At 27.9% G+C, this 144,179-nt stretch overlaps 8 protein-coding genes and 1 long non-coding RNA gene across 19 annotated transcripts in view; 4 read left to right on the plus strand and 5 right to left on the minus strand.

Annotated features, from left to right (window-relative positions):
* Positions 1 to 39,467: 39,467 nt before the first annotated feature.
* Positions 39,468 to 55,007, minus strand: LOC132943439 (uncharacterized). The gene is given in 6 exon segments (XM_061012439.1): positions 39,468 to 41,359; positions 43,366 to 43,476; positions 49,562 to 49,655; positions 53,395 to 54,361; positions 54,363 to 54,572; positions 54,574 to 55,007. Coding segments are annotated over 6 exon segments (1,656 nt in total). The 5' UTR covers positions 54,658 to 55,007; the 3' UTR covers positions 39,468 to 41,169.
* An 8,830-nt stretch (positions 55,008 to 63,837) lies between these two features.
* On the minus strand, positions 63,838 to 68,958 carry LOC132942608 (uncharacterized). 2 transcript variants are annotated; one of them, XM_061011164.1, is made up of 12 exons: positions 68,833 to 68,958; positions 68,563 to 68,720; positions 68,216 to 68,453; positions 68,034 to 68,120; positions 67,829 to 67,962; positions 67,556 to 67,652; positions 67,253 to 67,354; positions 66,588 to 66,768; positions 66,359 to 66,494; positions 65,219 to 65,442; positions 64,383 to 65,143; positions 63,838 to 64,317 (listed from the first exon to the last, which is right to left on the minus strand). In XM_061011164.1, exons 3-12 carry the CDS (start codon positions 68,430 to 68,432, stop codon positions 64,283 to 64,285), a joined length of 1,974 nt encoding a protein of 657 aa, XP_060867147.1. In that variant the 5' UTR covers positions 68,433 to 68,453; positions 68,563 to 68,720; positions 68,833 to 68,958; the 3' UTR covers positions 63,838 to 64,282. The 2 variants fall into 2 exon arrangements, with proteins under 2 accessions (XP_060867147.1, XP_060867146.1); XM_061011163.1 differs by having other exon boundaries at positions 68,563 to 68,913.
* A 143-nt stretch (positions 68,959 to 69,101) lies between these two features.
* Positions 69,102 to 84,610, plus strand: LOC132942607 (uncharacterized). 2 transcript variants are annotated; one of them, XM_061011162.1, is made up of 32 exons: positions 69,102 to 69,232; positions 69,386 to 69,530; positions 69,601 to 70,006; positions 70,829 to 70,951; positions 71,050 to 71,158; positions 71,221 to 71,366; positions 71,645 to 71,829; positions 75,916 to 76,265; positions 76,334 to 76,615; positions 76,912 to 77,132; positions 77,213 to 77,591; positions 77,676 to 77,756; positions 77,812 to 78,015; positions 78,080 to 78,219; positions 79,322 to 79,562; positions 79,630 to 79,714; positions 79,797 to 80,120; positions 80,188 to 80,373; positions 80,430 to 80,500; positions 80,568 to 80,693; positions 80,785 to 80,951; positions 81,031 to 81,194; positions 81,263 to 81,463; positions 81,545 to 81,666; positions 81,753 to 82,142; positions 82,203 to 82,359; positions 82,439 to 82,536; positions 82,603 to 82,771; positions 82,836 to 83,031; positions 83,115 to 83,306; positions 83,380 to 83,720; positions 84,324 to 84,610. In XM_061011162.1, the coding sequence occupies exons 3-32, from the start codon at positions 69,627 to 69,629 to the stop codon at positions 84,467 to 84,469; spliced, it is 5,976 nt and encodes a 1,991-aa protein (XP_060867145.1). In that variant the 5' UTR covers positions 69,102 to 69,232; positions 69,386 to 69,530; positions 69,601 to 69,626; the 3' UTR covers positions 84,470 to 84,610. The 2 variants fall into 2 exon arrangements, with proteins under 2 accessions (XP_060867145.1, XP_060867144.1); XM_061011161.1 differs by having other exon boundaries at positions 69,107 to 69,236.
* On the minus strand, positions 71,360 to 73,474 carry LOC132942609 (dynein light chain Tctex-type protein 2B-like). The gene is made up of 2 exons (XM_061011165.1): positions 73,202 to 73,474; positions 71,360 to 72,107 (listed from the first exon to the last, which is right to left on the minus strand). Exons 1-2 carry the CDS (start codon positions 73,471 to 73,473, stop codon positions 71,942 to 71,944), a joined length of 438 nt encoding a protein of 145 aa, XP_060867148.1. The 5' UTR covers position 73,474; the 3' UTR covers positions 71,360 to 71,941.
* Positions 84,611 to 86,104: 1,494 nt separating the features above from the next.
* Positions 86,105 to 92,288, minus strand: LOC132943706 (uncharacterized). 6 transcript variants are annotated; one of them, XR_009664363.1, is made up of 8 exons: positions 92,264 to 92,288; positions 90,659 to 90,842; positions 90,435 to 90,583; positions 89,264 to 89,419; positions 88,634 to 88,905; positions 87,751 to 88,044; positions 87,504 to 87,677; positions 86,105 to 87,415 (listed from the first exon to the last, which is right to left on the minus strand). It is a non-coding gene; the product is annotated as an uncharacterized LOC132943706 (long non-coding RNA). The 6 variants fall into 6 exon arrangements; XR_009664358.1 differs by lacking the exon at positions 92,264 to 92,288 and adding an exon at positions 91,362 to 91,507; XR_009664359.1 differs by lacking the exon at positions 92,264 to 92,288 and adding an exon at positions 91,362 to 91,507 and having other exon boundaries at positions 90,655 to 90,842.
* On the plus strand, positions 86,445 to 90,776 carry LOC132943705 (uncharacterized). Of its 3 annotated transcripts, XR_009664357.1 has the most exons (11): positions 87,324 to 87,445; positions 87,511 to 87,738; positions 87,881 to 88,051; positions 88,127 to 88,223; positions 88,296 to 88,397; positions 88,684 to 88,884; positions 88,959 to 89,045; positions 89,242 to 89,324; positions 89,654 to 89,765; positions 89,972 to 90,514; positions 90,639 to 90,776. XR_009664357.1 is itself a non-coding variant. In XM_061012757.1 (9 exons), exons 2-9 carry the CDS (start codon positions 87,411 to 87,413, stop codon positions 89,536 to 89,538), a joined length of 1,218 nt encoding a protein of 405 aa, XP_060868740.1. In that variant the 5' UTR covers positions 86,445 to 86,501; positions 87,313 to 87,410; the 3' UTR covers positions 89,539 to 89,647. The 3 variants fall into 3 exon arrangements, 1 of the variants encoding a protein (XP_060868740.1); XR_009664356.1 differs by having other exon boundaries at positions 89,654 to 90,514; XM_061012757.1 differs by lacking the exons at positions 89,654 to 89,765; positions 89,972 to 90,514; positions 90,639 to 90,776 and adding an exon at positions 86,445 to 86,501 and having other exon boundaries at positions 87,313 to 87,445; positions 89,242 to 89,647.
* A 3,738-nt stretch (positions 92,289 to 96,026) lies between the features above and the next one.
* On the plus strand, positions 96,027 to 99,332 carry LOC132943745 (small ribosomal subunit protein uS11A). The gene is made up of 4 exons (XM_061012829.1): positions 96,027 to 96,185; positions 96,375 to 96,529; positions 96,704 to 96,791; positions 99,043 to 99,332. The coding sequence occupies exons 2-4, from the start codon at positions 96,381 to 96,383 to the stop codon at positions 99,259 to 99,261; spliced, it is 456 nt and encodes a 151-aa protein (XP_060868812.1). The 5' UTR covers positions 96,027 to 96,185; positions 96,375 to 96,380; the 3' UTR covers positions 99,262 to 99,332.
* Positions 99,333 to 103,642: 4,310 nt separating this feature from the next.
* Positions 103,643 to 122,846, plus strand: LOC132942754 (CLIP-associating protein 1-like). Its single transcript, XM_061011394.1, has 14 exons — positions 103,643 to 103,937; positions 108,657 to 112,804; positions 118,167 to 118,285; positions 119,430 to 119,546; positions 119,791 to 119,994; positions 120,083 to 120,172; positions 120,269 to 120,620; positions 120,690 to 120,909; positions 120,968 to 121,181; positions 121,295 to 121,531; positions 121,607 to 121,790; positions 121,854 to 122,018; positions 122,129 to 122,287; positions 122,670 to 122,846. Exons 2-14 carry the CDS (start codon positions 108,752 to 108,754, stop codon positions 122,826 to 122,828), a joined length of 6,273 nt encoding a protein of 2,090 aa, XP_060867377.1. The 5' UTR covers positions 103,643 to 103,937; positions 108,657 to 108,751; the 3' UTR covers positions 122,829 to 122,846.
* Positions 122,847 to 125,401: 2,555 nt separating this feature from the next.
* The window catches only part of LOC132943380 (ankyrin repeat and SAM domain-containing protein 3-like), a 19,147-nt gene continuing 369 nt past the window's right edge, over positions 125,402 to 144,179 (minus strand). The window contains exons 2-6 of one of the 2 annotated variants that reach the window (XM_061012354.1): positions 135,701 to 135,896; positions 130,571 to 130,689; positions 129,142 to 129,311; positions 128,910 to 129,032; positions 125,402 to 125,718 (exon numbers count right to left, since the gene is read on the minus strand). In XM_061012354.1, the coding sequence (XP_060868337.1) occupies positions 125,693 to 125,718; positions 128,910 to 129,032; positions 129,142 to 129,311; positions 130,571 to 130,689; positions 135,701 to 135,896 (634 nt within the window). In that variant the 3' untranslated portion in view covers positions 125,402 to 125,692. Of the gene's footprint in view, positions 125,719 to 128,902; positions 129,033 to 129,141; positions 129,312 to 130,570; positions 130,690 to 135,700; positions 135,897 to 144,179 lie in introns of both variants that reach the window. The other variant, XM_061012353.1, reaches the window with a different exon arrangement.

Below are 144,179 nucleotides of genomic sequence, written 5' to 3' on the forward strand. Positions count from 1 at the left end.
TTACGCGTTTTAGGATACTGGCTGCTATATTGTCTTTATTATTTGGGTGCGATTCGTTTGGTCGAATTCAGACCTTTTTGACCCGAAAATGAATAGATCGATAGAGCAAGTCTGGTAAACTATAGCCATTATTACCAGGTGGTCGCAGGAGATGATCTTCCACAAAAACCCATGTTGTAGCTTAATATATTATATACATACTGCGGTATTTATACTCATTATGGCATTATCGAATGTGCGTTTAGCGTGTCGTCGTCGCTATCGACGCATTTGTTGTTACCGATTGAAACTATATTTTGGTTTTGTGTTAATATTCTCTGTATTTTGTCTCCTTGCTCTCAAAAAAAAATGTTTTTATAAAAATTTGTATCGTTTTTATGAAATATTATTTTCTGGTACCTACCTATTCTATAATACATAAAGCATATTTGATCAATATAATAATACATTATGGATTTAGTTTAACGAATGTACAATTTATAATAATATTGTCACTTACTTGGCATATCGGCAGTCGTTGAAGTTACTTCATTATTGTCATCTGTCCGCTTTATCTTCGCAAAGTTTTTATTGATTATCATAATCTTAATTGGTGGAACAATCTGATCGTTCATGATTTGTCTATAATAATCGAACTAGATTAAAATATTAAAATAAATTTTAAATTATAGTTGAAAAATTAATATGAAATAAAAGTTTTTAAAAGAAATCAAATATAACAAAAAAATCATTGATTTGTTTAAGGGACTTCGACAGCGTAGTACCAGTCGCTCTAACAGCAGACAGTCGACTAACGGAATACTCTTGAATATAACTCCTTATAGTTATATCAGGTTAGCCAACCTTTTCTATATTGTATGGAACTAATTTAATTCTATTGATTACTTGATCAGATATTGTAGTAATTTTACAATATAATATATAATCCTTAGTATAAAATATAAATAATTAATAAATTGACAAAATATTATAATTAATAAATTATTATTTCGTAATTTGTCGAAATTTTTTTGATTATTTTTTGATTTAAATACACATGAATACACACGAATATAGTTGATTACAGTAGACAAAGACTTATTTTAGTAAAACCTTAGGTTTGTATCTTTCCAGTTGATACATCCCTATTCATGTTATATGTCATCCAAAATATCTTCAAGGATTGGCCATTTTAAGAGTATTGTGGGGTTTCATAGTTTCATCATGTTGCTGACTACTATTTTACTAGTGGTTATAGTTTTTAGGTGATTATTATATTCACTATCCACGCTGTCTGGGACTTCCAGACGTTTGAATTTCCTCCCCTGTACGTCTGTTGTAAAGTTGGCAAAATTCGTGGTTAATCATACTGGAGCTAAAATTATCAAAGTTTAATGTCAGAAAACAAACTATGAACTAGAAGACTATAAGATAAATTAGATAAAGAAAGATATAATCAATGCGCATAATGTGAAACGGATCTTGTATTTTAAGACATGGGACAAAAATCAATTTTTATGTTTAGTATAAATGTATGATATGCATATTACCTGTCAATAAATGTTCCGAAAACAATGTTTATCCCGATCCTCGGATAATGAACATAGACTTCGAACAAACCGTTATTCAAGCAGCAAAAACCGTTATTAGTGAACATTTAGTCAAATATAATAATCATGATAACGTCTTTAGCCATAATTTTATTGTATATAGTAGGGTCGATGGCTTAGCTTTTTTTCGGTGCTAAAAGTGCAAAGTACTTGAAAACAATTTGTGCACCCGATAATACAAATATAACTGTTACTGGAACATACAGAAAAGTCAGGGTTTCAAAATTCAGACGGAATAAGCCATTATATCCACCATTTTTTTCCATGATGAATCAGTACATGGGAACTGTATTGTTTTCACATTCTTTGGCCTCCATGCAGCATCGTTTATTTATTAATAGAATTTATATGAATTTGTTTGGGCTCACATCTGGTATAATCTCACATCTCATTCATCTGATATAATTAAAGGAATGTCTCTTTACATCAAATCATGCCTAAAGAAAAGTACTATCTATTTTTTCACCTGAAATTTGGAGTGTGTATAAAAGTAGTAAACTATACCTAATATAGAGTGTACGATTAATCAAACTGAGGATAAGTTACACCATAACCAATAAAATTATTTTCTTTTTTAAATTAAATTAATGTTTTATACTGACATATTGTACCTATTTAATTGTAGGTAAATCCTGAACTATTATAAATGGTTTACAAATTTTAACACCAATAAACGTGACTTATATATTTTTTATTGTTGTATTCCTTTTTTCCATACCTATGCTTTTTTTCCGTTGTTTTTTTCAATTGCCTTTTTACCTAGATTCACATTTCATTATATTGATCTACGTAAACTAAAACTTAGTACCTACTTATACAATTATACCTACTTATATAATTATACTACTACCTATTACAGTATAACAATACAACTAGAAGTTTTTATGGCTGTCCTTGGCTGAACAAGTTTCTAATGGTGGGTTGCCATATCAAAAAGATTGGGAAATACTGCGGTAGAAACACTAAAAACTCAGCCTTGAGGTCCCCACACACTGCAGCGGTGGCGGTGAATGCTGCAGGACACATTTCACCGCTCACCACGGCGGTAAAGCCAAGACAATAGAATTTAACGCCACTGCTGCAGTGTGTGGGGATTTTAAGGGAATCGCAACGCAAAAGGTTATTCGGAACGCTTTACAACGTTGCCGTTGTTACTTGTTACGCAGTTTGGGTTGCCACGACGTCAATACGCGATGCGGGAGTTGCCGTGTTTGGCATGACTACGATGACGCATCAGCTATACAAACGGTTGTGGTCGAGTTTCGACCAAAGGGCAAAAAATTTAAATCATACAAAATTGTTGTGTTGTGTAACACGTTTTATTCAAACAACTAAATTATATTCGTTCAAATCGATATTTTTTATTAATACGTAATCGTCCGATGAAAATAGTAAATACAAAGTATTATTTGAATGAAAATTTAAATTCTGATATAAAATAGATTAGTGTACCGATAACGACGTGCATTTAACAATAATTAATAAAAATTAATAATAATAGTAATCGGAATAAAAATCCTCAGCCTACAATTATACTCACAACCACATGCAAATGGTTGAACAAGTATTTTTTAAACGTCAATTAGTATCTATAATTACCACATTATTAATATTTAATTACAAATACATATATTATACTATATTATATCATTCGAAAAAATTATATTTTGTTTTAAATTACGATGTTGATTTTTCGAAAATTATTCATAGTATTATATGTACATATTAATTTTTTGAATGATATAATAATATAATATAGTATAATATACGTATTTGTAATTAAATATTAATAATTTAATAATTATAGATACTAATTAACGTTTAAAATATATATTTGTTCAACCATTTGCATGTGGTTGTGACTTGTGAGTAATATTGTAGTCTGGGGATTTTTTTCCCGGAGATTTTTATTCCACAATTCAATAATAATACCTACTTATAATTATTCTAGGGCGTTCCCCCCCGAACGGGACAATTACCCCTCCCCCCAGACAAAAAATTTAAAGTTTAATTATTAAATAATTAAATAACTATTGTTGTTTATTAAACAATAATATACTTATTATACAATGCAAATCAATGTTTACGAGATTTTTATTAAATAATAGTTAAATTAATATATAAATATAATATTTCAATAATACTTCCACATAACTTTGGTTTATTAATCATTACCAATTTAATAAAACTAATAAATCCATAACGTGAATGATGATAGTCGATAGATGCCGATGTGGTGATCGTATATTTCGGGTAAAACAAAAGAACCTATATATTTTACAACCTATTATTATGTGGAAAAAATATAATATATATTGATTCAGGGGGAAACGTCCAGTGGATATTACTGGGGGGAAACGTCCAAAAACCACTTATAATACACTACACATACACCTATATTATAAAACGCTATATTTATGTACAGGAAAAAAAAAATTATATTTTTATACTTTCTATAACTAAATCCTATATCGATCTACTTCTCAAGAATTCTTTATAGATACCACTGAATCATTACATAAAAAGTTGTTACAGTATTTTTTTTTTAAATTTAAACTATTAGATTCTGAGCGGAACGATAAAATTATGTATGATTTTACAATGATGTGTTTTTTTTTAATTTTAATTTTTTTGTCTGTGTACACGATAATTAGTCTAAATAATGCTTCAATTTTCAACTTCAGTATCTTTTCCGCTGGGAAAGAGAATCTAGTTAGTGCATTCGGGAGGTTAAAATTTAAAATTCCCAGTAATTTTTAAAAGTTCCGGGAAAAACAAAAATAAAAATAAGGAAAAACTGGAATTTTTACGTAAAATTAGTTTCAACAAAATCGATTTTGTTTTTGATATAACTCTTTTATTTTTAAATCTAAGATTTGAAAATTTAATACAAGATTCCACATATTAAGTTTGTCTACCTATAAAACTTTTAAATTTTAAACAATTTTATGAGCGTTTGAAGTTAAAGTTTATACAACATTATTGGATATACACTCGATTTCTCATGGAGTGATTATTATATTTCAATTCAAAAAACGAATAACCGTAGAAACTTGAAATTTACACCATATTATGCACCACTTTATAATTTTCTATACTTGATAACATTATTCAATTATAACAATATTCATATTCAAAATATTTCAAATTTGAGTTGTTTACGAACATTTTAGATTCAGAGCGGAGCGATGATCAATAAAATCTACAAACTATTTTGCAGTTTAAACTTAATAAAATATTAAATTTTTATAGCTAAGGATTGACAATTTAAATCAATAGGTTCGACGTAAGTAGCCCATATTGCATCCAATAAATTTGAAAAATACATAAACACAGCTATTTTGTTATAACATTACATATTAAACCGGCGAGAATAACAATTTTAGTTATTTTGTTATATTGTTATATTTTATAATATACAAATTGACATTATCAAATGTATTTTTTTTTTTGGAAAAAATAAATTTAACTAACTGTTATACTAATGCCTATAATAGTGAAATTAATTACTTTAATCACGCAATAATATCATAAAATATACCTATCTACACTAATATTATAGGCTGACAGACCGTCTTCATTCAGAATCGTTTTTCGTGTACCTATATGGCTATATCAGGCGGTAAAGCACGATTGAGCATATAAAGAATTCCATAATTCGCAAAAGTCGTACCCCCGCCATTTATTACAATGCTGTTACAACTATTGAACTATTCTTAAAATTATTTCATCGGATAAACGATGATTTCTAACTATTAATTTCATGGTGGATAAAATTATACAATTTCAGTTACGACTTAATCATCCAAGGCGATTTTTTTTCTTAATTTAAATCACCAATAATCCCGAAATACAAAAAAATGGAGTTACGCCCTTTGTGACTTAGGCCGACGATATACCGACGATATGTAAGATGTAACCTTTTTAGCAACACGATTGAGCATAACATATTTTATGCGACGTTGGCACGTTTGCCACATCATGCTATTTAATTTCATTCGTACCATATTTTTGTTTTATTATTTTCATAACTATTATTATTATTATCAAACAGATACCTATATGAAATGTGACTATTATTGACTATGAAAACATGCTATTTTTTTCATTCCTACCATATTTTAATTGTATTATTTTCATTACTATAATTCTTATTTTACTTATTGTTATTATCAAACAGATCTATGAAATGTGGCTATTATTGACTATGAAATCATGTTATTTTTTCAATTCGTACCATATGATAAATATTTTTTATATAATATACTATTAGTTCAAAATTGAAAATGGCAACGTTGCAGAGTATTTTATGCTCAATCGTGGTGTAGATTTCTTTTGTATTTCTATATTCTTTGATACGCCGACAAATTTGCTCAATCGTGTCGCAAAAAAGGTGTTTTATACTTTTATGCTAAATCGTGCATTGCTATATCAGGTCCGAGGTCGGTCCAACCCGTAGCCATCAAAGCCTTTATTTTGGTCCCCTCTCCAAGAAAACTTATATTAAAAAATTACTTTTTTCAGTAAAAACTAAAAATTTCTATATAACGTAGGTATACGTGCAATGAGTAACGTACAAAACCATGATTAAATTCAGCTCGCTGCGTACGTATGAAGGTATCGTGTTTGTACTTAGCAGCCACAGCGAATCCGAATTCTCGTGGTGGGAGATTTTTTTTCTTTTGGACTATTCTATACGTAGGTATATTATTATTTATCATACACAATTCAATTTTCAAAATATTTAGATTAATTTTAAGTTATTTACTATTTAGACAACGAACTCATTCATATTGTTATATGAATACGATACATTTTGTTTGTCTTACATGTTAATAACAGCCAGGTATTATATCTAGTTATAACTATAATATACCTAATGTTGTGATGTTTTGTTGTTGGCTAAATTAGGTCATCCTACCAGCTACCGTAGTACCGTGTTAGTCGTGTTAATGAAAGAAAAAGAAAACAATAGTAGCAATAGTATGCGTATGCATATAATTAAATATCCTAAGAAATATAGGCTGTGAGGCTGACTTCAGAATCGTTTATTATCGTACAGTGAAACCTCTAAATACCGGACATTCGATCGCTGAAATATTTCCGTTATTCGGAGATGTCCGCTATTCAAAGTGTTCAGATTGTGGAAAGTTTGTAATTATAGTTCCCAAGAAAACGTCCGATATTGGGAGGTATCCGCTATTTTGAGGTGTCCATTAGTTTCACTGTATCACATCAGTTACTCATCTATTTCGACCAAGTACCAATACACTGGTCATCTTCTATACAGCGGAGGGACTTTTTTAAACTTCTTTTTAAATGTTTAATTCGTTTTTTTGTTCATTTATCTTTATATATTATGAGCAGGGCTGTACATTTCATGCACTAAAAAAGTCTTAAATATGCATGCATTTATGCACTAAAAACCAGTGAAATATGCTTTAAAATATGCACTATAAAATTTAAAAATATGCAATTTGAAAAAAAAAATTATACCCACGCATATGCTGGATGAAAAAATGTTTTATTTAAATAAATATTGTAATTATAAAATGACTTTGAAAAAATGGACTTAAATAACAAAATTAACGTTCTACATCAGCTGACGTGGTAGGGGCATACTTGAAATATGCCATATGACTACTTGTTAAGTCTTCAAGTATATCTAAACTATACCAACGTTTTCTTCTTCTCCGTTTAATATTTTATTAAGATTAAAGATGTTTCAAGTTTGACTTTTGACCACAGATATAGACAGATATAGACACACGATAACGTGGTTTCGTTAACGTCGCAATAATTTTCGTGGTTTGATAAATGTTGTACAAATCGGAAATTAAAATACTTTTAAAAAAAATTGTAATTATGTTAGATGTATATTTTAATTGAAGTATAAATAATTTAAGAGGAATTTTGTATTACATTTTCAAGAATGTTTTTATTAAAACAAAAATTTTATAATATAGGTATTTATATAGCTACAATAATAGGTTTCCTGTGGGAAGTAACTGCAGGCCGGCGTCATATGATAGTATATTAGTATACCTACTTAAATGTATGAAAACAATACCCCTTTGAAGCAGGTCTAACTCTTTTATTTTTTAGGAAAATTTAGCTTATTTTTAAATCAATACTGAACCTACCGGCACACATTTGCTGATGTATATTCAAAACTTTTATCATAATTTTGTTAACACAATTAAACCAGAAATGTACAAATTATATTGATTAAATTATTAAAAGTAAAAATAAATTGTTAAAAAGTCAATTAAAAATAAATAAAAACAGCAGTATATGTACCTAATAATGAATAATAATAATAAAATAAATAGTCAATACATAACACAATTTAGATGAAATGTGAAAAAGATGGGCAAGTGGGTATCGCTCTGCTGTACAGTAGGTTATAAGTGGGTCAATGTAATGGATGGTGTTAAATTTGAATTCAATAATATAATATCATTGCATAAGAAAACGATTCTGAGGGAAGACGGTCAGTTACTAGTTAGCCTATGATATTATTAAGTACCTATATTTGATGATATTATTGTTTAGAAAGTAATTTATATATTATATATAAATTACTTATATTATATTACTCATGTATTTTATGTTATATATAAATTACTTTAATGAACGGATTTATATGCAAATGCATATACGTATTGGAAAAAGCTTTTTGAAATCTGATGAGAATTGTCTCTGATTTAGATAATTCTTATTAAATTAATACGAATTGTATTTTGCATATTATTATTTATATCACATATATTTGTTTTTCATCGTATTTTCACTTTCATAGTCACATAATATCAATAATATTACGAACAGTCTTTATTGCCAAAAATAAGATGACATACTCATATGCGACATTTAATATATATATTATTAATTATTATATTAATATAGATAAATTAGTTGTTCATATAATAGAGTTCAAGTGTTCGACGGTAGCTGATCAGTGCTAATATTTTATAGATCAAACTGATCGAAGATAAAGAATGTTAAATGGCAAAGAACTTAGTGAAGATGACGAAAAACTTTTTTATTACTTTATTAAGTTTGAAAACTGCTGGGAAATTTTTACTTTTGACCCACCAAAGTACCAACTAGTTCTCTTTCCTAACAGAAAATATATTGTTGAAGAAAATCTAAGCACTTTTACTGTCCTACAAGATGATGACAGACACAAAAAAAAATTTTAAAAAAAACACACATCATTGTAAAATCAATACCTTCATCGCTCCGCTCAGAACAGAGCCATATTAACTATAAGGCAGGATAGGCAACTGCCTATAGCCTCCGTTATTAGAGGGCCTCAGATTGTTATGAAAATTTTTTTTTTTTTTAGAGTACTACTTTCATCGTATAAAATAAATAATTAATCCTTATCAGTGTAAAATGTAAATGGAAATAAATATAAGTCTATTTTTCATAAGAAAGAATTGATAACTTAGGTTTACTATCAATAGAAAGCGATCTTACATCTTCTTTAAACTTCGATGACATAATAAATGAATTTGCTTTAAAAAAAGCAAGAAAAGTAATATTATAAAATAGCTTATTAATTATTTCTATTATAAATATAAAAATGTATTGTTTATTACAGTTAATAAATAATATAAAAAAAAGAAATGTTAAATTTTGTTTTCAATAGGTATCAATAATAAATATATACATACAGTAGAATCCGCTTATTCGGGACACCACTTAACACCTGCTTAATGGGGATATTAATGATAGTCCCGAATGAATGTATTGTATGTAAAATTCTTCGGTTAATCGGGACAGTCTGGATAATGGGGACAAATAGGTCACCGCCCGATGTGTCCTAATTAAGCGAATTTGACCGTATTAATTAATAAATAATAGGTACAAAAAATCTATAGCCTGTAGAGATAAAAATGAATAGCATTATAATTATGTTTGGGAAAATGTATAAGTTAATACTAAATTGATATAAATTATTATTTTGTTTTATACAACTCGTTTGAGGAGGGGGGCTATAAACGCTACTGTTGCCAAGGGGCCACGTTTTTTATTTTGCCTAAGGCCACAAAATGCCTAAATTAGGCCCTGGCTCAGAATCTAAAATGTCAGGATAAAAATGTAAGTTTGTTATGTTGTATCTTAGGTTAATTTTCGAGGTTTAAATTTATTTGACAATACTTTTAAATAAGTAGTGCAATTTTTAAACTTAATGTGTTTAATTTATCAATTCTGGCATTAATAAAATGTATTATATTATTATTGGTTGGCCAAATGATTTCAGTTTCTATTTTTAAAGATCTAATTAATATTACCGCATCTGGTATCCAACTGCATTGATTTTAATACTTTCTAAACATACATATTGTGAGGGTGAGTTGATGAACAATTTAACGCTATAAAATCTAAACTTAAATCCATCGCAAATTAAAATTGTCTTGCCTTTTTCACTAATAACGTTGATTTTTATAAAACGATGTATGTAGGTATATTATAAACGCATTATTACTGTTATTTATGATAACGGTTGCGCAAACAAAACTGACTATGTATTCTGTATTCTGAACTGGCGATGATGGACTAATCTTTAACTGATAATCGGCGACCGACAAGATTATTGCATTCAATAAGTGAATCTATCTGGGAAATATTGTATGCCTGTATGTCTTAAAAAAATAATAATTTTGAACATTACGGAAATCGATGTAATAATGGATACGTGTACTATACAACTTTCGATATACTAATATTATTAATCTAGGTATGCTATGAGAAGCAGTTTGAGTGAAAAAAGGTGACCTACCTAAATTTGGGAGGCAATTTGAGTGTTACCAAAATTATATTATGTTTAGTAAATGTGAATATGGATATTTGGTAAAAATTGCAAATGACGACAGTTATTGAATTTTGAAATAATGGTGAAATACAAAAAAAAATCTGACTATGTAAAAATGACCGTTTTCAATTGCCTTTTATAAAAATATGATTATATGAAAAGGCAAATTAACATGCCTATTTATAAGATTATGTTGGGCGTTGGCTTGATAATGTGTTTATAATAAGGCTATTAAGGCTATATTTTGTAAAATTGTTTAGTGACTCATAAACATAATTAATGATAAAACTTACGAACTCGTTCTGCTGTTACTTGGTACTCGGTAGTACCTAACTTAAAACCATAACTATAAAACGCTTTCTATCTCTGGTACGGTGTTCCAGTGACGGATTAATACCATACTTATAATAATAACACTAATAAGTAATAACAGACAAGTTATGCCGAGTACAATTTAACATATATTATATTGAAATAAAATATTAATTCAATTTATTTTATTTTACTTTACCAATGGTAGCAATTCACAGAGAAAGCGATGAAATAATACTACTTCAGTACAATTTTATTATGTAGCAGCAAATAGGCTAAAGGACTATTATTATACATTTTGTAAAGTAATCATAAATAGTTATGCATATATGGTGGGAATCTTTATAATACTGAACGAATGTAAGACGACACACGCTTCTGGGATTTATAAAACACACCACGATGTACCTACATAATAATAGTAAATTATAAACACTGTAATGAGTGACGAGTGTAATGGTGTGTTTTATCATTATAGTAATTAGTAGGTGTCAAGTGTACCGCGTCATTGAGTAGGTCACTGTGATATATGTGTTAAATTTGAATTCAATGATAAATCATTGTATCTAGTACCTACCTATAGTACCTATATCTACACGATGAAAATCGATCTTGAGCGGTGATGGTCTGTCAGTGTATTTTTAATGATTTTTTCTCATAATATATTTATATTTAACTATAGTGATATACGTTCTTATTTCTATACGTTATGGCGAAGTTTCAATGTCCCTATACGACAGATATTTTAGATTCTGAGCGAAGCGGTGAATGTATTGATTTTACAATGATGTGTGTTTTTTTTTTTTTATTTTTTTTTATTTTTGTGTCTGTCATCACCTTTTAGGACAGTAAAAGTACTTGGATTTTCTTCAACAGTAACTTTTCTGATAGGAAAGTGAATCTAGTTGGTACTTTGGGGAGTCAAAAGTAAAAATTTCCCAGTAGTTATCAAAAGCGACGTGAAAAACAAAAGAAAAATTAAGGAAAAACGGTAATTTTTACGCAAAATCTGTTTTCGAGAAAATTGGTTTTTGGTGTAACTCTAAAACAAATGTTTATATTAGCATTTTCTATACACCATAAAATTTTGAAAATATTTTGACTCTTTTTGAGCTGTTTACGGCCATTGTCAGTTTTCAATTTTTTTAGTTTTTTTTTCTATAAATATCAATAAAATTTTATCTGTTGAGTAAAAAAGCTTGAAAATTTAATAGAAGGCTCCCAGGTTATTGTTTCAAAGGCAGATGAAAAAAATTAAAAATCCTTAGTCACAGTTTTTAATTATAAGCATTTAAAGTTCAAATTTTGACAAAATACGGAAAAATCACGAAAAATAGCAAATTATTTTGATGAGAATTCATAAAAATTTTTCTTTTTAAATCTAAGATTTGAAAATGTAATATAAGATTACTCATAAGTTTGTCTACCTTTATCAAAAAAAAATGTCTAGAAGAAACTTAAATTAAATTTTTATGAGCGTCTGAAATTTATATTTTTACAACATTTGATATTTACTCGATTTCTCATGTAACAATTTTCTTATTTTATTGTAATTAAAAAACGAATGACTGTAGATACTTGAAAATTTCACTGAATGTTTATATTAGCATTTTCTATACACCATAAAATGTTGAAAATATTTTGACTCTTTTTGAGCCCGTTTTCTTCCTTTCTGTTGATTTAAAACTTTTGAGATTTATTTTATAATAAAATCGTTTTATTTTTGATATTTTGATTTGACATTATTAAAATCGATAGGTACTTGATACTCAGTGGTATTATTGGATTCCTGTTTTGACCATATTTTTAGCAGGTATAAAAATAATTATATGACATTCAAGGTTGGGCATTAACGTGTTTATAAGTAAAAATTTAAATTAAATGTTAAGTTATTTTTAACTAATCAACTTAACTTTAACTAAATTCATCTGTATCTACGTTAACTTCAACATTAAAATCAACTTATAGGTATTATTTTTAATAGTCCCAATTAAGTTAATTTGGAATTTTCATATTAACCAGAAAAGTATTATTTATATAAGTTATAAGTTCGTAGAATATAGAAAATATCACTAAAAAAAAAGATATACTTACAAAAAATTTAGTACATATTTTATAGATAAAAACTAATATGTCGTATTAATTAGGTTAGGTTATTAATAAATAAATTAATAATAAAATAGGGGTAACAATATAACATTATTTAAGCACCCGTATAAGACAACAATAGATACGAGCCCATGGCCATGAATTAAGATATACAGGATACGAAACGGAAAGGTCTTAAATATGCAGGCATGTTTTGCAGAATTCTAGAATCACTGCGCATTGCCCAAGCAAGTTATTACTTATTATTACTTCTTCCGCCCTGATATTTCATAGTCTACTCCATATTATTTTTGTGATATTGCCCAAGATACGTAATCATTATATGCGCACTGTTATCTAGAGAACAGTGATGTCGAAGTCCATACTAACGTCGAGCCATATTTCGACCTTTTTTTTGAAAAATGTGGCCGGTCGGCTACATTTTATTTACATCATAACTCTATTATGAGCATGAGTATATTTAAGTCATGTTTATAAACAAATGTATATTAGGCTACCTCTATATTAAATAATTAAGATATTGAGGCCGCAAAGTTTTGAAATTACCTGCCCACATTTTAAAAACTTCGGCGCCACTGCTAGAGAACATGCCTGTATATTTAGATATGTACGAGCCCACGAAGCCACAATTCATAATACCAATTTATTAATTACTCACATTAGATTTTTGATGTTTTAATTTAAACTACCTACTGTAATTATACTAATGCCTAATAGTAAAATAAATTACTTTGATCATAATATCATAAAATATAGCCATATAGGTACTTAGCAATATTATAGGCTGACAGACCGTTTTTTCTCAGAATTATTTTTCGCATACAATGATTTTATATCATTGACTTAAAATGTAACACATCTATTAGAATGACTTCTCTAGGCACTCAATGTACAACAGAGAGTTATCCACTTGCCCGCTTTTTATTGTTAATAATATTTTGTTTTAAGCTAAACATATTTTGTCCTATTGTGAATAATTGTGATTTACTAAAAATTAAAAAGTAAATATAAAGTTATGGTACTGTTGCATTGAACTATTAAAAATGTAACAAATTGAACGTGTTTTTTCTTTGCTGTTACCAATAAGAAATTTAAAATATGTGGTACTATACCATATAGTACTATACTATGTATTTTTGATTTTTTAACCTAAGTACTTCTTTAATATATTATTTTGATTTTTTCATGTTTTATCCTCATAATACACAAAACAGTAATACCTTTAAATTATAATAGATAAAATTTTTTTATTTTTGTACCTAAAAGTACTTTTTTAATTAAAAAAATTCGGTTCAGTTCCCGATACTTTATTTATTAAAATAAAGGTTTCGGTTTTGGTTTTAGTTCTTAATATTTTAAAGGTTTCGGTTCCAGAACCGGTATTTTGAGATTCGGTTCCAGTCCCTGGTTATATGTATGACATTGATGTGATTCGAACATCAATTACACGAATTTGGTATCTATGATTTGCAAGGCTGGGCATTACGAGTTAATAAGTTAGAAGTTAAGTTGATTTTAACTTACTAACTTAATTTACTAGTTTGGTGTTTTAATTAACTTAACTTTAACTTAACTCATTTGCCTCTACATTAACTTAAAATCAACTCATATTTTATTTTTTTCCCAATCAAGTTAATTTTGAATTTTCGTATTATCCAGAAAAATATTTTGTTTATTAAGGGTTTTCGATTTATAATAATTATTAAAAGTTCGCAGAATATAGAAAATATTATCAGAAAAAAATCAGATATATTTACAAAGAACTTCGTATTTATATTTAAAGATAAAACTAATAGGTACTTATAAAATATTAAAGGTAACATTACTACATTAGTCGCCCGTATGAAGAATATAACGATGCCATGAATTATATTCATTACTTATTAGTTATTAATTATTTTTTATTAGTATAATAATGATTATCATTGATTGCTTGAATAGTAATAAACCTATGAATGATGATTACTATTCAAGTGATTATCACTTATTTTATTAAAAAATACCTCTTAAATACAATTTTTTTTTATTATTATTAACTCAACGATCATTAATTGAAGTTAAGTTAAGTTGATGGTATTTGTCAACTTAATTTCAAACTTAATTGATGTATTAAAAATAATAATTAACTTAATTTAACTGAGTTAAAAAATATCATTATAACTTGCCCAGCCTTGATGATTTGGGGCGTGACTATTATTGTATGAGAACTTGATACTTATTATTATTGTACTTATATTCTAAATAGACAACTATGATTATTATCTAATGAAAATAATATAAATGTATCATAATACTATAACTATTCTATAATACAATGATAGTCATAGTTCATAGAACTTTATATTGTAAAAGCCAAAAGGTGAATAGATATAATGTGAATGAATAATTAACAAAGCGAGTTTTGTTCAGTAATACGAGATAATTAATTAGATAGTCATACCGAATGTTGGAATAACTCAATATGCATACATACGACCCTAGGTTATAATGACTTATAAGTTAATAACAGGTAGCTAGTAATATTATGATAATTACCATAAAATATATGCGATTTGTCATTGACAAAGTTCAACCTATTATAGGTACATATACTGTATTAAATAAACAATAAAATTATAATATATTAATATACATATCACATATAGGTACATAAACAAATAATAATAATAGTATTTTTATTATGTACATAATTTAAGAGAATATTTGTATAAATGGAAATTATTTTGTAAATTGTATACGTAAACAGGATAATACTTCATTACGTTACGTATTAGAAAAATAAATATAAATAACGTTTTACTTAAACACTAAGCTATGTTTTTGATTATTTACTTTTTCTTTATTCATTTTCTGTAGAAAGAATCATTCGATTTTGTAAATGACTTCAGTATAAAAATCCATCAATCATAATATCGACTGCAATACATCATTATATTTTATAAATATTATAAATTATCAAATATCAATTAATGTGAACACAGTTACAGTATAAATGTATTATGTATAATACCTTTATGGCTTTATTCGCAATAATACCTATATGTTTGATATATAGGTACGCACAAAATATATTATACTCGAAGAAAATCAACAGTAGTTATTATAAATAAAGTTTTTAACCTAATAATGTTCTTAAAGGCCGGTTTAATTCTATTAAAATAATGAAAAATAAATAAAAACTATTTATTCTTACCGTATAATTTAGGTATTTATATATAAGCCTATATATTATATAGCAGAATATAGGTGGGAGATGATACGAATATATCCCGCCACGGGATCAGCCGGCACCCTCTATAGTTTATAATATGTTATGCTACTAGTAGCACCTTACAGCAACATTTTTATTGATTACATTTATCCCCCTCCTCATATTTACAATTTCTAAGCACGTTACTGGGTACCGTATAGTAAGTACAGCCGTTAAGTGAACATAAAATGATATTATATTAGATATTTATAAGTTCGATATATACATTCGATGGTAATAATTTATAACTTATGAATTCTCCCGCTCTCACCGACTGTGTCTGCATCTATTTATACTGAGTGTGGTGGAAATGGCTAACCCTAACATAGGTAATATGTAAATACTAAATAACTAAACAAATTGCGCTCAGCAAGATGCTAGGTAGATAAATATTCTCAAGTAGGTTATCGCCACTTATGTCCTAGAATACATACGCTTATGTCTTAGCACACGTAAGCTCATCACTTGTGTATTGAGATATGAATAAAATAGGTACACAATACGCACGCTATTACATTTACAAATATTGAAATATCTAATCATTCTAATTAATATACATTATACATTGATAATATTGATGACGGAGAATTTGTTGTTAAAAATGAAGATACATAATATGTATATTATATTATAATAATATACATACACCTACATTTGAAAGTTTTAGCGGGTTATTCTGAATATGATTCATCATCGTGTTCAATGGAATAATACGAATTTGTATCACCATCATCTTCTGACGTTAAATCGATTACATCCAAATTATTGCTATCGAGCAATGTGGACAGTGCCGCAACTATGCCAATTTGGGCCCGCGTGTAAATAAAATGAATGGGCCCCCTCCCTTACTCTTGAAAATGGAAAAATTAATCTATCAACCATTGAAAAAATATTTTGGAATTTTAAGTTTTTACTTATACAAAATAAGGTTAACATAATTACAACGCGTAGGTACCTATGTATTTACAAATAAATAAATGTAATAATTTGTAGCCTTTTTTATTCATTTTAAATATAGATAATTATCAAATAACAAAAAGGTGGGTAAGTGGATGTCCTTCTGCTGTACAGTAGGTTACAAGTGGGTCACTGTAATGGATGGTGTTAAATTTGAATTCAATGATATAATATCATTGTATAAGGAAAACGGTCAGTCAGCCTATGATATTACCAAGCATATTTGATGATATTATTGTGAATAAAGTAATTTAATTATAACCTATTTACGTGAATCATTGTTTTAAATTTTCAATCCTTAGCCATAAAAGTTAAACATTTTATACATTTTTAACTACAAAATAATTAATAAATTATAAATTTGATAAATGTTGTCAAAATTTGAACTTTAATGCTTATAAAAAAAAATTGTGCCTATGTATTTTTAATATTTTTCAAGTTCTATTAGAACGATATATCAGGAGCCTTATATTAAATTTACACGCTTTTTTACCAAACAAATAAAATTTTATTAATATTTATAGAAAAAAAAAACCAAAAAAATTGAAAACTGACAATGTCCGTAAACAGCTCAAAAAGAGTCAAATTTTTTTCAAAATGTTATCTTGTTTAGAAAATGCTAATACAAACATTCAGTTAAATTTTCAAGTATCTACAGTCTTACGTTTTTTAATTACAACAAAATAAGAAAATCATTACATGAGATATCGAGTGAATATCAAATGTTGTAAAAATAAGAATTTCAACGCTCATAAAAATTTATTTGACATTCTTGTAAACATTTCTTTTTTGATAAAGGTAGATAAACTTATGGATAATCTTGTATTACATTTTCAAATCTTAGATTGAAAAAGAAAAATTTTTATGAATTCTCAACTCAAAATAATTTTTTTCATCTACCTTTGAAACAATCACCTAGGTATTAAATTTTCAACCTTTTTTACCCAACAAATAAAATTTTATTGATGTTTGTAGAAAAAAAAACTAAAAAAAATGGAAACTGAATATGTTCGTAAACAGCTCAAAATAAGTCAAAATGTTATGGTGTATATAAAATGCTAGTATAAACATTCAGTCAAAATTTCATGTACCTACGGTCATTTGTTTTAGAGTTACACCGAAAACCAAAATCGATTTTCTCAAAAACAGATTTTGCGTAAAAATCTTTGTTTTTTCTTAATTTTTCTTTATTTTTTATGTCGCTTTTGAAAACTACTGGGAAATGTTTACTTTTTACCCCCCAAAGTACCAACTAGATTCACTTTCCTATCAGAAACGTTACTGTTGAAGAAAATCCAAGCACTTTTACTGTCCTAAAAGGTGATGATAGACACAAAAAAAAATTTAAAAAAAACACTCATCATTGTAAAATCAATACATTATACATTCATCGCTTCGCTCAGAATCTAATAAATTGAACATACCATACATTAACAGTCAATTAGAAACTCAAAAATAAATACTGTACTCACTTCAAAAAATTATGGCAATCATTTATTTATTATTTTAAATTTAATTATTCATATAAATATCGCAACTAAGTTTTCACATACGTTATCAAAATGGATAGCTTATTATTGACCGACTACAAAATACCGACCGTAGAAGACTCGCCTTTTGAACTTGTATTATAAAAGCGAGCCCGGTCTCGTTTTTCTCGCACAACAAAAATAGGCACCAATAATTGAAACGCGTAGACACGCTCACACTAAACCGGTCAAAATGCGCGTTCCTTCGCATGACGCATTTGAATCAATTCCAACCAAACTATTTTTAATTTCGGTTATACAGGCCGTAAAGAAACGTTGATGTATGATAATGTTGTGAACAAAACGAAACCGATCTATTGTTCAATCTTTATTTATAATTATTATTATAACAAAAAGGTTTTATTTTTTTCTTTCTATATATTTTTAAATTTTTATCATTGGGCCCCCCTTATGGGTTGGGGCCCTGGGCCCGTGTGTTCAACACACGCAACACACCCGGTTATTGCGGCACTGAATGTGGACAATCGCTGCTGCTGTCCATCAATCGAAATCCTAACTGGTATCGAGTTAATTGATTCTTCAGAGATCGTCTAAAGGAATATAAAATGTCATAAAAAAAATAACATAATATAATATAGTAAAATATATATATATACTGGCTTGCTGCAGGTAATGTTTAATTCGTAGTTATGCAATACATACGTACCTCTAAATGGATTTCATCAATTATCAATATCTTCGTAATTTTCAATTGAATAATGCGAATTTATAACATCATCTTCTAATGTTAAATCTATTACAACCAAATTATGGTTATCGAGCAATGTGAACAATCGCTGCTGTTGTCCATCAATCGAAATCCTAACAGGTATCGAGTTAATTGATTCTTCAGAGATCGTCTAAAGGAATATAAAATGTCATAAAAAAAATAACATAATATAATATAGTAAAATATATATATATACTGGCTTGCTGCAGGTAATGTTTAATTCGTAGTTATGCAATACATACGTACCTCTAAACGGATTTCATCAATTATCAATATCTTCGTAATTTTCAATTGAATAATGCGAATTTATAACATCATCTTCTAATGTTAAATCTATTACAACCAAATTATGGTTATCGAGCAATGTGAACAATCGCTGCTGTTGTCCATCAATCGAAATCCTAACAGGTATCGAGTTAATTGATTCTTCAGAGATCGTCTAAAGGAATATAAAATGTCATAAAAAAATAGCATAATATAATATAGTAAAATATATATATATACTGGCTTGCTGCAGGTAATGTTTAATTCGTAGTTATGCAATACATACGTACCTCTAAACCGATTTCATCAATATCTTCGTAATTTTCAATTGAATAATGCGAATTTATAACATCATCATCTAATGTTAAATCTATTACATCCAAATTATGGTTATCGAGCAATGTGAACAATCGCTGCTGCTGTCCATCAATCGAAATCCTAACAGGTATCGAGTTAATTGATTCTTCAGAGATCGTCTAAAGGAATATAAAATGTCATCAAAAAAATAACATAATATAATATAGTAATATATATATATATATATATATATACTGGCTTGCTGCAGGTAATGTTTAATTCGTAGTTATGCAATACATACGTACCTCTAAACGGATTTCGTCTATATCTTCGTAATTTTCAATCGAATAATGTGAATTTATAACAATATCAATATAATTCATCGTCTGATGATAATTCTATTACATCCAAGTTATGGTTATCGAGCACGGGATGTGCGAAAATTTGCTGCTGCTGTTGCTGCTGCTGGCTAATCGAAGTACTTGCTATTAAGCCCATTGGATTTTCGAAGCATGTCTACTCGAATTTAAAAAACGAATATTTTTTTATTGTGTATATGGTTGCCATTGCAGGTGACATAAAATAAAAAAAATGTTATTATGATTATTATTGTATATAATTATTTCAGACCTGTACCTTCATATTTTTTTAAAACCACCCAAATAAGACATAGTGTTAAAATAAATACGCGTATTGTACATTTAACGAAGTTTAAGAATGCAGAGTAAATCCACTGGCGTTATTTAATTTGTCACGTACAACGCCAGGGTCAGCTAGTATATTATTAAAATACAAAATATGTAGCTTAGTTTGTAGCTATAATATCGTATTGATTGTAAATACTAGCTGCTTGTATCTATATAATTAATGGCTAATGCTAATGTGTAATAGCAATTTATTATTGCATTAACCCCTTCTGAACAGCCTGTATCTCCCCGTCAACACCAATCAAGTTGTACGCGAAACTGTCTTCAACTAATGTTAAATCTATTGTATCGCCGTGCACGATGTAGGGTGTGGAAGATTGATGTTCGAATTTAAAATGTCAATAAAAAATAACGTATTTTTGTAAGATGTTCCGAAAAAAAGTGATCGAACAAATGTTCTAAATATACATGGATAAACTATTATAAATATTGTTAATTTTTATATTAAATAAGTTATAATATTTGAATTATATACACGCACTTTGTCTCCGTCGTTTATTTCATCATCGGACGAAATAATGTTGACAGTTGTTGTTGGTGCCGCCTCATTGCCCGACCGATGTACAATGGCAGGATCATTACTATCCCACACTATGATTTCGGTTCGATTACCGCTGAACTGTAAATCACGTTGAAAACATTTTTTTTTTAACCAGTTTAAAATGTCTATAAATCCATATTATATTATGTATGGAACGTCTTTTCATTTTCATGTTTGCGATTAAACTAATGAAATACCTATATTAATGGATCGACCGAATACGTTATTTAATCGCATCACTTTACAGATTACCTGTCACTGTCGTTCGTTAGCACTGTCTAGTTTTGCTAATATATTTATAATACATATATAGATAACGCGAAATTACTGATGTTCTACTTTTCTGAGAAAGCAAATAAAGTATAAAATAAAAACGCGATTCGAAACGTGTCATATGCATACTTCGCCTTGCAAGGATTGACCGGTGCGTGTACGATGAACCCTCGGGTTTCGTTCCGGATTTTTCGTACAATTCGCGGGCAAACCATTCGGCATCATCAACGATATTATTTCACAATCAGTCATCTCAGACGATGACGTACTATTTGCATCTTCTGCAGAATAACATTGATATAATATTGTTATCTATATAAACGTGAACTATTTACTTATATAGGTAAACTTATTACTTATATAGTTATATAGTTACATAAATTGAAACGGCTAATCTCAAAAATTATGCGAACGATTTCATTCATATTTGTTTAAAAATTTTTCTCTGAAATTAATGCTTGCCTTAAAAAATCATATCTATGGTTTATTATGTTCAAATTTTAAGACTCACAACGAATATGCGAGTAGTTCTAGAAACTGCGGCAACGAAGCCACATTTTCAGAGACTGTTGAATATTGGAAACGGGACACAACAGAAGAATAGTTCTACATAATAGCAATCCATGCTTCTTTCAACACTTCCGTTTCAGGAGTAGAAAGTCTACCCAGGAATATCGGAAATTTCAAAGAAAACTAGGCAATGGCTGAAAGAGCAATATGTGATTCTAGCTCCCAAAATTGACGTGGTTTGTAAAATCAACAAACAAATTCTCGACATGTTAACACACTATATATTATAATTGCAGAGACTTTTGGATCCTCGAGGTATGAGCTGTAACTGAGAATACCTACCTGTAACGATAGGTTGTTTAAACTTCTTTTCGACGTGGTCCCCGTCGTCGGCCGAAGTTCTTTTGCGTTTGTTGTCCATGTCACTGGAAACTTGAAACTTGAACTGAGAAGCAAAACTTAAATTATTAAGTTAATAGTATTATAGTAAATACACGTGGTTCCCATATAGATTATAGATAGAGAATATTGTTATAAACTACTGTTAGCCGTATCGTCAACCAGTATCCTTGGTAACATGACTAGCACAATTGAGTATTTTTTTTAATTTTTCGCCATGTTATATGCCCACCACTATATATCATGTAGACTATAGTGACGCTTGTTTATCAGAGTATAATAACGCCTGTATGTAGGCGTTTTATCTGAGATATTTTGCTTTTGCACGACAAGACTATTGTATCGGTCCTGTCGGCAATTCAGTCTAGAACCCGACTCATTCGAGTTAAGTAGTGTGCTTCTAATATATATAAATTACATGGTTAAAATTAATAAAGTAAAGTATTCTTATTTAAATCAAATCGTGTATTCTTTTTAATAATAAACTATCAACATTTGATCATCACCCGCTACACAGAGAACGGTTTCAACAAATTATACGTATCATTATAAACAATAATGTTACTGAAACAGCGGGTAATTTATTCGATGCTGCAGACGAATATGCATTAGGACATTGTGTTTCTCAAGATTTTTGTATGAAAAAAGGGATAGGTCTCGAATTCAGAAGAAAATATGGTCAAATTAAACAGCTAAAAAATCAAAATAAACAGGTAACAGAAATAGCTTCTTTACAAGTAAATGGGAGAACTATTATTTACCTAATTACAAAAGAAAAACATTGGCAGAAGCCTTCTAATAAAACAATGTTTTTAACTTTAAAAAATTTGCGAACTTTCTGCGATACAAATAAAATAAAAAAACTTGCATTACCAAAAATAGCTTGTGGAATAGATCAATTAGATTGGTCTGAAATACGCACAATGATTCGATTCCATTTTAAAGGCTCTGAAACCAAAGTACTAGTGTTCATTGATAACACATATACAGAAGAAGATAAATATAAGATTATCGAAGAATTTCACAATTCACCACTAGGAGGCCATCAAGGAATTTCCAGAACAATCAAAAGAATAAAACAACAACATACATGGAAAGGATTGAAAAAAGATGTACAAAATTTTATATCGTCATGTCAATCATGCCAGCGAAATAAAACTCTTAATAAAACCGTCAAACAACCTATGGTTATAACAACTACATCTTCCAAACCCTTTGAACGTATTTTCCTAGATATTGTTGGACCAATTACCATGTCTAAAAAAAGAAATAATTATATATTGACACTACAAGACGATTTGACGAAGTTTTCGGCTGCATATCCGTTAGTATCTCACGATGCAAATTCGGTATCGAAGGCGTTCGTTGAAGGTTTTGTATGCCAACATGGAATACCGGAGTCAATCTTAACAGATTGTGGTACAGAATTTATGGGTAAAATATTTGCTGCCTGTTGTAAGCTATTGCAAATAGATAAACTACACACGACATCATATCATCCTCAATCTAATGGTGGACTTGAAAGGTCACATCAGACGTTAGCTGCTTATCTTCGACATTATGTCGATAAACATCTTGATGACTGGGATGACTATGTTCCGTATGCAATGTTTGTGTACAACACCACAGTACATACAACAACCAAACACCAACCATACGAACTAATATATGGATTCCCTTGTTCAATACCACATACATTAAGTAGAACTCCTCAACCTAGATACAACTACGAAGATTATGTCTTCGAGTTGAAACAAAAACTTCAAGAGTCACACAAACAAGCGCGAGAAAACATATTATTAAGTAAGGAAAAATCCAAAGAAACATATGATCAAAATCGACATGAAATTAACTTCAATGTAGGAGATCGAGTTTGGATAAAAAATCACCAACCGAAAGGCAAATTAAGTCCTAAATGGCTTGGACCGTATTCGGTTACTCAATTAGAAGACAATGAAAATGTCATAATACAAAAAGAACGAAAAGAAGTGAAAATACACATAAACGAACTTAAGCCGTGTTTTCCGTAAAAAAAAAAGATAATATATTTATATATAAATGATTATTATAATAGTGGTAATGATACATAGATAACATAAAATAAAAAAAAAATAAAAATAAAAATAATAATAATATAATGTATTTCACATATGAACTTGTAGTCAAATAATACACAATGGTGTTTCAGAATAATATGTATGATGGAATCACTTATTAAAACAGAACCCTTGTACAACATCTCGTATGCAAAAGAATCACCAGGAATCTACTTCGACTACATCTCCGACATGCATACAACAGCTGCAAATTGGGAGATAGCAGTATATTTAAATGTGTCCATTTATCAGGCACATTATTTGGAAATCAAAAATTTTCAGAAAGAAACTCTAGCACTTTGCAATGAAGCGACCGAAAGTTTTTCAGATGAATGCAGTTTCTTATGCTTAAAAAAGAAATTTTATACATCTGAAATTTGTTCATTGTTTAAGACTACATCAGAAAAAGTTTTGAACGAATTTGAATTTGAGACTAACAAACTAGTCCAAATAATTGAAGAACAGGATCATTCAAAACATAAACGCAATGTAGCAAACGGTATAAAAGAAATTATATATACTCTGTTCGGGTCTATAAAAATAGAAGATGTTTACAAATTATATTCAAATATCAGAACAATGGTAAAAAATGGACAGAAATCTCAAAATTTGGCAGAAAGTAAATTAATAATTACTCCTGCGAATACTAATAATGCAATAATGATCAATAAACCAACTATAGACGCAACGACGGAAATACAAAATAACATAAGACAAATTCGCCGTTTTATTTTATCAGAACGAGAAGAGTTTAGTGATGAAAATATCAAAATTATATTGGAAAATCAAATTATAAATTTAAATTTAATATATAACCAATATGCTTTAGAAGTAGGAAAAATTATTCAAATCTTACATTCGGCTATGTATGGGAAATTACACCCTTTAGTAATATCATCAAATCAATTATTAGATGAAATGAAATTAATTAAATTAAATCTTCCACCTGACTTAAACATTCCTGTAAAATTAGATGTATCTGGTATGTCTGAACTGTATAGAATAATACAAACTACAATCGTTAAAAGTAATGATTTAATTATATTCATCAATACGATTCCTTTAGTATTAAGTAACATGTATAAACTATATAATGTTCTACCAAACCCAGTATATTATATAGAAGATAAGAGATTTATGTTTATACAACCTAGGTTTAAGTTTATAGCCATAACTATTGATCAGGAATATTTTATTAACTTAAGCGAAAACGATGTTAGTTTGTGTACTGATACAAACCGTTTTAAAATTTGTAAAAACCTTTTAGCCAAAAGGGTAGTGACATCAAACGAATGTGAAATAAATTTAATTTCTTATTCAGATATAACAGAATTAGCAGATTTTTGTAAAATAAAATACACTTCATTTAAACATGGGATTTTTCATAAGCTTATGTCATCAAATTCGTGGATTTTCACGGTAACAAAGCAAAATTTAGTTGTAACGTGTTCCAATAAAGATTCAATTACAGAAGTATTAACTGGATCAGGAATATTATCACTGAGCGAACAATGTTCCGCAATTTCAGGAGGTTATCGCATGATTCCGTTTAGAACAATTTATTCAGAATTAAAATCAGACTTCATACCAACTATAAATTTAACTAAATATATACACGATGCTAACACAATAAAAGAATTTGTATCACCTGAAATGGTATTTTCAAAGTATAAAGATGATAATGAAGTCACTATCCCAAAAGATAATTTAGATTATAAGCAATCTTCAATTTATATAAATTATTATGTAATTGGTTTAATAACACTATGTTGCTTACTAATAATTATACTGTCAATTATCATAATAAGAAAAATATTTAATTTTAAGAAAATTAAAAATATCAATGTAAATCAACCGAGTTCGACGGAAAAAAATGAACAAAATCAAGTAGAACTTAAAATAAGAAAAGGAAAATCATTACCCAAAATAATTGTTTAGAAGTAGGATAATGATCTTCCGTCTAACCCGGGGGGTGTTATATGCCCACCACTATATATCATGTAGACTATAGTGACGCTTGTTTATCAGAGTATAATAACGCCTGTATGTAGGCGTTTTATCTGAGATATTTTGCTTTTGCACGACAAGACTATTGTATCGGTCCTGTCGGCAATTCAGTCTAGAACCCGACTCATTCGAGTTAAGTAGTGTGCTTCTAATATATATAAATTACATGGTTAAAATTAATAAAGTAAAGTATTCTTATTTAAATCAAATCGTGTATTCTTTTTAATAATAAACTATCAACATTTGATCATCACCCGCTACACAGAGAACGGTTTCAACAAATTGTCGTCTTTGGATACAACCAAGGACACAATATAAAATATAACAGAACATCACGGGCATATACGGTGGCGTTCATAACAGCCACGAAATAACCAACTAGCGGTATGATTGTATTAATATTATTATATTATTTTTACACGGATTTTTCCTTAGGAAAACCGGAAGACGAATATATTGTTACCAATTTTAACTATATATATACGAAAATCTTATAAGAATTTGATGGATACATAGCAATATCGCATTACCTATATTCTAAGCATAATATAACGCGTAGTTGTTATGAATAAATAATGGAACTTTTTAATAGATATTACGGAATAATAATTTTGACATTTTACTTGGTGCATATTTTTCCGTCTTATTACATCTTAAAATTGTTCAATAGATTTCAATAGAAAACAAAATTAGTCTACGATTTTAAATTTGAATTATAATATGCGTGAAGCTACATAGTAGGTATAGCCGTGTAGGTAATTATTATAATTACGATAAAAATATATAGTAGACAATAGACATTATAACAATATTAATAAAATTATTATCGTGATGTTGATAGTTGATTATCAACTATATAATTTATCATTATATAATCTCTATAGAAACTTTTTTAAAATCACATTAGTTGTGAAGGTAAACTTACTTACTTATTACTTACACCGTAGGTAGGTATGTGTAGCATTTACCATGCACTTCCACACATATCTTTTTGACCTCTCCTGTACGGATCTATCATATACGCGTCCACCAGACCGAGGTTTTGGGAATGCATGCAGCAGCCGACACCGGCAATCTTTACTACATCGTAGTATCGTACACAGGTGAGTGAGTGCTCAGCTTTGGCGTCGACCGAGAACTCACTGCAAGTTCACGCCATAAAGTTTTCCCCTCCAAAAAAAAACAAAATGCTAAATACGCCACTGATTGGGACTTAAAATTTACTTTTGACTTGAAATAAATATTCAATGCCATGGACATTTATGACTGGTGTAAATTTTTTTCTCCAAATATCCAACGTTATAACGATTAATTTAGGCGTAAGTACCGTGTACGCCACTTAAAATATCTACGCAAATTTTTTTTTAGTACGTATAATGTTGTACAGTAGTGAACCACAAAATGCATGATCAGGCCGCCTCTGTACAGTGTACATACATATATGAACGTATAAGCTGTGAATGGCATACATATTGTTGAAGTACGTACTGGCATGGACGTTGTGCATCGGTTCCTCTTGTGAAAAAGAGAGCCCAAAAGTCAATTCTCTATGATCCTTATATAGAACGATTTTTGTGTAATCCTTTCTTTTGATATGCATCGAGTTAAAGTGTTGATGTATTTATGATTTTATTTTGTGCAGTGTGACAAAAGTACCACTTGAATGGTTTTTACCGAATTTCTTGGTCGTAGGATTATTGAAGGGGTATAATATTATATTATAACATATTAATAACTTCGCAAAATGCTTTGTAATTGTCACAGTAATATATCGCAGCTTCTAGCCATGTACCCCATCTGATAATTATAGGTTGAGGAGGTAATGGTATTCCAGGAGCATTATTTTAAACATTAATACCCTTGAAAGTGCTTTTAAAAATATTTTTTTCCGTTTGCAATCAGTGAATCAATTTTTGGAAAATTTTTCGAATTTCTTCTTAAACTCTATGCATTGCATGAGCGAATCATGTGAAATGAATCATTTTTGTGTATAAAGTTGACAAAGCTTTTCCTGCTTTTACCATATACGGCGCTGCATCAGAAACAAATAGCAATACATTATCTCGTTTTATTCCTTCTGGCCATAATAAAAAAGCGTTTCATCAAATAATTTACAGATTGTTTTATGGTAAGTTTGATCAAGATCTTCTGAATTAAAAAGAAAAGTTTTGCCTGGTTAACATCAATTTCTAATGTTCCGATAATAACGTTTGCCACATAATGGCCTTCTACATCAGAAGATTCATCAATGCAAATCCAGATATTTTTAGATTCTGAGTGGAACGATGAATGTATTAATTTTACAATGATGTCTGTTTTTTTTTTTTTTATTTATTTTTTTTTTTTGTGTCTGTCATCACCTTTTAGGACAGTAAAAGTTCTTGGATTTTCTTCAACAGTAACTTTTCTGATAGGAAAATCTAAGATTTGAAAATGTAATATAAGATTCCTCATAAGCTTGTCTACCTTTATCAAAAAAAAAATGTCTACAAGAAAGTCAAATTAAATTTTTATGAGCGTTTGAAATTCATATTTCTACAATATTTGATATTCACTCGATTTCTCGTGTAACGATTTTCGATTGTTGTAATTAAAAAACGCATGACTGTAGATACTTGAAATTTTCATTGAATGTTTATATTAGCATTTTCTATACACAATAAAATTTAGAAAATAATTTGACACTTTTTAAGTTGTTTACGGACATTGTCTGTTTTCAATTTTTTTAGTTTTTTATATCATTAAAATTTTATTTGTTGGGTAGAAAAGCGTGAAAATTTAATGCAAGGCTCCTGATATATTGTTACAATAGCAGTTGAAAAATATTGAAAATATATAGCCACAATTTTTTTTTATAAGCATTTAAAGTTCAAATTTTGACAAAATTTATCAAATTTAAAATGTAATAATTATTTTGTAGTTAAAAATTTATAAAATGTTCAACTTTTGTAGCTAAGGATTAAAAATTTAAAACAAGGTTCCACGTAAATAGGTTATATTTAAATTACTTTATTCACAATAATATCATCAAATATACTTGGTAATATCATATGCTGACGGGCCGTTTTCGCTCAGAATCGTTTTTCTTATACAATGATATTATATCATTGAATTCAAACTTAACACCATCCATTACAGTGACCCACTTGTAACATACTGTACAGCAGAGCGACATCTACTTACCCACCTTTTTATTATTTACGTACCTCTTAATACTTTCAATTTTTTTTTTATAAATATCCGTGACGTAATTTTTTCTTAATGCTGATTCATTTGGGATATCTTTGTTAGTATATTTCATTAAAAATTCACATAATATTTAATTTAATGGAATATTTGCAGATAACATCGCTCTACTTAATAGATCTTCGTTAAAAACTGAATGTTTTTCACAAATTGCATTTGACACCAAATTTTGAGTATTTTTAATCGCATTTGTTTTTAAACGATTTACTGCGCGTAAATGTTTGGCGGTTTTTAAATGTTTATTTACCGTCAATCTTTTTTCCTAGTTTACTCGTACGTCATATAATTTACAAAAAAAATCTGGTTATCGGTAGAAAAAACACACTCGTTTTCGGAAACTAATATTTTTAAACGTGCAGAATTAGATGCTGGAACTTTAGGCATATTGATAAAATTTATAAAATTAATAGAAGACTTTAACACGCGTTGGTCGACAAACTCGTTGTACACGGATCGCTGTACTAATATGACAATAACATTTTAAACTTTTAGCTCAATAAAATACGATTTATCTAATCGCATAATCGTGTTACCTAACGATGAGCGATAGATTATTTAGACATAAGGACAAATTACGATAAACACGATGTGTATAGTTTGTGAGTGGACGCAGGTTCTTAATCGCCGCGAATAATTAAGCAGCCATATATATAGCAATGCATATCGTGAAAACAGATAAGATAAACATTTTTCTCGTCAGCTATATCACGCGTGCTTAATTTACGGTGATTGAAAACCGCATCCATGCGCAAACTATCCTACAAATGTGAAATACTAAATATATTATTTTTGTTTGAAAAAAATAAAAACAAAAACTTTACAAATAAACTCAAAAATATGCACTAAAAATCCAAAATGCTTAAATAATCATTACTATAAAAAAAATCTTTAAAATCTTTAAGATATGCAAAATAAAACTAGCATATTTTTAATCCCCAGTATGTGAAACAGATTTTTATCTTACTAAGCTATCTTTTAGGACTTACCAAAAAAATATGCAAAATGCTACAACATCCTATCATCCCTAATAATATAATATGAGTGACAACGGTGCGTTTTTGAAATGATTGTGTTGTTTTTACTAAACATCTGATCGCAGAGGTGTTGAATTTTATTTTTTTATGTGTTGCATGTGTGACATGTGTATATAAATTATAAGGATGCGTGTACATAATATATGCCTAATATGTATGTATATATATTATATATAATGAGTGATTCCACATCCAGATGGCTCGTTGTTATTAGTTATTACACGTTTTTATTTAAGTCTAAATATTATATATTCACATTGCACACAGATTCGATTTTGCACTGTGTCTTATAAGTGCGTATTATAAGTTAGATATAAATGTTATTGACAATTTATTGTTGTATGAAGTTAATAAACGTTATACAAATATATACAATATGAAATGTGTTAAGTTTTACATGATTGAGTATTGTTATATATTATATTATATATATAAGGATGGGTATAATTTAATTAATTTTACAATACTAGAGAGTTTTGGTTTTAATATTTTGTTTGATTAAAATAGTTGTATCATATACGATACACCTCTTGGCTTTTGGAGATAATTATATAATGTTGAAAATCTATTTTTGTTAAAGTGTTATAACTTTTTTTTAAATGTACACGAGAGGAGATAAAGAGAGAAAAAACATTAATTAATTCTAAGAATTTATATAAATTTGCTATGCAATGTATTTTTTACATAATAAGGGTTGAATTGTAGTTTTAATCTGTTTTGATAAGGTAAAATTACGTGTACATAATAAGACATGGGAAATTTAATTAGATTAAATAATGAATTCAGTCGGAGGTTAGTTGGTGTGTGTTAGTTTCTTATTTTAATTGATATTTAATTGTACGATGTAATTAAAAGGGTAGATATAATTAATAATTCGGTTAGTATTAATGACAATATTGAATATATTCTTATTGTTTTAAGTAAATATGAAATTGATCACTTTAAATGTGAATCATTATATATATATAAACTATAAAGTATTGGAGATGACAGTGAAATCGAGAAAGTGTTTATTTTTGTGATAAAAGAAATTTATTCGTTTTTTTTTTCATTATTGTATTATCCTTGTTGTAATGTTTTTGCTTAAATAATTTTTTTTGTAAGCGTCTACGCTTTGTTTTGCGTATATTATTTTGAAAAGTGGAGTTGTTGAGGTTGGTGATGTTGTACAGTCTTGTACTGAGTGTTGTTGAGGTTGAAGCAGTTTGTGCCACTGTTGTTGTTGTAGTTATGGTTACATTTTTGTTTGAGTTGATAATTGCAGTGTTAGTGCTGTCATGTACTATGTTGAATTTAAAAGTTATTTAAAAGTTTTTAATTATAAGCATTTAAAGTTCAAATTTTGACAAAATACGGAAAAATCACGAAAATTAGCAAATTATTTTGAGTTGAGAATTCATAAAAATTTTTCTTTTTAAATCTAAGATTTGAAAATGTAGCATAAGATTACTCATAAGTTTGTCTACCTTTATCAAAAAAAAAAATGTCTACAAGAAACATAAATTAAATTTTTATGAGCGTCTGAAATTTATATTTTTACAACATTTGATATTCACTCGATTTCTCAAGTAGCAATTTTCTTATTTTATTATAATTCAAAATCAAATAACCGTAGACATACGACGACAATGTTATAATATATTAATATGTATTATAGGTATGCCTTATCTGTGCCCGATAAAATTTTATTGGTTTACCCAATTAGTACCACCATTAGTTTAGCGATCATCTTATCATTACTTGCCGATAAAGATAAGTTATAATCGATAATTGCACTGAATGTAGGGATACAATATTCCAAATAAAATCACATACCGCAGTATAGTATGTTTTACACTAATCTATATCTGCCATAACTTCGACGAATAATTAGATTTTTATTATTATACTATTTTTTTTTTTAAATGTCTTACACTTTTATATATCATTTAAAATCTTTAAAATTTTATTTTTATTATTATGCTATTTTTTTAAGATGTTTTACACCTATAAACTTATGTTTATTAAATATTATGTAGGTATACGTAGTCATTTAGACACATTTTCAATAAAAAAAAAAAATACAGTGGTAACCAAAATGTTTTTTCGTTTACTATAAATAATATTTCTTTGGGCGAAAACCAAATCACTCTTTTTTGTGTTTAGGTAAAAAAGGTCATTTGGGCAAAAACTAAAAGGTCGATTTTGGGCGAAAACATGTACGGCCAGAGAGATAGCATGAGTTTTATCATAATAGTGAAAGAATTGGCACTGTTCCGAGAACAACCAAATGAAAATACATAGCTTTAACTGCGCCAGATCCTCGTAACACGTTCGACCAACTTCTACGTGTTATCATACTTAATGTTCCGTCTATTTCTATATGTCTATGTATATCGGATATAATATTATCAATTATCATATTTAAGGGTGTTCCAAACTGACAGTTTTTAAGGAGTTCAGTATAGGCAATAATAAAAGATTTTGCCTGCGAGTCGTACAAGTGTGTGCGTAGTAAATTATCATTAATGTTCTATAAGAAATGGCAAACGAAATTTGGAAAAGTGGCCCGATCGTTCTCAAGTAAACATATTAACGAATTCAAATCAGTTTTCAAAAGTATAATCGCATTACTAGGTCCATTGGTATGATTGCCAAAACATGGGTTGAAATAACGAACGTTTGCATCCCCAATCCCCTACTAATAGTTAATATAATACAATGTATAACACATTATTATTTATCGTGGGGACATCTCTAGTCTTCGTGTTATTTGTTATATGAATTTGTGTTATTAACATAGATTTATTGTCTAAAAAAAGTATTACAAAATGTATTTTAAAAGCAATATTGAAGCATTTGTTGTTTTTAAGGAGTTTTGTATAGGCAATAACCAAAGTGATTGCGTAGGTACGTTTTATAAATCTCTGCGTGTATACGTGTATTGAAATATTGAATAATCTTTAATGTGTAAATGTGACTTTCTCGAATACTGCTTCCTGTAATATTGACGGATAACAAAGAACTGAAAACTAACTAAAAATTGAATAAAAATCACTTTTAAAAAAAATAAAGAAACTTAATTATACCAAAATAAACATAATAATATGTAGTTACTGGATTACTGTGTATTATTTATTGATACTTTTAATTAGATTAGATTTAATTATTTAAGTCTATTGCAAAATATAAATGTTTATATGTATAATAAGTACTAAGTTGTACCTATATCTCATTTAGATGATTTCCAGGTTTTAATATTTTAAAATTCCATGTTTATAATTTTCCTGTAATTTGAAAAGTATTATTTATTTTGTTTTCATTAAACTACTTAAAACTTCAAAATTATACTAACTGAATTGTATGGGTGGATACTCGAGTGTAGAATAGAAATTATTCAGTACCTACATTATCCACATTATCTAATCAATAAATCTTACGAATTTCAACAAAACTATTTATGATTAAAAATAACTTTGTAAAGTTAATCTAAGTATTGTTACATATGTTTTCATGTATCTTTGTAATTATTGTCAATGTCTTTAATATTTGAATCACATTTTCAAAGGGGTTCCACCTTCCACTCCACCCGTTAAATTATTTTAATGAATTAATAAAAAATAAATAATAAAGTGTACAAATAGAAGAATGTTTAAGCAGTGATGTTAAATACAAAAAACTACCTACATATTACCCAGCAACGTATTTAGGTATGTTTTTTTTTGGGTGGGGGATGACTTTATCCAGTGGTCACCACCTTATCAAATGTATACTATTATATATAAGTATATAACATACCTACATGATAGTATGTTACCTACTCAGTGTTATACCTCCAGTAATCATTATCTAGATAAACAATTTTATCTTTTTAATATTTTTATCTTTTCTAGATAAAATAAACACATGAAACCAGGGGCGTATACAAGGGGGGGATGTGGGGGTCAGATCCCCCCCCAATAGGCCTTTTTTTAAATCTTATAAAATAGTGTTCTTAATGACTTAATGTAAGGAAATTACAAGGAAAAAAAAAATGGCAAGGATTTTTTGTAAATTTTTATTTTAACACATTCAACAATTAATTAAAAATAATTTACTTAATATTAATCAGTAATCATATATTTATTTCATATTCATATAATCGTATTATGTGATATTTGATAATATGTATATTATATATACAAGTATAATAAATTATTATAAGATAATAATATGTGGCAGACCAGCCACGGCCCACGGGCCGTCGCCAGTCGCCACCGTCACCGATATCAACGCGGCGGAGACGACGCCCGCATGTCCGTGCGTATAATAATAGGTACATTTTCCTATACATTAGAAAAAGAAATATAAAAATAGCTAAAAATAGCTTAAATAATAAATATTATTATCTAAAAACAAAAAACAACCACAAATATTATGTCAGTTGTACGAACAAGTCATAACTACATATAACTACTTGTAGAATTTAAAATAAAATGTATTGAATATATATGTTTTATCATTTATTAGGTATTTAAATGTGCACATACCTAGGTTTAGGTATTTTTGTTCCATAATAATTTGTTTGCAACTGATCCCCCCCCATACAAAAGTTATGTATACGCCACTGCATGAAACAGTACTCGTGCTGGACCGTTGCGTAATAATGAAGAACTCTTTAGATTTTTCAGTATAAAATGCACGTGTTTATTTCTATTATCAAATAATATTTACATAAACGGGGAAGGAGGGTAACGAGTCCTTCAATCTCAGGTCCATGTCCCCGGCACCGCCCATTTAATATTTTCAATTTAAACCCAGGGCTTTTGTTTGTGCTGGTTTGTGCTGCAATTTTTTTCGTTTGTGCTCGATTCATTCCTAAGTTATTAGCGATTTATCTTGGGCGGTGCCAAGGACGTGCTAAATAAAAACATTGAATATTCGATCCAGACAAAAACGTTACGTTTGTGCTGGTTTGTGTTGCAATTATTTTTGTTTGTGCTCCATTCATTCCTAAGTGATAAGCGATTTACCTTGGGTGGTGCTGGGGACATGTTCAAAAAAAACATTAAATATCCGATCTAGACAAACACCTTTCGTTTGTGCTGCAAATCCTTTCGTTGTGCTCGATTCTTTTTAAAGTTATAAGCAATTTATTTAGTTAAAGATTTAATACCTTAAAAACCTAATTAGCTTTAATATCTTATTTATGGTGTATTAACTATAAACAGTGTTTTACACTTGCTATTGGTCTTAACTTTTATTATGAATCAGCTTATTTTTATTTTTTTGATTACCTTCTAGGTTTTGTAAAGTTGCACTTCTTTCCGGAAACTGATCTATTATTTAGTTCTCCCTAATTGAAAATGTTCAACATTATATCAAAAACTAGTTTGGCCCGGTGACTTCTGATTTACCAATATACATTTTGTATCCACTACTAGGCCATATCATAATAAATCCACTAATTTTTGAAAATTCTACAATTTATAGAAGAATTTAAATTAATTATTTTTATTAATACCAATTTTATAAAATATACAAAAAATCATTTGGCATTAGTGTACTGACAGAATTTTTACTAATATGATTAAATTGTATAGCAGTAATTTTTTTTAGCTGGTCACCGTCCTTACACCAAGTATCAGATTCTTGCTTAGTCTAAAAGCTAAAATTCGGTAGTTGGTAGAAACCTACCAGGTAGGTACTGAGAATGTATTAGGTATTATATAAGTAAGTACCAATAAATATAGTTTAGTATTGTTGATTTTGAAAATGAATAGATTTTAAATGGTTAAATAGGAAAATATACCGAACTGCAGTTACCTAACCTAACTTTAATATGTCAAGTTGTGCGTTAAATCTATTTCACATGATAAACGTGATCTAATTTGCCATAATATTTGATTTTTGTAAATAATATTTTAGGTATTTAAAACGAAAATATAATAAAAGGCTCATAATGCAGAATTTAAAATACACTCTGTATGCGCGTGGCGCTGTGGTATATTTATTAATTATTATTTTATATGCATTAACTACAAACTAGTGCGAGGGAAATTTCGGTTCATTTTAAGGTGTCTGCACAATTTGTTATTCCCATCATTTAATAATTGATGAATCATCATCATCATTCATCTTTGAGTATTGGTAATCAAACAAACGAGACTAGTGCATCAATGCAACCGTCATAGTGCTGATTATAGTGCAACTACCAGCCAGTGAAGGTTTGGTTAACCATTAATACACAAAACTTTTTTTTGTTTTTCTTATAAATATATTTACAATCTGTTATTTAAACCAAAAGGTAGATTTGGCACATGGTAATAACTTATGGAGGAAGCTGTTCACCGACAGGTGGGAACCTCAGCAATACGAACACTTAAAAGCATTTAATTATATTTGAAATGACCAAAACATCATGGGTTAAAAGAAAATACAATTAGATAGTGTTAAAAGACGTATAGTAAAAACAAAAACGATACAATTCAGCATATATTAAGGAGGATAACGAAATTAATAGGACACTTGTTCAAAATGAACACCTTCATAAGGAACATCTTCGAAGGGAAGATCTTAGGGAAAAGAACTAAAGGACACCCAAGAGCTTCAAACTGCCAAGATCTCAAACAATTTATGGATGTGACTATTTATGTGCAAATTCCCGGGAAAGTAGTTACGGGAATTTCCCCAGAAAATATTCCCAACACCAGGAATTTCCTGGTAATATATTAAGCTTTTAAATATTGATCATATGTTTCAGTATTAAATTAAACTTATGGTTATAAATGATTCAAATGACAAATATTTTATATCCAAAAATATTACAGCCTACAGGAAAATAAACTTAACTTAACGAAGTTATGCACTTAAATTTCGGTAGTCAGTGTAAAGATTAGATTTTAAATAATTTCTTTATTATACCTATAATTATTTATACTACCTATATGTTTAAATTAAATTAATTTTTAATAAATAAAATAGAATACAAATTATATATTGAATGTTTTTTTTTAAAGAAACTTCCCAAGAAGTTATTATAATATTCCCTAGCTGTTCCCGGGAACGTTCCTTGGGGAATATTTCTAGTGGCAAATCACTAGATGTGACATTCTATCCACAACTGAGGAATGTGGCAAATAATATAGGTATTATAGCTATCATGACAGGGCGTAGGCTTAAGATAAAAATAATACCATCCATTTGAATTTAATGAAAGTTATTAAATTATGAAAAACTAAAACCATTATTGACACAGTATTAACAGGGGCTCCACGTGAAGGTTTTTTCTTAGCTCAAGGTTCCTGCCTAGCAACTTTTTATAATGTAGAAAATAAACTAACGAATGTCCTAAAAGTCATGACCACCTATTACGATAGTAATCAATTTAAACCTAACCCAAACAAAACACAGGTATGCTGCTTCCACCTATGAAACCGAGACGCTAAGAAACGCCTTAATATAGAATGTTTAGGAAAAACACTGCAGAGTACTGATTATCCCGTTTACCTAGGCGTCCCCCCAGACAAGACGTTGACATTTAAAGAGTATTGTTTCAAAACTAAAATGAAAGTACAAGCAAGAAACAACCTACTTAAGAAACTCCAAGAAGAAATCCAATAGGGAGTGGCCACACACCTTGCGAAAAACTGGACTGACTCTATGTTTCTGAGCTGGAGAATATGCGCATATCCAGTGTAGAGCCAATTGGAACACGCCAAACATTTATCCACTGAACTATACCGGCAGAATCATAACGGAGTGTCTCAGACCAACATACAAGTTATATACCTTCTGAATTCTAGCAGGCATCGCTACACCCTAAATTAGAAGGCGTGTTAACCACCGACATTGAAAAAACCAAACAAGCAAATTACGAAAGACACCGTAATATGTCCAGACATGAAATCACGGGGGTGTGACTTAAACTCCGAAGCAGTTTGATGCAAAAGAATTGCATGAATCCTGACAAAAAGCTAGACTACAACGGTGGAAAGATGAACTACAACCAGAAGAACCGATCTAACCTACTCAACAACGGGTTTTTTTCAATTGGGTGGAGACTTACCATCCTGGCCGCTGCGGAAACCCCTAAGGCCTAAATAGATTAAGAGGTGGAGTGGCAAGGACTTAATCTGACATGGTCAAATGAGCCTTTAGTAATGAAGACGAAGCTTGTGAATGTGGAGAACGAGTAACGATAGACCGATGCATACCTTTTAATTTTTATCATGCACGATGAGTCCAGTACAAAATACCAAAGAAGATCTGACAGTGACAAATACAAATGCTCTAGAGGTGGCTCTATTACTGGTTGCAGTACAACATTTAGGACGTTAGCACATATATGTGACTTTTATTTATTGAATTTACCGAATTCGTTATATAATTTTTAAATTTTTTTTTACATTATGATGTTGTGTTTATTATGTACTAGATTCCCGAGCACTTTTAAAAATCGGTACGTAATAAGTAATAACCAATATATAATTTAATATTATGGTACACAATAATTGATAAAATTAAAGTTTTATCTGGATCATGGATACAGCACGGATCGACTTCCCTTTCAATTTAATTATAATAGTTTAAAGTAATACTATCTATAAATATCAACAAGATTTTACGATCGAGTTACAGATCTCAATGTTTCATGATTATTATGTATTATATTGTTTCGTGTTAGAAGGTTAGCAGCAATGAGAAAGCATTATTATGGAAAGGATTCAACAAACAATAATAAAAATAATAGATTAGAATAAAAAAGTTCTAATTAAATACTTTTATTTTATTTTAGGATGAAAAGGTTCTAATTCTAGAACTTTTTCATACTTGACAATTTATAATTTGTATTTTATTAATTTTTTTATCAACTATTATAGCAAATTATTATTATAGTTTTGTGAACTAAACTATGCAAGTTGCTATATGCTTGAGAACCCCAAGAATAAAAAAAAATTTTGTACAAGGAAAAAAAATATTTGAACTCAAACCTTAAAATTACTCTCCTGAACAATTTCATGAAAACTATTTAGAAACTTTTCATTCTAGATTCACGAATTACTAATTTCTTCGTCATAATATAATTGAAATCAAATTAAAAAAATTTTAAATGATATATTCAACAACAAAATTATTACTAATATAATAATATATATACACAACTATAGTAATTACGAATGTTTTATTAACAAGTTGAGTACCACAGTGTTTAAGAAGTACATATGCATTGGTTCCAGGACAACAGTAGAAAAAAAACGTAAGGAATACCGTTTTTGTAAAGTTATAATAATATGATTTTGACCAAATATAAAATACAGGTCTAAAATTATATTTAATTATAATAGGTAACTATTTTATTTTTTGTAACCAATGGCAACCTTATAATAAACAAAAATATATTATTATTTCTATTATTTCTATAAAAAATCTCAAATTCACAATAAAAAAAATAAGGTTCACTTATCGAGATATAATACAGCATATAGATCCTTGGGATAGTGTACCTTTATGATGGTAAAATTTGTTAAAATAGGTTAAGTATTTCCAGAGATTACCCTGAACAAACGGACAAACAATTTTTCTTCTTTATATATTACATTATTACCTATAAGTATATTACAGATAATGCATTTTTTCCCCCTTTTTTTTATTATTATGTTTGTATCTAAATCATTATTAGTACTATTAATATTGGCATTTTAAAACCAGGCTCGACAAGAAGAAGATCTCATTACTGTGTTTTTTTAACACCAGCTATATCATTTGTTCCTACTCACTATGATTCAATATCTACGAAGAATGGAGCTTATCGAACAATGCATTACAATATTGTAATGTATGCATTATTTAATGTCTAATTATCTAAATATTTAAATATTTAACGATCCACTATTTGGATTGTTATTTTAAATGTTGTTCTTACAAATATTTCTGAAATCTTTAACACATTTTTTCTTCATTTTTACATTTAATGAAACATTAATTTTCATTTTAAAAAGCTAAGTTGTTTTAACGTTTTTTTTTCTAATTGACAATAGAATCGCATAAAAATGGAATGTTGAAAAATATTTCTTGAAGAATAAAACTGGTTAGGTACCTACCTACATTTGTATATCGAAAACAAAGTTATAAAACGTATAGTTCTAATTTAAAAGAAACCAATAATGTTTGTATGTTTTTCAAAAATATATTTCTATATACTACATCAATGTAAAATGTTCTAATTATAATTTGGACTAAGTATATTAATATTATAGGTATACAAAATTAAATTACATCCAAGTACTTATTTTACATTTCAATTGCATAAAATTACTTTGTTTTATTATAATACGAACACAAATACTTATAAAGGTAATAATACATAACTAAACTCTATATTGCACTTAATTTCGATATGGTATTATTTCAAAACATAAACAATAATAGTTATAATAATAATAATGGCGTATAATATGTTATTATTTTCTATCACAGTTTTAATTTATACTTTAAAATGGAAGGAAAATAACATTTTTAATTAAATGGTCAGAGATTACAACATTTGGATTTGGTGGGCTAAAGGTCTAATGAGACCTACATGCTCGGCTCCTTTGGCTGGAAGCTTGTTCAGTGTATAATGCTTAATGAGATCAGGTATAGTTTCAAAGGGTCTATCCGATTGGCCCAAATAATTTCTTTCTCCAGATTGTGTTATTCTCATGTGAATAAAACCTTTAGCACTCCTGAAAAAAAAAAACAAATAACTATTATTAAACATTGCATATTTCGGTAAGTTAATACAAACTTTTCAAACTTTTTAAAGTAGTATACCTTGGTTTTAAAACCAAAACAAATGCATTTTTAAAAAGCATAATAAAAATTATATATAACATAAACATGAGAACAGTTGGCATTTTTTATGATTTTTATTAAGTTCTTATTAATATTTTGTTTATGATATGCTTTGTTTGGTATTATTTATTATTTAAATTCCGGGTTGCATAAACAATTTCTAAACATTTAACGAACCAATAGAGAGCCCTTAAACATGATTTAGTGACCTATAGTTTTTCATTAAATTATAGTGAACCATTAAATTAATCAATTTTTTATGCATTCTGGTACTATTGTAATTAGTATTGTAAATTATTATGGTTATATAACAAGGGTCAAGGATTCTTATTTATTACAACTCAAGGTTTTAAATATTATATTATGAAATATGTACTAACAAGTAAGTAGTAACTTGGGTTATTGAGGATAACCTATATTGTTAGAAGTGCGAGTTAGAATCACAATTACAGCCAACAATGCTAACACATCCTCAAACTTGTTATAGGCATATATAATGTAGGTAGTAAAAAATGGTTTGTTTTTGCTTTAATAAATTATATTATATGTATGTTATGTTATGCTTTAATTTGAATGCATTTTTAATTTGTGATTAAACGACGTCTGTCTTTTAAGTATACTTAAATATATATAGCATATAATTTTCTTTTTCTACCGCTGACGATGGCTGGGATCCGGGACAACGGTACTAACCAGTATTTTACACAGGATTTTTTTTCCTAGGGGGTTGTGTTAACAACATAGCTGCTAATGTTTTATAACTATACATTTCAATGGAAATTAATAATTAACTTTTATATTATTTATATAAATTATCTCTATAAATTTGCTGTTGTAGATTTTTAAGAAACACGAAAATAAACATTTTAATTTATTTATTGTGCAAACAATTTCGTATTTATTTTATGCTTGCTTTCATGTTAAGCTATATTTTTAATTTATTATGTAATATTATCCGCCTACATGTTTATTATCTAGGTAGTTAATAATCGATCTGTAATAATACAGAACTAATAGCAAAGTAAAAGGAGAAAAAAAACATTAACATTTTTTTAGTTTGAATAATTTAGATACCTAAACCAGAAATTACGATAAATTTTCAATAAATGTGGTATATTAGGTATTTAAGATACCTATACCTATGGGATTTTATTCATTAGTTTTTAATTTTGTTATTAATACTATAATACAGTTACTAAGCAAGTAATATGTATATTGTATATACATGTATAATATCAAACCCGGATGGAGATAATTTTGGGCCCGGGGCCAAACAATTTTAGTGGCCCATAAACATAATCAAAATATTGGTGACTTACAAATAAATATTATAGGTATACTTATTGCGATTATTTGTTGTGTGTATTTTTTATTATTCAATTTAATATAAAAAAAAACCAAAATTGAAAACCACTATAACATAAAAATGTAAACGTTTCCTCGCTATTATAACGTTATTGCGACGCCCAGAAAGTGCTAATTTTTGAAGTTATATGACTAATATGAGTATATGACTTCAACTAACGAGTAACGACTGTTACAATCTTTCGTAAAAAAGCAACGTACCTACCTACTCAAATACAATTTTTTGGCTCCAGGGGCCCACTATTGGTTAATATCTCGCTTAATATGGGCTTGTATACTATTATAGTATTAGTATATTGTATATACACATAAACATGTCTTAGGTTACTGTCCAATTTCGCATTATTACCATATCAATCGGTACCTATGTTGGAGGAAAATTAAGTATTCTTACAGCGAAAAAGAAGAAACGTTCTAATTCTTCGATCATATAAGAAAAAAAATATACGATTTTAAAGTGATACAATTATTTTTATTCACAATTATGTTTGAATCATGTTTACTCTTAATATACAATTTTGAATTTACGTACTTAATTGATAACGCATATGATCCCTTGTTCCCTCTTACTAAATAGGTTCCTTCCTTTTGACCATGCAAAGCTTTTTCAGCTTCAAGTCTGTTCATGGGTCCGTGATACCAACTGAAAAATGTATAAATATGTATTAATTTTACACATAGTTGTCGATTACTATTACTAATTTTGGTTACATCAGTATTTAAATTGTAATAACGTACACCAATAGTTACACGTTCATATAATAATATCGCGATTAAGATAATATATCTAATGGTAAAGGCTAAAGATACATTCATTACCATTTTATTTATTTTATTGACTCATTATAGTGTTATTCAATTAATGTAAGTATAAATTTCTAATGGCTATTATTAGGTAGGTACTTTAAATTTAAACTTAGCTATAATTAAATTGTACAAATGATATTATATCTATTATCCAATCAGAGTTTAAACTTAACTAAATCAATATAGGAATTAATTTTCTCCCATTTTGTGTGTTAGGATGGTGTTTGATGTGGGGTTCATTTATTTAAAAAATGTAGTTACCTGCTCTAGAAACGCTAAGTAGTATAAAATAGTGAATAGGTGGGATTAGGTGCTCATAATGTGCTTGGGGGGGGGGGGGGGGGGGGAGGCTCGTGGCCCTCAGTTTTAAAATAAGCACTCATAGTTTCTACGAGTATTTTATCTCACAAATCGTTTGTAAATTGTGGTTTGGGTTCTGAATTTTCGTTAAAAATTTGGTTTACAAGCAAGTTATCAAATTTAATCTTAATCTAATGTAATCAGTTACCCTGCACACATTTTTTGAAAATTACTATAATAGTTAACATATTCTATTGTTTAAAAAAAATGTATAATTTTTTTTATAATAAAAATTCAATAGGAGTTATTAGGTATTTTAATCAGATGATGGCAAAGCACCCCAATACGGGTAAAACTAGTCAATAATAAGGTTTCTGGTTATCGGTTTTCAAATTATATAATACTAGCTGATCCCGTGCACTTCGTTGCCCGTTAAATGTACAAACTGTTCAATGAGTTATTTAATATTCGATGTATGATATTCTAGATTTATCTTAACTTTTCTGTTGCCCGGAATAAAAATTCTGACTATCAGGTAGGCAATCTACCTGCGGTAGATCGCGGACCCCGTGCTGTTTGTACATAAGTGTATAAATTAACTCTAAAGTATCAAAGTTATACCATGTTTGTCGTTTTTACTTAACTCCACCTACGGTGGATTAATAATATAATCAATTAATACGAAATCCTAACCTAACCTAACCGTACCAAAATCCGATGAATAAAATAAAACCAAATTTAATCCTTTTTAAATCAGACAATCTACTTCCCAGAGGTCTAATCTACATACAAACATTCATTTATATATAGCCTTAAAACTTTGGTTCTTCAGTACCGGTGGGTAATAAAGAACCAGCCAAATGATAGACTTGACCTTGAACTTTAAATGTTGGCATGAAATTTCCATGTCTAATTTCTGTTGCACCAAACGATGTCATTTGAAAAGCCGAATTATAAACACGTATCATGTCAAAAAAATGTTTTGAATTATTGTGAGAAAAATTTAAGAGACTTTTTAATGGTTCGGGTGGATCAGCAATGTCTTCCAAAACAACTTTTCCTCCTGAACAACAAAAACCTGCAGGCTCTTTGGACCATTTCAATGCACGACAATAATTACATTTTAAATTCATATTTCCAATGATAACGTGAGAATTATTTTTATAATCTATTAATTTATCATAAGTAAATGCCATGGAACTTGTGGTTCATCTAAATTTTCGTTGTTATTAATATTGTCTGCATTAATACTACCAACACTATTGGTAACAGATATATTATTTATATTATCATCATTATTATCGCTGTTAATATTGCAGTTATCTGGCGAGCCATTGTTATTTAGACTTAATCTAAGTAAACGTTGACGTTTTATTATATTCGATGAACGACCTAAATTAATTTTCCTTTTCATTGTTATAAATTTTAATAATTAAAAGAAACGAATAAAAATTTAAAAATTATAGAAATTAAATTAAATTAAAAGTAAGTTATTGTTAGTAATTTACTTATTATTAGTACTGTTTACTATTTAAATGCAGGCATCTTGAATATTCGACAATTCATCGATAGTCGATGCACAAACATTAAGCAGCGTTCCGACTTTTACGAAGCTTCTCTTAAAATGTCGGTCGGTCCGTCCTTCGTTCACTATAATGCGGTGAATTTCTATAGAATATGCGAGAAATTGTGTTTTTTTTGTATTAACATAGATTATATTATTGTATGCACTTGAGTTATTATTGATTAGATAATACTATAGTATGCGAGAAATTGTGTTTTTTTTTGTATTAACATAGATTATATTATTTTATATATTTAATCTATGGTATTGATTTAAGTTATAATATAATAATTAAATAATTATAATTATAGTTTTCCATTAGCAACGAATAACGATATGAACTATCACGTCGCGCAACGGTGATATGGAAGGGGAAGTTTGGGCGGCCACGTCTAGCCGCCGTCCGTTGCCGTACCGCGAACCTCACCCACCCAGTCTACGTAACTGATCATTATTTATGATAATTGATAACTCCTTTGTTTTTAAAGTTAGAGAATCGATCAAAAGCCTTAAACCTTCTCCGCAATGAGCTTTTCAATTTAAAAAAAAAACCATAACGATCGGTTCAGTAGTTTCCGAGAACATATCACTCAAAGGTTTTCATTTTCACATTTATATATTAGATATTATTTGTGTGGACAAACTCTTCATACAATATCATAAGTATACTTATTCAGTTATTCATGTTTTAGATTTTTTTTTTTATATTAGAACAGCACCTGTAGTCTATATAGTATATATGTATTCATGATGCACAAAGATTATTAATGAATTAAAATATTTAAAAAAAACCTAAGCGTGATATTTTTGCATGTTTTGCGAGTGTTTACATGACATTTGTGGTTTGATTATGATGGTATATGCTGCTACTGTCCCTCAAGACCGGAATATCTGATACCTTAATAATATATATGCTCCATTATGGCTACATATATCTAACATTAAATAAAATAAATTAATGAACTTCAAAAATGGAAATAATGCTACAAATTGTACTTATTTGATGACTTTATTTTTTACGAATTCTTGGAATAGATAAAAATTCAAACTAGACATAGCGTTGTAAATTTGATTATTAGTTGACCATACCGCAATTAAGACAATAATATAGACAATATACATAATAAAATAGTAGGTACACACTACGAATAAAATTATAATATTATACTTAGCTGCAAGCTGACAAAATAACTAACTAGGTAGTAGGTGTACATTATTAGTAAAAATGTTTTAACTGCCATTCTTAGGTAGGTATAGTATAGGTACCTATACTAATATGAGAACGGAAATTAACGTGCTTTTAGAAAAATATGTTGAGCGTTGGCTTACTAAAGTGTTTATAATAAGGTTATTTTGAATAGAAGTGACTCACAAAAATATTTAATGATTAAAAAAACCAGGGAACTCGCTCGTCTGTACAGAAGATGTCAAGGATAAGTGTATAACTACGCGATTGAGTGGGTAATATAGCCAGTAATAGGTACTGTACTGAGGATGTGTTGACTATTGATTGAGGCGGTCTGTCAGTCTAAATTTCTATAAGGATTTTGTTAATTTTTGAATTATAACAGTCGTTTTTATTGAAATTTGTTTTTGCGTAAAAATTCCCTTTTTTTCTTAATTTTTTTTTTTTTTTTTGCTGAATTATATTGAAAAGTACTAGGAATTGTTTACTTTTGAGTTTTCGCCCCCAAAGTGCCAATACTAGCTAGATCCAATTTTCAACGAAAAACTACTCTAAAATATTAAGATTGATGCAGTTTTACTGCTCAAAAATGTGGTGACACAAAACAAAAATACTCATCACTTCAATATCTAAATGATTCATCGCTATGTTCAAAACTTAAAATGTAGGATACTTATAAAAAACAGAAATTTATCATTTACATAACTATAAAATATTATAGATAAATGTATCAACTAATTATATGGATGATAAAAAGATACGATTAAACATATTATGTTTTACTTTAATTGTATGCTAATTTATTACCAAAACTAAATTATTAATGGTGTTTTTTTATTTGCTCATATTCTTTCATAAATTGTATTGTATTAACATAAGAAGGGTACCTAGTGATCCCATGCTTTAACTTTAAAATGTACAATTTATTGTACTATATACCTACTTACTTAAACTTTATTAATTAACAGTTGTTTCTTTTGAGATAGGTAATTTATAGTTCAATACAACAATCAACAATGACATTTAATATTTATCATTAATAATTTAATTATTATGATTATTGTTTTCATAATTATAGGTTACCTATAACTTATAGATAACAGTTCATGATCAGACATGCGTAAAATACTTTTATAAAGTATTTGGAATAAATACTCGAATACTTATGAAAAATAGTATTCAGAATATGTATTCAAATACTTCATAAAAATAGTATTCCGAGCAAAGTATTAACCAACATATATATTTTAATAATTATAATTATAATATAATTTAAATTGTTGATATTTGATTTAAAATTGTAAAACGTGTATAATATTATAAAAATTTCCAGAAAAACAAGAAGACGATTATTATTGTAAATAATAAGTATTTTTTATAGGAATAAAATATTCTAAATAGTTATTCAGAATACTGTTGGAAAAAGTATTTTAAAAATATTCCGAATACTGTTATTATACATATATTTTAACATTATTAGAATAGTTTGATTTATTCGATTATATATTTTGTATATTAGAATACATAATATTATATTGATAAGATTTTTAATTTATTTAGTACCTATGTCCTATATTTATAATACAATTTAAATTGTTGTAGGTATTGTTTCACGAAAAAACTACCTATGCGCATTTTTTTTCAGTTAACATTTGTGTTTTTAATTTAACATTTTTATCTTTTTAATATTATCTATATTGATAATAAAAAATATCTTGTACAATTTTTACCATAACAAAAATGCATTAACGTGATTAAATTATATTTTAAATAGCATAAACGTTATTGCTTATCGTTAGTTTATAGCTCATCATTGTCCATTAGTCATTATGGAATACAAAAAAATAATGTACTTAGCTGTAATATATAATATAGCTAATAGCGATATAGTGTTTTTAAATAATCTATAAATAACCTTATTACTAAAAAAGTTAAAAGCATAACAATGTATTAAGAGGACGCCACACCCACATATTATTTTGTCGTTTCCGTATTTACAAACGCCTAAAAATGTAACGTACTAACATAGTAACATAGCAAATTTACGTTGAGCAATTCATGTTTAGTTTCGTTAATTTGGTTTGAACAGCTGATCTGAGATCAAAGATAAGATTAAACATCAAATGATTTATCACAAAATTAATGTAATTATTATTAAGTCATCGAGTTACAATGCTTCACTCCACTTTGACATTTTAGTCAAGAACATATTTTTACACCGTACGGCGTAGGTACATATAATGGCATTATGTTCGCTACTTAGTACTTGTACCTACTACCAAAAACAATTTATATTATATTCACCCTTCTGATATGCAATTTCTTGTCAAATTATCTCGATAATTGGATTATTTTTAATTATATAGTGATAGGTACAGTATTGTCTGTATTACCGTAATAAAGTTAGTTTTCAAATAAACTGTCAGTAAAAATGTAATATTATTACTATTTTTTAGAAAACTAATAATCTGTATTTACATTTTACAACACAATACCTATTAAGAAAATATTATGAATCATAAATATGTAATACAAAATTATTACAAATACCTACCTAGTTATTTATTAATTTTAATTTTTAGCTATTATAGTTTAAGAGATCTCGACACCAGTCACCAGTGAACCTTTTTAGATGATGTGGGGAGTTGTCGAGGAGTGTGAATGAGATTAGATGTGAAACAAGAGGATCTTGTATTTCTTTATCTTTAGTATTTAAATATTTGTTAATGATAAGTAAGTTCTCCTGTGACATTTTATTTTCCACATTATAAATAATGATTTACACATCTACATAATAAGTAATAGGTAAATATATTTTGTATAATGTCTTACACTTCAAAATTATAGTTTTAATATAACACAAAAACTCACCATTGCTGATCTAAGGGTAAAGAAACGTCTATGTCTTCTACACAATTTAAAGGCTTTATGTTGCATAAACTTAATGTTGGACGGTTTGGTTGATCTAAAAAAAAATAAATATTATGTATAAATATAGGTTTATAATCAATTTATACTTTATAACATTATTAACTATATTAGGTAAATCTATAAACTAATATTGTTTAAATAAATCACAATTTATAACAATTGAGTCGTTAAGAGAAAATCCATAAAATAACACTTATAATATTTTAACAAATTTTACCGCTGACGTCATGTTTCTTAAAAATAATTTATATTTTTAACATAATATTATACTTAATTCAATGGCTAATCCTACCTATAACTATTACGATTTTTGAAGGAAGGAAAATTTAAATAAATTTGAACTATGTTTTAATCAACAGTTTACTATTTACTTCATAGTAGTTGATATTTTCTATTATCTGAGTAAGAATTATATCATTATTAATTTTAGAAGTTTTGTTTCAGATAAATTTAAATTAATTCTTAATTTAGTACCTAGTTACATATTTGATGTTAATATGTGTATTGGTTTTAATTTAAATTAATTCAACATAACTCATATTAGTGTATTCTATGAGGATATCTATACGGCTATTTACGGCTGTATTATATTTAAATTAATTATAAAATATAAATAGTTAATAACCTAACCCAAATAGTTAAAATATTATTCAAGACCATTATTGGCAGTGGCGTATATGGTATATAGCCCAGGCGCGCACCCAGGATTTTTGTTTGGGGCGGGGGGGGGGGGGGCTTAAAAATTGTCTTATTTTCTTTAAACACAAGTAAACAATTTTTACACATACGTATACGTACGTCCTTATAACGTACTAATTGAACTATTTATGTATAGGTATTTACCGTCTACTATATTAAATTTTGTGGCGAAATGTCAAAATATATAATTTAATGTAAAAAAGATTTTTTTGGGGGCTTCAGTCCCAAAGCCCCCCCCCTTTTCAAGAGTTATGATTATAAAATATATAATATACATTTAGACATATTATATTTTAATCGAACCGGAAATTTCAATAAGTACCCCTCCCACAATATATTCGGTACCTACTCGATTTGGGGATTCGGATTTCTGGTTGAAGTACAAAATGATTATTGTTGGGTTTACATTCTAGTATTCTACACTATTTAAGAGGATTACTCGCGTAATCCCTACTATTAAGTATTAACTATTGTAGCATTGAAGTACTTACCTAGTAATTTAGTAATTCACTAAATAATACATATATATAATATATTATATTATTACTAGTAATGTAAAAAGTATTTAAGTAATTACTCAAATACTTTTAAAATACCACCCAAGTACTATAAATAGTTAAGTATTTGAGTAATACTAAATACATTTTAGAAGTATTTGAAATAATTTTAAAATACAAAAAAAAATTGTATTTAGTTCTGATAAATGTGTTATAATCAAAAATTTGTTTATTGCATTTTACAACACTGATTAATGATTATTACTTATATATTTACATATTGATTTTATATCGTATAGGTTCATATTTTAAGATAACAGTTTGTGATTTATACATAAATTACAAGCATTAGTAGATCTACCTACATTGTTTGAAAAATACATAATATAACTAATATATTATGTATAATGTATTAATGTATACATATTATAGTATATATTATACACTATAAAGTGTAGTGTTATATAATATTACCTATAGTTTTCTATAGAATTATACTTTGGATTTGAATCATTCTGTATATACTTAGAATAATATGGCATATACCCAGGGTCATAAAATCATTCCCCTCATCATACATCCATGAGTATTTTGATCCCTACTTTTTCAGCGAGGGGTTATTTTACACAAGGGTGAATGTGAAGCATTACGATAGTGTCCAAGTAATTTTCATAAAACTGTACATAAACGTTCAGTTTTAGACAATTTATTTTTGAAACGACTATTTTTAACTATTATTTAACATATTATATCATTTATATTTATTATGTTTATTGTTGTGGGAGATGGTATTTTGCGCCAATTTTATTACTTATAGTTTGTGCCACCAATAGGTACATTTAAGAACGTATGTAATTTTCGCCAAAATATAAAAATATAAAATGTATATATATTGCGCCACATATAAAAAATTAATTTTGGTAATTTGCGCTACGGCAGAAAATGAAATGGAATATATAATCTGCACCACAATTTCAACTTAAATTGTTGGAATTTACCAGTTGATAAATTTCAATTAATATATTATATTAAGATAACAGACAAAAGGAAATTGATAGAAAAATAAATTAATGTATTATAAGTATTATATGTATTACCAAAAATGTATTTGTTTTAAGCATGTAAAACATGAATAACACGAAAAACAATTTAGTTGACATTGAATAATTATTATATTACTATCTGGTCCCGTACACTTTATTGCCCATAAAAAATGTCAACTCTTAGAACAATTATGATGTTCAACTCCTTTTACGTGTAACTCGCTGCAGTAAGTGCAACTCAGCCACCCTGGTAGACAATGTTCAAAAATTCTATTTTATGCATGCTTGTACCTGATCTGCCCTAATTACCAATGACAACCTGCAATAATAAATAAATACTAATTTCTACTAATTATTTCTCCTATAACCAATAGCAACCATTTATAAACAAAAATGTCCACCGTAAATCTCAAAATCCCCGTTTGAGCACCTCCCCGGGTGGAGGTAGGAGGGTGAAAAATACTTTATGACATATTCTTATACCTACCAAATATACAAAAAAAATTTCATCCTAATTGGTTGAGCCGTCACGGAGGAGTTCGAACACTAACACCGTGACACAAGATTTTTATATATTAGATTACCAACAGAAATGTTACTTAATATACATAAAGTACGTAAGTACTATACTTATATTTATATACATTAAATTTATTTTACTATATGTACATTTTAATAATTTTCTAGAAATGTAATTATTAAAATGAACTTGTTGATCAATGATTATAAATATAATATATTAATTTATTAAAAAAAAATTGTTTAGTTATTTTAAAGTGACGCAAACTACAACCTTAAAAAGTCGCGCAAATTACCAAAATTAATTTTTAGATGTGGCGCAAAATTACATACATATATTTTTTGCAGTTTATTTTTGGTTTTTTTTTGGCACAAATTACATACGCCAAACTTATAAAATAAGTTTGTGTTTTAACAAGTAGGCTATAGCCTATAATTACTATTTTTTATCATCACGTTAAAAACAGACCTTTTTGTCATTTATTTTCATATATAATCAAAATAATGTTGATAAATGATAAATATCGTTGTAAAAACATACCATAATAATTATGAAAAAAAATATGTAGTAAGTTAATAAAAAATGCAATGTTTATGTATAAAGCAAATTTATATTATCATATTATTTTATACTGTTTATGTAAAATTGAATTAAAACCCAAGGGATCATATAATATAATTATTGATTAATTAATTTAATTAATCAAAAAAAACGATGTTGTATTATTATTATTACTATCAACGTCACGTCACGTGCGCTACTATTAAGATTGAGTATAAGCATTAATTAAATATACATATATAATCAATGGTATAAAACATAGTTGTATTGTATATTATTAAAAAACTACTTCTCTAAATAAAAGTTTGTATATAAATTAACTAATAATAGTATTACTTATATAAGAAAATGATTAAGAACCTTATAATGCATCCAAAATGTAATTCATTAATTATTCTGTATTCATTAAAATATAATACTATAGGTAAGTCCGTAGACCGTGGGTACACTTACTTTTGTTTTGGAAGGTTTTTGACAGTTGTTTATTATTTACGTTGACAGCAGCACAATTGTTGGGAAGCACATTGAGAAACAAAGTACTCCTATCAGGTTTTTTTTCGTCCTCGTTGTGTAAATTAATCTTCTTTAATTTTGGTATGTCAAATGGAAGCTCTTCGAGCTGTTCGCTTTTAGTCCTGTCAGCCGGATGTTTGACACCGGAACGAGCACTATAAGCGTCCTCATCGCTGCCAATCTCGAAGTCTAACGATATGACCCTAGCACAGCTGTCCATCTGCCTCTTTCTGAGCTTCGGCATGTCGAACGGCAACTCGACACCGCCGGGACCGCAGCCGGCATTCGTCTGTCTTCTCCTCAATTTCGGCATGTCAAACGGAAGTCCTTGCGGCCGCGGTGGTGCTAGCACCGGACGTCCAGCGCAATCCGAAGACGACGATGACGACGAAGATGTCGTTGACAACACCGTAGTCGGGCCCTCTTCGGATCTCTGCCTGCGCCTGAGCTTTGGCATGTCGAACGGCACGTCCAACAGCTCCTGGTAGTTGTCACCTGGTTTCGATCCCACGGATATGCCGCTGTCAGAACCGTGATGCTGCATATGGTCGCTGTTGAGCTTTATCAGGCCTAATGATTGCGGTGGTTTGGTCTTGATCGGCGCGACCGCTGCAGTGGCGGTTGCAGTGGCGCTTACAGCCCCAGCGACGACGGGGACTGCGGAGCCAGCGGCAGACGACCTCCGGTGTTCGTAATCCAAAAATTCGGTGCCGGCATCCTGCGCCGACTTGTCCGAGATCGGTGACAGGATGTGTGGTACCGGAAACCGCTTGTAACACGGCGACTCGGAACTGTGTGAGCTCAACGAATCGCTGGTGATTGACTCCAGACTGAGGCTGCTACTGGTCACCACGCTGTCCGAACTCCGGTACTTGTAGACACTATTTAATTTTCGGCCGCCACCCGCTGCCGCCACTACGTTTCTTCCGCAACAGGAACCCGAACAACCGGTTTTTGCATTGCATCCTGCAGGACGGCGAAGCACGAACGGTGGCTGCGGTGGCGGCAGCGGGGACGGCGTCGTCTTCGTCCTCGTCGTCGTATTGCCGAACGGAACTGGCGCTGGCCGACAGCTGCAACTGGTTGGACAGACGGTGAGCGATGGCCGAGTCCTGTTTTTTCGGCCGACAGCAGGTCTTCGTCCGATTTGCTGATTTTTGAATCAAACGCGGTCTCGTAGAACCGTCGGAATTTCTTAGACATTTTTCATTGCTGTGTCATGACGTGCAGCGGTAGAACGGCTAGGGGCCGGGGAGGCAGCATCTCGTTTGCCGAAATCGCGCCAAAAAAACGGCGACAGTGGTGACGATGGCATATAGGTAGTTAACTGCAATAGGGTCCGTGGTCGCGTGGCGCTATATGTACCGCGTCTTAACTACAACAGTTGCAGCGCGCGGACGGTGTACCTAATACGTACAATATATTTGATGTATATAAACACGCGCGCTGGTACACATCACTTGATGGCCGGGCGACGACGGTTGCGACGCGCTACGGGGTAGTTACTGCACAGACGCGCGCGCGTGTTTTCGCAAACCCACACACCCACCCGCGCGCGTGTTACGTGGGAAGAAGCTCACCGGAGCGGCAGGCGTGCGCGTCTCGCCAATCGATGCGCCGACGCCGACGCTACCGCCGAAACGCTATAATAATACGACAACGCGCCGCGATGACTCACGCTCTGGGAATTCAGAGCATTGATCCTCGCGGCGGCGTTAGGGGTTGGATACCATAGGATATATTATACACATACATACATACACCTACAGACCGCGCGAGACCGAACGTCGCCGTTGCCAAAGTCGGGATATATTCTCCCAGTAACAAAGCGACTAAGCTGTGCGTTCAGCAGACCAACCACATAAGATAATTATGTGTTATATAAAAAATGCTTCGGAAAGGTATTTCGTATATTCTACTATATGTCTATATAGCTTCAAAGATGAAATTGAGTACTGCGCAAATACTTCCGAATGTAGAAAAAAAAAAACACAAAATTATACATTTTATTAATGTCGCAATACAGAAAAATATATAGAAAACCTATTGATTATTTTAGATTCTGTGCGTAAATAGCAATGAATGTATTGGTTTTACAATGAAATTTTCAAAATATTTTTTTGATCTGTTAACGCTTTTTGGAGCATTAAAAATGCTTAGATTTACTATTTCAGCATTTTTCAGGTAGGAGAGTGAATCTAATTTGGACTTTGGAGGAAAAAATAGTTTATTGACAATAATTTAAAAAAAAAATAAAATCGAACATTTTTCTTACCTAAAAATAGCTCAAAAAGAGTTAATATATTTTGATAATTTGGGTCTAGGTGAAAAGAGCGAATCCATTAAAGCGACGGTAAAACCGCGATAACAAATAGAGCTACCTAATACTGTCAACTTTTGGTATTAAAATTCGAAAGTAGCACTGCTGGCGAAACGGAGCTGATAAAACTGCGTGTTTAAAGATTTTTAAATTGTAGGTAATAAAATTTGCCAGTTAAAAATAAAGAAAAACGTCTTTTTCTTGATTTTTTGAAACTTCATATTATTGATTCATAATCATTACAATACCACGGGTATGATATAATAGATACAGCCTGTCCAAAAATACAATGTACTTATGTACCTATACACGACAGAAATTATGTAGGTACCTATTTGAAATTCTCATAATGCTGTAACGATGTGAGATAATAGTTAAATTAATAATTTTCATCATGAGTGTACGTATAGATAAATTGAAATCTATCCAGATGACCAGATGATTAATCGATTATTTCGCAAAAGAATAAAAATTCTGCTAGACTTTATTCTTTATATTATAATATAGTATACTATGAAAATATTTAATTTAAAATTGTATACATTTATCACACATGTATTGCATCAAAGCCTTAATTAAATGTATTATTATTTATTATAATATATAGGTACATTTTCTTTTAGTTGGTTTTTTATGTTATGAAAATAAATGATTCGGTTAGGTTCGTAGATTCGTGGAATAATCTGCGTATTTGCAGGTAATATACGCAAAATCCTGAACTTCAAATGTTATAACTTATAACGTTGGAACTAGACCGACCTACAGACAAATTTTAATTGCACCATTGTACTTAACTCGTTATATAAAATAGTTTCCGAAAAAAATTCCCGAAAATGGCCAGCTCAACAGCATTATTATGCCGTACATATTTCAATAAAATTATATTGCAATAATGCATTAGTGATGAGTGATGACTGATTAGTGTTTATCACGATTTACGAAGTAATATTATATTTTAGTTATACACTAGTTGGTACAGCAACCACAGGGGAATTTGGTTTTTATGTGTTGTTTGATGTTTCTATAAAATATATTATTTTAGTACCTATAAATAATAATATTTATAGTTAAATAAGTACTTAAATTTGGATCGCCAGTTTAAAAAAAAAAAGTCAATCGGATGAAGTTGAATGAATACAATAAAAAATAGAGCACATAATGTTGTAAAATTGTATTATTTCCACATACTTTTATAACTAATGCTAATCCAATAAGTAGTAAAGAACACAACACACTACTCCTTGAAATTGTATGTAATATTTTTATTTGTTTTTATAATATTTTTCATTTTATCCAGCATTATAACTGCACAAGTCAATTTTATAGGACCACGATTTTTGTAACGTATTTAACTTGTTTTAATTATATAGCTCTAATTTCGTTACTATAAGATCATGCCACCACCATGGGTAATATAAAATTTGATTTGTGTATAGCATGGTGGGTATAATATATTCTCATATTGAACAATATTATTAAACAAATAAAAAAATAAATAATAATACCTACATACAATTTTAACAAGTACCTACCTACCTACTTTTCTTTAGTATATCCATTTGATTAACATTAGTTATCAAAGTATGAGAACCAAACAATTTTACAATATTATATGCAATATGCTGTTTTTGAAAATATAATTTGTTTTTCATTAATTCAAAATTCAACGGATTTCAAAATTATTTTTTTCTCCATATTATAAATGATTAACTCTACAAAATGGCTATTTTCGATTTTTTTTTTAGACCATGGTAAAAGAGAGATTATTAGTCATAAATCATAATAGTATTAATATAAGAATATATAAATGTCATAAATAAAATTAAAAAATGTGTAAGAACCGTGAGTTGACTTAGATTTTTTTTAAATTTCTTTCCCATTTGGCATATAAAAATATCTTAGGGCTCCGGCGATCTTCGGGTAAGTGGGCCTAACCGACACTGACGGTTGAACATAAAAATGTGTCAATAACATTCACGTTGTCAACATTTTGCAATTTATTAATTTCACGTTATTATTACACCAATAATTATTATGATACCTATACTAAACTTACACGAGCCACAAGCCGTTCGCCGTGCCCAGCTTCACCGACAATTTTTAATTAATAAAACAGTTAATAAATTAGTTTTGGAGCAATAAATATTAGTTTAGTTTAGTTATACTGACCATTATAAACGTGAAATTGTAAGTATTTAGCACTGGGGACAAATTTAGAATAATCCTTAAAGTTATTAAGATAACTATAACTGTTCCAAAATGTCTGTAGAAAATAAATAATAAATTCAGTTAATGTATTGAGTGTTCAAGATAGGCTATAAGTGTCACATACGGGGCTTTAGAAATATTATTTTTATTATTAATATGAATATAAATAATATAACAATTATTATGACATGGACAACAGTAATGAATTATATAGGAAAATGGTTGAAAACGGTTTTTGGTTTAGCGTTTATTTCATCAGAGAAAAGTAGTTGAAGCATTTCACGAATTAATATCAATTTGTCCACATGACGACAGTTTTATATTTTCTGACAACATTCTACATAATTAAATTTAAACTCACTGTAAATTCTCACCAAGTATTTTGGCTGAAATTCCATCGCCAAACCCTAGGTTTTACAATATTTAAAAAACTTTTATATTAATTTCAGTTGTTTTATTTGATTTTATAGAACGACCAATGCAGCAGAAAGCTTTCATCGCACGTACCGTTTACAATTTTATTCACTCATGCCCATACAGTCATTACGGTATTGCTCGAAACGCATACAGAAACTCTGACTAAAATTAATTAAATTCAACAAAATCCCAAAAATTTTAAAAATTTTAAATAAAAAAATAAATAAGAATAAAATAGAATTAAATATAAAAGCTTTCGACCAATATTTAAATTGTGAAAACACTAAAACCCTACTATGTATTATATTTAAGTTAAATTTTAAATAGATTCTAAAGTATACAATAATTTCATTCATAAATATTATTAATACAATTTTAACTTCATGATAGCCTATATATAGAGGCTAAAATGTAATTTTAATACACTTTATATATTAAACTTGAAGTTACCGTGGAGGGCATTACACCTTTGCCCCCCCAAAAAAATGTATTTAATCCATACACATATTCATAGAGTAGTCAATTTCTATTTTTCTTTATCTACAAAGTACAGATTACTTCACAATAAAACGATTTATGTCAGTATATTGGTAAGATTATTATACATAAGTTTACAGTATATTAGTATATAATATGCACTGAACTATAATATACAGACAGTGAATTCCGGAATAAAAATCCCTGGAAAAAACCCTCGATGAACAATCCCGGGAAAATACCGGCTGAGACACAATTGAGCAAATAAAACACCTTTTTTGCGACACGATTGAGCCTAGGAAAAATGATCCCCAGACTACAATATTACTCACAACTATATGAAATTGATTGATCAAATATTTAAATATTTTTTAAAAGCTAATTAGTATGTAATTTCTACATTATTAATATTTAATTACAAATATACATTAGGTTTAGGTATACTAGGTATAAGTACTTATCATTAAAAAATGAATATATAATAAATAATTTACAAACATTAACAATAATAATATTATTTTGTTTTATATCACGATTTTAAACAACATAATATTATGTTAATGGTTTTTTCATAGGCGTGACTAGACTTCATCGGCAGGGGCAGCCTAGCTAATAAACCGGCGCTACCTTATTAGTGAACTGAAAAAAGCCCTATACACCCAAAGCCGTATTTTTTAAGCCCCCTCCAAAATGAAATATTTATATAATTTAAAAAAAGTCTAAATTATCTATTTACAATAATAATCTACAGTAACTTCAGAAATATTATTCATCTACAGCCTTGGATTACACCACCTAGGCACCTAGCTACAAATCAAAAATAATACAACAATAATAACAATAATACCTGCGTATCGTACCGTACTGTAGTCGTCTGTCTAAAGTCTTTATAGTAGGTTTTTCCGATTTCGGAAGTCAGGAAATCAATCTTTGTAAATAAATGGTAATTATAACAATACCCACAAAAAAAATCAAGTTTTAAAAAAAAAAATAAGTATTGTAACCCTTCTGACTTAAAACTCAGTTGACCGGCACCTTTCAAAAATTGCAGGGACAGCCCAGGCACCCTAGGCTACCACCGTAGACACGCCTATGGGTTCTTTTAAAGGAATAAGTACTTACAATCAGTAACTATTGTTTGATAATTATTTGTATTATTTGACGTATTTCGAAATATTTTTATTTTATAATCTTTTAAATATTAACAATATTGTACTTATCTATAAGTAAAATTTGTAAGCTTATCGTCAAAATATTATTAGGAAACGTAATATTTTATTTCGGGGGTTTAATTTTTACAAAATATATAACAAAATATTATTGTGAATGTTTGAAAATTATAATTTATAGTATAAATATATACAGTGGTCGAAGTGGCTCAAAATACGTGGAGGGATGCATTTCATATTTTATCCAGTTTTCATATTATATGGTCATATAGCTTAAACAGTCGTACACCATGTAGATTGGTAAGTTAAACACCATATACATTTTTTTATATAGTTGTATATTTTATATATATTTTTGGTTTTAGTTTGGTGTCTTACATTCACATTTAACTAAAATTACCTACATTTATTTATTTTGTTTATTGTATTTATTAACTTTTGTAAAATTAATAAAAAAAAGTTATAACTTTGATCTCTAGAATCGAAAACATAATATAATGTAAGGCTATATATTATATTGACATTATATTATAAAAAACATTAATAAATGCATACATGACTTTTGTAGTATACTCTAAAAAATTGTCCATGCTATTAATATGCAAAAAATGCTTAAATAGCATTATAACGCTATTTAAAATATTTATTTCGTTGGTAAAAAAAAAATTAAAATTAACATGTATTATAAATACGATTATAAATTATTATTCTTTCTAAATCTTTTCTACTTTTTTGAAGTTTGCCATTAAACAAAACAAACATTTTATTTATAGATGCATATTGTGTAATTTTGTTTATGATTTATACCTAATAATTACCTATTAAACTATTGCTCAAATGAACAATACATTGTGTGACTTAAAATGTTTCAAATATTGTTAATACCAATACAATTTGTGATAAATTATCAAATACCTAATATTTAATATCAATTTAATCAATTTTTTGAAAATTTTTTGAAAATTCATATAAAATATAGTATAGGTAATATGTGAAAAAATGCACTTCAAAATATACAAATATAACAAAATATGCACTTTTATATGGAAAAAATAGCTAAATATGCTAAATAAACAATATTTGCATTCAACTTCTAGTATTATGATATGAAACAAATTAATATAGGTAACCACGTATTTATGTTTTGAATGATAATTGAAAAACATGCAAACTCCTAACGTCTTAAATCTAAATTAGTAAATATATTTTAGTAAAATTGTAAGAAATTACGTTTAGATTTATATTTATTAGATGTAGTATTGTCATTTTAAACGAGGCCCAATTTAAACGAGCAAACAAATAGGTAACTTGTTTCTTATAAAAAAAGAAATAATATTAATAAAAATCACTGAAAATTAATTATTGAACATTATTCATTTTATTATTGTGAAACTAATTAAAAAAACCATCGTAAAAATAAAAATGTTTAAAAAATAAAAATTTTATGAAAAACAATACTATACATTGATAATATTTGTATATAATTATAAAGGGGGGATACATTATTTTCGACAAAAAAGTGGACCCCTCCCCCCACTGTAAATATAGAAAATCCGTACGAAAAGTGTCGAAAACCGGACCAGATTATTGATAACATAGATAGTAGGTATATTATATCAAATTCTTATCCATCTATTTCCCATTTCCCAACGTAACATCAAATAATTGTTCAATTAATGAAGAAAAAACTGTAAAAAAAGTTAATAGTTATTAAAGGCCATTACACACTTTTTAATTTCGTATTCCACACTTAGCATTTCGCACTACTCAAAGTATGTCGTACTACACACAATTTTAGTACCTGGCTATAACCAGCAAGTCTATATATTTTATTAATTATTATTATATTTTGTATTGCTATTATTATTATTATTAATATCAAACCGGTAAATTAACACAAATTAACAAATCAACAATTCTTTGCAATTTGCATACTTGCATATGATCATGAAATCGGGTTATAGTTTTAACTCGTTCCATATTTTGTATTATTGTAATTATTTAAATTAATAATGTCTGTGTAATATAGTTCAAAATTTCAAATGGAAAATTGGAAACATCGCAGAGTTTTTATGGTCAATTATGTAGGTTTTCTTTTGAATTTCTATCAGTGTCGGCCTGGTACTTAAATGGTCCCGGATGCATTTATACAAAAAGGCCCACAAAAACGTTATTTAAAAAATTATAAAAAAAAGTGCTAATAAACAGGTAGTGCAAAATATTATATTTTTTTAAAGGTACCTTATTTAAAATACATATTTAAGTTAATAATAGATAGTTATAGTAATTATTTATAAAAAATCATATAAATAATACCTTATAACATTATACAACTTAATATTTTTTAATGCGATTCAAATTGTGTAATTGATTTTATTTATATCAGGAATTTTCGATGAAATGGTAATAGGTACTATAATAGTATTATAATTTTTAATGATATAATATATAATAATATTCAATATCCAATATACTTACTATCGGAGCCCCTCGAACAAGGTTAGGTTAATTTTACTAGACACAACCAAAGTAAACTGAGATCTGAAAATTATGTTCATCTCAAAGACGCAATGTGTTAAGAAGATGGACAAATTTCAGAGATTGGGAAGGTAGTTGTGTTACCTTAAAGTTTCACAGGAGGGCCCCGTTATATGCATGACAGAACTCAGGACGCCATGACATGCACTATGCCCGTCCTGGTTTGTTCATTACGTTCCATATAAGCGGATATTTGGTCACATCCGTGGGGGGGGGGCTTAACATTTTTGTCTTATCCATTAGCGTAAACATACATTTTTAAACACTTCAACCTACTAACTAGTGGCTACTCAGTACTCCTAATTTATTCTAGCAGAGGCACCAAGTATACATAGGTATATTAAAATACACAATTTATTTTGACATCTAGTGTGGTTTGTTTTATATGATGCCGGTTTTTTTCTTGAAATTAAAGTAAAAATTGATAACCAATGGGTGGTGCCGTATAACCCTGTTTTATCCCGTACATTTATGGCCCACATTAACGTGGTACTGCGAAACTCTGTGAAGTCCATATAAAGTACACATGCAAGTACGTAAATAAAGGAAGGGGTCAAGCAGTTTTGTTTAGAAAACGAGAGGGTTGAAATATCCAAGTATGAAGCAGGGCGCTACTTTAGCAGTTCTGAAGCTGCTTGGAAAATCTTATGTAAACCTCATCCATGAGATTCCCCCCTGTGATGCATTTTTCTGTTCATCTCGAGAATGGTCAAAGAATTTGCTTTACAACTGATAATGCCTCAGAGAAAGTTCAGAACCCTAATATAACTACACTTTTAGGATTCTTTAAGCTTTGTAAAAATGGTTCTTTTGCAATAGGGCTTTTGTACAGTGATGTTCCAGCTTATTTTATTTTGGAAAATAACAAGTTTGGCCGAATACGGTGAGGAAAGGGTGTCCCTGGTCAACCAGGAGTCAAACAAGATATGTGCTTTGTAGAGCCTATACTGTACACCCTAACAATGCCGAATGTTGTTATATGCGACTCTTACTTCATGAAGTATGAAGACCGACTTACCTTAATGATCTTAAAATGGTGTCAGGAGTGGTTCGTCCATCTTATCAGTCTGCCTGCCAAGCTCTGGAATTTTTAGAAGAAGACGCTCATTGGGACCAAACTCTTGAAGAAGCCTCTATTTTAGATTCCCCACAAACAATCTATCAACTATTTGCGGTTATGTTAGTGTTATATCAGGTAACTGACCCGTTAAACTTTGGAAAAAGCATAAGGACAGAGTATGTCAGATGATGATGTGTACTATTTAAACGATTGTCATTAGTTACATATTAATTATTATATTACTATTATAATTAGTAGAAATATGGCATAATATTATACATTTTTTTACAAATATATTAATTAAAAGAAAAAAACAAATATTTGGCACAGGAACGCCGAGCGGGATAGCTAGTTATTTATATAACATGATTAGTACAAAAGTTCTATGTTCTAAATCAATTAACAAAACATAATTTTTTAAATCTACAAAATACTTAATATTACTTATTTCAAAATAAATGTCAACATACTTTTGATAGTATGTTTTAGAATATTTTCAGTTTTTAATTTGCATTGACTGCCTATTGATGACTAATACAAATTTATTACACATATTTTAATTATTTTTTGTGTACAAATGTATAATTTAATTGTTACATAATATAAAATTTGATAAAAACATATCTACACTTAAGATGATTAACTGTCATCAGATTTTAAAGAAACTGTAAAACCTGTAACAAAAATAAAACCAATGTTAATTATCAAAAAATCAAACATAATATCAATAAAAAGTAACCTGAACTGGAATCATTGTCATTTTCTGATGAAGGTACAGTTTTTGCAGTAGAAGCTTGAGAAAAAATATTAATTGGAGGATGATTAGTGCTTGGTTCTAAAGTTTCTGTTGACCTCAACAGTGTGTCATTTTTATTGAACCAAAAATTAACTTTAGTCGCAAAGTCACAATCAGAATCATCATTGGCATCATCATTCTCATCTTCATTCTCCCATTCAGATAATTCATCTATATCCCATGGGGATAACATTATTGGAGCAAGGTGGTCTACATACGATGACATCTTTTCTTTTGACATACTCCAAACATTATCCTTTTTAATATTAATTTCCTCATGTTTGTCTGGCAAATCTAATTGCCAAAGGTTACTCATATCAAACTTATATGAATAATTTAGCTTTGGAACCATTTGAGATTTAATTGTAACATTTTTATTAAATTCAGTTACGTCTATTGGTGTATTATCATTTACTTTTTGAACAAATAAATCTCCAGCAGAATTAATACTGAATAGTTTTAAATCTTTAATATGTTCACCAAAAACGGTAGTACCAGTTAAACACCGTGAAAATCTATCCAATAATGATGGATTTAAGCAACACCCTTTAAGTCGTACGTTATGTAATGACTGTAAAGGATTTGGAATTGATGATGTAATGCTTTGACACGATAGAAAGCCATCTGGATATGAAGTGTAGGGTAAATAAACAAGGCTTTCACCAGTTTGGTTTCCCAAAAACAACATTTCATTTGAATCAAAACTAAAAAATGTATTTAAATTTAAATAATTAATATAATATATATATATATATATATACTTGAGCTTGAATATTCACTTGTTTTCATAACGGTGTATGTTAATTAGGGATGGAGAATTTGAAAGCATGTGATATGATTTATTTACAAATCCCATTCGATTGTCAAATGTTAAAACCGAATGGTTGGAAGTTACATAAATACTATGACTATTTAAATTACTACTTTTTAATGTTGTTAATTCTTCACATAGTTCTATAATAGTAGTTGGGTCATAAATAGAGCAAGGCTTAGAAATATCAATCTGAAAAGTAAATAGTATTAACAACAATAACAAGTACATATTATATTTTACAGGGCTCGAAACAGTTTCAAATTTTCTGGTTTTAGTTTAGGTTTTGTGAATAGTTTTTTTTTTAGTTTTAAGATTTCAACTATGGTTCTTTAAATTATAAAATGGCAATAAACTATATTTTGTAATATCATCAGGATTTGTATTAATAAAATCAAACATAATATTCTCTTAATACTAGAATTGTAAATATTGTTAATAATTAAAAAAAATTGGAAGTCACCAATATTAATATGTACAGGTCAGTTTTGCAAACAGTTTTTTAAATTCTAAAGTTTTAAACCAGCGTTTGAGAGCTTTTGGTTTTGGTTGGGGTTACAATGTTGAAAAATAAAAAACTTAGGTTTAAACCAATTTTTAAAAAACTTTTGAGCCCTGATATTATGTTTTTATAAGTTAGTACTTTAGTCTAAACCAGCGTTTCTCAAACTGTGGGTCGCGACCCATTGGTGGGTCGTCAGTAAATTTTTGGTGGGTCGTGAAAAATTGTTTGAATTATATGTATAGATTCCAAGAAATTTATATATAATTAATATTAAATATACTTATATTATTATAGTAATATAGTACCAAATATTACGTGGGTAATAAATAATAATTTGTCGTATATATATTTATTACGACGGGTATTAATACGCCTCATTATTATAAGTAGATTATTTTGTAAAAATATATTGATTATAAACCTATAAAATAATAAATACCTAATAAAAGTAATAAACAAATTTTGTTTTTATAACTACTTTTTGAAAAGTTAAACCACGTGGGTCGTGAAAGATTTTTCGGGGGAAATTTGGGTCGAGGAACAAAAAAGATTGAGAACCACTGGTCTAAACTGTTAAATTTAGAGTTATAAATTATACATTACCCGAGCATCCATTAAGTAGAGTTTTTGTCTATTGATAATGCCAATTAAATTAGATTCGTTTTGTAAATAATTTAAATGTATAAATGAATCAATTTGATCATACACCACATCAAAATATTTATTTTGAATACAATTTCTTTAAACAATAATTAAAATATTTGTATACCTATATTTTCTTATTTATTTTATGATTTAACTATAATAGTAAATATTATTAAAATATATTTACCCGTCTTTCCATAATTTAATTATATGTTTCACATCAGCAGTACAAAAATTGTTAGCTATTACATCAGCATCAGCAAACGGTATATCACAGTTATCATAAACTGAATTGTTATTTAATAAATGTTCTAAATCAGAATTATTCCGAAATATAGATAATTTGGTTTTATGTCGAATCATTAAATCTAAAAAAGTAAAATTTAATACACAAACATTTATAGTTAATAGTTTTACTTAACACGTTGACTGTCACACACAATAATTATGTATTATCGACACAAGAAATATATTTTTCAACGTTATTCCTAATTTGTAGAATTTGTAGGAACTAATACTATTGTATTTAAAATAAAATAAATTGTAATTATTCCTGCTACGTCACTGTGCTTTTTTTAGTACGTTATTATTGTAGAACGATAGAAAAGTCAATAATTTAAAAACATATTAATTTAAGGTCCCTGGCGGTCATGTGGCTTGGTAGTAATGATCAAATATGGGCGTGTCGGCGGTCACAAAAGTATACAATTTGAGAATTACAGATGACCGCAGGCGGTCACATGGCAGTCAACATGTTAAAATACTCTTCAGTTATATTAGTTAAAAAAATTGGGATAAATGATAATATTAACTTATTATGATTATATAACTGTATAAGCTTTGCAATATTACCATTTAAATTTGAAGATTTTATATCAAAAATTGGATCCTTAAAACATTTGTCTTTTTCACTTTGAATTATTTCAAATGTATTATTATCAATAGATATTATATCTAAAACAGTAAAATTAATGTTTAAGGAAAAACTATAAAAGTTTAACATAATGTATCTTAATGTTTACAAAATATTATCAAAACTAAGTAAAAACAACCATGTATAGAAAAAATAATATCTGTAAATAAAAAAACATAAATATTACCCTTACCATATTGTTTTATTGTTATGGTTATAGCTACACACACACATATAATTACCTAAAATATCAAGGTTTACTCCTCTGGCACAAGCTAACAACCATTTTCCATTAATTTGAAATTTTTCAATAGTATTGCTAAAATACCAATTACATTCCTAAAATTAAATAAATAGGAAATAAAAAATTATAAAACATTTTAGAAGAAAAATTTTATGGGAGGACATTTTTTTTTTTAAATAGACTTATAAAAAATTAATAGTATTAAATAGTAAAATTATTTTTATTATTACAATAATTTACTATGTTAAGATGAGTTGTACTTATTACTTACAGAATCAAAATATTTATCAGGGTTTTCCATCAAATTTGACGTAAAATGAGACAAGACATTTGGAATTGTTGAATACATTGTTGATTTATTTGTATTTACTGCTGTTTTTATGTCATTCAAAGTCTTAAAACTTACTGAAAATAATAAAATGAAACATTTTTGTAAGAACTATTAATTTTAATAACTTATAAACCAGTGATAATACATTTTTTTTGACATGATCTTAATAGTTTTTTATTTCCACGTTTCCATTGTATTTTTAAATTGACCATATCTAAAACTGCATTAATTTCTGCAATTATAAAAACAAATATAGTTATAAATTATAACTATATAATCCAACAAGTAGTTGTTTTTATTTAGTAATTAATAAGTAATCAACATTACTCGATTCAATGTCTGCAAATTTAATACATGGTACTGGTAGGTTGAAACGATCAGGTGTAGAATAATACCCAATAGCTTCATTGCTGTTTTTGATGTTACTCAGCAAATATGTATTTAGGCCTGGCAAATAATAATGTGGTAGCTGAGTCAAAATGTTCTTTGCACCTTTTACTTCATTCCCGTCAACTGGATGTACAGTTATTTGATTTCTAGACATGGTTTGAAAATCTAATGTGAACTATGAACAAAATTAATTAAAAATAATTAAAGTATACGACAAACAGTATTATAATTAAGTTTATTGTTTTCAAACCATCAACGCATAGTCAACATAAGTATATACTTACATATAAAAGAAAACAAACAAGTTGACAAAAAACACTGACTTTAAAAAATCAATGTGTATTTAATTTTCACTCCCTTCACAAAACTGCAGTTATACATTGCATCATTTCATCTTGCACAGACTAATTTTATTAAACACTGAAGACTGAACTAAATGTACCTATTTAGTGATATTAAATATATGTGATAAATGTAATATATTGGATAATATTGATTTACTTCGGAAAATAAGAACAAATACGAGTATACGACCACAAGCGTAAAGCACTTACAAAAATACAAATACAAAACATTCTTAATGAATAGCGATTATATATTATAGTCAATTTAAAATTCGAATTTCTGTATTATGTTATCGTTTATCAGTGTTTAACAATTTGCCGCCATAATATGAGAAAATTGATACAGTAAAAAAAATTAATTTTCTCCATAGGTATATTTATCTATGCTTTTCTCTCATGATATTATTCTTTGTTGATTTAATGATACATTTTAGCGCCAAAATTCCATTCTTCAGAGATAAATAATGAATACGGTAGATGATTCAGATTGTTACTGAATTAGTGAATTAAAATATTATATCAAGTATGCCGTATACATACACTATAGTCTATAGATTCTATAACAATTAACAGCTATTAATTGCATACAGCATTCAAGTATAATAAGCAAGTAGGTTGGTATTTAGCATATTATATAATAATGGATGTACATCTTAATTTATTGTTCAAAAAAAATTACAATATTATTGTGTATCGCAGTTTAAGATAATATAATAAATTATTATTAGATTTATCTTTAATTATTTATCATTTGAAATTATAGACAAGTATACTAAAAGTAGCCTTAGGATTAGGATACCTAAGGTACAAACTACAAATTATACACAATATTGAATACAGATTAGAACATAATATGGCATATTGAAAAAAGATTTCAGAAAAATGTTTGTATAACTTTTGTATTACACGTAAGTACCCAATACATTTGTTTAAAAGATATATTATTTTAAACATTTAAAATTGTTTATGTTCTATTAGATCTATTAGGATAATAAGATTTCATAATGTGGAACGGTATAACAATTGGTTATAGTTCAGCGGACGAGACTATAAATTTTGGTACTCGTGCTGTAGCTATTGGCGACAGCAGAATATTTGAAACAACCACTTTGGCCACAATAAAAAGAACATGTGATGTAAAATGTGTATCCAAAGAAGACCTAAGAATCAGTGCTATGTGTACACCAGATTTGATGTACATTTCAGGAGGCCAATCTTATACCTCATTTAATACCAGCATTACAGAAATCAATCAGACATTTGGATTTCCTAATGAAATAGTGGATGCTAAAATATCAGACGATGGATGTTACTTAATAGTATTATTATGTGATTGGACTATATACTGTTGTTCGTTTACAAACCCAAGGATTTTATTTATCAAGTAAATATTAATACTTAAGTATAAAAATTAATAATAAATAAACTAATAAATGTACATAAACAAATCAAAATAATTTTTTTTATTTAAAAATTATTTACTTATAGCCATTAGATTAGAAGTTAAAACTAAAATAAATTGTTCTAAGTATAATTAAATATTATATAATATTATATGTTCAAGAAAAATTTAATTTTCACAAACCAAATTAATTTTTTCCTTCAAGTTTTTTGAATTCAAATAGAATTGAGTCTTATTCAAACTCATAATTTTTAATTTTTTTATACCAAAAAATAATTACAGCTTCATGATTACTGATAATAGGAATAATATGCGTCCAACGTAAATACACGTCCTATCTTTTTAAAAATCAAAAATATCTGTTTTATTCAAAGTGATAATATGGACATATGGTTGGACAAATCCAGACACTAAAAATGAATAACTAATATCTACTAAAAAAAAAACTATTAATTCTTAACTATAACAATATCCAATAAAAAACAAAAAAATCAGAAAAATAAAATGTTACCCCAGCACAGTACATTATAGTGGAAAAAATAATGCAGGAGTGAAAGGGTTATTAATGAATCGTCATAATTGTCTACAATTAAAATCAGATAATATAAATAATAAAAAAAAAAAATAATACAACATTTTTTCATTTATCTACATTTAGGTATTGATGGTAAATACTAAGTAGGTATTACATTAAATAAAATATTTTATTTTTAACAAAATAAAAATATATAATTTACAATCTTTCAAATATTAAAATTTATAATTATAGTTATAATATATTTTAGTATGTCATTTTAATTCCAGGAAAGTATCAAAAAATCCCCGTTGCTTGCCCTTGGAAATGGAATCACCTGTAGGTCTCTTCTTTTCTCATAAAGAAAATCATTTCTATATTACAGTTACCACGTCATCTGGATTTATCAATAAGTATGTAATAAATAGATCAAAGAAACAATTTTAAGTTTTTCATTTTAAATTTCCCATACAAGTATACTAAATAAATTACTCATTTTAATTATTTTAAGATTTATTTGTGTCAATGTCATGGAATTAATAGAAAAATCTGTTCTTAATAATGATTTTAAAAACATAGAACATCTTATAACTTTGAATACATTTGATATCCATGAAAATGTAAGTTGACGCAATAAATGTTTTATGCACATTTAATAACTTTACTTATTTAACTCAAATAGGTAAAAACGGTGTGTGGAATGAATGATAATATTTTAATAGCTGGTGACAGCATTTGTCTATATGAAGGAGAAAACATGAGGTCTAAGGAATTTTTATTCCCAGACAACTGTAAAATTAAAAAACTTGTTTTCACTCAAGATAAAAGGTAAGTAAAACTATTTAGTCAATTTATTATAGTCAGTATATAATTTATAATTCCTTCTCCAATCTTCATTGACATAATAATTAAATTGTTGAAAATGTATGGCTTTGAATGAATTCAAACACTTTAAAATTATAATATCATTCTGTTTAGTCTATATAAAAATTAGTAGTATAAATTTGTTTCTTTGCAGTATTTACTAACAATATCATTTTATATGGTTCTGTTTATTTTTTTTAAGCTTGTCAATTTGTTATTACTGTTTAAATATATTATTACAGTTTCATCATCTGCCTAACTGATTCAAAAACTATGTTATTGGTATGTGCATTTACATTTTTACCAGTTAAAGAATGGAATAAGGTGCCTATTAGTGATTTTACTGTGATGCAAGAAATGGGTATTACAAGTATTCTTCTATTAACTGACGAAATACAGCCTTCGTTGATGCTAGTTTCAATGCCAGGTAATTTAATATTAATTAATAATCGGTGTTTAGGCATATTTTAAATTTTTTTTCTTAAAACAATTAAAATGTGAATAATTTTGGTTTTATATGTAGTAAAATTATACTTAATTTATTCATAATAAAATGCCCCCACCATAATAGTTGCAAACAAATTATGATTTTCAAAATTGCTATAAACATATTTATCTTTATTGAAGTCGCGTAAAAATCTAGCGATAGACATTATTCCTTGACATTTTTTCTCTCCAATTTCAACTATACAGACAATTTTATACCTGAAACAAAAATTAAAATAATTATTTTTATTATTATACCTACAATTATTACCCCCTCCCCCCTAAAAAAATATGGTCAAAACAGGGTTGTTCCATAAAGTAGAAAAGTTCAGAGATCTCCACTATTTGCAGTTTACTCAATAATAATTCAGCTGGTTTTATTGACTAAACACTTTGTAATTAGGTACTATAGTAACAATAATATAACAATATTACACTTGAAAAAATAACCTCCCCAAAGTATCAACAATATTAGATTTTCAATTGAGGGATCGATTTACTTGAAATTATATTGAAAAACTCTTAAGAAAGAAAATAAATCATAGTTAAAAAACTAATAAATGTTTGTCTTAGCTTATTACCTTAACATTATTTATTTATTTATCAATTAATGACAAACAGCTATTGTAACAAAAAAAAAATGGTACATTAAAAAATATTTCATAGTAGGTAGTTTTTTTTTCTAAATAATTAAAAATAAGAGAAAAAAATATATTTAAATTAACTACTATATTTGTGTACTTAAGGAAGAGAAAAAAAGAGGTCCAAATTGGCTATGTTATGTTTGCCAACATGTTCACAACCTGAGCCTAAAAAATCTTCTACATGTTTCTACTGGTTTGGTTAGGTTAAAAAAGATTCTTTTAAAAATAATTTGATGACAAGTTAGGTTCAAATCTATGTTGTTCAATGAAGTATGGATAAATATATTATGTTACATAAAAATGTGTTGAACACACTTCTACTAAAAAAAATCATTCAAAGTCATTGTTTGGTACTTATTTATTAGTTATTTAAATTGTAATTGCAATTTAAAATAAACATAAAAATGTATGCAAACAATAAAAAAAAGTGATCGGAACATTTTTTATGCACAAATAAGTTATAACTACTAGAATTAGCTGGGTCGAGAATTTATTTGAGCAAAATGTATTTAATTAATTCTTTATATTGTCGTAATACTTACAATTAATTTAGGACATATTGATAGTTCCACAATAATTAAGATAGTTTAAAAGGCCAATACTATGATTACGATATGTCTATAAGTAGGTAATTAGTATAAATATTTTTTAAAAACTAAATCATTTTACCTTTCAAAATCCAAGTCACAAATTTCATCTCTAATACTAAGTGACATAGTTGCAGAGATTCTTGTTGCTTCATCTGGATCATATCTAGTTTCATTGTTCAAATGTTTCATTGTTTCATTTTTTATTACGGCTAAAGCTTTATTTTCATTGAATGGGTTTTTTGATTCCAATCTATATGTATTCTGATATTTTACAAGTTTATCTTGTGAAGGTAATTCATTTTCAGTTTTATTAGTTAAAACATCATATACATCCTTTATTAATGTATCCATGTTTAAATATTATTCCTTAATGTCATAATATGACTTGAGTATTGAAGTAATAAGTATTGATCCAACATTCAGCCATATATATGTTTATAAACAAACAATACATGTATAGTAACAATTAAGTAGTAAAATATATGTAAATATTGCACAAATGTCAAATATATGATATCTGGCACAAATTCAGTAAGTTTCAGTAAATTATAAAAAAAAGGTGGGCAAGTGGGTTTCACTCTGCTGTACAGTAGGTTACATGTGGGTCACTTTAATGGATGGTATTAAATTTGAATTCAATGATATAATATCATTGTATAAGAAAAATGATTATGAGCGAAGGCTGTCAGTCAGCCTATGATATTACTGAGTATGTTTGATGATATTATTGTGAATAAAGTAATCTAAATATAACCTATATACATGGAACCTTGTTTTAAATTTTCAATCCTTAGCTATAAAAGTTGAACATTTTATAAATTTTTAACCACAAAATAATTTTTAAATTTTAAATTTGATACATTTTGTCAATATTCCAACCTTAAATTCTTATAAAAAAAACTGTGCCCATGTACTTTTTATATTTTTAAACTGCTGTTGTAACAGTATATCAGGAGCCTTGTATTACATTTTCACGCATTTTTATTTTTTACTCAACAAATGAAATGTTAGAGACAATTATAGGAAAAAAAACTAAAAATATTGAAAACTGACAATCTCCATAAACAGCACAAAAAGAGTCAAAATATTTTGAGAATTTTATCAAGTGTAGGAATTGATTAAATGGAACATTCAGTGAAATTTTCATGTATTTACTATTATTCGTTTTTGAATTACAACAAAATAACATAATTGCTACATGAGAAATCGAGTTAATATCTAATCTTGTAAAAGTATAAACTTCACACACTCTTAAAAATTTAATTTGATTTGCTTGTGGACATAATTTTTTTGATAAAGGTAGACAAACTTATGAGGAATCTTGTATTACATTTTCAAATCTTAGATTTAAAAAGAAACATTTTTATGAATTTCTAACTCAAAATAATTTACACATTTTCGTAAATTTTACATATTTTGTCAATATTAGAACTTTAAATGCTTATAAAAAAAAATTGTAACTGGATTTTTAATATTTTTCATCCGTCTTTGAAACATTATATTAGGAACCTTCCATTAAATTTTCAAGCATTTTTACAAATAAATTTTTTTTGATAGCTATAGAATAAAAACTAAAAAATTGGAAACTGAAACTTTCCCTAAACAGCTCAAAATATTTTGAAAATGGCTTGCTGTATAGTACATGCTTGTATAAACATTCAGTCAAAATTTCATGTACCTTTGTTCATTTGTTTTAGAGTTGCACCAAAAACCAAAATCGATTACTCGAAAACAGATTTTGCATAAAATACCCGTTTTTTATTAATTTTTCTTTTGTTTTTCACGGTGCTTTTGAAAATAACTGGGAAATTTTATCCCACCAAAGTATCAACTAGATTCACTTTCCTATCAGAAAAGATACTGTTGAAGAAAATCTAAGTATTTTTACTGTCCTAAAAGGTGATGACATACACAAAAATAAAAAACACATCATTGTTAAATCAATAGATTCATCGTTCTGCTCAGAATCTAAAATTGGTAAAAATAAACAAAATTAACATTACAAATAATTTTAAAATATGACAAAAAAATTTGTTAAAATAAAGCATTTTTGCATAAGATATAATATAATTTATTAGATAATTTTAGAAGAACATTGTTTTAGGACATCTTTTGAAACTTAGACAACATTGAAGTTTAATATATTTATATTTTGTTAACCAACAAGGCACAAGCGCAATTGTTCTTAAATCTTAAAAACTATATTTTGACTTCTGACTGGCTCATTTCAAAACATTCTTTATGCCCATTTAGAATATACTCACTCATATATGTGGAGTATTACAATACAAATGATTAATTAATAGTATTATTGTTTTTTGAAACAGTGAATGGGATCAGATTTTTACTCCACAATTAAATAAATGTTCATGATTAATCATAATAATATTATTAATAGTTCTTTTTAGTTTTGATGTATCTTTTAAAGTTATTTATCTAAAATAACTATGTTACATGCAATTATGCATATTGCTATAGTATTAAAAAGAAAGTAAGGAATGCAAAAAGTGTAATTAATTATTATAGATTTACAGGAAAGGCTGTTAGTTCTTCAGTTTTCTTATCTCATAATTTAAATAAAATCGGTTCAAGTGTATCTCAAAATATACAACCTAGCCTGAAATATATATTTTTTAAATAAATAAATGTCAATTTCAGGAGAAATTAGTCCATTAAAAACCCACCTTGTAAAGACTCTTTTGTACCTATTGCATCTATAGTAATAAGTTATTACTAATAACTAATATGTTACCTTACTTAAAACTAAAATATATATTTGTTTGTTTGAAACAGATTTCAGTGTAACATTCAAACTTCCAACATCATCTTTAACATATCTTATTGATTATCCAAGCACATCTGATGGCATATTGTATTTGGAAGCACACGGAGACGAAGATATAAACACATTACATGTAAAACTTATATCTGAAGGTCAACCCGACTTACGTTTGGCAAGAATGTTAAGACGAGGCAAATATGATGAAGCTCGAAATTTTGCAGCTGCTTTTAATCTTGATCCAGAAACAGTATATAAAGAACAAGTCAAAGGACTTATGGGAAAATTAGATGTATGGCAGCCTGGAACCAAAGGCATCCAAAAAACATTTGATGAAATGATGGATTACTTAAATAAAATAAAAGTAAATTATTGAATGATGCATTTTCAAAATAATTTCATAACTAATTAAAAGGTAATTGTTTTATATAGGATCACACATTTGTTGGTAATTGTGCTCTCAATATAATTGTACCTAGTTTTACTCTATGTAGAAAACTTTTAAGGTATGCATTATTAAGAGTAAAATCCTCATCACAAGGATTAGAAAATAAGTTATTATTTTTACTTGATCAATTGCAAAGTACACTTCATAAATTGGATACTTTTTGTCTTTTGCATGATGTATCTGATTGGTCTATTGAAAATACAGAACTATGGATTTCTTTTTGTAAACAAAATGTCAATGACATTTGTTTGGACCTTATACAAAAAGTAAATATTTATTTATTATTCATTATATAATATAAATACATTATTTAGTACATTAATTTTTTTAATGCTAAAACATTAAAATAATTTTATCAAGTTAAAAAATATATTAGTGTATTCTATACCTATAAGTAATAATAATTAACTTATGTATGATATTTAAGCTAAGTATATATTTTCTAATATTATATTTACTATAATTTTAGAGATGTATAACTTATACTTGTTGGGTATAAAAGTTAATAATAATAAATTAAGATTATAAATGTAATTGGTTAATTTGTTTTGTTTTTTTGTAGAATCAGTTAAGTGATGCATTAACAGTTTGGAGTCGTCATATTGCAGAAATTAAAAATTGCATTAATGATGAATTTATAAATGAATATTTTTCAAGCACACCGTTTTCTGTAAATATGTATGACTTAAAATTGTGGGTAATGAGTTTTGCTTCCACAACTCTTTTTATGTATTATGATGAAACAGTTGCTTCTATGGTTTCTTATATAGAAAGTAAAGTTAGGTATGTTTAACAGACTTATAACTTTTTTAGTTTATATTTTGAGTTTAATTTTTACATTTGATTTTAACATCTTTTTTTAGATGGAATGAATTATATTTACATTTAGATTGGATCAATCCTAGCTTAGAAATTTGTCGTTATTTTCTAAATATCATCAATCAAATTGTTTCATCTCCTTTATGTCTAAGTATTTCACGACCAACCGAACCTCAAATGAAATTGATCTTACTGATAAAATACTTAGCTGAATTAAAGGAGTTGAATGATAATTTTGGTGTTAAGATTACTTTGGATGATTATGAATTATCTCACGAAGATAAAAATTTTTCAGAGTTGTCATTCTTAATTTTAGATCAAATACAAATGAATACATTCTCTGATTTTATCACAAATTTTTGGTCAACATTTACACTACAGCGATTCTTAAATTCTGATGAAATTTTATCTGCTTATATTAAAGTAAAAATAAATACATTTTGAATTACTAAATAAAATTCAAACCTATTAAACTACAGTTTACAATCATTTAAATTTATATTTTAGAACATTGTTAGTCAAGTTGATTGTTGGTGGTCATGGGAAGAAAAAGCAACTTTAATACTCAATTTCATATCTAACAAAGAGGTAATATCCTTTTAAAAAAATATAAAATATAAATTATTTAAAATTATTTTTACAGACCAAATCTGATTCAGCCTTAAGCATTTTGAAAGCAGCTAGTATACCTTGGTCTGAACTTATGGTAAAACTTTGTGATGAAACACTTCACACTGATTTGAATACTGCGGCTATTAAAGATATAGTAGAAGTGAAGAGTTTACTTACTAGTAAATTAATATTAAAGAGTTATAATTTTTCATTTACAAATATTACACCAAGTATAGTAAGTATTACATTACATGATCAATTTTTTTTTAAATTAAATTATAATTCATTTCTAATTTCAGATTATTATTGCGGTCCAAAATATTTGTTGCCAAAACCGCTCAACTGTACTAGAAGACATAATCAAATTGATTAGTACACAGTCTGTCACTGTTCAACGAGAAGCATATGAGATTTATATTCAGTATTTGATTGAATCTGGGTATGTAAATTAATTTTTATTGTTATTATTTTAAATTTATTCTTACAGTATTAATAACTTAAGTAATTAACATAACACACTCAAACAATTTTAGTTTGTATATTTGTATACTATAATGCCATATTTAAATTTAATCGTACATTTGATTGGTTTTAAAAATAATAAAATATTCTAACAGTTTTTTTGATCCCTAACTCAAGAGCTATAGAGAATTACAATATTTTAAGTTTTGATATGGTTTTGAATTTTCACAGTTTATGAGAAAGAGCTTTACTGTAAAAGGTTTGGCATATTTCTGGTTCTTCCCTTCTCTGTGATGACCATTATTATTATATATTATTTAAGTCATTACAATTCAATGCAATTTTAGATTCTGAGCGGAGCGAGGAATGTAATGGTTTTACATTGATGTTTATTTCTTTTTTATTCTGTAAACACTTTTTCTCCCTCTAACCTTGCTCAAAAGTATCAAGTATAGCATATTTTCTGAAAGGTAATGTTCTTGAGCTGGTACTTTAAACAAGTCATTTTTCGATTTTCGAAACGCTATTTGAAATAAAAGCGGTTTAAGAAGCAAAAACGCACGATTTCACGATTTTATAATATTAAATAATTACGGACGACGTTTTCTACCAGAAATATTGCTTCAAATGAAAAATGACTAGAGATATTTTTTATTGTATTTTGGATTTTGAGCTATTTATAGACATTTTAATTTTGGGAGTTTTTGTTGTAATTCGGTTAAAAACATTCGTAAAAACTTGAAATTTGGGTTGTTTACTTATATTATCCATACCTAGACATGGTAACATTGAGCAACTTATGAGCTTTTTCTTTTATTTTATATTTTTTTTCATTTTTATGATATTTCCTAATTATAATTATATAAATCGTTCTTAAGCTGTTCTTAAAACGCTTTGTTTATCACTATAGAAACAAATGAAAAAGATTCCCTCGTCCGCTCTAAATCGTTTTTTTATTGAATGCAATCATTGCATTCAAATCGAATACAGTAAAATTACACTATTCTGTCCGAGGCCCGAAGGGACGATGGACAAACATCCACCACCGAAATGCGCTGACCTACTTTTTATCTTTATAGCTTTACAGACAAAGCAATAGAATCATTAACAAATCCCCAGATAATTCCTAGTTCAATGGTACAGAGGATATGCACAACAATTTGGATTACATATAACAGTTTGAGAAAACATTCAATTTTTGTTGAAGAAGCATCTAAGTATTTTATTGTACTAAAGTTTTTAGCAAAAAGTCAGTGCATAGATATTTGTCGAGAGTGTCAACATAGTGCTAATGCTTTAATAAACATTTATTATTTAAAGGTTTGTCTGTTTAACTATTGAAAATACTGTAATTTACAATTGTTGTATTATTGTAATTTTATTACAGAATGAGTTTAAAATTGAATGTGATTTATCAGAATACACTAATGAAGAAAAGCTCATAAAAAAATGTGTTAATTCAGTCATAGAAGGTAGTTTGAACATTTTAAATCAACAAATTTTGTGTATAAACTAGTTTAAATAATTTATTATTTTCTAATAACTATATTATAGATGAACGTTTCCATGATATGAAGACTTCTATTATACAAGCTAGATTATCAAGGTTATCTAATTTATTATTCCAGTCTTTTGAAAATGTTGTAGTACAATTCGTTAAGGAGTCTGCTTTACAAAAAAATAATGAAAACATATGTATATTTGGTCAATTTATAAACACCTTTGGAAATGTTGGCTCTCAGCTTGCAACTAAATTATTAGAACTAGGTGAACTTTTAGTGTCTACTTATGATCCAGTGTCTCAAGCTGCATTTAAAATACCACTTTGGACATTGATCCGTCGAATTACACAATTAGTCACTGTTAATAGTCATTCAAGTAATATTGTTATTTTTATTTGTGTACCAGTTAGATTAAGGAATGTATTTAATATTTAATATTTTAGGTTTGTTAACCAGAGCTGTTGAATTAAGTCAGTGGGTTGAACCATTTTATTTAACATGTGGAGATGTGGTGAATAGCGATAATATAGAACTTGGGTTAGCATATTCTTGGAGGAATGGAATTATTGACAAAAACTCTATACACATGGAATTTTTTGAACAATTTAAACTATACAGTTCATTTTTAAGTAATGTACTTATATAGTACCAAAACTTCAAATTATTATAATTATTATTCTTCCAGATTGTTATAATCCAAAATCTTCATTACACTGCTACAAGAAAATAGATATTAATGATTCATATGATACCGTAGTAAGTGCTACAATTATGTTTTTAAACTAATGTCAAATAAAATATTGAATTAATCAAATTATTTTAGCCATCGTCTGATATAATAATGTCTTCGTTAGAATATTTCCAAGGCCAGAATCTTATTGGTCTTCACATAACTGTAACACAAATTATGTGTTTATATCGTGCTATTCATCAAAATCAACAAACATTGGTTAGTACCTTATTTAATAATAAAGTAGAACATTATTGCTTATAATAGATAATTATTTATTATACAATTGTATATTTTTGATACATTTCAGGAACCGGAGTTAACTAAAAAAGGAAATAATTTAATAAAAAGTAATGTTAGACAAATATTAAAAAGTGTTACTTATGCTCGAAACTTGGATATGGATCTAGGATTAGGTCTTTTAAATACTCTCAGACCACATGATGCTTTCAATTGGCTTGAAGATGCGTTGAATAAGTATAAGATACAATGTTATAAAGTTATGGGATTTTAATGGTTATATTTTTTTAATTATGTATTATTGTTTAATCTATAGCGTGGGGATGAACTATCAAAAATTAACAAATATTACAGATTTGGGATTAGTTTACTTACAACTAAATATTGACACTGCTGGTGATTTGTATGAAATTCTTAAATCAACAAAAAATAAATGTATTTGGGGTAAAAAATTGATGAAATATGGATTTGCATTTAAAGGTATATCATTTTTTTATAACGAAACAATGAATGTGCGTATTTATTTATTATTATTTTTTCATTTTTAGATGCATTTTACAGTTCAGAATTAGATCAACGACATTTATTACAGAAAATGATAAGATCTCCTATCATAACATTAAATGTTCTAGTAGACTACTGTGCTGATACACATTTTGATTTACAACAAACTGCCAAATTATTTTTAGAAAGTTGCTTGATTCAGTGGGAACCATACACACCTGGGGAAAATGAAGAGAAGACATTTGGTGAATAGTTTTCAACAAACTTTTTAAAATATTCAATCAGTAAAATAAATTGCTAATTATTTTGCATATTATAATTTTTAGATTGGATAGCTAAAATAATTGAAGACAAAGATGCCTTATTAAAAAAATGTGAAGACATTTTCAGTGTTATTACAGAGAAAACTGATGTTTTAGATTTTCTTTGGAACCATGTTTGGGAACAAGTAAGGCAGCAATATATTGTACTTTAACTCAACTTAGTTTAAAAACTAAATGTTTTAAATGGATTTTTATTATTATTTGGTTTTAGGTGAATATTTATTACTATGAAGTATTTTTAGTAATAATGGGCTTAATTGAAAAATATGATGTAAATACAATTTTAAAATTTCATGTTCAAAAAGAAGTTTTGTTATTTTTAATGCAATACAAACGAGTAAGTTTACCTGAAGAACACGAAGAAGAAATATGGTTTTCCATGTTCCAGGAATCACAATCATTACCTCCTATTTCTAAATACCGTTTACCTTATGTTCCACTTGCAAATAAAAAAAAAAAAAAAATTGGGCATCGTGAAATTCAGGCTTGGAAAATCATAAAACCAGAATTAACATTTTTAACATATAATAAATGGTTTTCAATAATTGAAGCAATTGAAATGGACAAGGATACATTATGTATTTTAACTGTAAAGAACATGGTATGAATTGCTTAATGGACATTGATTTACAGACTAACCAAGTGTTTAATAATATTTTAGGTTAATGAGGTATCTTCTAAGGATAAGAATGTTGAATGGTATTTACATATGCGCTTGGAATCATTGCTTAAAGATATTCAAGAAGTGTTGAGTAATGTAAAGAATTTAGAAATAGTTGCTGCCTCACTTTATTTTGTTGTCAATAGTTTACCTTTAGGTATCAATTGTTAACTATATTTTTTAATGTCAATAACTAATCTTAAATTGTGCTGTTATATAAAGATTATTGTTTTTAGGTGCTGATCAGTTGGCAGCAGCTAAAATTAGTCATTCACAAGCTCAAGAATGGGTTAAACTAGAAAATTCGGAAAATGCCAAGTCTGGTATTACAAAAGTATGTATTTGTATTGTTTTAATATATTTCAATTAAACAAAAACTGAAAAGTTTTTTTTTTTTAAGGTTGTTACAAAATATGTGCTAATAACAACTAAACATATACTACACATGTATGGTTTTGGCAAAACAAATTATTTACAATTAGCATTGCAACCTAATGAATTAATTAGAGAATTATATAATGATCCAATAATACTTAAAAGACATACAGGTGAAATAAAATTGTTTCCTGGTAAGTTTTAAGGTCTTATTAAAGTGTTTGTTTCGAATTATAAATTATAGTTATATTTTTTCAGACATTAATGGTGCAGTAGATGCTATTGTAGAAGTTCATGGTAAGGGAGACTTGGCACTCAAAGTAGATCTTCTAAAAGAGTGGTTACAACCCTCGTCATTGGGATCAATGGATTCTCCTGATAAAAGTTTAATGTCAACAACTAATTCATTTTATGTAACTCAAGAAAGTACAACAATCAGCGAAGGTGTATTAAGGTGATAATTATTATTTAAATTAGCTTAACTTTTGTTAAATACAGCTAAATACTGAGCGTTGTTAATAATGTTGTTACATTTAGAGCATGCTATCTATTAGAAAATGATACACCAGCATACAATTTACATAATTTTCTTATATGCCAAGCTTATAACGAAGATGACAGTGATTCTATGTGCCCAACAAGTGTGCGACTAAGAGCATTGCAATGTCTGTGCTTGGTAACAACTGAAAATATTGAAGAAATTACTTGTCGTTCAAAAGAAATGATGAAGTAAGAATATACATTTTTATTATTACTATATTGCACTTGAATAATTAAATAACTTAAATCATTTGAATATTAGAAATAATTTGGTTGAATTATCAATTATTACTGAATTGGAAACTCTTGGAATCAATTTTTCCCCAGTAAGATACCGTGGATGTGATAAATCCAAACTAGTCCAATCGTTGATGGCAAGAAGATCATCGAGTTCTACTAAATTAGCTTCACATTTATGTATTTTATATTCAGATGCTATGAATCCCAGTATTTGGGATTTATTACTTACTAGATTAATTCATTTTACAATGATTATTGAACTGGAAAAAGTACTTGTTCATTTGATGGATAAATGGCATAAATTGACATTTGACATTGTAGAAAAAGCCTGGAATGTTTTTTTAAGGTCTTCATTCAACAGTGGTATGAATTCATCCAATAATAAATTAAATAGTAATAAATAGTGATGTTACAAACTGAGTTCTATTTTCCAACTGTAAAGAACTATGAGAGTCAAACTAATGAAATTATATTTTGAACTCGGTTTTTTGAGAAATATGAAACTATTTTCATTATTATTTGTTATTCCATTAGCATCAGGATTTTTGAACATTGTTAAGTTTATTTTGAAATTTATCTAAACCTTTTGATTTTTTAAAGTTTGGTTTGAGTTTGATTTTAAATGTTAAATAATTTGGTAGTTTGTTACGGGTTCAAATAAAAAATTGTGAGTTCAGTTGATCTAAAAAATTAGGGTTTGTAGCATCACTATACTCTATTCCGAATAAGATTGCCAACTTTTGCGCATGCATACAGTGCCTGGACTCGAGCGATGCCAGGTACTCTGTGATTAGTCGCCGGTAGTCGGCACCCTACGTTACTCCTCGTTTTCTGTCGTGTAAATGGAAGGAGTTGTGTGGCACAGACTAGTTTTGCCATAGAGTGGGCATTCTTATTCTGTTAAGAGTGTAATCAACAATTAAAGTAAAACCAGATTTTTTATAAGTTATCATTTTCTTTTTCTAGCTAAAGATTCTTATGAAGTTATACATTGTGTCAAATTGGTATTCAGTTGTCCAGTCATAGATAGCATTGATCTAAAACAAATTATTGAACACTGTGAGCGCTTTCAACTTGATCAATATGTGAAAAAATTGAAGTGTCTAAATTGAGTTTTTTTTTATTTAGATACGTAAATAAATAATTGTTAGTTTAATTTTTATACTAATCTAAAACTGTCTAATTATAATTTTTTTTAACAAAACTATTTTATTACAATATATACAAAATATGATAATTTATAATATGTGCAATGATCATCTCATTTATTCTTCAAAGACTCTTTTTAACTCTGCTTCTCTTCGTTCTTGGAATATCCTCTTGAGGTCAGAAATTTTTTGTTGAGTTTCTGGTCTTTCTGGCGGAAACATCTCCCTTTTGAATTTTATTACTTTATCTTCATAATTTTCTGGTAAGTTGAAGTAATGGAATAATATAACAGGAAATGCCATATAAATACCCATTCGTAACACCTCCAACTGCCACTTACCCATATCTAAATGAAATTTAAAAGAGGATTTAACATGATTATAATTAATTGTATTTATGATAAATATATTTTTTTTTAAAAAAACTAAACAATTGAAAATATACTCAAGAATAATATTTTTTTAGATTAAAATTATATTTACAGGTACTTATTCATATTAATTTATACTGTTTTTAAAAATATATTTATTTAAACAAGCAAAATACAAGTTAGGCCTAAATGTTAATAAGTGCATAAGTTAATATTTAAATATAATTGTGTGTATTACATAATAATAAATTGTTATTGAATTTTGTTGTTATACAATCAAACAAATAATTATGAACTATGAGGACGTACTATAATTTTTATAAAGTTTAATCCAGTTACATTATTTTTACAATTTAATTGTCTTACCCTTATTTTAAATGTATGATTCAATAAATGGTAAATAAAACACTCTCGACAGTTAAATACTAAACAGTCTAATAATACAAAATGAAAAATAAGCAATTGAATAGTATTTTTATTAAAGTCATAAAATATAAATAATTATAATCCACAATCGTTTTTCATTATTCAATGTAGTTCATCCAGCATTTTCCTGTTTTCTACGGATAATGCATAGAGATAAGAGATTACTTTATGGGCTAATGAATATAGGTAAAAAATGTCTTATCAATTATCACGTTTCTTTTCTACATAAAATGTGGGGAAAATACATAGATACGGTGGCTGGCAGTTGTCCGAAAAATGATAAGGACCCGAAAATCGAAAATCGAAAAAGTACTGCCAACCATTGTAATCGAAATGTTGTAATATAAATTATTATTATTATTATTATATTTCTGTTGATAAAAGTTATACTATGATAAAAATTATACTATGATAAAAGTTATACAATTCCCGCGTATTTTGTAGTTAACGATTTCAGTATTTGGTACTATTTTTTAAGTAGGTACCTATAAGGTTTTTACTTTTTACACAATACAAAAAAAATGGATTTTGGTAATTATTTATTATGATTTATGATAGTAGTAGAAATACTCAGTGGCGTAGCCAGGGTTATGGAATGGAAGGTTTAAGTATAAATTAAACCAAGTTTTTCACCGTTTTCGTTTATAAATAGTACATATATTAAGGGGAAAAAATTCGATGGAACACCCAAAACCCCCCTGGCTTCGCCACTGGAAATATTCAATTTTTATTTACGCAAGAATTAAAAGAACATTATAAATAACATTTTTTTTTGTTGATAAATAATAAATAAATACATCGATTTTATACAACTTATTCCACTATATTATACAGGCAATAATATAACAATAATTACAATTATTTAAATATAACATAAAAAATATTTATTTCATTTTTTATATTTAAAATTTTAAATTAAGAGTTAAACATTGTCAACATTTCAACAATAAATTAACAATAACCAAACAACATTTTACTAATATTTACTTGATGATATTCCTAAATCCGCTTGTCAATTGTCAAATACAATTTGATTTAGATGAATTATTGAGTTATTTATTTATTAATTGGTACTAAATGATAAGCAGCTTCATTTCTGAATGTATTCACAACAATTGTCTCTGTTAACTGTCTAGACATCATCAATCATGATCATAATTATTTTGGTGTACAAGATGAGCCTGTTGTCGAATATAATGGTATGTATGCAATATACAAAATTTTTAATTGTAAATAAAATATATTAAATGTACATCCTTCTTCCCCTGAAAGTATTGCATGTATTATTTATATTGATTATTACTCATGATTGTAAGCAGAGCCATAATTAAGGGGTGGTTTGGGAGGGCAATAGCCAGGGTCAGCTACCCTAGCTGGTTTATGTTAGGGAGCAACAGTATTTTTACAGCGATTATAATAAAATAAAATTATGTTTTCAAACACTCAATGGAAAATTATTAATTATTAATAAATATATAAATAAATTGTGTAATATTGGTTCCCAATCAACAACTGTGAAATATTTTTAAAGTGAAGCGAAAAATTGTTTTGTTTTTTAAAAAAAAAATGCCATTGGTTACATAATATATTACTACTATAATAAAATTAGTAGAAATATGGTATATACATTTTTTTCAAACATAATTTATGGGCAAAGTAGCTAGAAAAATAAAGTAATAATACAATTTAGTCTTCTATAAAAGTTTGTCATATTATATTATAGTTTATAACTATATTTAGTTAATCATAAGACACTTATTTTTGATTTTGTGTGAATAATAAATATTGTGTAAAAATACTGAAATAAGAAAAATTAATTATATCCAAAGCCAGTGGCGCCAAAATTATGTTGCTCACGAGTGACAAAAGCTTAAATACGGCCTTGATTGTGAGTGTTTTTCTTTACTAATTTAAATCACAGATACAGAAGTTTTATAATCTATTGACGTTCTGGATTCCGGATTGCCATTTAATATGCTTCTAAGGTAACACTTTATTTTTAATTGATAGAACCTCTGCTTCCGGTTGCTGTAGAAAGACCACACTCCTACACCGTAGTTTTAGGAGTTCAAAGGGGCACAGAAATTATAAGAGACAATCTTGGGTTTATGTACTATAAAAACAAAGTAACAGAGAATAAAATGTGAGTATTAACTGTACAATTTCTTATTAAACAAAAGTATTTTAAATTATGAACATACTTTTTAGTTACTTGGCATGTTACGAAAAGAAATTGGAAGGACAGTGCCGGGCAACTGCTCACATATCTCCAGACCGCAATGATGATAGGTTGACACTGTCGAAGCAACATTTTCATCATGTCAGGGAACTTAATCTCAATGTTCCACTGCTTCGACAGGAGATAACTGAAAGGGCTTTAGAGAGAACCATAAACTCGTATACTCCACGTGGAATTTATATGCAAGCAATTGCTAAGTTAGTACCTACCTATAAACTTGAATTTTTGCTTATTTTGTAAATAACAATACATATTGTACATAAGTTATGTAACTATGCATAGGTGATGGTTAGTTTTGATATCCTTGATTACTTGAGTTTGATATGATGTATGAATTAGTTTTCCAGAAGCTGCAGAAAATTATACCTTTCTACAGAGTGTAGAGAGGATGCGGCGTATAAGACGTAAGTTTTTCCCGCAGACTCCACGAAACATGGCACATTTGCACGATTTGTTGACAGCTGCTGATAATGAACATTTTGCAATGACACTGCAAAACCCTCCTAACAGGTTAAAATATATTAATTTGTCTCATTTATTAAACACAAAACATACAAAAAGTATTTAAATACATCATTTCAATAGGTTTTATCAAGGTCCATTGATGGTAGAGGGAATCGTCAGTGGAGTCATTTTTTGTAACGTCGCCAATATCAATATGATTGCACCAGATTTGAGAAGTGTAGGTCCATTTCACAATAAATAAATAATTTATACAAAGGTAATTTAATGAATTATTTTTATGGATTTTTAGGTCCGTGTAGCAGGGTGTGATGGCACGTTTAAAACTGTACCAAAGTTTTTAGAAAATGACGCCTATCAGTTGTTTTCTTTCCAAGTGGTATTTAAGGATGTAGTAAGTTTCAATATATCTGTGTAGTAAAGTAGGTTGTATATTAATTTATTATGACTAGCGTACCTCAAAATTTCAGTATAACACACATTAAGTAATACTAATATCTATATTATTTAAATTAATAATTTATTCCACAACCCATTGTTAAAACTTTATAGTATACCCTGTTAGTTCAACAAATACTAATATATTCAATGAAAATTATTATATGGAAATAGAATATGGTAAATACTTACAAGGACATAATAAATTCTATAGAATAATGTAATACAATATGTTGTTCCAGAGCTTCCCTTTAGTTCATGCCATTTTGATTGGAAAAACTCAACAAATTTATGTTGAATTACTACAGTACATAAGAAATGTGCTTCCATTATGTTATGATCAGCTCAAAATTATTACTGATTTTGAGCTAGGGCTAATCAATGCAGTCAATTTAGTTTTTCCGGAAAGTAAACACCAAGGGTGTTACTTTCATTACTGTCAAGTAAATAGCAAATACCTTCCACTGAAATTAATGAAATTAATAGTAGATAATTAATAATTAATAATTTATGTTAGGCAGTAATAAGATATGTCAGAAATAAGAGGAGCAACATATTTCAATTATTCAAAGCTGACAATAATGCTGCTCGTGTGCTTCGAATGGTAATTTGTAAAAATTAATAAATATTATTATAATTTATAATAACTGAAATTTGACTATAGCATAAACATAGTTAAATATAGTTTTAAACATCATTCATTATTTTTAATTCAATCTTTAAGCCTTACCCTAATCACATTATCAATATACAAGTTATAGAAATTAATTAATCCATTTTTATTTTATTTTTACATTTAGATTTTAGCATTACCATACTTACCAGCTACACAAATTGGTGATGTTTTGCCTTCAATGGAGGATGGGTTTCATAGCATTGTTGAGTATGTAAACCAATTCCCATATTTGGCATTGCAATTAAACCCATTTATGTTCAATTACATTTGGGGATATTGGTTCATAACAATGGGACCAGCAGCTGTAACAGTATTCAACGAAGATATTAGGACTAACAACTTTGTAGAAAGCTACCATGCATCACTGCTTAGACTGATAAAGCCTCATCCCAAAGTTTGGGAGTTTCTAAGTATAATTTAATATTTTTAAGTTAATTAATTTGGTGCAGTGAATTGTTTCATAATAATATTATATTAGTATTATTTATTTGAGTGACTAACAAAACCTAAGTAATTTTTTATTTTTTATTTTATAGAAAAGGAGAGAAAAGTTATACATTGAAGCTTGTATATTATGTTGTTATTTCTTAATGTTGCACGATTCAATTCATGTTTAACTCTAACCAAATCTATATGTTTGTGTCTCAGGTAAGTATATATACATTATAAAATACAGATACAGGTAAGCACTATATATGTGTATGCTGTTTGTGTTAACCACCAACACTTAAGTATCAGTATTGAGAAAATTTTAGAAATAATCAATAAAGAATAAAAATATTTGGCTTAGTAAGTAGTAACAGTTTTAAAATATATAGGAGTAATCCCTAATTTATACATTTTTTATTTTATAGAAAATAAAAAAAAGGATAAATTGTGCATTGTTACTTGTATGAGTTGTTATATGTTTAACATAAAACAAAACTTTATGTTAGTGTCTCAGGTAAGTATATTATATACACAGAATACAGATACAGGTAAGCGCTATATATGAGTATTAAGTTTATGTTAACCACCAACACTAAAGTGTTATTAATCATTACTGAGAACATTTTAGACCTCAAGAAAAATTTTATTTTTAATCTTAATAGTTATTGTTATTTTATGTTTTAGTAAGATTTAATTTGGTAAGTTATAAAAATAACTAGATTTTATGTTTAGAGTACATGTATATGGATCCTAGATAACCTTAGAAGCTTTTATCTTAGACCTTAGTATCAACTAATACTCAATACTATAAACTAATAACTATAAATCACAATGTAGATACTATAACATTATAATATTATTAGTAAGTACTTCTAATAAACAACTTACTTTAATTTATTACAGTTCAGTTACAATTTCTGGAAAACCAGCAGTATACTGAATTTCGTCAGGCTAAGAACAATTTAAATGTAGGTGTATCTATAATAGCATAATTTACCATATTCCGTTATACAACTACTTCTCATGGATTTATTTACCTAAAATAAAAATATAGGTTATTTTTTTTCAATAATTAATATTTGTTTTATACAGATTCGAAATGGAGTACCAACTAGAGCAAGAATACAGAACTCTGATGCAATTAGGAACTTCCTTCAGGAACTTGCTACAGATATGAGCCCTACTCGAATATTTACATTTTTAAGGCGTGCTGGTCATAGGGTGGATGGGTATATAGCCCAAGAAATTGGACCACATCCTGGTACGTTTTTCAGTTTTTGAATTACCATTTTATCTCTAAAAAAACATCAAAAAAATTATAATAATAAACATGTTTACTTACAGGCGAAGAAGAGCTTCTTTTATTTGAGGCTGTGCAATAAATTTATAAATATTATGTTTGTAAATACTGTAAATTTGTAATATTATGTATAGTTTGTAAATACTGTAAATTTGTAATATTTTGTATAGTTTGTAATTTGTATATATGTTATGTATGTACAGTTTTGTAAAGTATTTGAGTAAAAATATTCAATAACTTAGTAAAAATGCGTCAAACTTCATGAAATTTATAATTGGATAATCAAAATTTACATAATATTGGTTATTTATTAGTGTACAGTAGGTAATTTACATAAAATAGATGTTACACCTTACGTTGATTTATTAAAACTTGACTATCAGTTATTGTCATAGTGCATTAAATTTTTCATTACATTTTTTTGTTCAATTATTGTCAATATTGTGTCTTTACAAATAATAATTGCACAATCACAAAATACAATAAAAACAACATAACAATAAAAGGTTACCCACCACAACCTATATGCAGTGGATATAACTTATAATTTAAATCCGCAATAATGTACAAATTAAACTTTGAAACTTGAAAGTTTGAAATTATAAAATTTTAAATATTTACTTTATGCATTATATGGCTTTTAAAGTTCTAAACTTTTAACTTCAAATTAAAAACATAACCTCAAATATATAACAGAAATTCAAATGGTAACTTCTGAAACCTGAACCATGGTTAAAATTAATAATTTGTTATCAAATTTAACAAATCATGATTTATTCATAATTGATGATAAAGGCAATTTCCATATGGTATTTTATTTTTTTGCTGTTTTTTAAATTTATTAGGGCAATTATTTGAATATTCGTTAAACTGACAATTTTAATGAAATCTACATACAATTTCCTATCGATACATCATACATTTCATAACCTCTCGTTTACGTTTGAATCATTAATCTTATCTTCTTACAGACATCCACAATATTTCCGTTCAACTTTAGAGAAGTTTTTTTGACCTTAGACTTGTATTTAGTGAATATTTGATGAATAACTAATCAATTAAATGAACACTAAATATAATTCTCAATCTAAATTAAATAACTGTTGTGGAGAGACCAATTTGTGAATTATATACAAAGAAAAAATACCAAGTTAGCTTTAAACTTCTTGTTGTATCAGTTAGGTATAATAGTCTATGATAGTTGTATAACTAAGTCAACTAAATTTACTATTATATCTCCGCGTAGTACGATTTGCCTAAAAAATAACCCCGGAAAAAATAACCCTGAAAAAAAGAACCCCGAAAAAATAACCACGGAAAAAATAACCCTACCTTTAAAAATGATTTGTAAGTATAAATATAATAAAGTATAAATTTGTAATACAATGTCAATAATATATAAATAAAAAATACACACCATAAATGTGGAGTACAATACAATTTTTCAATTTCAGTTTCAATAATATAATAATTTGGTAATTAAGTATAAATTGCATGGACATTTGTGGCTATTTTTTTTGCAGCATTTCCACCTTATAAAATGTATACACTCTTTGTGTACAACATACATAAACTTTTTATATGCCAACTTTTCTTTGCCCTTCTGGCTCTATATATATATATATGTATGTTACTATGTTTACACTTTCACAGTACGTTCGTTTTTCGCAAAACCGATTTTGAGTGTGTAATCTCCCTGTAATAATAAAATAAGGCACGATGCAATACTGAAAATATTTTTGTGTGAGGGCAAATAGGTGAACAATGACACACAGTTTGTAATATTTGTGTTTTTAGTCTGCTTATTAAAGTTGTTATGCATAGATTATTACAATAATCTATGTATAACAACTTTTCCTACTAGATATACCATACCTACTCATTTGCAGACCGTATTTTAAAATATCTTTTATATCAAAAAAATATTGAGTTATAATGTCACAAGTGTAGAACAAATGACTATGTAATATCCCCGTGACATAGTGTAATTACCGGGGAGAAAAAAAACGAATGTACATTAATATACTATATAGGTATAACGTAAAATATTTATTATTATTAATTGTTGTTGTATTATTATGTTATATTAATAAGTAATAACAATATTTATGAAATGACAGTATTATATTATATATATTGTTATACCTAGATTTTATCAGCTGAGTCCAAAAATTGAATTTTAGATTTATAGTTTTTTAAATATGACTTGAAATCCTAACTTCTTCAATATTGATCGTATCGACTTGAAGTCTTCAAGATACAACGCACAGAAGCTTCGAGATCAAATCTATGTATTAATGTATAGTTAAAAGTCGCGTGTCGATCTTAAGGTTGACAAATTGACAAAACAACATTTCCCTCCAAATTTATTTTTGAATAATTCAAATTATGAACACTTAATCTACCTTCATAATAGGTAATAGAGTTAAAAAACTTTTACTATCTGGGAAATAATCAAGAGACTCATATGCTTTGATTCTTGAAAATTTCAAGACGATATGACCAATATTAAAGGTTTTAAATTGTTTGATATTATGTTTTTCAAATTCGTATTATATTGAAAACCTACATCATTCAATATAAGTCGCCTATCGTTATGAAACCTTCGACGATCGAAGCAGAAGAGTACGTAGATAATCTTCCATTTGGTAAAAGTTGTTAAACTCAATTATTAAGGGGGTACGTTACATGTTCAAAATTTGAACTATTCAAAAAAAAAATTGGCGGGAAATTTTGTTTTGCCAATTTCTCAAACTTTAATACGAGACGCGGCTTTTTTAATAACAGAAATTTGATCTAGAGATGTCACTGCATTGAACCTAAAAGATTTCAAGACGATACAAGTATACAACCCATATTTAAGGAGCTAGTATTTCAAAATATACATACAATTTTGTGTTATTAGGTCAAATATAATATGTATTAGAGTGAATTGACCTATTATTTTATAGGTTTTAATATAATATTCTTATATGTCTATCGATTTACATAAATAAATAATGAGCTACACGCTTACTAAAATAAGTGTGAAAAAAAAGTTCAAAATAATTATTACTTAAAACGTTATATAGACGTATACCATAAGGGAACGTCTGGTTATACAAATAATCACATATTGCGTTTTTCAACATTTTTCTACTACGATAACGGGCGAAATAATGGTCGTACGTACTTCAACCATAGAGCCTTTTTGAATCTACGTACACCAAAATACCAGAATCTTGAGTTTCATAGTGATCAAACGAAAACCCAAAATCCAAAATGCACGTAACTACGTAATTTTCTCATTACAAAAAACACTCAAAAAATCATAACTCCCGAACCGAAAGTCAGATAACCTCAATATTGGTACCCATCGATACGTCGCAAAGTCCTCTATAACGTCCAACTACAAAAAACGGTTCGCCGTGCCCAAAATCTAAGTGTTCGTACCGAAAACCCCGATAAACGCAAATTTAAAAATTTCGAAGCCCTAAAAGACGGAGAAAAACGGCTCCTATGGTCTCGACTCAAGACACCGAATTTGATCACCAACTTCCAAACTTTAGGAATCTCGAGTTTCAGAAACGTCGTACAAAAACTAAACCTTTTCCAAAATACACCTAGGGGGGGGGATTCGAGGACCCCCGATTCCGGGAGTACGTTTTAGAAGGGCCTAAACCGAAAGTTTGGTAACTTAAATGTATAATATTATCTTATGTGAACGTCATCTACAACTTATAGATTTATTGAACTTTAAAAACTATTACATATTTATACATTAGTTGGTAATTACGCCAGCAACATGCAAATTTCTATGTCAGTAGTTTTCTTAGAAGTAGTTACCTATTCATATAATCACAGCGATAGTAAAATTAATCTATTTAAGAGTGTTAAACATGAACAATTGTTTATATAATTGATGAACTTTAAATTTCAATCATCAAAGTTTATGATGTATACGTCTCGAAAATGATTATAACTAATTGTATTTTGTTATAATATTATAATATATTGATGTTCAACAATAAGGTGAATGTTAAATACATCATCATCATCATAGATCATGTTAAAAATATTTTTAAGTACGGTCTGCAAATGAGTGTGGTAGTAGTGTAGTGGTATTAGTAATCTATGCATAATAACCCGTCTAAAAACACAAATATTACAAATTTGATACAATCAGAATTAAATTAAAAGTGTAAAATTAAATGTTATACCCAAAACACTTATTATAAGATGTTACAACTAATAGGTATTTTTTTTTTTTTTTTATAATTTATTTACAATAAGGTACTCCTAGCTTTCGCTATCTATACCTAGAAATGAAGAAAGGTTATACATTTTGGCGTGGTAACGCAATAATTAAATTATTACATTTTAAGTTAGGTGATAACAATTAATTGGTATTAGGTAGGTACTAATGGTCGGTTGTATACATCTTAAACAATTATTATATTTAAATATATGCTTTTTATAACTTTTTATTTTTAAGTGGTAGTTAGGTTTTAAGATATTTTAAATTATGATTTTTGTATTTGTATGTTGGAAACGCTGTTATTTAATTTTTAAATATTTTTTATGCGGGAAATTTGTCTGTTATCAAAATCTGTAAATCTGTTCTATGCACAACCGTGGTATATAGATTAAATAAAATATAATTATTATCAAAAAATATAATAATTATCATTAAGTGGAACAGTAAAACCCCACAAACAAAAATATAATTTTATAGTATAATTTTTAGAAATTCAATGTTGGCAACACATTTTATGCCGCCGTCTTTCGATCCGGGTCCTTATCATTTTTCGGACAACTGCCCCCGACCCACATAGATAATACATGTGGGAAAATATGATACCACTAAAACCGCTATAATTACTCAATGGCGTGTACCACGGTAGAATAACTTTAATCATGGTAAAACTAAAAAAAAAAAATATTTATACAATCCACAATGCCACCAACACAGTTATAGATAGCCGTGGTTATTACTACTTATTGACATATAAATGTATTAAAAATTAAATATAATAGTAACCATGATATATTTAGCATTACAATTAATAATTTGTTTTTTTTAATTTTTAATGAATTATTGAAGTTTTTAATACTTGGTAATATTCATAAATATATAAAAATATATTTTTATTATTTGTTTTTTCAATTTTGAAAGAATGTGTTGGTAACACTATTATCAATTTGTTGTAACAATCAACATAACCTTAAATTTAAAAATGTTACCTACTCTTTTGCTCTTCGTGATTTAATATCGTGTCGGAAGTTCCTTTTTAGTTTTTTCTGGTTTTCGGCTATATAGCTTTATAATTCTACATTAAAACTTTGTATATTTACTGAACGTAAGTACATTTTAGTAACCCTAAGTCTATTTAATTCAATTCAATAATTTTTTTTGTCACCCAGTATTCTAACTTTAATATTATGAATTGTTATATATTAGCCATGTGGCAATGTTACTCTTCTTCCATTCATCAATATTTCTTTTAATAAATAATATTTTAATAAATAATTGTTAATTGTTTATTTAGAATAAAATGGCCCCAAGAAAAGGAAAAGTACAGAAAGAAGAGCCAGTAGTCCAACTGGGACCACAAATTCAAGAAGGTGAATTGGTTTACGGCGTTGCTCACATTTTTGCTAGCTTCAATGATACATTTGTGCATGTAACAGATTTATCTGGAAGGTAAATATTGTTTTGTTATAAAACTGTCAGCCAAATTAATCAAATAACCATTTATGTTGAAATCAATGTATAAAGTACTTACTACTTGTATATTACTGTAAACACATTGGATACACCTAAAAAACCTTAAGAACTACCAATTTACAACTTATAGGGTACATCATTTTTTTTCAGAGAAACAATTGCTAGAGTTACTGGTGGAATGAAAGTAAAAGCTGACAGAGATGAAGCTTCTCCTTATGCTGCTATGTTGGCTGCCCAAGTATGTTTTAGTTGTTAATCATAATCATTAATCTACATAAAAACTATTAGTTAAATGATACTTCTTCATTATCGAGGGTTGGATTAAAAGGATGTCATCGAACTAATATTATTTTATCTCTCTGACTCAGTTGGAACAGACAAATGGAAATACAATTGTGTTATGTTAGATTTAATATTGGAGTGAATTATCGAACTTGAGTTGAGAACATATTTTTGTATGTCTGCTTTGTTGTAATATTTCTTGTTTTTCTACAATGTATGAGCATTTTTAACTTAACTATTTTGCATACTCATAATTTGCATAATAATTAATATATTTAAAAAATTAGCCAACATAACGAACACATATATTGCTCTTAACTTAAAGTTTAATGATAAGTTTGTTCACTCTTACAATAAAACTAATCACACAAGATGTTTCCTGAACACTAATTTACTATGGTTTTCTGAGTAAAAGAAAAAATAATATTGTGCCGAAATCATACAAAGTGAAATTCATCCCTCGTCATTTTCATCTTTATTTTTCTTTCATCAAAGTTCTTATCTTGTAAACCTTTGTTAGCGTTAAAAAAAAAATTAAAATTTTTGGTCAACCTGTCAAAGTTTTTTTTTAAGCTAATCAATGTATTATTTATTATGTAAAACTCGTTATTGTAGAATCACTTTACATAAATCCTCATTATAATCCATATTTTGTATTGTTGGTGGAATTGATGTGAGTTCTATTATAAGTATTGCTATGTAAAAGTATTAATAGTATCCATTTTCTAAATGATAAATAGTTACTTTGTTCTTATCTAATAATTTCATGTTAATGATTATAACTATACATAGTTGACATTAAAACATAATAAGTAATAAATCAGGTTTATGTTCAAATATTTCCTGATATTGAAGTATTCCCAAATAAAAAATTAACCCTATAATCATAATTCCAAATTCCGTACTAAATTAAAATAGATTTTTCTAAGACATTTGAAATTTGTTCTTCTATTGAAAGTCAATAATGTGAACGGTTTGTCTAGACACCTGACCATACATGAACAGTGCCTTTATTTGAATGTTTTAGGTCAATGCAGTTAGTACTTTCTACATGCTGGGTTAATATGCATAAGTTTATCTTTGAAAAAGAAAATAATAACCTAATCATAGTATAAAAAAACATATGATTCCGTAGTCCGTAGCTTATCATTCTTGAATACTCAGGAAGGCTGATGGCATATTCATTCTATATCTCTGGTGGTCTGACGTCTTGTTCCAGTGCAATTTAAAGTACTAATCACAAATACATTTTTGTGGGAGGGGTTGTTGTAATTTTACTAAATCGTTATCGTAGGTAACTCCAATAATCTGAGAAAAATGTGTTAACTACTTTAAGCACCTAAAATCTATTTTCTTTTTACCTACAGACATTTTTCTAGATTCTCTATTGCTAGTTAATAAAGTATTGATTATGTTTTTAAATAGTTTCAAACCTACATTTTATCTCAAAACCCTCAAGCACTTCGGTTTTCAAACTGTGTTCTAAGGAAACGCCTCAATTAAATCAAATTAAATATTGTTTGTAGCATTGTAATGACCTATGACTAATTAACATCAAAACTTATTTGGTTTTAAAAATTAATTCTTGGTTTTCGGGAAGTATTTTAACAATTAAGGAGATCTTCTATCATTAAAGTTTAGTTGACCCTATTCTATCAATACATTCTAGATAAGTGTTTTACATTATATACGAGGTTACACATAAAATAACTGAATAATGTATGTATATGTTTATTGTATTGTATGTTTATGTATTAAAATAAATAATATTATACTTATATTAATTATGTCATTGAAATAATACATATTATATAACTTTTTTAAGCTTAGATTTTTTAGTAGTATAACAAATTAATATCAATTCAAAAATGATCAATTATTAATCATAATTAAAGTATTGATTTGTATGCAATTCAATGTTAAATAATACTAATCAAAAAATTTGATAACCATGTTTAGCTTACACATATTAACATGTTTGACCAAAAGTACATATTTTAATAAAATTATACAAAATATATATAAACATATATATATTTCAATACTTTTTGTGCAAATAAATCTATGTACTCATAAGATCATAATAGTGCTCATAATCTATCATACGATTTAGATAATAACTCAAAGATATACAGGATAATTCATAATAAATAAATATTGTGATTTTATATATTGTAATAATAATTTATTATTTATTTTAATTTTAGGATGTTGCTGAAAAATGTAAATTATTGGGTATCACAGCTTTGCATATTAAATTGAGGGCTACTGGTGGAAATAAGACAAAAACACCTGGTCCAGGAGCACAATCTGCATTGCGTGCTCTAGCTCGTTCAAGTATGAAAATTGGCAGAATTGAAGATGTAACACCAATTCCCTCAGATTCTACACGTAGGAAGGGTGGTCGCAGAGGTAGACGTTTGTAATTTACCAATTTTCATTTGTATTGCATTTTGTGTATATCGCAAATATTAAATTGGATTTCTCTTTATACAAAGACTTATTTTTTTCTTTAAGACTATTTCCATAAAATGCCTAATATTTCCTTAATTTATTATTATTAGTATATTAATTATGTCAATACAATAAAAATCATAATTTTTGTTTCAATATCCTGTATTATAATTGATACAAGACAATTACAGGTTTGCATGGCTATTTAAGGTTTTAGAGGTCGACAATTGAATATGTTTTGTCAAGAATTTTTAAAAATATTGTTTTGTATTGTCTCATATTTTTTATTATTTATGAAGAAGTGTTTTATAATGGCGTATAAAAAAAACTAATTTTTAAATTAGTTTATTTTTGTTATTATTAATTATTTAAGAAAAAAATATTGAATACTATACAAAATTGTATACTTCAATAAATATTAAATGTGAATCTGTTATGACTGATGGACTCACTATTTTTGTTTTGGTAATATTGTATGTTGTACAGTGTAAGTAAAATATTAATATTAAGTCGGTACTGACAGAAAGATGATAATTTATCTTTAACTAAAGGTAACAAGCCTTGAGGTGTTTTTTTCAAAAATAGTAATACCAACCAAAATAAATTTGGTATAATATGAAGATGTGAAATATGTTAAGCAGTATAGCTGAATTTCATAAACTTGGAAAAATAGGAATATATTAATTGTTTAATTTATAATTATTCAACGGTAAAAGGTAATAGGTACAATCGAAAACAGCGAAAGATTATGTCTCGGAGATCGCATTACAGTCTAATATTAAGATAGTGTGGATAATCAAAATTATTAAAAAGTCAATCAATTATTAAAGGGCCATAGATTTTTGGTTGTCGTTGCATATTAATTTTAATCCATCACATGTATAAATCATTAACACTAAGAAGCAGTATGACAAATTAAATCTTATAATTATATATCTGTGTAATAATGTGTACAATAATAATTTAGATAAAGTATGAGATGAGTTTTTAATAATGTCCAAAATATCTTCAAATTTTTAATCATTCAATATATCTCTTTCTACAGATATTAATAAAAAGCATCTGATCAGTCATTAGATAGTGGAATGCGAAGACAATTTTTGATGATTCCTAATTTGTCAAAATTAACCTGAGACACCGATAAGGTAAGCATATGTCCATGGCAGCATATAAATTAGAATATGTAGGCATATCGCATATGTAAATTAAGCGAGTGAAGTAAATTAAAAACAAATCTAACAATTCTCTTGAGCATGTATAGCTTTTTCATCATGGATAAAACCAATGGTGTTCACATTTAAATATTCTCAACACAAATATTATAATACCAATAGGATAAACTTGAATAAAAAGTATTGCAGTATCTATAGCAAATACTTCAAAAATATCTATATTAATAATAGCCAATAGGGTAATATTTTTATACATTGAAAACGCAAGTGACTGCAAATAATGTTTATATTTGTTGGTACTTGAGAACTTCTTTTACAATATTTTTGTATTGGGAATAGTGTAATGTTGAGTAGTTTTAATTCACAGTCTTTTTAATGACAATAATATAGTAAATTATAATAAAATATAAATACTTTATGTATTGGTTTACGTTACAAGACCTATTGCACAAATTAAAAAATCAAATATTAAAGAAAAAAGACTATTGTTAGACCAGAAAAAAAAATATATCTTTCTTACAAATTCAGAAAAATTACAAATATAATAAGAATTCATCGCATTTCAACAGCTATAACTTTGGTTAAAAACATTTATATAGACCTCAGAACCTACCTATGTCTTAATTCAGTAGAATACAGAAATAAAAATGTATTAAAAAAATTTGAGTTTTCCAAATTTTAAAATGGTCAATTAGGATCGCCTAATATTCACTTTCAGACCACTGTGGGCTGTCGTTGCTATTGTATTCTGTGTTTATTTTTGAATATTTCCAAACGCTCAGTAAATGTGTACTGCAGTACAATCACAGAATAGATATAATCTATTCTGTGTGGTACAATCATGATTCGTATGATTGACATAGAATATTTTAATCACATACCTATCTTAAATTGAACATAATATTATGTTCTATGGTGTTACCTACTAAGTTTAACTAGTATAAGCCCTTGCTTAATTAAAATGAATTTTTTTTTTCAAAACTAGCCCGCTTCCCACTGATGTAGAATAGTAGCACAGTGGCCTAGTCCGGCCCTGTTTAGGACTTAGGTACCTCAGTACCGTCATTTCAGTTTTTATTAGACTCGGGCAATTTTTCACTGCTTTTCCGACTTAAAATTGTGTCACTCAGATTCTCATACCATAGTGCTATAGTGGTTAACAAGGGGGGGGGGGGGCGTGTGGTAAATGTGCCGACTTAAGGTCGATGTAAATACTAGATTGGGGCAAATGTCCCCCCCCCCCCCAAATGACGCCACTGAGGTACCTAACTGCCTATAACCAAGTATAAGTTGTACTAGATAGGTACTACTATAATTCTCTATTATACTTATTCCGATAAATGGTGGCCATACGGCATACGCCCACACTCTATTTGAAATGAACATAGATTTGTCCATAAGACGAAATTAATCTTTCGGAAAATATCCTTGACCCATATATAATTTAGAGATAGGTCGTTTGATTTTAAAAAAATTGTTGAGCTTAGAACATATCTTTTTTTTAGTTTTATGCGATTGGTTCAATTAAGTATTTATACTTATTTTTCTGTCCAAGTAAATAACAAGACCTCTGACATTTTTTTTTGGGGGGGGGGGGGGGGTTATGTTTAAGATTTGTATTAGGGTCTAGGGGACCGGTATCAGGACGGAGCTTATTTTTATTCTTCAAAGTTAATACCAGTTTTGTAAGCCATCGAGCTATCTATTATGCAATAATAATATGCATAATGTATAATATTTAGCTTGTATATAAGTCTATCATGTGATACCTTACTCTCCACGCCTTTATTATTTATTTTAAATTCGTCGGTTTAATGATACCGACACCATTTCTCCACAGCTATGCGCCTATGCAAAATGGGTAATGTTTATGATTATTGACAGCATCCGGACGAAAATTATTCTTTCCGTCATTATGGGATCATTATTCTATTAAACCATTATGGTTCATGATAATATGGCTCGTCGAGTCTCAGGGCCGATGTTATACGCGTTTAATCGGGAATGCAGGACCCATCATATTATTATAGGTAGGTGTTAAGAAATAACGAAATCAAAAATCGTGTTTTTAAACTTTCAAATATTTTCAGCTTCCGACATGACGTTGTCACGGCACTGAGGGGGCGATGACTATAATCTTTTATATCAAACTATTTGCGTCGTATAAACATTTCGAGAAGAATTAATAGAAATATAATGGTGGATCGTCATTTAAACCTCCGAATATTTTACCTAATAAGTTTTTTTTTTGTACTTTAATTTAACAATAAAGACATTTGAGGGTGTATACATGATTAAAAATTAAATTGCATTAAATGTATCTGTTGGTATTTTTGTGAATTTGTCTTGTGCTACGAACGTTAAGTCGTAGATATTTTACAATTGATGCAGTTACCATTATAATATTTAATATTGTCAAACATTTAATTAGGTACCTAATTAAAAATAAACTTTTTCCTATTATTTATGTAAATGACTACTGAGCAGACAATAATCGTACATCGTAACCAGTCACTCTGATCAGTATAAGAGATTACAAAAAAAATATGTATTTAGTAAAACTACTTTTTGGGATAGAAACATTAAGCGATTTAACGACCTAAAATGCCCAATCAATAACTTGATAAAGGATATTCAAATACTTGACAGTTTATATTCAACGTGTATCGACTAATAAGGCGTGAGCCGTGAACAAGTAAAATAAACAAATAAGTCGTCAACAGTCAACACAGGACAGGTCACAACAATTATTTAGCATCGGGTTTTTCGCTATAGCTCATTAGTCAATTATTCTACCACAATGTCATCGGGTCATATTTTGAATTATTTTCTGAGTGTCTGAATAGTGACATGATTAAATAAAGTAGTGACTTCTGAGCAGTGACTACTAGTGGTGGCCGGCGAGTTTCTGAATTATGACTTTGCTTTACTCTATTATTAGTTGCGAGCATTGAGTATTGACATCTGTACTCAGTTGGAGCACAGAATAGACGAATACAACAATAGGCCGGAGTAAATACTATAACAGTATAATGAGCATTGAGCATTGCCCAGGCATATTTTGCCCATTGGACATCCGCACACATTTGAGGTTATGTAGTTTATAACGTACGTTTCCGACGCATAGGTTTCCGTTTCGAAGTTTGTGCAGTTGCAGCTGTGAACGCGCACCCTACATCTATTATTTGTCCTTGACGGAAAAAAAACTAAAAAGATCTGTTGTTGTTCTACTGCCTTCTTTTCAGTTTTCAGTTCGGTAATCGTCGCGATGATTGTTGTCTCAGCCGATTATTTTTTTTTTCGCTCGAAAGTTCATTGGTTTCTGTGAATTATCCATCTGTCGTGCGAGTTTTGAATAATTCAATAAAATTATACTGAAAGTGGTCGGAATTTTGACGATACATTTGAAGCGTATTCACGAACAAATGTGCACGACGATAAACCTGTTATCATTTTACGACGAGCCCAAGTTGTCGGTAAGTCCTTTGCAATTTATATTATTTTCATTTGTCCTTTTAATTTTATTTCTTTTTAAATATCATATCTTTACCCCCAATTTCGTTTTTTACTTTATTTCCGGCTGATCGTCTACTGCCGAGTTAAGGACATTTTAGTGGACCAAGTAAATATTTAGAATTCGTGATAAACCAGCTGATGGTAGGTACCTATTCTACTGTAGGCCTTTAGAATACTCTCACTTTTTTTTGAAGTATTTAAATACTGCCAAATTATATTCACATATCAATAAAAAGTAAATAAATATTGAAAGGTGGATGTAGAGTGAAATTATTGTAAGTTTATCCAGTAACATTGTATATGTAGGTATCAATCTCGGTATAAATGCTAATTTAGGAAAAAATAAAATATTAAAAACTATTCATTAGTACCTACCTACCTATAATTAATGTACTCTGTCTAATCTTAAACCAATTACCTACCTACTCTCATTTAGTTGTAAATAAATAAAATTAAAGTAGGTATGTACCTACATAAACATTAATTTATAAAACTACAAGTTGCATGTATCTATTTTAAAATAATCACAATCCCGTGGCACTTAAATTAAACTAAAATAGTTTAAATAAGATCATTACTTTAAATTCTAATGTAGATTACCTATATTTAAATATCCAATAATAAAAAATAAATAAATACCTTGGCATTCAATAGTAACTCGTAGTTTACAAAATCATAAATTATCTATATGTATTAGGTGCATATTGAATGAATATGAAATGAATTGTTGAAGGCATGAAACTATCAATATGAGAATACTTAATCAGGGAAATTGTCTTGTGTATATGCAAGGCCAAAATAGTTTAATAACTCATTTGTTGTATGGCCATAAAATCTATCTATTTATTACCAATAAAAGTTAATACCAATAAAAGTTAGTACTTATCTAGTTATCTATAGTTGAAAGAGTTTATTTATTAACTTAAAATTATTTTTATTTTATCAGAGTAGCTGCTAAAAAGATCTGACTTAATTTTTTTTTTACTAAGACAATATTTACAATCTGTATACACTTATTAGAATAAGTAATATTTAGGCAGAACGCTTTGGTTAAAAGTGTTCATTGATACTACTTCAAAGATTTCAAATTAAACCTTCGATTTAACCCGAACATTCCGAAACCAAATGTTCCACCTGATCATTAAAGTTCCTTTTTTGTCTCAAAATTTAAGACCGAGATCTTGATGACAAGATTTCTTCCTACAGTTCTTCCCTTAAGATTCTCCAAAATTACCTAACTCTCTTCTGCCCTTGTACAATAGACAATAGTTAAAATTTACATTATCAAACCATCCAAATATCCTTGTTATAAACCTTGATTCTCACTTCCCTGTCATTATCTAACTTAATTTTTACCTGCTCCTTCTCCAATATCTGAATTTTAATCCGACATTATGCTGTGTTTATTTTATCTTTTAAACAGTCTTATAAATTCTACTACCTACCTATATCTTCATACATTTTAATTACTTTTTTATTGTCAATATTTGACTTAACCCTTTTACTGCTACACTTTTTATCTACTGCAACCTGTGTATGCCACGTAAAATACATTATTTTTTTTTTTTAATTTAAATTTTGAGATCTTTATGATCTAATTAATCAAGTTCAAAATAATGCGAGCCAAGGTTTTCTTAAACTTGTATGGTTACCGGCAAATGAGAATATTATAAAATACAGGTACATAATAGTACGTTTGGAACAGTGAAAGGGTTAAGTTCTTAAGTCTAATATCTATTCCTAAACCTTTATATAATTATTGTTTCATGATTTTTAACCACCAGTAGTTTCACTTTATGTAACTAGATTGATAACATGCAACCATATTTTTTTTAATGAAGATTAATATTAAGCCGTATTATGCTTATGCCAGCCCTTATAATATAACCTCCTGACTCTTGCGTACATTAAGTATATTCCTCTACTGTCTATTTCTAATATCACTAATTCAACACAATTAAAAATTTTATTTATTATCACATAATATACTAATACCTATAAATGTATCTCAATAAATAAAAGTTACTTATCATTCTTAACATTTTATAGAAGATAAAATAACTGATTGGTTAACATATTTTTTATAATAGGCATGTAGGTGGTATATCTAATGTTTATAATTGTATGTATTATAAGGGTGCTACTATGTATAAATATATACCTAGGTAAAATCAATTAATTTTTGTGACTTATTCTGCTAATTGTTCAACAAGTTGTTCAATCATTTCATCCTCCTAGGTTATCTAGAAATGTACACAAACACACATTCAATGGTAATCAGCGGCGACGCTACACTGGGACAGGAGTGAGCAAGTGCCCCCCCCCCCCCTTATAATAGTATAATTTAATGTTGACTATTTTAATTTTAAAAACATTTAATTTTGCACATTTAGAAATAAAAATACTCAATAAAGTACTAACTGCACACTTTCTAAAATCTCATACATTAAAAAATAAAAAGTCATATATTGTTATTTACAAATGAAAGAAAATGGAGGAAATTTGTAGTTTTACTGTAGTACATTTGTGATAATAATAATATAGGTAGTAGGTGTGGTAGTAGGTATATTTTTTGATTATTTATTTAAAAATATAGCATATTATACCCAAAACATTTTTAGCAATACATTCCTGAAAATATGGTACACACAAATTAATGAGTGTTCAAGTAACCATAAATAACCACCAGAAAAAAATTGGCTCGATATCTACCCATCCCCCCATTGAAAAATATCTGGTGCCGCCACTGATGGTGATTATCACTACCCACATTAAAAAGGTTTTACCCGGGTTTTACTGTGTTGACATATTGTTCTCAGAGTATCAAAAACAATTAAATTGACAGCTTATACACTTTATATTATACCAAAACATGTAGTTACCTAGGTACCTACCAAATCAATTTACTAACTTGTGTGGAATTTATTAAATCACTAGAACAAACGGCTCGTTAGAGACAGAATATGCCTAAATCTCTGTAATACGATAGAGACAGCAAATTACTGTTTTCAATCCTTTTAAATCAATATTTATAAGTTTATACACCCCAAGTACCTGCCCTATTATATTATTTTAATTTAACTACATAATATGTGTTACACTTAAATTAATATGATTATAATGTAGTTTAATGGTCTTGAAATATTTATAATTTGAAGTATTTTACTTGTAGGGTAACGTTAAATTGTATATATTATAATATCATTAAATAAGTCCTATATTTTCAAAATTAATGTTACACTAAGTTTCAGTACTATTAAATTATATTTATTATAATTTCAGTAATCGTTACACCTAGGTAATTATTAAGTTATTAACTAAGAAGATGATGTATCTATTTAGTATGCTTGTTAAGTTAATAGTAGTCATTAAAATGGCGTACCTAATTTATGTCTCAAAATGATTAAAAATTAAATTGGTAAAAATCCTTAAAAATATATTAAATTTAATTTAAAAAAAAAATTGAATGTCTATAGGCATCAAATTAATTCATTTTTTTTAGGAGTAGTATTGTTCAAACAAAGCCTCTTCTGCTGTCAGTTAAACAGGAAAAAAAAGAATACCTAATTAGTTTTTACCAATATTTACGTTGTTCTTTACATTTCTTATTTATCAATACACGCTAATATCTTTTAATTGTAAATGGTCCTTGTAGTATAATGGGTACATGAAAAATATATGACTTATTTACTTGTTGTATATCGTTCTTTCAAGTCCATTCAAATGTATCTAGATTATCTTTTAAAAACTTCATTTTGCAGGATTCACTCATAATTACAAAAACTATTAACATTTAAAAAAAAATTTTTTTTACATAATTTTGTTATTAAAATAAAAAAATATGTTTTTAATTGATATAATTTTTTAGTGTCTTTCTGGAGTATTTTAATGCTTAAAAAATTTAAATTTAATTTTAATTAAGTACCTTATATTTATTTAAAATTTTGATAAGCAAAATAGTAGACCAGTATTTTCCGGAATACCCTGGCTTCCAGTGTTTCCACTCTACTTTGCTCATATTTAAAATATATATGTATTAGATTTAAAAAAATAGATGTTATAATTCTAATAGTTAAAATATATTAAAAATTAAGATTTTTTGAAATAATGAGTATTTTATGTTAAAAATATCATAGATATTTAGGTAATAGTATATAATATATCTGCCCACATGTGATAACAATTTTATTTGTTTGCTTCTGCTTTTGTGTTGTACTGATACATAATATACATAGGTAAAAATATAAAACTTTTTTATCTTTAGTTGGTTAATTTAAGCTAGGTAATCTTAGTAAAATTGCAAATTGTATCCATTTTTATAAAACATACATAAAAAAAATTACCTAAAAATAAAAGTTTTATTTTTAAGTTATTTAGTGTTTAAAACAAATTTTGAGCTTAGAATAAATTGTTCTAAGACAGTGGTCAACAATTAGTTTCCAAGGGGGTCCAGATGATTTGATAAAAAAAACCAAGATTCAGGTACCTAACCTTTTTTTTTTGCTAGTTATTTTGGGCCACTACACTAATAATATAAAAAAAAATCAGCAATAAAGTAAAATATTTTTGGCGATCCATTTCTTCCACCTCTTTGCGCTCCAGATGCCACTGTCCAGGCCACATATTGCCAATTCCTGTTTCTGCACCTTAATAATAAGTAATGCATTATTTTGTTGCAGGAAATTAATCATATAGATGCGTTGCATAACAAAAAAGTATAGCACTTAACAACAATTTACTATACAGGCCTCAGACATATTCACCATACAAGAAAATGGCTGCTGGGTCACCCCAGGATTTAGATGGTTTTTTACCTCTTTTATCAACTTCTGATATAAGAATGAAAGTAACAGTTGGTGGTAAATTATTTACTTATTTAGAAGAACCTAGTAATTCAGTTGAATGTTCTGATATTGGAATGTTTATTGATGGAGTTGTTCAATGGTTATCAAACAGCAATCCCAAAGTTACTCAATATGGAATTGAAATAATAACACAGTTGATAACTAGGATGAGAACGGATTTTAGACCATACATTTCTACTGTACTACCCCTAGCTGTTGATCGTCTTGGCGATAGTAAGGATTCCATTAAAGTCAAAGCACTTTTTCTTATTATGAAATTAATGGAATGTGATACAATTAGCCCTCAGGCATTATTCGACAAAATATCAGCAAATGCATTCAATCACAAAAATAGTAATGTTAAAGAAGGAGCTATGAAGTTATTATTATCAACTGTTGAAGAATTTGGTGCCAACTGTATCACTATATCAAAAATTGTTCCCATGATTGTAAAACTTTTAAGTGATCCTAATGTCCAAGTAAGACATAAAGCATTTGAAACACTTGTTGATTTGTATAAACATGTAGGAGAAAAATTACGTGTAGATATACAAAAAAAATATACTATTCCTCAAGGTAAAATGACCGACTTGATGAATAAATTTGATGATGCTAAAGCAGCTGGAGATTTATTACCAACTGCTTTTATTGGACTTAGCTTAGCTGATGATGATGAGACTGATCGTGCTTGTATGTCAGCACCTAGACGCATTCCTGGTAGTGTTAAAAGACCTGGTTCGTTTTTTCCTCCAAATTCTGCAACACCCTTACAACGAACAGGTTCTGTACGAAAACCCAATTCAGCGTCTTCTACCTCTTCTCATGCTGGTGCTGTTGATGAAGATACTTTTATTCGATCCTTTGAAGATGTTCCTACTATACAGATTTTTAGTGTACGAGATTTAGATGATACTATGAAAAAATTACACGAGTCTATCCAAGATGGTAATGAACAATGGAATAAACGAGTTGAATCATTGAAAAAAATTAGATCACTTGTATTAACAGGTTCAACAAAATATGAAGAGTTTTTCAATAATTTGAGATATTTAGAACATTCCTTTCAAACATCTGTCAAAGACTTGAGATCTCAGGTTGTCAGAGAAACATGTATTACTATTGCATTTTTATCCCAACGTTTGGGAAATAAATTCAATCACTTTGCTGAATCAATTTTTAGCAATTTAATTGACCTTATACCAAATTCAGCAAAAGTAACCGCTTCATCTGGATTAATTGCTGTAAGGTTTATATTAGAACATACGCATGCTCCTCGAATTATACCCATTCTTGCAAATAGCTTAGGATCTAAGTCAAAAGATATTCGCCGCGCGTGTTGTGAATTTTTTGATCAAATTCTACGAACATGGCCAACTCAAGCATTAGAAAGACACATAACAATACTTCAGGATTCCATTAAAAAAGGTATAGCAGATGCTGATTCAGATGCTCGGGTTTTGTCACGAAAATCTTATTGGGGATTTTGTGAACATTTTCCAGAACAAGGAGAAATATTATTAAATAAGCTAGAACCAGCCTATCGTAAAGTATTACTTACAAATACTGGATCCAATTCATGTTTACCTAAATCTGTAATGGCTGAAAGTACAAGATTACCTTCTCGTCGTCCAATTACTCCACAAAACAACATTTCAATGAGATCAAGCAGTGCCATAGATTTACAAGCTGCTCAAAGAGCAAAAGCTAGAGCTCAATATGCAGCACTTGCTAGACAAAAAGTTAACCCCATGGTGTCTCCTCAATCTGTTACCAAAAAACCTAATGAAGACTTGCATCAATCAGAAAGAATTGGAAGATCAAGAGGAAGGGTATCAATATCTCAACCAACTAGTCGTTCAGGATCACCATCTTCAAGATTTACTTTTGGTCAACCAAAATCAAGAAGAGGCAGTTCTGGTATACCCAGATCTCAAGATACTAGTAGAGAAGCTAGTCCTAACAGGTATAGTTCCCTTGGATCACATACGAGTAGTAGACGGCCTCCTATTTTGCCTACGTCTAGACCAATAATGGCGCAAAAAATATTAATGCAGAGTCGAGAAGCAGAATCCGCCTTGGCTGATGCTCTTGGCAGTACTACTGGTCATAAATCACCAAGAAAAATATTAGGAAGGTCATTGGATGATCATAGTGATGAAAGCGAGACATCGAGCATTTGTTCTGAACGCTCAATTGATTCCCACCGCCGTCCTTCAGATTCATTTTATTGGAATGGATCACAACATCGCTTACATAAAGACATTTGGGAGAATTCTAGTTTAGATATAGACGATATAATATTAAACTGTGAAAGTTCAAGCTGGAATAATCGCAAGGAAGGCTTAGTAAGCTTACAAAGATATTTGCAACAAGGAAATATTTTAAATGAAGTATTATTAAGGAGGCTCACAGATATATTTACCAAAATGTTTATGGATTCTCAAACAAAAGTTATAAGTCTGTTTCTGGATGCACTAAATGAGTTAATTGTTACCCACAGTCAGTATTTAGAGCATTGGTTGTATATACTTTTAGCCAAGTTATTCAATAAAGGAGGCTCTGATATACTCGGTTCTGTGCATTCAAAAATATTAAAAACAATGGAAATTGTAAGATTATCTTTTCCTTGTGATTCTCAGCTAACTGCTGTATTTAAATTTCTTACTGATCCTACACAAACACCTAACGCTAAAATGAAAATATTTGCTATGAGTTATATATCAAAATTAGCTGTTACAACAGATCCAGGATCAGCATTTCCTTCTGCAGCAGATGGAAAAAAAGATTATGCTACTCTAGCATTAACAAAAATGATTGGATGGACTATGGGTAATAATATAAAGCAAGGGCCTGAGTTAAGACGTGCTGCTCAAGAATCCATTCTTGCATTGTACAGTTTAAATGCATCTCAAATCACACTAAGGTTATCCCAGTTACCAGAAGAGTATCAAGAAGCAGTTTCTGGACTAATTAAAAATAGAGTGAGAAGAAGTAGTGTTGATCAATTAATGTCTCCAAAATATCACAATCGACAGTCGCCAACCAATTTTGCTTCACCTCCTTTGCAACATGACAACACTGATAATTTCAATTCAGAAGAAATATACAAGTCACTAAAACAAACTACTGCTGAAATACAAAAGTACAGTTTAGAATGTCATTATACAGGAGAGAGAGATGCTGCTTCTTATGACTCTGGAATAAGTCAAATGTCTGTACGTACTGAAACTGATAATCATAATTTAAATGGTTACAAAAATGGTCATACTACATCAACAGATGGAATTATAAAAATATTAGATGATTTAGATAAAGATTCTCTTCAATTGGATTATAAACAATCAAATTTAAACCGTTTGAAAGAATTAATCAGGGATGGTCCTTCCGATCTTCTAATAAAAAATTTCAAAAAAATTATTAAAGTTGTTCTAAAATTATTGATGGACAATGAATCAATTGTACGAGAACAAGCAATTATTTTGATTACGCATCTTGTTCAAAAGCCAGAAATGGTTGCTTGTTTTTACAATTTCACTGAATTGATTATATTAAAAGTACTAAATATGTGTTGTGATCCATGTAAACCTGTTGTAAAAGTTGCTGAAGAATGTTCTTTTGCCTTAAGTATCTCTTTACAACCAGAAACAGTTGTTAGAGTAATTACGCCATTGATATCGGCAAAAGAATTCCCGGTTAATTTGATGGCAATCAAGATGATGACTAAACTGGTTGATATGTACGGCAGCCCTCCTGTAACTGTTCAAATGAAAGAGATAATGCCTGGTTTGCTACAAGGCTATGATAATCCTGATAGTGCGGTCCGAAAATCAGCAGTCTTTTGTATGGTTTCATTACATAAAGTATTTGGTGAACAGGAATTTGCACCTCATATATCAAGTCTGAATGGCGCCAAGCTCAAACTGTTGAACCTATACATTGAACGTGCTCAACAGTCTTCTCCGACATCGCCAAAAACAACTTCATAAACTAACTATTCATAATATTTATTAACGAACAAAATAATATGAGTCCTATCAAGGTATTCCATTAGAAGTCTTAGAAACTTGTATGTGATATTCAAGTTGCTTCTTTTACCTGACATTGGGATGCTCAATAAAATATTAGTACTTTAGTCATTATTAACTATTGCCTTTTCAAACTCAACCACATAACAACGTTTTACATTTTAATATTTGATATTTTTTAATCACTAACTAGTGTAAAGTTAATTATTGTATCTAAACTACAATTTTAATCTTTTGTCAAACCATCACATCTCCTAATAATTAATTAAGGGATTGTCTATTAACCAAAAATATATAATTATTTTTATCCAGTTGTAAAATAATATTTTGTAACTGTATGAGTTAGTTTTTAATATATTACTATTGGTTGTATTATTACTATTGACTTGTTAAGATACTATTTTAAACCTTTTTTTAGTATAGTTCTTGAACGTCTATTTTTAAATAACTAAAGTACTGATTTCTATTAATTCATTTCTATTAATCTGTTTTGTTTATAATACTTCTTTAAGTTTAAACTTTTTTGTTGTCATATATAGTGTGTTTCTGTTAATGTCAGGCTATCAACAAGTATTATTGCATTAGTTAAATTTTTTATTTAATTATATTTTATCCTTTGTAATATGTGGCTTAAATTATTTATTTAGTCACATAAATAATTTAAAGTATATTATGCCTTTGTAATTCATACATGTTTCGTTTAAATATATTGTGCCACTTTTTTCTTCAGTGATTTTGTTAAAAATGTTGTGATAATTGTAATATTGTAGCTCAGCTATTTTATATTTTCATTTACTCTATGAAAGGTAATTTACAGAACAATATAATAAAACAGTGCATGTGAACTTGTAAATTAAAATTAAAAAATGAGTTTAACTACGTTAACGTTGGGTTAGGAGATATGTTGTCGATAGTTCTCTTCAAAATAATATTTTTTCCCAAATCATGTATATCACTGTATTATTAAATTAAGAGTTAGTCAGGAAATAAAAATGTTATTTCGTTTTTATATGGTTTGTAGTTTAAGTAAATTATAAACAAAATGTTATGAATGTCAAAATTTATTGATTGTGTTAGTGGCACGCTAATTTATTGTGTAAAAATATACTGATGAATTATTATATAAAAAAAAAATTGTCATAAATTTATAATAGATTTTTTACAAAAAAACTTTTTGTTTCTACTTGTGAGTCTGTAGAATAAATGCATTATACTTCCATTATAATTTTTGTGATTTTATTTTTATGGTAACTATTGTTGTAATGTTATTTTAATTTTTGTACAAAAGCCATAATAAAATTAAAACCCAATAAAAAATAATTGTTTTTTCTTTCCTATTTCTATACTTTAGTAGGTACCTATTTCTTTAGCACTATTTTCTCGACTACCAATATTACTTGTACAGTTGTAACACATTTATCAATTGTTATTATTTGTGCTATGAACTGATGAACGTGTATACCTATTATAATATTTGTCAGTTACATCATGATAAAATAACATTTTATCATGAGTTACATCAGTGTTAGTTGAAACCTGTGTGGCTGTGACTGTGAATTGTGCACGCGGTGTGATTCCACGTTAAATGTCTCGGGAGTAGAATCTAGATCATACCGAGGACGAAAAAAGTAAATAATAATCATGACAATAAAAAACTACTGCCGCTGAATACTAATGCTTGCGTGCCCTACAACAATAATAGTACCAAGTACGAACGTACTATAATTTCTAATGTCCGTCTAAAAAGTTTAAACAGGCCTAGAATAGTTTCTCTTGCAATTTATTTTCTCGTAGTTGTGGCCTGTGGGCGTGTAGTGTGTACGCGCCACGTCTCGCCATTCTCCCACCTTTTGCCTATAGAACGTCATGAACCATACGAAACATGAAAATATATTTCAATTAACAGCAATTTGATGAGTATAGATGTCGTCGTGGTTATAAGATGTCAGCCGTACTTACAGAATAATAAATATCATAAATTGTGTGGTACTTATGCAGAGGTATAATGTATAATAACATAGTAGGTATACAGCAGGTACCTGTATAATATTATTAAGTTTTTTCTCGACGAGTATTAAGTGTTTTAAAAGTTGAGCAACTATGGGCTAGGTACTGTTGTTATACCTTCAAAAGTAAAAAAGAACATCAGAACTTTATTGTTTTTTATATCTACTCTGTGATACGTCAATAACGATGGCCTAAATGAAAGAAGAACAGCATAGATAGTCTTGCAATTAAATATTGATGCCATAAATGTCATTTCTAAACTTCTCTAATAGTCTAATCTTTATTGTCATAATATGTCGTGTGAATGCGAACCTACCCAGTTCTGACGGTAACAGTTTAAGTTATAAATGTATGCTTGTAAATTGTAATATTTAATTTTGAAATCAATAAATTATTTTATCAACTTAAACAGTTTTATGAGAGTTTTTTAGTATTTACACAGAATAAATTATGAATTATTAATAAATTAATTTATCTGTGGTATTTAGCTCATTAAAATACTATACAATTGTTTAGGGTATTTTGCGTGTTCTTTACTAAAATAAAAAAAAGAAATAGATATCCGTGATCGCTGATCATGGTTTAAGGTTGAATAAAATATAAACCATAGGTAGTCCATAGTTGTTAACCCTTTAAGACTTAAGTTCACCCTTTAACAATAGAAGACACTACACCCGCATGTGTTGTCTGCGTCCTACAAATGTAAAACATGGCAAATTGTACGATCGGGGCTCAGCAGATCACGTTTAACTCAGTTAGTTTAAAATAAGAGTGAATTGAATCTTAGAAAATTTAATATCTCAAATCACAAAACAATAGGCATTGCTAAATCGTGGTACCGATTGATCTAGTCAAGCGATAAGAATTCTAAAAACAGATTTGAATTTATCGATAAGTATACTTGAGATCGATTTCCTCATATTTCTAATTTTAGATTCTGAGTGGAACGATAAATGTATTGATTTTACAATGATGTGTTTTTATTTTGTGTCTGTCATCACGGTTTGGAGCAGTAAAACTGCTTAGATTTTTCTTCAACAGTATCTTGTTTGATGGGAAAGTGAATCTAGTTGGTGCATTCGGGAGGTTAAAATTTAAAATTTCCAATAGTCTTCAAAAGCGCCGGGAAAAACAAACAGGACATTTTTACGCAAAATCGGTTTTCCACAAAATTGATTTTGGTTTTTGGTGTAACTCTAAAACAAATGAACGTATACACATGCAATTTTAACTGGTCATTTATATTAGCATTTTCTATACACCATAAAATTTTCAAAATATTTTAATTTGTTTTGTACTAATTAGGAACATTTTCAGTTTTCAATTTTAAGTCTTTTTTTCTAAGGATGTCAATAAAACTTTATTTGTTGGGTAAAAAAGTTTGAAAATTTAATACAAGGTTTCTACTATATTGTTACAATAAAATTGGATAAATATTAAAAATCCTTAGTCACAGTTTTTTTTTTTTATAAGCATTTAAAGTTCAAAAATTGACAAAATATGGAAAAATCACGAAAATTATCATATTATTTTAAGTTAAGAGGATGTCAGCGCACTATTGTTTTCTCTCTCTGACCCACGCGCAACATAGACAAAACGCATTTGCGCAGAATCATTTTTTCTATGTTTTTAAGTAATTTCAGAGCAAAACCACTCATTACAAAAAAGATAGAGAATAATATTTTAGAGGGAATGACATATCGATTTTATATTTTATTGTTATTTGACTTTGTATTTGATTTTCGAAATAAACAAAAAAATGTTGTACATTTAAATTATGTTCAAATTGTTTTGAAACAATATTTAGAGAAATCGATATGTCATTCCTTCAAAGATATTATTCTCTATCTTTTTTGTAATGAGTGATTTTACTCTAAGATTACTTAAAAACATAGAAAAAACGATTCTGCGCAAATGCATTTTGTCTATGCTGCGCGTGGGCTAGAGAGAGAAAACAAATAGTGCGCTGACATCTTCTTAAGAATTCATAAAAATTTTTCTTTTTAAATCCAAGATTTAAAAATGTAATACAAGATTATCTACTATTATCAAAAAAAAAAAAAATGTCTAAGAATGTCAAATTAAATTTTTACTAGCGTTTGAAGTTAATATTTTCACAATATTGGATAATCACTCGATTTCTCATGTAGCGGTTTTGTTGTAATTAAAAAACGTATGACTGTACATGGACTATACATGGACATTTTACTGAATGTTTATATTTTCATTTGCTATACACCATAACATTTTAAAAAATATTTTGATTTTTTTTGCGCTGCTTATGGACATTGTCAGTTTTCAATTTTTTTTTTCCTATAAATATCAATAACATTTTATTTGTTGGGTAAAAAAGCGTGACAATTTAATGCAAGGCTCCTGATATATTTTTACAATAGCAGTTGAAAAATATTAAAAATACATAGGCACAATTTTTTTTAATAAGTATTTAAAGTTCGAATTTTGACAAAATGTATCAAATTTAAATTTTAATAATTGTTTTGTTGTTAAAAATGTATAAAATGTTCAAATTTTATAGCTAAGGATTGTAAATTTAAAACAAGGTTCCACGTAAATAGGTTATATATAAATTACTTTATTCACAAAAATATCATCAACTATATTAGTAATACCATAGACTGACTGACCGTTTTCGCTCAGAATCGTTTTTCTTATACAATGATATTATATCATTGAATTCAAATTTAACACCATCCATTGCAGTGACCCACTTGTAACCTACTGTACAGCAGAGCGACATCCACTTACCCACCTTTTTTGATTTTAATTTCTCCAAAACCGTAAATATTCTATTTTCTTTTTAGCACGATTTTTACGTTATGAGTTAAAATTAGGTGGATAAAATAAAAAATGTGGGAAAGTCCAAAGTCGTCCTCTAGTAGACTGTAGACATGACGACAAACTCAAATCTGTTTTTAGAATTCTTATCGCTTCACTAAATCAATCGGTACGTTGGAACGAGAACACGTCAAAATTCCTACGTTCCGCGTGTGTTAGACGAAGACAAGAAAATCACTGCTTTCAATCCCCACCATGTTGTAGTCATAGATTATATTATCTATACTATATTTTGTGGCCTGGCCGCCTGGGTATACTTAATCAATATCAATATTTACGTGTTTACGTGTGCTTACTGCTGATAACCTATAATTCTATAAAGCTAAAAATTGCATTACTGCTGCAGTCTGCTTTCTGAAAAGTCGACAGGCTACTTGTCATTTGCCAGTGCTCGCTACTCAGTCTCAGTGAGAGTCTTTTAGACGGTCAATGGTCAGTACGTTTTAGTTGATAAAAGCTTATAAGAATGTCGCTGGCGGCCATTGAGGTAGATGAATTCGAGTTATTGAACGCGAAGAATTCATGGATATCCAAATCCTCTCTGAAAGATATCAACAAAGTTGAATGCCAACCAGTGTGAGTTTAATTGTCATTTATCGTTTTACTACCCAATATTTACTGGTAAATTAGATTGTTTGAAAAAAGGGTTAAACTCTATTATTGCCCAGTATTTGCTGACTGATACCAACTTTATAGGTACCCTATGGTAATAGTTCTTAACATTTTCAGAATCACATCCGAACGCTTATAATTGTATACGATTTTTGTTGATCACAGTCGTAAATTAAAACAGTTAATATATTTTATATATTATTTAAAATTACATAATTTATTTAGGTATGACAGTTTAAATATCAGTTTATCACTCAATAGAAAACAAAATAATTGTAGTCTACAAGTATAAAGACAAAATGTTTTTATTTAATCACTGATTTTCAAATTTAGGAGGAATAGTTTCTCTATGTTTATGGAACATCAATAATATGCTCCATGGAACACCGGTTAATAAACACTGGCCTATGGTATTGAATATGTTAAAAATGTTAAAATACTAAAAATAATAAAAAGGTATTACTCTTAAATTACCTAATAATGTTAATTAGGACCTACCTGTTGACTTTTTGACTAATTGATATTATGTTAGTTTATATGTAATGACGTGTATACATTTAATTACCAGAAAAATGACCTGACAACCAGACTCAAAAAAAAAAAACCTTATAATAATAGTAATAGTAACAGTTAAATTTGTTAAAGGATCGGTCAAACAGAGAGCGGGCTGCCATGGTCTACGGGTACGCTGACCGCGGCGGGCAGCGGTCGGTTGTATTATTTGACAGTGCTCGCGCGGGCAGACCGCTTTCTGTTTGACTGATCCTTAAGCTATGTATTTAATTGTTTTTTGGTAAAAATATATTTCATACATCTACTTATTGAATTACCTACCTAAATTTAATACCAAATTGATAAATAAAAATTTGATTGAAATTCTTTCGAGTAGAAAAAATATATTTTTTTCTCTTGACCCAATATATTATATTATATTTCTAGAACATTGTGCAAAATATTCTATGTTTATTATTAGTTTTATACTAACTTGTCAACTAATGTCTATTAATTTTTGTTGGAATAATTTCAAATTGCAATGTCATTACCTAACAAGGTACCTTACTAATGTTCATTATTTTTATGTATTTATATTTTTATATTTTTTCTATAGATTACCTGTTAAAGGCGAAAAAAATATCCTTGTAACTTCAGCACTACCATATGTCAACAATGTTCCACATCTTGGTAATATAATTGGATGTGTTTTATCAGCCGATGTTTTTGCAAGGTACATTTTATAATGATATGATCTCATCAAACATATTATAATATTTTAAAATTAAAATGTATTGTTTTAATGTTTTTAGTGTGAACAATTAATAATATAATATGAACTATATATAAAATAAATTAAGTTCTATACATACATTTTCCAATAGCCTAAATCTCATAATGTTTTTTCTATACTTATATAGCAATTACTAATTCACAATAAAGTTAAATTAACAATAGTTTATTTTTTTAATTAATAGATATTGTAGATTGCGTGGTTGGAATACATTATACATTAGTGGTACTGATGAATATGGTACTGCAACAGAAACAAAAGCATTGGAAGAAAAGTTAACACCGCAACAAATCTGTGACAAGTTTTTCAAAATTCATAATGAAATATATGAGTGGTTCAACATTAGTTTTGATCATTTTGGAAGAACTACATCACATAAACAAACAGAGTAAAAGTTATAACTATATAGTCTGAATTTGTATGTAATTTATTTAAATTACAATAGTTCTAAAAAAATTGGTTTATATTTTATTTAGAATTGTTCAAGAAATATTTAAGGAAGTACACAGTAACGGCTATACCAGTACCGCATCTATGGAACAACTGTTATGTGAGAATTGTGATCGGTAAGTAATTTATTAAAATATATTTCTTAAGTCATATATGCAGGCAGTCTTAACTTTTAATACCATTATCTTGACATTATTATTTTTTTCCCTCAGATTTTTAGCTGATCGATTTGTTGAAGGAACATGTCCTTTATGTAATTATGAAGATGCGAGAGGTGATCAGTGTGATGGTTGTGGTCATTTAATAAATGCTACTGAACTTATAAAACCTAGGTGCAAAGTTTGTCAAAAAACGCCAGTTGTACGTAGTTCACAGCAACTATTTTTGAATTTGCCCAAAGTTGAAGCTAAACTTAATGATTGGGTTGATAAATCTGGTGACAATTGGTCTTATAATGCAAAAGTGATAACTAAATCTTGGTTGAAAGATGGTTTGAAAGAGAGATGCATCACTAGGGATTTGAAATGGGGAATTCCTGTGCCACTCGAAGACTTCAAGTCAAAAGTATGATGTTAATTTCAATATTTTATTTTTATGTGATTAGCAAAATATTTCTAACAACTAAGTTTATAGGTGTTTTATGTTTGGTTTGATGCGCCAATTGGCTACATGAGTATGAGTGCTGCTTACACACCAGACTGGCGAAAGTGGTGGCAACCAGAAGACGATACAAAAGTAACATACTACCAATTCATGGCAAAAGATAATGTGCCTTTTCATTCGGTTATGTTTCCAGCATGCCTTTTTGCTACTGAACGAAACTATATAATGGTCAACCATATAATGGCAACAGGTTTGTGGTTTTAAAAATGTTAGGCTTAATCAGTATTTATGTATATTTAATGTTATAGAATACTTAAACTATGAAGATGGTAAATTTTCCAAATCCCGTGGTGTTGGAGTATTTGGGAATGATGCTCAAGATACAGGGTTGCCTGCTGATGTTTTCAGATTTTACTTATTGTTTGTACGTCCTGAATCTCAAGATAGTTCATTTAGCTGGGCTGATCTAGCTACTAAAAATAATTCTGAATTGTTGAACAATTTAGGAAACTTTTGTAATAGGTGATTAAAGTATACATTGTTGCACACATAATTATATATATATATTGTTTATAAAAATAATATGCCGTCTTCTATAATTATTAATTACTAATTTATAAAAACAAATATTTCAGAGCTTTATCGTTCTTAGAAAAGTTTTTTGATTGTGTTATTCCTGAAATTCAATTAGGAAACGATGAACTTACTTTATTGGCATTAGTAACACGTGACCTCAAAGAATACACAATTATGTTGGACAAGGCTAAACTTAGAGACGGTTTACGACTAATACTTTCGATTTCTCGCCATGGTAACCAATACATGCAGTTCCAAAAACCATGGGTGTTGATAAAAGGATCAAGTGAAGAAAAGTAATAATACAAATAAAATAAAAGTAGTATTTATTTTACACAACTAACATTCTTGTGTAATATATAATATTTTAGAATCAGAGCCGGTACAGTTATAGGATTGAGTTGTAATTTAGCATGTTTACTAGCCATCATGTTACAACCTTATATGCCACAAACTGTTAATATAATTGGAAAACAGTTGAACATTGATATTTCTTCATTTTTATTAAACAACTTTGTATCAGTTTTCTTGCCACCTGGCCATAAAATTGGAAAAGTATAATTCAATAGTTTGATGCTTATAAACACGGAACACTAATTTAGTTTTTATTTAAAACAGCCAGCTCCATTATTTGAAAAAATTGATCTATCAGTTGTCAATCAATTAAAAAGCCGCTTTGCTGGCAAACAGAAATCAGAGGAAAAAGAATTAGCTGTGGCTTCTGGGTTGGATCTTAAACAAATTATAAGTGTACAACAAATGGAAGAAGCTATTTCTAAACAAGTAAGTAAATTAATTTTATCAAATTTTAAGTCATCTACTTTTCATATTGTTTTTAAATCGATAAAAAAAAAAAATATTTCGTAAATTATATTATACTCATTTAATGATAGGGGGATACGGTGCGACAATTAAAGCAAAGTGGAGCTCAAAAAAGTGAATGGGAACCATATGTCAAAGCATTATTGGAGATGAAGAAAAGCTTAGAACAAATGAAATTAGAATCCAATCCAATATCTATAGATTGCTTAGAAGAAGAAATTTCCAAACAGGTAATTGCTAGCAACTTAGGCTTAATCAATATGCGTTCTACCTTCAAACAATAATCCAAAAAGTATAAAACTAATGAATATTGTGTAGATTAACTATAACAACCATTATGATTACATATTTATTGTTAATGCTAATAATTTGAAAAATTAATCATGCATGTTAGTTTTAATTGTGTCATGTTATTACAATAATTTTATATACGATTTATCACAGAAGTATTAAATATGCATATAAATGAAAAAAAATTTCATACAGTCAATGCAATCAGTTTCAATATCTTCAGTATATTTAAACAACCCACATTTTTTTTAGAGTGCATGTTAATATTTATGTTATCTGTTTTGTTACCTTATTTACTAAATTTGAATGATTTATTACCAGGGCGATAAAGTACGAAAACTAAAGGAAGCAAAAGTTGAAAAAAGTGAATTACAGCCTGAAATTGATTTGCTGATACAATTGAAATCTAAATTGTCCATATCAAAAGGTATACCAGTTGAAAACGGACAAAAAAAGAAACAAAAACCAATTAAAAAATAAACTTGACTATAATTTTCATTGTGTTGAATTTTTGTTCCTTAATGTTATGAGATAAGATAACAATAAAGTAAACAGTTTTTTAGTCCTGCAACTTCAGTTCAAATTTTTCCAATTAAAAATGCAATTAAATTTAATTCCTTTTACTTAATATTCCTCTTTAAAATACATTTTTTTTATCCTACTTTTGTTATAATTAATTGTATTCATTAATTTACAATTTTAAGATCTGTAAAATATATCATATCAAATAAAGATTTCTGATATGCAATAATGAATGTTATTTATAAATCAGCCAGTTAATACACATTTAATATATTATTATGTTTGTATGTGCTAAATAAATACCATTAGTTAGGTTAGGTATCAATTATGATAATATTAATAAATAGTATTGAAACTACTCAAACTCAAGTCCGAACACTGGAAGTCAAGTCATAATACAGTCATAGGCGTGTGGATATTTAAAGTTCTGGCTTTGGATCCCATGAACAATTTGAACCATATACCTATTATACTTGTGTGCACTTACGCTGACTCTACATCTTCTTTATATATATATATTTTTTTTTAATGTATTCTATAACTGTTTGTGTAACATTTGAACAACAGGACAGTTTTCAATAAAAGTTGTATTAATAGATTCCATGAAAAATAATATTTTTTAATTTTTATTTGTGTTCATTTAAATGATTTGCAATTAGGTAATAGAGATATGGCAAAAACATTTTTTTTACAAATTTAAACACGCGGAATATTTATTAATATTTTTTTTTTTTTATTGATCTTAAGCTTCGGCAACTATGGCCATTAGCTGTAGTGGTTTGTTTGTGGGTTGTTAGTGTCGGTAGGGGAAGGAACACGTGTGTATTTATTAATATTATAAACTTTAGAACACAGTACATCACTACAACCCCGAGCTCACTTCTTCCACAAATGCCTATTTACGAATCACTATTCCAGGTCATGAAATATTGAAATCGATTATAATATCGTTAAAAATCATCTAAGAAATCAAGTGATATCAAAATCAAATGTCTTTTTTTTAATGATAGGTAGGTGTTCAACATTTATATTGAAATAGAAAACAAATTAAACCGATTATATTTAATACTAAAATAATAACCGCGCGTTTTATATTTTTTGTAATATACAAATAGATTAAAAGTTTAAAAACAAATATATAAATTTAAAATCGTATTACATTTTGAAGCTTTTTGATCCAACAAAATTTTATTGACATTCATAAAAAAAAAAACTATTAATTAAAATCTCCGTAAAAAGCTCAACATAAGTAAAAAATTTCAAGTATCTATGGTTATTCGTTTTTAAATTACAGCAATTAAAAAAGAAAATCGCTACATAAGAAATTGAGTAAATATCGAACCTTGTAAAATTTTGAACTTCATAAAAATTTTCTGACAGGTAGACATTTTTTTTTTTGATGAAGTTAGACAAACTTATGATGAATATTGAATTAAATTGAAACCTTAGATTTAAAAAGTAAAATTTTTTGAATTTTCAACAAAAAATTTGCACATTTTCGTGATTTTTACGTATTTTGTCGAAATTTGAACTTGAAATTTTATAAAAAAAAATTGTGACTTTATTTTTAATATTTTTCAACTGCCTTTGTAATAATTTATTAGGAAACTTGAATTATATTTTCAAGCTTTTTGACCCAACAAATAAAAATTGGAAACTGAAAATTTCTGTAAACAACTTAAAATTCTAAATATTTTTAAAATTGTACGGTGTATAGAAAATGCTAATATGATCAAAATTTTATGATCTACGGTCATTTGTTTTAGAGTTACACCAAAAACCAAAATCGATTTTGTCTAAAAGACATTTTGCGTTAAAATTCCCGTTTTTCCTTAATTTTTCTTTATTTTTCACTGCGTTTTTGAAAACTGGGAAATTTTTACTTTTGATATACCTAGGTAGGTACCTACATTTTATTTGAAATTAAATTGTTTTCCCAATACTAGTAGATATAATCTTATGTAATAAAATATAAATTAATGATTATATAATAAATTACAAAATCCAAAAGTCTTTTCATAGATACTCTCTCTTTTTCTAATTATTAAGTCAATTTTTTTGAAATTTCCCTATGAAAATTTGAGAAATAATATGTCTAAGGGAGGCCTGGGCGTTGATTCACTACCTATGTCACAGACCACAGTACCAGTACCTACGCGAGAAATGGACACTGTGGACGCTTCCTCCAGTCATATTTGAGAAAAGGTATTCCTCCCTCCATTGCGGGAGGAGTGAAAACTCATATACAACCTAGTAGCGTTAATTTTTTAGACTCTTATATTATTATCATGACAAAAAAAACCAAATTTTAACGAACCTGTAGCTTAAAATTTAGAATTTTAAGTACCTATCAGTAATGATGTTTATACATAATAAATATATAATCTAACAGTATATACCTAAATTTACCAGGCTATTGATTTTAACATTTGAAGAGATAAATAAAATAAACAATAAAAAAAAAATACATTAAAATATTATATTAAAATTAAAATATTAAAAGTAGTAGAATTAGTAAAATTAATATATTTCTCTCATAACTCAAAATTCCAAATGTATTATCTTGTAAAAATAAATGTTAAAGTTATAAATTATAATATTTAAAAATAAAAAGGTAAATATAAGTAGTGTAGTTATAGTAAAGTTATGTTAATTAATAAAATTCAAATAAAAATAAAAATCATAAATATATATATAAGTAAAAAGTATAAAAGTACATCAATACAATAAAGGTTAATATAAAATAAAAAGTCTATAAGATTTTCAACCCCTCGAGTGTTCTTGTGATGTTCTTAATTCATTTAATTTGTCAATAGTCATTATTAATTTTCTCCTTGGACCAAATAAACTATAAAAATTTAAAGAATTAATCATATCCAATTTGTATAGGTATCATGCACGCGTGTATTCAATACATAGGTATATAAAAATAATAAGTTTTTTACGTGAATGTTTCAATGTTTAATTACTTTGATTAGGTAAATTATTTACCATAAATATGATTATTTTAGATCAAGACATCAAGTTATTATTTTAATATAATTATAATTTATAAATAATAATATAATTTAAATTTTTGATTACAATTAACAAATTTCTGCAGGCACGTAAAACATGTTCAGAATATAAATGCATAATTCAGTTTTGTATTTGTTTATTTTTAACCAATTAGTAGTGTTTTTTTTAGGAATGAAAATGCCAGTCTTGTTAGTTGTTATGAATAATTGTTAAATGTATTCAGAATACGTATTTAATACTGGGTGTCATTTGTATTTGAAATACGTATACCGGTATTCGAATACTGCGTCTTTCAAAAGTATTTGATTATAAATATTAAATACAAACACATTTTAAAAGTAGGTAGGTATTCAAAATACTTTACAAGTACTTTTTTGTGGAACCAATATTAAAATATTTGTACGCGTTTATTACAAATGTATACTTAAATGAAATGTATAGGTACTTATAATTATTAATAAATATATATATTTTTTATTTAACAAAATAGTATTATATTTAGGTACAATCTATAATATTTTATAAACAATAAGTAAATTTGGTAAAATAAGATTAACAACATGACAATCTTGAGAAGTTTATAGTTTTGAATTAATACCGGTCGGGATTTAGAGATCCAGACACCAATGTGTCTTATTAATCGATGTGGGGAGTTATCTGGGATAGATTCACTGGCTAGATTAGATACTATAGTGGATTAATGTGTTCGAATGATTTAGTGTAGAATATTTTATAATAGATTTTGGCTGTAATAGAGACTGTTTACATTTTTAGGTCTTTGTGTAGTGAAATGTTTGAGACGTACCATGGTGCAGATATTATTTGGCGAAGAGATATTGACTGGAAGGCCTGGATAGTAGGTACGTGGCACATTCCCATATTTGGATGCCATAGGCTCAAATGGTGTTTAGCATTGATTTGTATAGTATTAGTAGTTTGTTGTTGCTTGGACTTGAGAATAGGGCGTAATAGATGAAGTCTAGACTACCTTTCTTTTCGTTTTTAGATGGGGACCCCAGGTTAGCAGCTTGTCTAAGATTAGACCTAAATATTTAGTTGTTGACTTTTTACAATATTTTAATTTTTAAGTGAGTTTTGAGCATTTTCAAATATTATTATTGTATATACTCATACCTAACTTAAAAATTAAAGTATCCTTAAAAAACAACGAGAGAACACAGATAATGTTCTTACATATACCTTAAAGTTTGATAATAGGTAAATTCACTCCAATATCAAAAATTCAAAACTATTAACTAACAAAACACTATTGAAACTGGTGAACAAAAATTTGATATGTCGTACGTGTTAAAACGAAGACAACTATGCGGGCTCGGCGTCCCCTTAATGAAATCTTAAAAATTCTTAAAATAATTATAAAATATTAAGACCAATTTTTAAAATAATTGTAATATAGTTACCGTATATAGCCGTATATACGCAGAGCCGGGCCGAGCAATAGTAGTGCTCCTGGCAAGATGACAATTTTGCGCCCCCCCCCCACCGTATTCTCAAAAATTTGTTGACTTTGCGCTCCTCGCAGGTGCCACCTTGTCAGTAGGCCCTCAGCCCGGCTCTGAATATACGAAACAAAAATACTATTCGAAGAAATACGACGATAAAAAGAAAAAAGTATTTAGTATTGTGGAATAAAATACTAAGTAAAACTATTTTGAAATAATTTGAAATACCAAAAAAGTATTTTAATAATTAACAAGACTGGTCGAAATGGAAATGAAAAAATTTTATTTTTATATTTTAAAGAACATTCGGTTGGTACCTACATTTATCGCTCAATTAATATTCTATGTAATAACTATATATTCGAAAGCATAAATTGGATTATGAATATGTATTTTATATAACTTCATAAGTATAGGTAACTCAACATTTAAATTATAGTTTAGTATTATTCCGATTCGAAAAAATGGCAAGTTATTAATTCTAAAAATGTTTATATTGTTTTTTAATTTATAATCAAGAAAAGGAATTTGCATACTTTTCTCTTATTATATATCAAATTCCTTCGTTTTATCGATATAAAGTTAGGCACCTTTATAATAGTACCTATAGGTATATTATATATTTATATTACATTGGTAGGTACTAGTAATGGTAGGTAAAAGGTGTACCTTCTGGCATAGGTGCAAATAGGAGGAGGGCTTTAGGGGCTAAGTCCCCCATAAATGTCCATATCCCCCCCCCAAACATTTCCTACGTTTTGTTTTAAACTTATTCAGTATTATCAAAGTAAGGGTTTGTTAAATGTAGAAAAACCTAGGGGAATCTTGTATGAAAATTTCAAATCTTAGATATACATAGACAATTTTTTATGAATTTCTAATTTGAAATAATTTGCCAATTTTCGTGATTTTAATTAATTTTGTGAACATTTTAACTTTAGACGTTCATAAAAAATTATTGTGGGTTAACGTTAATTTTTTTTTTTAATTTCCACTAACGACAATTTAGGAAGACCGTTGTATCACAAACAATTTTTAATCGAAAATAATTTTAAAAAAACTAATAAAAATAACTTAAAACGTTCTTATGCCTATAAAAAGCTAAAAAAGAATCTCATTATTTCGAAAATGTTTGGTGCGTAGAAATCGCTAATACGAATATTCTGTAAAAATGTCATGCTTCTAATTTTACAAATAAATTAAAAATTACGCATAGGTTGGTACGTCACAAAATATATATAGATAATATTATATAATATTTATATTAATACAGTAGTACCTATACAGTAATACATTTATTATTTAAAAAAAAATATCTTTACACTAGTTCTATAAAAAAATTTCTGAATTATTCTTAATTATATTTTACATAAACATAATTAAATAATGTATGTGGAATGAGGAATTGTCACAAGAAAATACATTTATTAAATTATTTATGTACGTTTTAACTCTTAATATGGTTAATATTATCCTCAACCATACTATAATAAAAAATAAAAAATAATCATATAATTTAAAACTAATAATTTTGTATAATTATATACTAACTGTATACCGATATCTTTCAAGTCTTGCTCAGATAACTTCAAGAAATCATTATACCGGATGTTTCGTTCGTCGAACACCGGCCAATATTTTTCCAGTGACAACTGTTTTAATAGTTTTTCCACGTGATAATCTATAATAATTTACGTTCATAAATGATTGCAGAATGTTTAATTATAAAATAAACACTGTATAGTGTGTTTGTAATAAGAAATATGTTCATTAAGTGAAATGAAACACACCTAAACGTTCGTCGCTTTGAGGATTGTTTCTGGCATTTTCCAATTTTTCTGACCATGTAGTATTCAACACGTTCTTTTCGGGTCTATTTCCATACTCGTACAACAGTTTCATTACTCTCCGGAATCCTTTCGAGATAGCTGTCATAGTCATAGTCTTACCGAAGTTATCACTATAAAAGCAAGTAGTAGATGTATTTTAAAATCTAGGGATACGTCTTAATGTTTTAATTGTGGAGTTTTTCTGACTCTTATCGATGTAATGTGTACCTATTTTTTGTGTCAGTTATGTTTTTAAAGTTAAAGTAGGTACCAATATAATAATAGGTACTTATATTAATAATATTATTATAACTATGTATTTATTCCCTAAAATAGACTATAGTTAAATATAAATATATAAGAAGTCAAAACATTGTAAATATATTGTAAATTGTATTACATTATTCTATTGACTATATTTATAAACAAAGAATATACAATCACGCATCAACATTTAGACAGTAATAAAAGGTGTTATAAAAGTTAAAACATCTTACTAAGGTAAAAAACAAAACAGGCAGTTATATTCAATGTATAGGTACCTAAATATATAAATTATTGAAAATCCATTTTGTATGCTTAGGATTATAATAATTCTGATGACTTAAAATTATCTTTTTATATTATTATAATCATACTTTATAATCCTACTGGGATATGTGAGAGATGTCTTTGGGTTATCGACTACACTACTATATACAGTGACAGTCTTACCTGTCAGTGTATAGGTTTATTTTATATAATATAATACTGTATGTAATAGACAAGTACTGGTTAATTTTCTATACTTTTTTGTTAATATATTATGATAGTTAGTATAATTTTATTTTAATATAATATTTAATGTTTTCTTTTTTAAAATAATTAATTCTTGTTCAGGGTGGTATAATTAATTAGAACTTCGAAATAAGTAGGTACTTAAGTTATTCGGATAATAAGCTTTTAAGTCTAATAAGCAATTTTGATCAATATAACTTACACCTACATGGGTACATCTTATTATGTAGGTAGATACCTATTTATTTGTTTGTTTCATTAGTAAATACAAATACAAATATAGGTATATAATGCAGTGTTATAAAAATAATTAGGTGATACAAATATAATGATTTTGTTAATTTGAGATGGAATATTGTCATATGAGTAGACGTGTATTCAAGTATTAGTTTTAAATTTTAAATAAGTTTTAATGTTTAAGCAAGTACACAAATGTTTTCTTACCTATATTATAAATTAAGTATCACTAACTATTATAGTAGGTACCTACATAAAAACTATTCATATAATCATCTAACTAAAAACATGTTAAAGTGTAGATTTATCATTATAGGTATGCGTCATATAAACTACAGTGCATTTTGCGTTCAAAAATCAAAAAAAATCTACTAACATTACGTTACAATTGGCTTGTTTTTCAATAAAATACTCCAATATTTCTTCTTGATTGTATAATACCGCATAAAACATTGCAGATCTGCCTAGTTTATCAGGCATCTCCAAAATGTCAACCTAAAAAATACGGTTAATTAATATTCGTATTATATGCCATTTTAATTCTAAGAATATTTCGATCATGTCCATTGGTTCAATCGAAATAGTCGGCGTTTAGTGGTATACATTTTACAGTGGCTACAAAGATAACATGCCACACTATCTATAGGTACACTCATTAGTTTGGAGTCTTTAGAATGCAAGGCAATACTTAACGATGCAATTACACCAGTTTGCAGCGTCCGTTCAATTATCGATGGCAAAAATGTGACTGTGGGTAAATTTGTCTTTCGGTACCAGCGCTTGTATATTGTCCACCTCAAATACTACATGCCGATGGTAAAAAAATCGACTCAATTGTTGAATCATTAGAAGTTATAACCTGTTAATCCCCACTCCAAATCTTAAAAAAAATGTATGAAATCAATGCATGCACTACTGGTTCCTGGAGATGACCATTATAAACGGCGGTGGCTCGTTGGATCATCTAACAAATATATAGATGTTTGTCACGAATGAAGAATATCGCGAGAGTAGGTGTAAGTAGATAGGAAACCTATATTGAGTGGGAAATAGTTTCGTAAAGACGAGTGGCCTCAATATTGACAAGGGTTTCACTAAAAAATAGTTATAAATAATAAATATTCGCAAAAGAATGCCGATCGAATAAGATATATGACTTATAATAGTATAATGGGTCTATAGAGGTTGGCGACTAACAAAGGTAGAACTGACAAAACGCAATAGACATGTGTGTAGTGTTAAATGTGAAAGCGATCGGTGATCGCAATTTGAATGCATTTTTCATCTTATACTTATGAAATAGTTTACATAAAACGTTATCTACTATAAAAGAAACATACATAGTTTAGTAGAATACCGATAGAACATATAAATAATATAATCATTATTTTAGTTATATTATTACTAAATACTACATAACTTACTAAGTACCTACCTACATATATTATGTCTTAATCGACTTAATGAATATATTTTTGAACACATCTATTGTTTTCGTGTTACCATATTAGTAAATTTAACTATTAAAAATAACTCGGAGGGCTACGCCTAACCTGCGTACCAGGATTTTCGTTAAGGGTACACACATAAATATAAAAGTAGTAGGTGGGTACATGCCATGTACCCGCGGTACCCTCCACTACACCTCTGTTGTTAGCTCAGAATATTTGTACACCACTAAACCTACCTATCTATTAATAATGAAATTTAAATTAACCTTACATTATTCACTAAAAATACAACGTTTAATTGATGGTTCATGAAAATAGTTTTTTTTAAATTATTTATTCTTATCTTATACTTTTGTGTAATTCGTATAATAAAAAATGCATTAAGGATTTTTTAAATGCAATTTTAATCAATCGATCAAGAGATAATCAGATAAGCTTACATATTATTTTGTTACTACCTTGAGACAACACAACATAACGTCGTTGAACCCCCGAGGGCGGCTAATGAATATGACTTGTATAGTGACTATATAGTTAAGAGTCAAGACGCATGATACAAATTATCATATTATTTCTCATTATCTACTATCTAGTATACAGTGCTATGTGATTTTGGTTGCCTATATTTATGATTATTAGGAGAAATTAAGATTGTAATAAATTAAAATAATAGATGATTTATTATATTTTAAAATATGCCTTAAACAAATATTTAAAAAATATAATTCATTGTTAGTTTTAGTAAAATATTATAACTTTATAAGCCATTTTATCTTATAATAGGTACTATACAAGTAACTATTAGAAATACTCTGTAGAAGTAAGACATTTTTTTTATAATAGTGAATTATTTTATGTTTTGTTAGAGGCTATTATTATCATACATTTTGACAGATTTTATTTTGTTGAGATTTTGAGTTTATACTCAAACTTATATATGTTGGAATAGATTTAAAATATTTTTTCTTTACAATAGTACACTAATTGGCTAGATAACAAATAGAACATTATATACCAAGTTCAATTGTGATTAGGATTCATAACCATAGTTTTTATACGTTTTTACTTCTCCAACTTCCAATAATCTTTTTAAAAATAAGATTTATCAAACAAGTTATTTATATTGTGTCCACATTAATTGTAAATACTAAACATCTCAATATAATAATTGAAAATAATAATATTATATCTCAATAATAAAATTGTTCAATTTTTCACTCTGTCAAGAAGCTTGAACATTTAATACAAGGTTCCTCATGAGTTGTTACTACTGAAATTAAAAAACAATTTGATCGTAAATTCACAATAGTTTAATGAGCGTTTGAAGTTAGAATTTACATGATATTGGATATTATTCCGTGAAATAACTATTTTTCCTCAGTCCTCAAGCAATTTACTTATTTTATTGTTATTCGAAAAAAAAAATAACCGTAGATACTGGTAATTTTCACCAAATGTCTATAAAAATATATTCTATATATGGTATATTTTTCAAAATATTTTGACTCTTTTTGAGCTATTTATAGACGTTTCACATATTTGATTTATTTTTAATTTTAGGTCAGTAAATATCGATAAAAATCGTTTCGCTCGGTCAAAAAAATTGAACATTTGATACAAGGTTTCTTATTAGTTTTCAATATAGCTATTTAAAAATATTATAAATCTGTATATGTGCAAGTTTTTTGAAGCATTCGAAGTTCAAATTTTGACAAAATAACCAACATTTACAAATTAGTTTTTGTAAAAAATGTATAAAATGTTTAATTTATATAGCTACGGCTTGAAAATGTAATAAAAGGTTCTTCATAATTAGTTCATACTAGATCCAAAAAATTAAATATTAATACCTACTATAATATATGCAATATTTTCAACAAAAGTTAAATAAATCTATCATAATATTAATAGTAAAAAAAATTACTAATGGAGGGACGGAGTGGCCAAGCGGACTAAGGCGTCGGTTCTGAAGCGCACCGTCGTCGGTTCGAACTCGGCCACGGGTGGCATTTTACTTCGGGCAGTTATGGTGTCCGGAGACAGAGCCTGATATCGCTATCCTAACCATTAGGTACCTACGTATATAGTTGTCAATTATATCTATATAGTACCTATAAAATATATAATATTGTAGGTACCTATATATTTATAATCAGATATTACTGTATTTATATTATAATGTATTATATCATTTAATTTAAAACAATGATTACTAAAGAATATTTATCAACTGAAGTACACACTTTTTTATTTATAATAACTTATTGGCAGGTACACCCATCTACAGTTCTATTATTTTTTAAATTTTTCTCTTCAGGTATTTTCGCTAAAACTGGGCAGTTAAACCAATATTTTGTTTTTAATGGATCATCATTTGAATTTTAATTACATTTTATAATAATTAATTTCAATTTAATTTACCAAATTGTGAAAATTTAATCAAAATAAATCATCTGAAACCATTAGTATTTTATTCTTAAACGTATGGCTATGCATCATCCTTTTTATACATAGTTGTATAATATACGGTATGTAGGTACCTTCTTATTTTACGCTAAATAAAATAGTGTGGCAGATAATTTAGAGAAAATTACTTAATCAAATCTACATAACACTTATAATTTTAAGTACTTATAGATGATATGATGACCGCTTGTTGTTTATTGATGATATAATATATCTAATAATCTTAATACATTTGAATATTATACGAAACCATTAATCGATATCTTTAGAAACTATTTACAGTTTACCATAATAATGTCCACCTTTCCGGTATATTTAAACACATTAAAATATCTATTCATAAATACCATAATCGTGGACTCAATAAGTGATCACATAATATTATGTTTCCTTTTTTCCAACGCAAAAATGTAATGCTTTTTACGTGTTTTTTTTATCCCGTCAACTGACCTTCCCACTCGGATACTGGCTAAATACGAGTTGATTTTTTTTCTATACCCACAAATGTGCTAAATATAATTATATAGTGTCCGAATGAAATATCTTGATAGCTGAGTTTTTTCCGGATCAAATGTCACTTTAAATACCCCCATGCAAAGTACGCGAATAAAATACAACGAAACTAGATGTCCGTGCATGAATGAGCGGGCAACGACGGCTCCGTTGTTGGCGGAACAAATAAAATCATTTTAATTTATTCATGTGGTCACGTCCTTATGGTCGGCTATTTTAAAGAAATATGACGTTGGTTAAACACTCCATTACATACGTTCGTACACGTGAACTATAATTAAATATAATATATAATATTATACATTCAACATTGTTCTTATAATGCTGCACCGAAGAAATTGTCTTCAAACTCTGGTGGATAAACGAAAGGTTTAAACCTTCAATAAGTCAATATATTACTTGGAGCACTTAAGTATTTAAACTTAATAACATCCTTATATACATGTAATAATACAATTGTGTTATATTTTAAAATATGTATAAAGTATTGAGCAATGGTTAAATTTTAAAACAATTGTTAGTTTTTTATATAATAATCTACAATGTGTATTAGGTATTCTAAGTTTATAACACGATACAATTTTATTTGGTCCATTTAATATTTTAATACAAAATCAACGCTAGGTATATTAATTGTTTTGATAAAATATTAAATGCGTATAGGAAATAATGTTTAAATGTTTAATACAAGTTATTTTTGTGTAAAAAAAATATAAATAATTAGATTAAAATATTATATTATATTATATTATTAAAATAGAATGAATATTGATTTTCATGTACTTAAAATTGGATGATGTTATTATTTATTAAAAAAAATTAATTTAATATTGGGTGTTATTTATTTAAAAACCCAAAATTACACATTATAATTAATAATATTACAATATTTTTAATTGGTAGTTATTAATAAGAGACTTATGTTTTAAAAAAAATATTAGCATTATAGTTGGTGTTTTTTCTTTTAGTATTTTGAACATTTGAACATTATTTAAATATTAGAAACTTATAATCCTTATTGTAAATGTAATTATATAATTACAACTAAAAATAAAGTCTTAAATATTTTTGCTTACGTGAAATGTTTTCTTCACTATCGATACGTTACCGGACATGGTGGCGATCATTAAAGGTGTTTGTTTATCGTTGTTGGCCGAGAACAAAGTTGTTGGATCTAAATCTACTATGCGATCAACAAGATTTTTGTTTCCATAATAGCAAGCATACATCAGGCAAGTCCATCCTTTGTTATTGGCCATATTTAAATTGTTGCTAGGAAATAAATTTTAATTTAGTTAATAGCCAAAATATTTTTTTTATGAAAAATGTAGTTATATACGCGTATCCCTTTCTTAATAACGAATTTCAAGTTAAATGTACGCATAAATAAATAAATTAATATAAACTATATATTTGTTTGCTAATATTTTTATACATTGAAACCATGAAAGTATAATAGGTTTATTTTCTAAAAATTTAATTTACGTTGCAATATTTTATATAAGAAGTTCCAAACGAAACTTGTACGTAGTATCCCCTTGAACACTATAAAATATTATATTTAAGACAAATATTTTAAAACCATTTTTTTCAGCAATTACACTTTGCGAGGTGCTTTTTTTGATAATCAATTGTTGAATGATATATTATTATTTATATGGGTTTGGAAGCAAGTTCAAAAATACATTATTTTTTTGGGGGCCAATTTAGTTTGATTTTTCCTTAATATTTGGACCCAATTCGGGCTGCAGCCAAGTTTCGTCCCAAATATAAAAATGTAATTTAAAGATATACCAAGTCCGTCCCATGTCTAATCGAATTTAACAATGTCATATTATTTAGAAATAAAAATAATATGATTTTATTTATCGAACCAAATAAACTTTTCAGTCGTTATTTGTGCGTTTCCGCGCCATTTAATATATGTTAAAAATGGATATATAATATGTTCAGCGAAAAAGGTACAATTTTAATTGCCCATTAAAAATGAATTTAAACTTTGTTTTAAAATATCGTTGTTGAACGCTGGAAGTGTATTCAAAAATAATGCAAAGCATATTATATACAGATGGTAAGAATTTATAAAACTGAAGAAACTAATTCAAATCGTCAAAAACTTAATGTTAAATTAAAAAGAAAAGCTGTTGATGATCTTTGTAAAAAACTACCAAAACTTGTTCATAAAGAACTTTCTAATCATGATGTTAATACTATTACCTCTAATGATATAGACTAAAATAGAAAAAATATCCATCGTGCGAGGTCTTCCATATTATCAAAGTTACCTACATCCATTGAAGACGTTCATGAATTATTGAAAACAATAAATTACGATATATAGTAATAATGACGAACATTTTTTAATTATAAATAATCCAATTACACTCATTAGTTAGGTTTATTATTATTATGTTTATTACTTGCAATACAAACTTATCTCATTTAAGTAAAATTATAGTACTGTGTATGTTGATGGAACCTTTAAATGTTGCCCAAAACAATTTACACAAAGTTTTATTATTGTTGGATTAAAAGAACCAAACGCAGTTTTATTCCACTTGTATTTTTTTTACTGCCAGACAAAGCAAAAAACACGTATGAACACGGGTTTAAATTTTTAAGTACAGAATGTGATAAGCTCCAGTTACAATTTACATCGCAAACCATTTACGCAGATTTTGAAAAGGCTATTTATAGGCCGTTTATGCAGTTTGGCCAGAAATAGATTTATGAGGAGGTCGATTTCACTTAGGACAATCGTGGTGGTGTAAAACTCAAGATCTAAAATTGTCCACTTTTTTTAGAAATGACAGTTCTGAGATTGGTAGCTTTTTAAAATACATATTTGGATTGCCATTTTTAACCCCAGATGAAAATGATGAAAATGTACTATATTATGAATACCTATATTTGTTGTATATATTTTGTAATAACAATATTTAGACATATTAATTCGATTAAATTACGAAAATTATTATGGACGGAATCAGTATATATAGCTTTTTTTTTAAGATATAGTACAGTGAAACCTCTGAATAGCGGACACCCTCGGCCACAGATTATTTGTCCATTATTCGGAGTTGTCTGTTATACAGAGGTGGTAAATTGGTACATTTTTTAAATTCATAAAGGATAGTGTGTAAAATGAAAACATATTTTGTGCCATGTTAAATTAAATTACATACCAATAATGTTGTTATAAAAATGTAATATAAAATATAAATGTAGTTATGTAATATGTATGTACTAATTATGTAGATTTAATGATATGTATAATAACTGTCTAATTTTTTAAAAGCTCACGGTCTTTTAGCTTTGCTTATGATGAGAAGACGTTAAAACTCACCTATCATTTCACAGCATAAAAGTATAGTCAATCGTTTTTTCGAAACTTTTCCACTACTGCATGTTTCATTTTTAAATGCCATAGGTATAGTTTTAAATGTTAATAGATACGAATCGAAAAAAAAGCATTAAAAGAAAGAAAATTATTAAAATACCTTGTTCTAGTGTACGCTATTCGGAGATTTTCCTATTGAAAAGTAAGATCCCTCTTTAAAATCAGACATTGTATACACAATTTTCATGTTGAATAAATATTTGAATATTCTTACATTAATGAGTCTTAAGAAAATATAACTTCTATACAAATATAATATATTATGCTGTTTTAGATGTTATACCTACCTATAAAATAACATTTGGCGAAAAACATGTTCGATTTTTTTGACACAGGCATAATATTTAACAAGATAATTTATAATTATTTATAATTGTAGCCTGTATATTAGAAATGTACAATATCTCTAGTGACTAGTCGTAAACGTTATGGGAGTGTTATGCCTAAGAAGAAGGGATGGCTTTAGGCTTGGTGGTAGTATATAATTTGTTGTCATAACATTTTTTCGAATACCCCTCGTATACAAGTAACATGTATTAAATTACTATTATTTGAATTAACTGTAACAATTATGTTGTCATTTCAGAAAAAGTGCTACAGAAAAACTCAATAAACTATAATTATAAATTTTTAAACAGGCTACCCACGTGTTTATTACATATATTGAAAAGAGCACTGAGTAAAAATGATCGTATTTTAATAACAACGAATTAAATTCAAAGGATATTTTATATATTATCATAGTTATTTCTTCAAATTTATTGTCTATTTCTGAAGTGTAGCTGTGTATAATTTAAAATGTGTACATTCAATAATATAATTTTGTAATACATCACATTTATATAACCAATTAATTAGGTACAGCAATGTGTATATAAAATAAATTTAATATAAATATATATATGAATCATACATATGTATTAATAAGTAACTATTAATTGTATGTATATATTGTATACGGTATACCTAATGGGAATCAGGTAATTTTTACATTTTATTCGTTTCTATGATGATAAGCAAAGCGTTACACAAAATCGGTTAGAAAATAAAAATATCTGTAAGTACCCCGGCCCAAAAACATATTTATGTTAAAATGTATAAAATTTGGTTAATCATGATTAGTAGTTTGGGCGTTTGGCAATGCCTTCTAGCAATAATACGTAATGCAATTTATTATTTTTAAAAAGAGTTTTTTCGTAATTTCTTTCATATTTTAGTTACAGGTGCCTATCTAAGTCCTAAATCAAAAATACAAAACAGAATGTAGACAGGAAGTGTTAGGGGAATTTGTCATATTGTTTAACTAATTTAAGTAACGGATATTGGCATATTGCTATAGATGAGTGCAGTTTGCACTACTATTAAGTGGCGTTCTCAGGAATTTTCAATGGGGGGTTGTATTAACTAGGCACAGTCGTACAGAGTATAGATACCTACTCAATATAGATTTATTATTATTATTAGTGATGGCATTTTTAACTAAATTTCAGTAAACATTTGGTCTATTCAATAATCGTTATTGAAAACCACATTTTAATATACCTAATTAATTTTAATAATATTACTGATATATTTAAAATTATGATTTGATTTATCTACGCCTATATTTATATCTACACGAATCACTCTAACTTTTAAACCTTGGTTGAAATATTTATATATAAAATATAATATACATATTATGACTAGAACCTGAAGATTTCTGAAGTATGCGTTTAATGTGAACATATTATTATATATTTTTGTAGCAAGATCTGATCTCTACACCACTAATCGTTATGACGTTATAAACATTATTAAATTATGATAATTACGCCTACACTGTTCATACTGGTATTCATGTAATTGGTTTTATTGTCAAAAAAAAAAAAATAATAATAATAAAAATAAAAATAAAAATCAGAATCAAAAACCGATACATGTTCGTGTTATAAATAACTATATTGTATGTGTGTAAAATTGTAAACTGCATCAACCCACAGGCGGAACAAGCGAGTAAAAAAATGTATAAAATAAAATTTACCACTAAAAGCCAGGGGGCATGATTGTACTCTCTACTTGCCCTCTCCCTGTTTTAGACGACTGCCCTTGGACGTTGGAATGCAGTGGGAGATTAATCGGAACGCAGACCCCAACTGTGCAAAATGGCTTAATGCAAAATTAAAGAAAAATTATCTTTAAAGATTCGTGTTAGATATTTAGATCAGGAATAATTAATAGTTAAATACATTAAAGCATGGTAAGTACAAGTTTATAAGTTATTATTTTTATTGATACCCCGATTATATTGTATGTATCTATGCTTTTTTAAACCAGTATTTTGATCTCGTTAGGTACATTTATTAAAATCTCAAAAATATATTTGTAATAAATTCTTATCATTTTATAAGATATATAAATACCTATATTGTATACGCTATAATTAAGTTTATTTGTTTTTAATTTTTATTAATTAAATAGGTACTGATTATTTTAAAATGATTTTACAGAGAAATATCTTGAACCTACGTTTAATAATAAGTAAATTAAATATAGAACTATAGCAGTATAAAATACCTTATTATACTTAAAGGCCATCATAAGCGAAAAATAATAATCACGTCATACTAAACATAATTATTGTATTTGATAGGTTGTTTTATTCCGAAGATATTGATGACACATTGATTTAAAATTGTATAAACACATAACGGATTTTAAATTTATTTGATATCACTTCTCCGTGTTTTGTACAGACGCAATGCCAACAAGTTTCTAACATTGAATACTGATCATAATCCACGACTATTGACTACGACTACCTATCTAAGAATAATATTAGGTACTACTCATATTATTATGTATTTATGTATATTGTATAATGTATATCGACTATACTGCAATTGTGAAATTTATATTTTAAAACTGTAATCAAATTAAAAAATAAAAAGGCAGATTTCACGATTTAAATACAAATATTTTATAACTATAGTTATATCAATTGGTTATTGAAGGTTTTTCACTTCTGTAAATGGTATGACAGATCAAAGACATGCATCGTCAACAATAATAAAAGAAAATTAACTCTTTATGGTAGGTAATATTCTAATAATAATTTCAAACAATTACCTATAATAGTAATAACTATGAGTTGTATGAAGAAACATAAGTATTTTATAATTTTATTAGAATAACACATTGTTTCTATTATTCTCTTATTATGGCCATATTTGATATTTCAATATTTGTATGTTATTAGATTCTGGGCGGAGTAAGGAAGCTAGTTGTTTTACAATCGTGTTATTTTTTTTTTATCCTGTATACAAAATTTTTACCAGAAGGAGGGTTTTGATTTCAACATATTGTATCATATCTTTTAGAAAATTGGATCAGGATTTAGAGAGGTTATTTTTTGATTTTCAATAATTATTTAATGCCACGAGAAAAACCACCAAAAAATTACGAAAAACCACTAAAAATGGGATTTTAATTTCTAACGCTTTGTTTATCACCATAGAAACGAATAAAAAATAATAATATTATATAATTGATTCAACTCACAAGCTATAATAAATAAAAGTCTCCGCTCAGAATCGTTTTTCTAATACAATGATATTATATCATTGAATTCAAGTTTAATACAATCCATTATACATTGGCCCATTTGTAACCTACTGTACAGAAGAGCGACATCCACTTACCCGCTTTTTTTATTCTAGTTATTAAAAATATTTTTTATCAAATTTAACAAATTATAAAAATATTATTTAATTTCTAATATGTAGTTTTTAAATGTTTGATCATTGAATATTAAAAAGTTTTTGGTATTTTGAGTATATAACCAAAATAATAAGCTCAATATATTGTTTTTCTGAAAAAATATTGTTGAAACCAATTATCATTAAATATTGTACCTAAACCATATTATGAAAGTAACATATTTTGTTATTTTTTTATACTGAATTCTTGCATTACAATCAAGCATTGACGTAAAAGTTTCAACATTGTATTCTCACACTAAGAAAAAAAAATTTTTGAATTGTAAAGAAAACAATAGTTAAACAGCAATTATAGGTATGTATAGTATCTACAATTATTAAAAGTAGTAAATTAGTAAAAGATTTTAATAAATATGGAAAAATTTTTTTTAATTGATCATTAAAATCATCAATGACAAAGGTATTAAATTATTATTGGACAAGACAGTACATTATTATTGTACATTGGCCAGGCAAGGCCCTTCCCCCCCCCCCCCCCCCCCCCCCCCATTGGATCCGCACCTGGTAAGCCACTAGGTTAGGCTAGGTTAGGCAATATGGACAATTGTTTAGTTCGTAACCTACTATTTAATTGGAAACGATTTTTATGTTTAGGACTTTATAGGTACTATAATCAAAGTACAATTTTATTCAACAGATATTATGAAAGCGTGAAAAATAAGTAATTGATATAAGATAAAAAAAAACATTGTGTAACTTTTGATATCCATACGGAATTTAAGAAAAATTTTAATCTAAGTATAGTTTTTTTTTATTCTAAATTAATTATTGCAATCTTTAATATTTTAAAAGTGATTAAATTAGCAATACATACAAGTTAGGAAAGCTCACTCTGTGATCGTGAATATTCCCGTTTTCTGAACTTATTTTAATGAAACGTTCTAAATAGTTACTATGTGCTGGTAACTAATGGACGAACGTTCTGGTGATATAAGCTGGTGTTTTAAACTTATTATTAGAAACCTAAAACCTAAATTGAGGGGTGACATTCCAAAACGTACTATTGCCATAAACTTGATTTTCCAAGAAGAGCAGTTTTGTTTTTGTTAAATATTATCTCCTATAGTGATACTGTGTGAATAGGTACGTTTTGGATGATTTATACATTTATGAACCGATTTTGTTCATGGAATAGATGATTAAAGTTTAATTCTGATAGCTCAAATCGACTTCCCCGCCTTTTTTTCTATAAGAATCGATGCATATCTCGATTTTGTATATTTTGGCAATAGGTAGTACGTTTTGAATGTCACCCCTCAATTGACAAAGCAAATCTTCTATCGGTATATGGTAATTGACTCTATATTAAATTAAATTAATTTAAACATCATCAGTTCCTCGATAAAACATTAATTATCTTGAATTATAAAATAATATATGTTTAACACATTTTATTATTAATTGTAGTAAAGTTAATTTTAAATTTAAATTTATTAAAACTGATCTGTGAATTGTGATTTGTGATTAAAATTAAATTTTGATTATTCTTATCGTGTTATAATTATTAGCGATACGATTGACGTATTATTCAATAATTTGTTGAATTTGTTAAATCGTTAGAACGAAAACATGTTAAATGTTCTTTTAGTAAATATAAATACCTAGGTACCTCCCAATTATTACTTATCTTTATCAGCGATATGATTTTATTTAGTGTTTAATAATAATATAATGTAGTGTTAAATGCCTATCATCTAAAATGCTACGAAGGTCCGTTTCAGTAACGATAATATTCCAATACATAAATGGTACTACCTACTATACTATTGTATAGGTATAACCTAACACACAATAGTTAATAGACACCTACGTATTTGTTGCTTGTTTAGTTTAACGATTTTGTATTATAATTAATCGATTTATCTTTACGAAAATATTACCGCATTAATACGAAATGTTTTAATTAATTTAAATCGAGATTATACAATATTATTGGTAGATATTAACGGCCGGTGAGGTAAAGCGATTGTCATCGTTCTGATACCTACGCGTATCATTGATGTTAGTTCTAAAACACACGTTTATTACTGTTATTATTATTATTACTATTACTGCTGTAGTATGCTGTTCGTAAGTAAAACATGATGTGGTTCTTTTTTTTTGTATACATAGGTATTATATTTTGAAGGGTATAATCAAAGAAATGGTCAATGATAGTTTCAGACGTTTAATATCGAGATTTTTACGTTTATGCGTTAAATGTATGTTCCAAGTATTATTATGTAATATTATGTATATCTATCACAGACACACAATATCATAACTGATCGAAGCATGTACCTACTTGCTATAATAATATATTCGTGTGTATATAGGTACATATTTTGATGATGGCGACCACAGATTGCAACAAAGATAAATATTTTTAAATGTAGGAAATTATCCGCTGGAATTTTG

The sequence above is a fragment of the Metopolophium dirhodum genome, chromosome 4, assembly GCF_019925205.1.
Source record: "Metopolophium dirhodum isolate CAU chromosome 4, ASM1992520v1, whole genome shotgun sequence".
Taxonomy (NCBI): Eukaryota; Metazoa; Arthropoda; class Insecta; order Hemiptera; family Aphididae; genus Metopolophium; species Metopolophium dirhodum.

Excerpts from the sequence above, each read along its gene's own strand:
- LOC132942609 (XM_061011165.1), bottom strand. The coding sequence starts at position 73,473 with ATGGATACATTAATAAAGGATGTATATGATGTTTTAACTAATAAAACT. Across the intron at positions 72,108-73,201 it reads TGTGACTTGGATTTTGAAAG|GTATAAAATTGTCTGTATAG; the intron begins GTAAAATGATTT and ends TTTTTGTTTCAG.
- LOC132942754 (XM_061011394.1), top strand. The coding sequence starts at position 108,752 with ATGGCTGCTGGGTCACCCCAGGATTTAGATGGTTTTTTACCTCTTTTA. Across the intron at positions 119,995-120,082 it reads ACATCACATAAACAAACAGA|AATTGTTCAAGAAATATTTA; the intron begins GTAAAAGTTATA and ends TATTTTATTTAG. Across the intron at positions 121,532-121,606 it reads AAAGGATCAAGTGAAGAAAA|AATCAGAGCCGGTACAGTTA; the intron begins GTAATAATACAA and ends ATAATATTTTAG.
- LOC132942608 (XM_061011164.1), bottom strand. The coding sequence starts at position 68,432 with ATGTCTAGAAATCAAATAACTGTACATCCAGTTGACGGGAATGAAGTA. Across the intron at positions 67,653-67,828 it reads CTGATAAATATTTTGATTCT|GAATGTAATTGGTATTTTAG; the intron begins GTAAGTAATAAG and ends ATTTAATTTTAG. Across the intron at positions 65,144-65,218 it reads ATACACCGTTATGAAAACAA|TTTTGATTCAAATGAAATGT; the intron begins GTGAATATTCAA and ends TACATTTTTTAG.
- LOC132943705 (XM_061012757.1), top strand. The coding sequence starts at position 87,411 with ATGTACTATAAAAACAAAGTAACAGAGAATAAAAT. Across the intron at positions 87,446-87,510 it reads AAAGTAACAGAGAATAAAAT|TTACTTGGCATGTTACGAAA; the intron begins GTGAGTATTAAC and ends CATACTTTTTAG. Across the intron at positions 88,885-88,958 it reads GTTACTTTCATTACTGTCAA|GCAGTAATAAGATATGTCAG; the intron begins GTAAATAGCAAA and ends AATTTATGTTAG.
- LOC132943745 (XM_061012829.1), top strand. The coding sequence starts at position 96,381 with ATGGCCCCAAGAAAAGGAAAAGTACAGAAAGAAGAGCCAGTAGTCCAA. Across the intron at positions 96,530-96,703 it reads GTAACAGATTTATCTGGAAG|AGAAACAATTGCTAGAGTTA; the intron begins GTAAATATTGTT and ends ATTTTTTTTCAG. Across the intron at positions 96,792-99,042 it reads CTGCTATGTTGGCTGCCCAA|GATGTTGCTGAAAAATGTAA; the intron begins GTATGTTTTAGT and ends TTTTAATTTTAG.
- LOC132942607 (XM_061011162.1), top strand. The coding sequence starts at position 69,627 with ATGTGGAACGGTATAACAATTGGTTATAGTTCAGCGGACGAGACTATA. Across the intron at positions 77,757-77,811 it reads ATTTCATATCTAACAAAGAG|ACCAAATCTGATTCAGCCTT; the intron begins GTAATATCCTTT and ends TTATTTTTACAG. Across the intron at positions 82,772-82,835 it reads TGAAATAAAATTGTTTCCTG|ACATTAATGGTGCAGTAGAT; the intron begins GTAAGTTTTAAG and ends ATATTTTTTCAG.